The 115,783-nt window shown below is 42.1% G+C and overlaps 2 protein-coding genes across 11 annotated transcripts; both read left to right on the plus strand.

Annotated features, from left to right (window-relative positions):
- The first annotated feature begins 12,819 nt into the window (after positions 1-12,819).
- CPB2 (carboxypeptidase B2) lies at positions 12,820-31,075 on the plus strand. Its single transcript, XM_054186942.1, has 11 exons — positions 12,820-12,945; positions 16,936-17,011; positions 19,647-19,771; positions 19,866-19,974; positions 20,509-20,610; positions 21,186-21,290; positions 23,870-23,986; positions 24,977-25,067; positions 28,593-28,795; positions 30,590-30,674; positions 30,802-31,075. The coding sequence occupies exons 1-11, from the start codon at positions 12,875-12,877 to the stop codon at positions 30,984-30,986; spliced, it is 1,269 nt and encodes a 422-aa protein (XP_054042917.1). The 5' UTR covers positions 12,820-12,874; the 3' UTR covers positions 30,987-31,075.
- Positions 31,076-35,274: 4,199 nt separating this feature from the next.
- Positions 35,275-84,480, plus strand: ZC3H13 (zinc finger CCCH-type containing 13). 10 transcript variants are annotated; one of them, XM_054192313.1, is made up of 20 exons: positions 35,276-35,449; positions 39,428-39,517; positions 41,525-41,650; positions 47,438-47,549; positions 54,395-54,503; positions 56,961-57,100; positions 57,844-58,004; positions 59,334-59,531; positions 60,363-60,536; positions 64,190-64,500; positions 65,569-66,033; positions 67,003-67,185; positions 70,311-70,854; positions 71,930-72,033; positions 72,447-73,466; positions 74,557-75,066; positions 78,353-78,505; positions 79,397-79,597; positions 83,215-83,378; positions 84,011-84,480. In XM_054192313.1, exons 2-20 carry the CDS (start codon positions 39,498-39,500, stop codon positions 84,179-84,181), a joined length of 4,866 nt encoding a protein of 1,621 aa, XP_054048288.1. In that variant the 5' UTR covers positions 35,276-35,449; positions 39,428-39,497; the 3' UTR covers positions 84,182-84,480. The 10 variants fall into 10 exon arrangements, with proteins under 10 accessions (XP_054048314.1, XP_054048322.1, XP_054048288.1 ...); XM_054192321.1 differs by having other exon boundaries at positions 41,528-41,650; XM_054192272.1 differs by lacking the exon at positions 39,428-39,517 and adding an exon at positions 42,087-42,196.
- Positions 84,481-115,783: the final 31,303 nt, after the last annotated feature.

Here is a 115,783-nt window from a genome sequence, read left to right on the forward strand (position 1 = left end):
AAGATGGGACACTGTTCTGGCTGGACCCGCAGCCCGACTCCGGTACGATTTTCCCCATTCAACACAACACCCGTCATCCACTTCCTTTGCTCATATACTCATAAACTTTGGGGTTTTTTATGTGTTCAGCAATGCAAATGTGGCACTGGGTTTCTGTACTAAAGGTCAGATCCTGTTCCTGATTGGATCTGGCTTCCCTGTTCCTATCATTAACGTAGATATTTAATACAGGGTGGGAAAGGAACAGCATCCCGAGACCCCATCCCATCTGGTCACAATATTGCCCAGTGCTGGCAGAGAAGGAGAACATCTCGAGTGTTATATGAAGGAGATGTCACCTCAACTTATTGCCCATCGAGGAGGAGTTATCAGAGCACGGCCCCTGCGCTGCTCCTCCTTTTCCTAAGCATCGGACCCACTGTTGCCATACAAAAGGGATGGCACTGAAAAGGTGGCTGCTCTTCCCTTATGTTGTTTGACTTGGGAGTCCAGCAGAGGTAAACCAGAGGGAGGAAACTGTGACCACAGCATTTCCCTCGACTGGGACAACCATGCATTTTGTATGTGTTGCATGCATGCGTGTACTTTTGCAAACTACAAGGGCCATTTTCGGCTGGACAGACAGTGTAGATCTGAAAAGGTCAGGTAATCCTGCCTGAAGACAGCCCTGCTCCAGGTTTCCCATCTCAGGGAGATGCCCTTGCCCCGGACGCAGGGGCGGACGTGAGGGATGAAGCAGATGATGGATGGGACATGGCAGCAACACCAGAGTGCAAGGAGGTGCTTTTCCCTTGGTCCCAAATGAATGCTGGCACTTGCTATCCCCACAGAGAAGAAGGGATTTTCCGACAGAGCATTTCCCATTCGCCAGCCCTTAGCAACACATTTTTTTTGCACGAGGGTAGGATTTTTAGAGGAGCCTGCTGGCAGAGGCAGGGAGAGGAGTCTTTCACACATCATGCATTTCCCATAGGCAAGATGGAGGACTTCGGTGTCCCTGGAGATTGAAACCTGCCTCTAGCTCAGGCTCCGGAGAGGGGCCAGGTGATGAACGCTGTTATTTGAAGCGTGTTTTGTGAAGGGGGCTGCTTTTCCTCCTCCTCAGCATCCCAGCACCCGAGCCAGGCAGCCGGCCATACAGCCCTCCTTCCTAGTCCCCTGTCCCCAGGCTGCATTTTGGGGCACTACCTCTGAACCCCAACCTGCAGCTCTGCACCAGCGATGAGCCCTGGCACCAGCCCTGGCACCAGTGCAGCAGGGAGACAGAGCCACGAGATGGCAGTCACTCTATCTGGAGTTTGAGAGGCTGGCATGCATGAGCTCTGAAAAATGCTCTCCTCCGGGAAATGGAGAAAAAATGGGATATTTAACCCTAAGCAAAATGCTAGCACCTGTCAGTGTGCAAAAGGGAATAGGCAGGGACACTATAGTTAATGCCTTACCAGATCTTCATCCCTATCTCTATAATCTCTCATGAAAAATAAAGCTGTCATGGACCCGAAAGTGTACAAATAGCCACATTCTGGAACAGCTGTATAAACAGCTTTTTAAATCACTTTTCAATGCACCTCTGTTTAATTGAGTATTCCTGGTTTTTTGATGGACTTGAAGTTTTGCTTTCATAAACTGGAAATAGTAACCTGTAATAAAGCTCTCAGCAATTGCTGGAGGGGTTAAATCCAATCACAAGCATCACAAAAAAAAACAGGATCTGGAATTTTTTGCTGTTGCTTTTCTCCAACTTTTCCCATCACTCTTAGAGAAAGCAGCTGTCTTTGGGATTCACTCCCAAATCAAGCTGGCTTTGTAAGCACTTCCATTATTGATTTTCATTGCACAATTAATCATAATTTTCAAGGCTTCAAAAAGCCTTAGACATTCATATGAATAAAAATAAAGCATCAGCAGTTAGACTAACTAGGAGAAAAAACCACGAGGGCAATCAATCCACATGCTTCAGGATACAGCCTGATCACCAGATGGACTCAGAAGGAAATATTCCCCCATAGTGTAGTAGAGCTTAATTAGGTGCATGATGAGGATTTTACACCTTCTTGTAAATCATCTATCCTGGCTTTAGAAAGGGGATAGCAAGCAGTATGCCTGGCTGCTGTGCTCTTGTACAAGTAAAGTCATGTTTCTGCTTCCGCCAGAGATGGAATTGACCAAAAACCCAACCTGACATCACTCCTCCTTCCAAGTGCAGCTTAATTCTGCTGTGAGTCTGATCATAAACTTCAGGTCTTGGTGTCCATTGCTGCCTAACCATGCAGGAGCTTTGGTTTGGCTCCTGCTTGGAAAAGAGGACCCTGTTTCTGGGAGGTGGCTGCAAAAACCCCAGGAGCAGCACTGGTCCTACAGCAAGTACTCAGCTACGGCTGCTTTCAGCTGGATGGAGAACCAGACCCTGGTGCCTCCGATCTTGCAAACCCATGTGTTGAGTTGCTATTGAGACTCTCCAGCTCACCATCTTCTGCCGCTTCTGGCAGCCTCCTCCACCATTGGAAGAATGGACTTGTCAAGAATTTGGGAGTGTTTTCCACCAAGCTGCTCAGCCACTTTAAGTCCAGTACTTTTCAGGCAAGCGGAGGCAGTGAGCAGCAGAGAGTAGCGTCACTGAATGCCTGAGCCCCATTGCCTGTCGCATGGTGACCAACGCCAAAATTAAAATTTATACACAAACCTAAGAAGCTGCTCATTAAGCAAGCCAGTAGATAGGGGAGCTCTGTGTGCTGGTAAGGTGATAGACTTTATATAGCTTAGTGTGGGCAAACTCTGAATTAGGACCAAACTAAAAATAACTTAATGTTCTCATTTTTTTTTCTTATTTTTTTATGTATATCAATGCTCTGTGGCAGTTCTCTTCTGCCACCGGGAAAACGATGTTGTTTTCCTGATGGTTCCTTTGCTGCTCGGGAAGCAACACACAGCTCTGAAGCAAAATTACTAGTTTTAAAGTGTTGTTTTTCATCGCGCCTTTTTTACTTTTTGTGCCCTGATCACTTTTTAAAGGCAACGGTATCTTACAGAAGACTTAACTTGCTCCCAGGGTGCAAGCCACTGTTGCTATTACAGATCCACGATAAATTGTCCAAAGCCGAGAAGGGCCAGAATTCCCACAGGCCACTTGCTCCCAGGTAATGATATGTCTGAGGTTTGTGAAAAGGGCAGAAAGCTACATAACCAACCATGCATATAAGCACTGAACTCCCTCAGGGCAGGCACTTATTAGTGCACGTGTTAAGGATCTAAAGGAATACGGCAATGAATATCTGGGAAGACACAAAGCATGGAGAGAAACCCCACACACACACCCGGGACAACCTCCCAGCAGGTGACTAACATGCACGGTGCTGCTTTGATTACTGCAGGCCAGAAAAGCAATGTCCCATTGCCAGGCACCTCTGGAAGCCTATTAAATTGTCCTGGCTCTTCACTGCAGTTAAGCAAACCGGACACCTCAGAGCACGTGTTAGTTTGTCGCTGAGGTGGGGAGATGTCTTCTGACCAGCCCTTCAGTAAAGTGTCCCCCCCTTGATTTTGCAGCCCTGGAGGAGAACACCCTGCACATCTGAGAGGTGGTGGCTGAGCCTTAGGTGCATCAGTCTCTCTGTGCCTTCTCCTCAAGACCTGTGTCTGCTTGGGTGCTAGTGAAACAGTCCTGTGGTTAAGTAACACACCGGTAAAAAGGCCCCATCAGCCACATCAGTGAAAAGTAACAGAGATCTCTGAGGACAGATGCAGGTCTTCACCACCAGCCCTACCTCCATTGCTTGCTGCACTGTCAAATTACATTTTGCATTAGGGAAATGTGGCTGCAGCACCCCATAATGCTCCAGTCACAATGCTTCTCCGACCGACATGGAATGATGCTGCCCATGTGGTGTTCAGACCTTGAAGAACAGTCATATGCATCTAGAAACTTCCCAGATTTGCTGCTGGAGCCAAATTCTAGGAATATAGGTTCTGCTAATCATAAAGGTTGTGTACTATGCTAACGGGACCCATACTGTCAGTAACCTCCTTGGCTTGCCAAGCTTTACAACATGCAGGAATGACCTACTAACAGAGGTTCAGCCTCTGGTGACCTGGTGGCATCCATTTGGAAGCACCCAGAGGCTCTGAGTTTAGTAGAGGAACAAATTCTCATAAGGTCATTTCACTCCACACTTCTCACATGAGCTCTGGGCAGGGGGACACCCAGCACTGTGACAGAAATACCTCCCTCACCTACAGTGATCTCCTAAAGGTTAGGAAATGACACACTAAACAGGAATCACGGGGCTCTCAGAGCATGGTCCTTGGCTGCAGATGGCAGAAGGTTTCAGCACAGGTGCCCTCAGCTGCCGGAGCAGTCGCACCACACCGTGCTGGAGCCACACACCGGTGTCACTGCTTTGCTGGGGGTCTGCAACCGCAACACTGAGAGTGCACTGCAGGAAAGCTCACCCCTCCCCTTCCCCATCCCCGCATGGATAGAAGAAAAGTCAAGTGCCTATTTGGATGCATTTGTGTTATGGTTTGAGAAACCCACAAAAATTTATTGTCATTTAGACAATTATTCTATCACTCCATGACTCCTCCCCAACGAGGAAGGGGAAATGAGAAAAAACAAGGAAACCTGACAGTTGAAATTTAAACAGATTTAATAGGATGAGACTAGATAATTAACACTAATAACACCAAAGCACCAATATCGATCCCAATACCAATATAAAATACAGAAGGATGATACTCAGCCCATCCTATCAGCAGAAGCTGTGCACTCCCAGCAGGGGACAGCAAATGTGGGACACCGCGAGTGCTGCAGCTTCGGGAGGAAGGGAACGGCTCAGGGGTCTGGCACCGGGGCAAGACATTCTCTGGACCATCGCCATCAAAGGAGAGAGAGCACTATGCAGCAAACTTTCTAATTGATATGGAAGGTGACGTTCATGGTATGAAATAATCCTGTTGGCCAGCTTGGGTCAAGTGCCTGGGTCTCGCTCCTCCTCATCCCTGCACCTGGTGAACTCAAAAACACTGAGACCTTGAAACCCACATAGCCTAGCTGGCTATAAAGTAAATATTTTCACAAATTCAGACACTAGAGTCTTCTAAAAGTGCAGTTTTCCCAAGCATTAGAAAAGAAATTAGTCCTCTGTTGCTCAAACCAGGACAATTTGTCCAAGAGCGGTTCTGCTGGGACAGAGATGAGTCTCTCTGCAGTGTGGATCTACTTGTGGAGACTGGTGGTCAGCATGGGCTGGGAGTGAGACGTGCCTCTCCGAGGTGGGGACCACACCAGCCATGAGGGGTGAACGAAACGGGGCAGGAGCTTTGCTCCATGGAGCATCTCTTCACCAGCACCCTCAAACAGGTCCCAGAATCCTCCAAAAGCCCAAAGGAAGAGGCCACTTTTCTAACCTCTGCCTGATGCCATGCAAGCGATGTGAGCAAGTGCAAGCAGCGCAGAGAAGAGTGGCAAATGCTGTTGATGCACTCAGAGACAGGCAGAACGCATCACTACTCCAGGGCTAATTGCATTCCTGACATGTACAATCATACTTACATACGTAGAGAGGGGCACAGCTGTGCATCCATTCGCTTGCATCTTAGCCGAAGTGTGCTCTTTGTACGTCGTGCTTGGAGCACCTTTCTCAAGTGCTCCGTAGCTCTGCCTGGAGCGCTCCTGCGGCTCCCTTTGATATCCCTTGTTTAACAAAAGTTAAACTTGTTTTGCAAGTGCTCCTTGTTAAGATACTGGTAAATAAATCAGTATCTCCTGGCAATAAGAAAACATGAGTCACTTGGACAACGTGTTGTTTGGGTGGGAGCTGATAACAGACCTTCAGGAAACAGAGCTCATGAGGAAAGTGTTTAACCAGTGCGGATGCCTCCTCACCTCCCCAAAACAGCACATACGCTACAGCATCTTTCTCTCTGCTGACCCCGGAAAGCTAAACAGCAAGGAGAGTAGAATAAAGAAATGAATAAAGTGGGTTGGCATAACTGAGTACTCAAAACTGCAAAGTGAACAATGTATTTTCAGCCTCTGCTCATGCCTATCAGCCACGATTGAAACATACCACCTGAACAGCACTCACCCGGGGACGAGAGGTCTGTTTCTCCCAGCTTAACCCATCATTTTCTAGCACAGGTAACATCTGATTTCTGTATTTGGGAATGACACGAGGGAGAAATGCCAGAACCACAGAAATCTAGACATAGCCCAGATTTTCCCCTCCTGGTGGTTTCATGGGCTGCAAAATTGTTTCGAGAACGAAATGACAGAGGTCGGTGACATTGGCCATGTATGTAAATGATCACAGTGTCCTATGGAGATTAATTGGTTCATGAATAAAGATGAGGAGCTGAGGTGTGCAGGGAGAAATCACTTATCAATTATATGCCTTGGAAAACTGAAAGATGATGCGGCCTTAACGGCTGAATGGGTTTGCAAGGGAGACTTGTAAATTGAGTTCTAATTCTGTTCTGCCGCGTTCATAATAAAGAGCTGTTAAACTAATTGCATCCTTGTGTGGTTCATGAGCACCGGTACTCAGCTGCATCGCACAGCAAGCAACGGAGATCAGAGTTTAGTTAGATTTCAGTCGTCCTTTGCCTCACGTAGGAAGGAGGTTAACCAGTTACCTTTGGCCTCATCAGTAGCGATAACGCACCAGAAAAAAAAAGGGCAAGAGCCTGTAAATATGTTTCAGGAGATTAATTTTGCATTTGAGTCTGAACTTAAAGAACCAAGAAGGAGAGCACAGACTCACTTGGCTTTTGTGTTCTGCTTCAGTCACATGGATCCATCAGAGTGATTACCCATCCCTGGAGGGACTCATTTCTGATTAACTGGAAACAAGAGGATTCTGGAGGATCCAAACAATAACAGAATATGCTAATCCCAAACAGGGAAAAGGATCTGAGGGATGTGGCTGCTGATAACAGTGACCTCCCCTCCTCCTGCCCCTTCTGTGTGCTTGTTAACAGGTTTACTGTTACCGACAGACAGTACCAACCTAGCATGAGATCTGGCACATGCTGAAATACAGACTCAGATCTGAGAATCTCGATGCAGAATGAGGCTTGTTATTTAAAATCTTGCTGCTGGGTAGTCGGCAAGCCCCAGGATCAAAGAGGACAGCCACACTCAGGCCCTGGCTGAGCTTAGAGGAAATCTCATGAAACATGGTTGCTCTAAGTCAAGGGTGCCAGGGATGGGGGTCACTAGAGATTACCCAGCGGCACTGCTGCAACTGCTCGAGACCCTCTGGCTGCAACAGTTCAAGCAGTTCCTCCTTTGGCATGTTTTATCTGACCACTTTCTGGGGTCTAGCTCTCCTTCACCAGCAAGAGCAGCTGCAGGAGCCCAGCACGACGGCCAGGAACAGCCCAGCATCTCAGCCTATGCTGGTGCAGGGGGTGCTTGAGCAATGGGTATCATTGTTAGCTGTGACACAGGTGCCTGGCCTCTTCTGCTGCCACCTTTTTGGGCACTGACATCTTAAACCACCACGTAAAGATACGCCAGAGCCTGGTCTAGGTGAGGTACAACACCTATGCCACATTGAATCACAGAATGTGTTGGGTTGGAAGGGACCATTAAGGGTCATCTAGTCCAACCCCCCTGCAGTAAGCAGGGACATCTTCAACTAGATCAGGTTGCTCAGAGCCTCATCAAGCCTGGCCTTGAATGTCTCCAGGGATGGGGCCTCCACCACCTCTCTGGGCAACCTGTGCCAGAGGACATGGGCATTACTACATGTCAACGTGGAGAGGGAGGGGAGAGACAGCAGCTTCAGCCAAAAGACTGGAAATACCTCTTTAGAATTGCCTTTGAAGTGTGATTATACTTTAAAAAGCAATATAGTAATGGCACCAGGAGGCTTTATAAACTGCCAGCCCTAATTCCCACATGCGTAGTTTTCAACAAAGAAATAAGGAGACTACTTTGTTAATTATCTGCTCTAAAAACTAGGAGCTGATCATCCCTTTTTAAATAAAAGCCCATGCATGTCCCAGAGCTACTCTAAAAGTTAACAGAAACCAACACAGATCAAACTGTCCCCCATTCCTGCCAGGCTGCTGGTCACCTCTGCTATGGTAACACCTGCAGTTCAGCATAGCCCAGTCTACCCAGTGTAGAAGTAATAATTAATCCAGGTGCAGCAAAACCTTTGAACTCAGGCAGAATTTTCCACCAAGTAGCTCTTAATCAGGGAATGCTGAATCACCAGAAATAGAAAGGGTTGCTGAAAAGGCTTAGTTTTGAAGAATTTCCCAATTAGAGAAAAATATCTTTGTTCGACAAAGGAAGCTTTCAAAGGGCTGAAATCTCCCCTTGCAACAGACCCTAAATGCAATCGTATTTCCTCTAGGTCTTTGAAAAATTGCATAGAAATGGGAGTTAATTTTCAATAAAATTACGAAAAAGCATTTAAATTACGTAAAAATCAAACTACAGTTGAAATTATCAAAATGAAATGTTCTGATTAACCCAATTGTTTTTATAGTTACTCTTCCCCGTGTTTTTTAAGACTGCATTTTTCTTCCCAGCTTAGCTGGGAAATACTTCCCAGGTTCTCAGAAATTCTTGAAGGTTAAGAGACAATTTGCTGTTGTAGGTAGAGTAAGTGTATCTTAATTTATGACTTTCGTAGACCAGAACACAGCAAACTGCTACTGACCATAACAAGCACCTGAAGTGTCCAAGCCGAGGGAGGCAGGCAGAATCCATGGGATTCACTGGAACAAACACAGCCTCCTACCTCTGAGCGAGTCATCCAGCTCCAGTGGCCATGAATAGGACCAGGCATTTCATTATGACAGGAATAAGTGAATGATGACAGGACCAGAGGAAATGGTCTGAAGCTGCGGCAGGGGAGGTTTAGATTAGATTTTACGAAGAATTACTTTACTGAAAGAGTGGTCAGGCACTGGAACAGCTTGCCCAGGGAGGTGGTTGAGTCACCATCCCTGGAGGTATTTAAGAAACATCTAGATGTGGCACTTCAGGGCATGCTCTAGTGGCAGAGACTGTAGGGGTTTTTTTTGTGTGTGTATGGTTGGACTCAATGATCTCAAAGGTCCCTTCCAACCATGAAGATTCTATGATTCTATGATTACCCTCTGAGATGTCCACAGGAGGTCACAGATGAATTGCTCCCGACAAGTGCCCATTTCTTTGCAGTGCCTATGCAAGCGGCATGAGATGGTTCGCTCAGGTATCACGGTTGGCACTGGGAAGGGCTAATGTTAGAGGAGACCTAAGTGTATGAGACAAGCGGATAGGGGGAATGCCAACATAAGTCAAAAGACAAATGATAACCCCTAACAGCTCAGTGGAAGCAGGGAAGTTAATGCTTAAGTTTGGTGTCTAAATACATTCCCATTCCTGTCTATTATGTCAGTAGCTTTTTTTTACTGATGCTTTGCCTTGGCACAGCTAGAGTGCTCCTCAGCAGCTCCCAAGGCTTTGGGGTTAATCAATATATAGCTGGTTGCTCATTAGAGCAAACAGCAGCAACACAGTAGAAATAGATCTTATCAGGAAAGGAAATCTGACCTGCTCGGAGACTGAACTGTCATAGAAATTGTCTTTGCATGTGACATGCGTCACAGCACAAATATCTTTGCAATGGGAACCTCCATGCGTTCGAAAATCAGCCCGCTTTATGGAGGTGCTTACTGACCAGGAACCTCATCTTAGGCACCCAGATGCAAACAGCTTGGCTGCTGCTGGGGGGGTGGTGGTGCTGGGATGGAGCTAGGGGCTGTAGTGGGTGTGGAGCTGCCATTTAGTTACCCAAGGACAGTGACCAAAGATGGCGAGGAGGATGTTGCCTGCGTTGTTTAAATACCAATGGGAGGGGAAAAAAAGCAGAAAGACAATTGATCCAAATGAGCAATTGCATTGGGTTTGCATGGCAAGGTTTTGGTAGCACGGTAGCTACAGGGGTGGCTTCTGTGAGAAGCTGCTAGAAACTTCCCCCATGTCTGATAGAGTCAATGCCAGCTGGCTCCAAGATGGACCTGCCACTGGTGAAGGCTGAGCCTGTCAGCAATGGTGGTAGCGCCTCTGGGATAATATACTTAAGAAGTGGAAAAAAAAAACCCAACTGCATGGCAGCAGCCAGAAGAGAGGAGTGAGAACATGTGAGAGCACCAACTCTGCGGACACCAAGGTCAGTGAAGAAGGAGGGGGAGGAGGTGCTCCAGGCACCAGAGCAGAGATTCCCCTGCAGCCCATGGTGAAGAACATGGTGAGGCAGGCTGTCCCCCTGCAGCCCATGGAGGTTAACGCTGGAGCAGATATCCACCTGCAGTCTGGGGAGGACGCCACGTCAGAGCAGGTGGATGCCTGAAGGAGGCTGTGACCCCATGGGAAGACCACGCTGGGGCAGGCTCCTGGCAGGACCTGTGACCCGTGGAGAGAGGAGCCCACGCTGAAGCAGGTTTCTTGGCAGGACTTGTGACCCTGTGGGGGACCCACGCTGGAGCAGTCTGTTCCTGAAGGACTGCACCCCGTGGAAGGGACTCAACGCTGGAGCAGTTCATGAAGAATTGCAACCCATGGGAAGGACCCACGTTGGAGAAGGTTGTGGAGGACTGTTTCCTGTGGGAGGGACCCCAGGCTGGAGCAGAGGAAGAGCGTGAGGAGTCCTCCCCCTGAGGAGGAAGGAGCTGCAGAGACAACGTGTGATGAACTGACCACAACCCTCATTCCCCGTCCCCTTGCGTCGCTCACGGGGGGGGAGGCAGAGAAATTGGGAGTGAAGTTGAGCCCCAAAAGAAAGGAGAGGTGGGGGGAAGGTGTTTTAAGATTCGGTTTTATTTGTCGTTACTCTACTCTGGCTTCTAATTGGCCATAAATTAATCTAATTTCCCCAAGCTGAATCGAGTCTGTTTTGCCTGTGATGGCAATTGCTGAGTAATCTCTGCCCATCCTGATCTCAGCCTATGAGCCTTTCATTATATTTTCTGTCCAGCTGAGGAAGGGAGTGATAGAGCGGCTTTTGGTAGGCACCTGTTGTCCAGCCAGGGTCAACCCACCACAGCAATATCCAGCACATGCTTGAGAGGCGATGGGTTTGTGTCCTACCTTGAGTCACGAGACACGCAAGAGGCACGGGGATATACATTTTTGCCTCCCGGTCAGTCACACCTTCCATCTTTTTTTGTTGTTTATGTTTTCATCTTTCATCCTACATTTACTTTTTCATTTATTGTGTTTTAACCTGTGCAGTGCCTTAACCACCACAAGACTCTGGTTTGTACTGCTCTCAGAATTTCCTCCAGTGCCTTTAGTTTCCTCAAACACCCATTTTTTGCTTTTTTTAGTGTGAAATGTTTCCAGCGCATACCAGAAACCAAAAAGCAAGTAGGAAATCAGCCGCTTTCAAACACCGTGCGAACGATCTCTTTGCAGACAAGCCAGAGAACCCACAGGAAAAGCAACCACCATACACAAATGTCTGACACCTACCATGTGTCCAAAAATTTCTTCTCAGGTAGATAGCAGAAACTGTTCCCTTTTCCCACTTAATTAACACTTTAAGACATGGAGAAATATGATCCTTTTCTTTCCTTTGTTATCAGCAATCCCACTCCGTTGGCTTTTCAATCTCCTCTGTTACACCTACCTCAGCAGATCCAATTTTTCTTTAAATTCCATCTGTGCATAAGAGTTCCAGATGAAAGTGTGCCTGGATGACCCAGTTTCGTCTCCTGTATTTTATTGTCTGTTGGCAGCTTCCTTTGCCTACGTGAGGGAAGAGCATCTGAACTATCGGTTTAAAAATCAACCCCTGTGGCAGAGACCTCCCCACCACCCTTTCTGGGAACGGCCTGGTACCTTACCAGAACTTCCTATTTGTTTGAACGCCTAGAAAAGATAAAATAGGAACTACAAAATCTAGGGAAGATGTCAGTGATTTAGCTTCCTGTGAGACTCTTTTTTTTCTTTCCCTCTTGTGTACAGTTTGTGCTTAACTATAGTTTGGGGATTTTAAGTGTTTGTGTATTTCCACAGAGACATTAACAACAGGGTACTTGCTGGGGAGCGTGATTCACCTCTGCTGACTTCACCCATCTGAAACGTAGTTGTCTGGTTTCTTAGAGTAGGTCTGCCCTCCTAAATAAAAAAGAGTCAGGACTGAATTTGAGCTCTGAAGCCCTGATTGCCTGCCTAACTGGAGCAGTGGCTCTGATCCAGACCACTCCAGAGCTGTTGGTGGATGCAACTGAGTCCATGTTACCTAAGCTTAGCTCCAGGGCTTGATCCCAGGCATTCTTCACCCAGTTGTATAGCTATAGTCCTAAACTACACCTATAGCATCAAATAATTTAGTTCCCCCAAACAGTCCCAGGTCTTGGCTCCCTGGTGTCCCCATTGCACATATGTTGATTCCCTCCTCAGTCCTCTTCTGGAATGAATTCCCCCTGGAACAAAACCATATTGTGTTTTTGGGGACCACTCATCTGAAAAACCTTTTGTATCAGACTGCACAGACGAAACTGTCCCAGGTTTGACTCCCTCATTCTGCACCTATATGACATGCTCAGCCGAGGGCCAACATTAGGGTGGGTCTAATGCTGGAAATGTATCCATAATGAAATGACACGAAGGCTGAGATGACAAAGTGACTTGTCAATATGAAAATGTCCAAAATGTACCTTATCCTTTCATGGATGGGCGGCATCAATACGAGTAGGACCTCCCCAGGGAGTTCTGTCATATTGACTTAGCCACCAGGAGCTTGGGGTTGAGGTGAGAGACAGTATTAAATTTTAACCATTCTTTAAATAACATTTTTGAAATCAATAACGTGGGTCCTGAACCCTTGGCTTTCCAATTGCATTTGGGTTCATTGTGGATGCTGTGAAGATGAAGTTTTACCTGCTCTTTTTTACCCTATTTATGTGGATTCAAGAGAAGCATGTCTTCACTCTTCCAAGGTAAATATCTGATGGTGCTACCGGGCTTTTAGTGTGTGGTGAGTAGGACAAGGAAAGTACTGAAGTAAAATAACTCCAAGTTGCATAAGAAAACATTTGGCAAAGGTTGACATTTATTTATTGGTCCTGTAATTGGATATGTGGTTCAATTTAACATATAGATGGTGGAGGAAATGAAATTATTCTAAGTCTTCTTTGCATCCATAAATCCTATGTTTTTAATCATGTTAAAACTATTCTTTTCGGTCTAAGTGCAAATCAATTCTGTTCATTCAGTGCTTTTGAATGCCAATAAAGGGCATTCTGAAACTTAATGGGAAAAAATAATTTGCTTCATTTGCCTTAAAACAAGACCTTAAATGAATTACTTCTTGAGGTAGAGAGAGAAACCATTTCAGAAAGCGCTAACAATCTGTTTTCTTTCTAAAGCAGCTTTTATGATTGTTTTTCCAGTCATAAATCATTTTTGAATAACCATTTGGTATTTGTACAATGTTTCAGAAGCGGCTTTATTGTTACCTATCGATAAACTTCAGAAATGCCCTGAAACCAAATGCTTTGCTAAAACATAAGGACATATGTCAGAGATGAAGACAGCCAAAGTGCTTTCATTTCCTACATGTACAGACGATTTAAAAACCTGAAATGTTTTAATAGCTTTAATAGGAACTAAAAGGATAAGCCCCTCCTGGTGATATTAAGCAAGATGAACAACCTATAGGAATCACGATTAAACACAGCCTCTTCCCAGGACTGAAATACCTACACAAATAATAGTGAATTATGTCTTACAGCCCTTCTGCGACTCTGCACCACGAGCCAGTGGGCAGACCTGTGACAGGTGAATCCCTCTTCAGTTCATGCCTTAAAAAGAGGATCTTTCACCTCCGTTTGTCTTGCCATCATGTTTTGTTGTGGATTGCTACGGAGGTGTGAGGGTTACAGTAGGGGGACAGTTAAACATGTTTTTAGGTGAATTCAGTGGAACAATATTGCTCTATGCTACTTCAAGGTTCATTTATTTCATGTTTAAATAAAATACTGAAAATCTGACCCTTACAGCAGAATATGTTATTTCCCACTGGAAAGCATGAGTCTAACCCTCCCAATCCCGGTTATGAAAATGGCTAAAATAATGAGATTTTAAAGGTGATATATCTGACTTTTTACTTTTATTTGAGTGCTAGTGCTGGAGGATTTAATGGTCATGTATTAAAGCTTCCCTTTGCAAGGTTATAGTGTGATGACTGCACCTGGACTTCTAAGAAAAATACCAAACATTGTGAGGCTTGTGAAAGAGCTGATAACACTGGGGAGACACCTGGCTCCCTTGTAGGGAAAGGGTAAGGCTGGAGGCTGTTGGAGAGCCAGCAAGGTGGGAGAAAAGGGATCCCACAGGCAGACATCTGTGCTCCAGGCAGACGAACAGTGTACATGGTCCAGGAGAACAGGAAAAGATGCTGGCAGCACTCCTCTAGTGACGCTGCCTGCTAGAGCCAGGGTAAGACATTCAGCTGGAGGCAAGTAGGGAGGCCTCTCTTCTGGAGATCTTAGTCAGAAAGAACGTGCAAGGTTTAAATGAAGCCAGGCTATGAGGACAGAGAGACACATCCACGCTGATGCCTTGTTTTTGTGGACCTGTGTGATATGTGCTGCTGATGGCCTTCCTAGTAACCGAGAAATGAAATGGAGAGGAGGGATGAAGAGACTGAGATGCTTCAAGAGAACTGGCACTGCTTTACATCAATCTGTGAGATGGTAGGCCCTGGATGAGATTCACCTGACTATATGGGTTCTCTACACAGGTCTGCATGGGAGCAAGTCCCCGTCACCTTCCTGTACACCTCCTGTAGTGGAGGAAAATGTGTGCATTCAGGTTATAGTTCATTCCAATTTAGCACACACATCTGAATTAACTCAGGTAAACTGGACCCTGAAAGTGCCTGTTTCTTCATTAAGAGAGTGACTAGCTGAGAGGAAGACATCAAAACCATCTAAAATGAACTGCAATGCATTCCACTCACTCTGTCATACCTACAGGTACAGACCTGAGAATTGTAGGGTGGTGATGGCAGCTGAACTTCTATTTACCCAGATGTAAAACAGAGAAGAAGAAGAGATGGGGAACAGTGACAGAGTCCAGTGGGGCCTTGGCAGAAAGTTGGAGGAGGGGAATGAGAAGAATCCTCTTAAGGACAAACTCAAAGAGCAACCAGGGAAGCTGGGCATGAGGACAGAAAGTGAAAGAAAAGAGGTGTGCTCGATGAACATGTTCAACTGTACCAGGGCAGCAGGCAGGGCAAGGAAGCTGGGCGTGGAAGGTCGTTTCTGAGATCGGTATAAAGGCAATTTGTCTGGGTGTTTTCTAACAGGAGTGGGGCAGAAGACAGATGAAAGAGGGTATAATGCCAAATCAAAGCAGAGGAACTGAGAAGCCCAACAACTACAATTTTGGCTGTTAATACTCCCCATGTTAAACATGACTATGAGAGCAAGCGTAGAACTTGGATCAGCTTGTTCAGTGCATTCAGGTCCTACCAATGAGAGGAATCGCTCCTAGCTACCACCTGTCCAGGCCTTACCACACTCAGCTGAAATATTTGTGCAACAAATGGTGGGGTACAAGTAAATACCATGGTTCTCTCAGGCTGTGGGAATCATAGGACGAAACCAGATGCAGCAGCCCTTTTCTTGTCTCCCCTCTGATTCCCCACATATGCGACAACAAATTCATTTTTAAAGTAGCCCCAAACATATGCTTTGGAGAGCACTTGCCTAAAGAAATAGGTAAACTGACAACCCTGCCTATCCATGATTGCTTTTTGATGCTCTGTCAAATGATGGTGGGGGCAAAACCAGGGCTGGCATCTTATTGGTTCTTCATGAGAAACAACAGTGATTGCTTGGAGCCTGGCTAAAAGTAGAAAAGATGAATCACCTGGTTGCCAGGTGCTGTCAGGTCTCTGCTTGAAATCAGTCACAACGACGAGTTATGACAATCATGTTATGCAGCTTGAAAACACTACTTTTGAGAGCCCTGGCTGATTTCTTTGCAACGCTCTTTGCACACGGGGCTGGCTGGGACTTCCACAGTGCCTGGTTTATGCACCGCCACCAACTCCACATGATTAGAGGGTTGCAAGCCACCCTAGCCCACAAAATGGAAATAGGGATCCAACATTCCCCTGAGTCTCCTCCTTCTACACACACAAAATATTTTAATTATCTACCCAATGCAATTTTGAACTACATGGCTTGCAGGGCACTGAAGATCGGGCCTGGCTTTACAATGCAATGTGGTATTTTTTCTTCCCAGAAAGTGAATTTCACTCTGTTACTGATGGTTGGGTCAGGCATGGAGTAGCTAGGAAGGGCCATCTCATGTACAGCGTGTCTGGACCATGGCTTTCCATGTAGAAGGGGAATATAAATTACCAGGGAAAGACGGGGAGGACGGTGGTATAGACCAACTGAAACCATACCTGGGAGAGGTACAGAAATGATGAGATCAGAAAACTGGACTGGAGTAGGAATGATGACAGTAGTAGCCTCCACACATCTACAAAACATCATGCTTGGCTTTTGCAGGAGACTGGGAGGGCTCGTGCCTCTGCTGAACCGTGACTGAGACTGAGAAACTCATGGGAGAACAGGGGAGCTGTCTTCCATGACCAGGCTAGTTTTCCACTGGTGCTGCTGCACAATGGATTAGCTGGGGCTGGCAGCTCTTGTCCTGGTGCCAGCTCGCAGGAGCGATCTCGGAGTCCATCAGTAGATACTGGCTACGAAGGCCCTGCACCACCTCTTTCATGGATTTCACCGATTGGCAAAAGCAGAGGCTGGAACGGGGCTCAGCATCTTCACTACTGAATCTTCTTTGAGTTCTTGGGAGCCAAGCCAGGGAAGACGAGAAAGGCTAAGCCTGCTTCTCTACTTTTGCAGAGAGCAGTTACAAGTACTGTGCTTTACCTAAATACCCTTGTTTTTCAGGGACGAAGTTTTGTGGGCTCTCCCACAAACAGACAAACAGGTTGAAGCCCTTCAGGATTTACTGAACACAACCGAGGTAAACACATCCCTCTGTCTCTCTGGTCTCTATGCCAAATTCTTCCCCAAAGTGCACTAATACTGTTTCCCCCACCAGAGAAAGATTTAGCCCATTTTCATCCATTTGTTCTAATACAGCAACTCATCAAATACATGGTTTTCATTGCTCTACTAACTTCTAATTTACATGAGGAGACATCTGCTTCATAATGTTATAGTAGTGCATTGTATCGGAGCTCAGATTCCTGCAATTGATTTTGCGTACTAAGACACTGTAAAATTGGCAAAGCACCAACACACAGTAAGTAGAAACACTTTTGCTAGGGTACTTCAGCCCTTTAGACCAATGCAATCTTGACCTATATGACTTGCACAGCTTTGAAGATCAGGACTGGATTTTTATGGTATTTTTCATAGAATCATAGAATTGTTAGGGTTGGAAGCGACCTTAAAGATCATCCAGTTCCACCCCCCGCTGCCATGGGCAGGGACACCTCCCACTAGACCAGGTTGCTCAAAGCCCCATCCAGCCTGGCCTTGCACACTTCCAGAGATGGGGCATCCACTATTTCTCTGGGCAACCTGTTCCAGTGCCTCACCACTCTCATAGTGAAAAATTTCTTCCTAATATCTAATTGAAATCTACCCTCTTCCGGTTTGAAGCCATTACCCCTTGTCCTATCATTACATGCCCTTGTAAAAAGTCCCTCTCCAGCTTTCTTATAAGCCCCCTATAAGCACTGGAAAGCTGCTATGAAGTCTCCCTGGAGACTTTTCTTCTCCAGGCTGAACAACCCCAACTCTCTCAGCCTGTCTTCATAGCATAGGTGCTCTAACCCTTTGATCATCTTCGTGGCCCTCCTCTGGACTTGCTCCAACAGGTCCATGTCCTTCTTTTATTGGGGCTCCAGAGCGGGACACAGTACTGCATGTGTGGTCTCACAGGAGCAGAGTAGAAGGGGAGAATCACCTCCCTTGTCCTGCTGGCCACGCTTCTTTTAATGCAGTGCAGGATACAGTTGACTTTCTGGGCTGCAAGTGCACATTGCCAGCTCATGTTGAGCTTCGCATCCACCAACACCTGCAATCCCAACATCCATGTCGCCAACAAAGATGTTAAATAGTACCAGTCCTAGTGCCGACCCCTGATGAACACCACTCATCACTGCTTGCCACTGGGACATTGAGCCATTGACTGCAACTCTTTCAGTGCAAAAACCTGAAACAAAGGAAGTGAGTTGTTCTTACAGCACACGCATTGCATGTAGCATCCATCAGAAAGAACCCAGAGGCAGGAACACCTAAACAGAGTCTTTTGTAGCTGCCCCTAGGGCAGTATTGACCATTGCTGATGATGGGTAAAGAGACCAACAATCACATCTATTATCAAAGTTTCTCATGTACCCCCATTCATTGCTCCTCTGCCATCTCAGCTGTGTCAATCCAGAGTTCCTTAGTTTTCCTTGCTCTCAATTCAAAGAATGCCTACACCAAAGAGAATGTAAATTTGAACTGCTGCGTGTCAGTGCAGACAGCAGGCTAGCCAGGGCAACAGGGAAACCGGTGCTGGGGAGCGAGGCATCCAGCTTGTTTCTTGGATGGGTTTTCCAAACAATGCTGAGCCATGTGATGTTGTTGCTACCTTGCCAATAATGTCTGAGATGGTTACATTGAGACTAGCTCAGCCACTTGTACAGCACATTGCAGCAATATATACAGGGGCCAAATGTTTTACCGTTTATTGTTCCAAAGTCTTGATTAAAATCACAGTTGAGTTTTCTGTATGATTTTGCAGACACGTTCTCTCTGAGAAAAGAGTGAGGTAAACAGTTGACAGCTGATACATGCCTGGAAACATGGTGCCCTAAGTTGAATATAATATTCCTGGTGCAACTGCACCAGAAAGGAAAAAAATAAACCCTATTGTCTGTTGACTCCATGCTGTATGTCTTCCAAAATGCATCCCAGAATTATGTTGACCTTTTTCACATTGTAGATTCATGCCTAATTTTCTGCTTACTGTCCACCCCTAGATCTTTTGGTATTATTGTTTCTAAAGTTTCAGTCTTTTATTGAATATGTTGGCTTCTAATTTTATTATTGTAAAAGATTTAATTTTACCAAGAAGAATCTCATTTTCTTATTTCCCTCCCATTTCTAATCTCTTTATTGCTGCTTCAACTTGACTTATATTCAAACCCCTTCTGGCATTTATTTCCTCCCTGATCAAAGTCATCAGTGAATACAATAACTAAAAAGACTGGTCTGATCTTCATTAATTCTCCAAATACCCTCAGGGAAAATAACTCTCAGCAGACTTGAAAACATGTAACATAATAACCAGCTAAACATATCTATTATACTAGAAATACTATCTCAGAAAAGGTTATGGTCCTGTCTTTGTTCTTGATTTATGAATTTATGTGCAGAAGTCATTATAAACATTTCTTAAATACACACGTTTCATTTCCAGCAGTAGCAGAATGCTATAACACAACAACAAATAAAAAGGGAACATTAAACTGCTTATTACAAGTGGTGTCTCATATTGAAAACATATATTTGATTATTTTCAAAATACTTATCAAATTTTAGTAAGAATATTTTTTCTTTCCTCAGTAAAAAAAATAAGATGTTTTTTGGAAACTTTGCAGGTCATTCTCTGGCAACCCGTTGTGGTTGAAAACATCCAGAAGGGCAGAGAAGTCCATTTCTATGTCAGGGCATCCAGCGTCAATAGCATAAAAGCTCAGTTAAGGCAACTGACCATCCAACACAAGTACGTATTTTTATATTTGTTGTCACGAATGTTTCTGTGAAGTTGTTTGTCACTTATGTAACAAGAGCTTGTGTCCTCTCTCTTTGTTATTCAGAGTCTCACTGGAAGATGCTCAAGGACTTATTGAAAAACAGACTATAAATGACACAGTCAACCCACGCACATCATCATCATATTATGAAAACTACCACTCAATGAAAGAAGTAAGATATTTTTGCTGTAATCCGCTGTAGATTCAAGGGGTGAAGTGTGTCTCATGGTTGAGAATGGAGATAGAGAAAGAAATCATCAACAGGTAAATACCACCGTATTGCTCAACCATTGAGAGTTGTCATTACTGTAATGCCTTCATAGAGAAGGAATGAAGCACCAGACAAAATCTCTCATCCATGTCTTGCCTCAAACTGCCATTTAAATGCAGCCAATACAGAAGTGAAATGAAGTCGCAAAACACCACATAAATATTTAAACCATCAAATGGATAATAATTTAACCAAATAAAACTAAAGAGGAATTTCAGGGTTATACTTGGACTGTGTTGTGACTGTATCTTACTGGGTTTTTTTAAAAGAAATTAGAGTCAGGCAAGTGGTAAGTGTTCTGAATTGCTATTTTTTCTTTCCCATGAGCTAAAGAGGAAGTATTACGGGAGGAAGAATGAATTTAAGTCTAGACCTTTTTCGGGGATGAAGGAAAACAATAGGGAGAAGATATATTTACTAACCTCATCCTTGCAGATATATTATTGGATAGAAGAAGTGGTGAAAGTCCATTCTGACCTTCTCCAGAAAATATATATTGGGTCATCATATGAAAAACGACCACTTTATGTTCTGAAGGTATGACTGTGACCTACTACAAAATCTTTCCAAGTACTAATGTAAGCAAGTGATGGGGTTTGGTCAGAACACTTTCTTAAACCTATACTTATAGGCATATTTTAATAAAATGGAAATTTTTGTCTTTCTTAGAAGTTTCCTAAGTTCTTCTAATAGAGTGCATTACCTTTGACAAAGGCGTTTAACCATGTTAGGTTCCTTGCTGTGTCACAAAGAAGTTATCACATCTAGGCCTTCATCCAAAAGCATCAAACACTGGCATGGTAGATACCCTCCTCTGTTGACTGTGAAACCAATCTAGTTTGTTGCCCTGCACAGTTGGTGATCTCCTTTCTTGGCCTGAGGCCTTGCTGCGGTCTTGGTGCCTGCGTTAGGAGCTTGCTGCAAGCAGGCTGCATACGGCGCTCTGACTGTATGGGAACATCACTGGGAGCAGTATCCTGGCCCAGGATCAGTCTAAGCTCTCCCTACAAGACAGATGCGTCTGCTTCTGTCCTGGTTACCCTTTTCACCTTCCACTTTCACGTGGCACACTTTACAATGGCAACATTTTAATACAATTTCTCTTTTGTCAGCTTTCTAAAAGCCATGAAAGCTCCAAAAGTGCCATATGGATTGACTGCGGTATCCACGCTAGAGAATGGATTTCTCCCGCTTTTTGCCTGTGGTTCATAGGCCATGTGAGTAGATAATCACTTCTGATTACCATTTTCAAAGCAAAGCAGAAAGTCTTGATGCCATTTACCTTCTCTATCCAACTGTGCTCTAAGGTCCGTAAAGTTTTAATCTATTTACTTCCAGAAAACCAACACAGGGGATTTGTGTCTAAGATTTACATGTAGGAGTGAGTGTGTGTGTGTTCGTGTGTGTCAGTAGATGGAGGTACGTGTGTGTGAGAGAGAGAAAGTCATATGGATCAAATGCTCAGATGTATTCTCAAGTATGAAAGAAACTTTTCAAAGTATGTGTGCAGCAAATTCAACAGAGAAGTTTACAATTATGAATGGTCAGGGAGGGAGAGGGCAAGCCAGGAAAAGCAAGTATTTGGTGATCTACTAGGGTATGTCTATACTACCACATCGATCCAAGGAATGATCCTGGCTCTTGGTCACATAGCGCATGGTAATTCATGCCTATATTACTCCAGCTGGCACTGCCTGGAGTAGATCAGAGAGGATCCAGAGTGAGCTCAAGCTGTCCTACAACCCTTGGTTCTTCCCTACGGGCCTTCCTAGAGTGACAGGTACCCCACACTTGCCTGTGCCGGGCATGACATAGCTCCACACCAGCATGCACACCAGCAATCTCTACTTAGCATTTGCTGTAATGGGTCACCTGCTGCTGTGCCTGCTGCTACTGCTCCTCCACCTCCTGCCTCTGCATTTTCTACTTGTACTCATGCTTTTTTCTGGATCTGCCTCATCCAGAGAATGAGGCCACACCAGACACCTTCTTTTAAAGATACCATCCCTGCTAGAGACACCAGCATTTCAGACTCCAGAACATGACCAACAACTGCCAGCCACACTTGTAGTACCAGTTCATGGAAACTAGTAAATCACTGATGGGATGAGATGGTATGATGGGCTTAGCCTGACCAGCCTTGATGTGCAGCCACCGACTGATGGTCACATGTGATCTTTAATGTCTTTAATATCAGCACTGCTCAGGATAACGAATAAAGGTATGCCAAAAGATACCTCATCCGTGGTTTGCACCCATATATCGCCTTGGTCTTTTTAAATTTAAGGCATCTCTGCTCAACTCATCGTGCTGAGATGCTGTCCCAATTCTTAGTATGGATCAGGAAAAGGCTCCTAAGGCCCTTCTGGCCCAGACAAGGCTGCCCAGTTTGTTCAGTTAATGCCCTGAGATATTATTTATTGTTACTTTTTCACAAAAGCAAAGTTCATGGTAAAAATAAACTAAATGAGATAGAGACTTCACAATCACCAGTACTGTAGCCACAGCAACAACATGGACGAGTCCTTGAAACATGAATTACGGTTTGGTTGTGATGGACCTAAATAATGATGGTGGTGGTAATAATAATAATAATAATAATAATAATAATAATGATGTGTTTATTTCTGTCCTCAGTCACAACTATAAAACCTCAATGACTATAACATTTGAAAGGAGACTGCAGGAGTTAGGGACAGATACAGCTGAATGTACCTTGTGACCCACAGAAAATCCCAGCCTCCAAGGTTCCCGTGGAGAGAAATGCATTTGCCCTTTCATGCTGCTCCAGATAATTACCAGCTACGCTGTCACTTTGCCCATGACATATCCCTGCAGCATTTTTCAGAACTAACAAGCTGAACATTTAGATTCTCCATCCTCTTGATCTAATTTACGTGTTTTAAATTCAAATTTTATTTCTCTATCACTTCATGAAGTAGCATTTTAAAATTTGACATTAATACACATCTGCACACACACATCAAAATCAGTAGCTCTCGCTTGCAAATCCTAGGCATTCTTTATGTTTCCACTCTATCATTTAATTTTGTTGTTAGATTGTAATAAGATTGACATTTCTCATTTAAGTCAGAGAAAGTTCATTGCCTGAGGAAAACTAGTATGGATTTAAAACGAATGAAGGTGCTTTAAGTAAGGTATAATGAAAAAAAAAATGATATGATTAAGGACGTGTCTATTCTAATAGTAAAAAAAACATTTATCTAGGTTAAAATTTATCCCTGTGTGGTGGACCAACAACCAGGTTAGGTATCACTAAAGCCTTCAAAATAGGCTGCGAGGCACAATTAGCATGTAGCTCTTACTGTCTCTTTGCATACAAATGCACTGAACTCATAATGCAACCAGGAGGAATAATGTCATGTACAGCTACCATTTGAAACCTTTCTTGTTGTTTTGTGCTTACTTCATTTTACCACTACTTTTGTGGTATTTTGGGTGAGAGGGAGGGTCCCTATCATTTATACGAGCAGCAAAAGCCCAAACCTTTCTATAAATAGGCTTCAACTCTCTCTCATGACCACTCGTTAACATTAAAGGACTGCAGTATACCTGATTGACTGTATCAGTTCGATTCCTACCCTCTCCCTGGCACTTCTAACCAAAGAGCTACTTTCCTATTTAGCAGTTTCTGTGATGTGATGCACCTCTATCAGGAGGTACACTGGTCTGATAAGTGCACAATTATATTACATATGCCATCAGATGCCTTTTTAGGAAGGTAAAAAAACAACTACTACGAATGCTTTTAATAAGTTTCCCATGTGCTTTACAGGCAGTCTATGCGCGTGAGAGAGATCAGACCATGACAACGCTTCTGGAGCACTTTGATTTCTACGTCATGCCTGTGATTAATGTGGATGGCTATGAGTACACGTGGAGCCATCCCTCTGTACGTAGAGTTTTTTTGACAGACTGTGCACCGTACTGATGTGCTGTTAATGGGAACTATCAGTGTGCATGCTTAGGGTGTAATTTCCATCCTGGAACTGCACGCCCTAAACTCTTGATCTCTGCTTGGAATTTCTGTGTCTTTGCCCTATTTAAACCAGAGCAAATACTCCAAGTAACTGGCATTTGATCCACTGTACCTTTCTGTCTTCCAAGATGCTGGAAAATGCATTTGGAAATGACAGAATCTCATCCTGGGGTAGTAATACTTCCAGATGTCAGGGAATGCCTGTGTTTGCCTTCAGCAGGAAAGTTACAAACACTGGCACAACCCAGCACAAGCTGAATAGCGTGCTGCATCAGATAGAGCACAGCCAATAATTCACTTCTTCCTCCTGCAAGGTAGCCCCATTCTCTGCATACTTCTTGTTTCAGATAAATGAAGGTACAACAGTTATCTTTTGTCCAGGATTTTATTTACTGGTTGGAAATTCTGAGATGGTTCTTTGATTTTTAGATCCTTCATTCAAGTTAAAAAAAAATTAAATTCTCCACTCTTTTATTCATTTGATCTTCAATGCAGCTTGGCTCACATTGGGACTGTTACACATCCACATCTCAGCAAAGCTGCACACCAAATTTCCAACTTTCCACGTGCTGTCAGCAATGCCTACAGAAAGGTTGGACTTAAACTCCTAAATCTCACATACCTGGCCAAACAGTATGTCTGCTCCTCTCCTTCCACGGTCCAAATCCCTTGAAATTAAACCAGATGTGACCACCTCTTATCCTATACAACACTTCCTTCCGTCATCCATCCTTGCTGGCAATCAGATTGTGATTTTATAATCTTTCTTGATCTTTTCCCTCTTAGTTGGCACATGACCCGTAGAGGCAAAAGCTGGAAGTCACATTTAACTAACAAGTGAAATGGTGCCACTGTTTTTCTCAGCGTTTTCCCTGAATATGGCTTGTGTGTCTCTCTCCACAGAATCGTCTGTGGAGAAAGAGCCGCTCATCGCATGGTAACAGCAAGTGCGTTGGTACTGACATGAACAGGAATTTTGATGCACACTGGTGTGGTATGACATCCTTTCCTTCTCATTGTACTCCTGCATCAATTTTAGCCTTTAAAATTCTTAATTTTGAAAACATTTTCATTTACCATTTCATAAAGTTGATATAAAGACAAATGCAGCTGAATAACTTTTATGAATCAGTGAACAGTTCCCCAACTTGAGACACTTTTTGTTGGGACCTAGGATTTTTCTTCCCCAGATACCACGCCAGGGACTAACCTTTTCCCAGCATGATGACAAGAGACAGGGGGACCAGGACCCTGGATCCTCTCCCTTGCATCACACTGTAACACACTGGGTGCGGGCTGAGGGGGGAAGGAGGAAAGAGGGAAGAGGTGGCCCTTGCCATGCTGTACAACCCAATTGAGTACATGCTTCACTGTGTTGTATGAACTGATCACCTCAGTCATCCTTCAGTAATGCCTGGCTGACCAAGATTTCTTCGCCTTCAGTGTTTGTTGTCAAAGCTATACCACATTTACTTACCCACGGGCACTTTAGTACTTGACAGTTTTTTAATAGTCTGCAGAATAGCTGTCTTAAAATTTACCCTATAGATCAGACCTGGCTTCACTCAGTACTGACACTAATGTCCAGTATGACTTTTAGTCATTTTAGTCCATTGCTAAACTGGGAATAAAGATGTTTTTTTACCATCCATGGCGATTATGTGGAGAAAAACACATTTTTTCAGGTAAAAAAATCATGAAGATGGGGAACAAATACATCAATTTAAAAGTGATATTCAGTAAAAATATGTAATAAAAGCAGAACTTGGAGAAGCCTGAAGAAATAACAGCAAAAACCCTATATTATACAGATACCAGTTTCAGGGCAAGGTGTAAAGTACTGCATTTAACTTGTCAAGCACTTTTGGTGGTGAACAACTTCTGAAGTGGAGAAATGATTCATCTTTATAAAGAGCAAAAGAACACAGGGAGATTAGAAAGTGTTTCTTCTCTAAAGAATTCTTTGGACAAAATGTACACCTTTTTTACAGGGCAAAAGCAGAACATCTTACTTTATTAACTAGGGAAATATTCATGCTGTTTTCAGCCATGCTATGCTCCTCTCTTAGACATGTTTGAAAACATAGAAGAGAGAAGCCTCAGCACCCTGAGGTTCTCACCCAGAGAGAACCTTCACCTTGCAGGGTCATTGGAGAGAAAAAAACCTATTTGTACGGATAAATCTGCGCAATGAAGTCAGGTGCTTACAATAACTTAAGCAGATGTCTGTAAGGATCTCCCTAAGTTTCTACTCCTTTTAGTTATACAGTCAGTAAAATGCTGAAAAACAAAATTCTGGTTTTCTTAATTACCATAAAAATGTTGCTTCTACTGAATCAGATTAGCAACTGATAGCAATGGTTGAACATATTTGATCCAGAACATATCAACTGTAGAATCTCCATTAGCTGTGCAAAACACCAGGAGTTCAACAGGATGCTCAGAAGAACCAAGCTGGAGTTTTATCACCTTGTAATAATGTTGTAATATTATTAGCTGCGTCAGTTTAATACAATAACAGAATTGTGTTTATGGGAAATTACCACAAATTCATGGGAACCTACAATTTAAACTTTACTCACCTACTTTTAAACACAGAAGAGTTCTTGTCAGGGGTACCAAATGCTCAGACTTTCACTGGCTTCAGATTTGCTTGTGAATACATTTTGTGCCACCGCAAAACTCCGGGGTTTATATCTATGCATTTAATCAGAGCTGTCCTGCTGCATTTTCTGTTCTTCCTCTTCAGCTGCTCAGATAACAGAGGTACAAAGCCCTCATGGTTTTATGAAGAGCAAAACATACTAAATGCACTGATCCATTACACTTTCTTATACTAATAAAAAGCAAAATTACTCCACTAAAACCAATGCGCTCACTTTGTGGAACTAAATCTGACTGGAGCCCAGTTTTACCCATGCTTTTCATACCATTTCCTTAACTGGCTGTTCTCAGTATGACCAAGGATTTAGGAAAGCAGACAGAACATTAATCGAAGACTGCCAGCAAAGATTCTTCATTGCCTTGTTCCTTGGACAGTTACTCACTTCTGTGCAAAACAGAACGGTGCAAAACTTAACACCCTCATTTTGCCACTTTAGCATGATTTTGCATTGATGCCAGGAATTGTTTGTATTTTCACGTACATGAATTTTCATGGACTGTCTCCGAAATCTTTGAAACCCCCCCTTAATTCGGTAATATTAAGAATTATACATACATCACAGAATACAAAACTTATCACAGCCCTCTCTGCCCCGGTACCCTTGTTTCTGACCTCCCAGCCCTCATCTCCCAGGTTCAGTGTCGGCACTCCTCCCTCACAGCCTGCTCTCTTCACTATAATATTTCTGCTTCTTCTGCTGTGTTATACAAGGGTGTAGGTAACCTGAGGATTTCTTTTCAGCCATTGATATTATAAAGGGGCTTGCAGTATCTGTGGAACAGTTGCATTCATGAAAATACAGGTTTATTCTCAACATCGACAGCCAGGTTCCACCGTTATCACCTAGTCTTTCTGTTTATCACAACTAAATGGAGCCTTGCAAGTTTTAATTAACTAAACCATATATATGTATATTGTTGAGTGTTTTGGGGGTCCAGATAATGCTCCCCATTACTTTGTGGCATGCTATAGATCTTCCCTAGATACCACTGGCACCAGAAGATGTTTCCTTCTCTCCTGTATCACATGATAAGAGCTTGAGTTGTTTCATCAGGTCTGCTGTTCTGCAGATGCAATTGGCATTATTGATGTTTGGAAGAAGGACACCTTTTAAAGTGCCCCAGTGCCCAGGGAGGAAGAAAGTCTTCTGGGTTTTAAAGTACTCAGTGGTCTTTATTCCTGCATAAGATTTAAGGATAAAATGTCCATTTAAACTATCAATAGTAGCATAGAGGAAAATTTACAAAAATTATTACAACATAAAGAGCTGACATTTAACACTGAAGATATCCTGGCTGCTTCCAGAAAGTTATTTAGTCTTATTCTGACGATAGCAAAAATGCTGAATCCTGGTTGTCTTCTTGGTAACTTGTTCCAGTGCCTAGTTTTCCTCATTCTTAGAAACCTTCATTTTGGTTTGTGTTTCTTCAACTTCCTATTGGCAGTTTGCTATCCCCTGAAATTAATCACTTAGAACTGCCTTTTTCCTGTAGTACTTTCAGATTTTAAGAAGGGTTCTCACAGTCTTTTTCTTGATGAATTTAAATAGAGCATATTCATCCCCTCCTCTACGATTTTTTATTCGTTAATATTTTTTAATTTTTTTAGATATAAATTTAGATTTTTTTAATTCTTTTTATTGAATATTTTTTTTCTTCACATTCTCCAACTTTTTTCAGGAGTATAGTAGGTGAGAAATCCTAGAAGGCTCACACTGGTTTCTGCAAGCATGACAGTTCTTTCCATAGCATGGCTGAGTCCACGATTTCTTGTGTATTAGCATCACACGCCGCTCTTCCAGAAATGCAGAAGGGAAGAAGTTAAGGAGTAACACTGTGCGCTCTTTTGTTACAGAGGAAGGAGCATCTCCCTATGAATGTCAGGAGACATACTGTGGACCCTACCCAGAGTCTGAGCCTGAGGTGAAAGCAGTGGCTCGCTTTATCAGAGATCACAAAGACATCATTAAAGCCTACATAACCATGCACTCTTACTCCCAGATGGTATTGTTTCCATACTCTTACACTAGGGACAAAAGCAAAGACCATGATGAGCTGGTAAGTCTTCCCATCTCTTTAAGTTTCACATTTATTTTCAGAACTCTGCTTGGTTTGGCTTGCAATGATGGAGTCACGGTGCTCTGAAGATCAAGAATTAGGAAACAAGATTTCTCTTGATGTTCTTAAGGACTTAAAGAAGTCTAGGCTGTTCTAGGACAGCAAGTGTCCTCTGAAGACTATGGAAAAATGAAAATAGTTATTCTAGGACTGATAGCACATCATCAACCTCTTATACGTTGAAGCTGCTGCTAAAAGAGCAGTGTCTTGGTTTTTTGGACACCGTGAAAAGATATTTGTGCAAAATGATGATTATGTTGTATGGTTTACACAGACTCTGAAATTACTTGGGTGTGTAACTGAAAAATACCCTCCACATACCTAAGCAACGTGGTATTCTGGTGGACACTTGCTGTTTCTATTAAAGTGTTTTGCTAGGGATACTATTTAAAATGATCCTAATGGTAGGATGGAAAACATATCCTACTTATGTAGAATTTTACATTCTTGAGCCACCAAATCATACGGTAAAAACTCTCCTAGAAGACAGGCAGTGTTCAAAACAGAAAAACTAGCTGCTGCTTTTTCCCACTGACCAGAAAACTCTGGGTTTGTTTGGATAAGGAAAGGATATCCAGGCTAAAATGGAATTTGCTAACGCAGAGTAATTAAGCCATAAGAGTATGTGGACAGCTTAGCTTCTTACGTAAAGACATGAAGTCCCCTAGAGCAAGGAATTCCCTTCCCTGCACTTCCCAGCCCATTTTTGGCATTTCCTAAGCTCCAAGTGCTGAGGCAACGAATTATTTTATTTGCAGCAAGGGCTCCTGCGTAGCAGTAAGAAAGGAGCAGAAATGATGTGAAGGGGACCAGAGAGCGGGTTTGCAGGCTTTGGGATTTGCCATATGGGACCATGGCGCATGTCTTGAGGTGGACAAGTCATTTCATATGTTACATGACATAAAGCCAGGCAGTAAGAGAGTTTATAAAGATACAAGATTGACATTTGCACACACTGCTGTCATTTTTTCTGCTTTTCAACGTCACGCATCTCCCATGTCACTTAACATATTTCCTTCTTAAAAACCATATTTTAAAAAAGCATTTTATTTTAAAAAATAAATGCTGTCTAGATAAGAGGACTGCAAAAAGTACACTATTAATGCATTGGAAGCATTCTAATGCATAGCCAAAATCCCAGACAGTTCAATATATTTCCAATGGTAACTACTGCCAGTGGGTTCAGAAGAAATTAAAAAAATCCAGTAATGTTAATAAGGAACTAACTAAACCCAAACAATGTATATTCTTATTCTGTCTTAGTTGCTGTTTAATTTCATGAAACTGCATTAAAAACACTGCATTTGTGAGCGAACAGTAACAATGCATATGTGACCCCTTCCTTGTAAAGCAGAAAGACATGCGCTAATTCTGGGCATTTAAATCTTCTTCATGGCTTAAGAGTTGAATTTTCTCAATGAAAATGAATCAAGAGTGGCTTAAATATTGTGGCAAAAAAGGAAAAATGGGAACAAATGGTTTTGATGACAGTTCACTGCCTGAAGTGGGTGGTAAGGTCCTGTCTACATTTTTTACCTACCTACAACAGAAATGCAATCTGTAGCATGAGGATAAGCTGAAAATTTCAACCACATTCTGTGGGTTTTTTAGAGCCTTTTAGAACAGTATTTAACTAATGCGAGAACCAGAGCACAGTGTAAATAAATCGTAACTGCATAAATATTAACTATTATCATAAGGCTATAAAGATAATAATGTTTTATTTAATTTCAGGAAAGTCTGGCACAGAAAGCAGCTAGAGCTATAAAGAGGACAACAAAGAAGATCTATAGACCTGGTCCTGGTGCAAAAACAATTTGTAAGTATGAATTCTACTGTAACAGCCATGATAGCATAACTTTGCTAGCATCAGAAGACAGCTTTTGAATGGAAAACTGAAGCTCTGGTTTCAGGTAACTGTTATCTATTTTCCCTTCTTCACATAGATTTAGCTCCTGGAGGTTCAGACGACTGGGCTTACGATCTTGGCATTAAATATTCTTTTACCATTGAGCTTCGGGACACAGGAACTTATGGATTTTTGCTTCCTCCTCAAGAAATTGAACCAACTTGCTTAGAAGCATTTTCTGCTGTCAAAGAGATAGCTCAACACGTTCTTCAAAATTTGTGATATTGAATATAACTTATTCCAGCATGACTGTATTTACTTAGCTCAAATAATAATAAAGAAGCGTGCTGCTTTATTAAAATTATTTACATATAGGCAAAAAAAAAAGAATGAGTGCACCACCTTCACTTCATTTTAGAAGACACAGGGGTTTTTTCAACCATACTTATACACCCATACCTACAATGGTAGTTCAGTGCAGTACATATATATATATGTATATGTATATATAAAATGCACACTTTAAGGGGGAAAATAGCATAGATAATCTTATGTCCCTGTAGATGGTGGGAACTTCAGGTGATGTAGCATCAAACAGGCCTCTGATTGACATGCAGCAAGTTGGGTAGACCGGAAAGATCCCCTCATTTTTGTCATCTGAGCTACTAAAGGATTTTCTTACAGAAGAGCAACCTTATTGTTTCCACTATCAAACAGAAAGGATGTTCACATGAGAACTTCTTGCTGCACACTTAGATAAAGGAAAGGACAGAGAGGTGGCCAAATCACTGATACCAAGTGGGAGCTGCCCACAAGCTCTTTTGCTAGAATCATAGAATCATAGAATTGTTAGGGTTGGAAGGGACCTTAAAGATCATCTAGTTCCAACCCCCCTGCCATGGGCAGGGACACCTCCCACTAGACCAGGTTGCTCAGAGCCCCATCCAGCCTGGCCTCAAAAACTTCCAGGGACGGGGCTTCCACCACCTCTCCGGGCAACCTGTTCCAGTGTCTCACCACCCTCACGGTGAAGAACTTCTTCCTAATGTCCACTCTGAATCAACCCATCTCTAGTTTTAATCCATTCCCTCTAATCCTACCATTACCTGACATCCTAAAAAGTCCCTCAACAGCTTTCTTGTAGCCCCCCTTAAGATACTGGTAGGCCACTCTAAGGTCTCCTCGGAGCCTTCTTTTCTCCAGACTGAACAACCCCAACTCTCTCAGTCTGTCCTCATAGGAGAGGTGCTCCAGCCCTCTGATCATCCTCATGGCCCTTCTCTGGACACATTCCAGCACATCCATATCTTTTTTGTAGTAGGGGCTCCAGAATTGGATGCAGTACTCCAGGTGGGGTCTCATGAGAGTGGAGTAGAGGGGGAGAATCACCTCCCTCGACCTGCTGGCCACACTTCTCCTGATGCAGCCCAAGATACGATTGGCTTTCTGGGCTGCTAGTGCACACTGACGGCTCATGTTGAGCCTCTCGTCCACCAGCACCCCCAAGTCCTTTTCTTCAGGGCTGCTTTCAAGCCAGTCACTGCCCAGCCTATATCAGTGCTTGGTAATTAGCTGGCTAAGTTTATTCATCCTGTGGCCAAGGGTTTGTGCAGCACAACATAGGCCTGAAGGCCAGGCTGCCCTTGCAGAGTAGCGCAGGAACAGCCTGGATCTATTCAGGTTCACCTGTATCACCAGCTCCTCCATGTACAGTTGTCTCCTGTCCAGGACCAATACAACTCCAAAGAAAAGCTGTCAACATGCTGGTTAAATGCGAGAATGGCACTGAAGATGTGACCCAAAGACGGTTGCTAGAGGGACGGGATGCCATCCAGAGGGACCTGGACAGGCTTGAGGGGTGGGCCCTTATGAAACTAATGAAGTTCAAGAAGACCAAGTGCAAGGTCCTGCACCTGCGTCAGGGCAACCCTCGGTATTAATACAGGCTGGGGGATAAAGGGATTGAAAGCAGCCCTGCTGAGAAGGACCTGGGGGTACTGCTGGATGAAAAGCTGGACATGAGCCGTCAATGTGCACTCACAGCCCAGAAAGCCAATCATACCCTGGGCTACATCAAAAGAAGCATGGCCAGCAGGTCGAGGGAGGTGATTCTCCCCTTCTACTCCATTCTCATGAGACTCCACCTGGGGTACTGTGTCCAGCTTTGGAGTCCTCAGCACAGGAAAGACATGGACCTGTTGGAGCGGGTCCAGAGGAGGGCCACAAAAATGATCAGAAGGCTGGAGCACCTACGCTATGAGGACAAGCTGAGAGAGCTGGGGTTGTTCAGCCTGGAGAAGAGAAGGCTCTGGGGAGACCTTAATTGCAGCTTTTCAGTACGTAAGGGAGGCTTATAAGAAAGATAGAGAGAGATTTTATACCAAGGCCTGCAGTGACAGGACAAGGTGTAACGGTTTTAAACCAAAAGAGGGTAGATTTAGACTAGATATAAGGAAGACATTTTTTACAATGAAGGTGGTGAGACACTGGCAAATGTTGCCCAGAGAGGTGGTAGATGTGCCATCCCTGGAAGTGTTCAAGGTCAGGTCGGACAGGGTTCTGAGCAACTTGATCTAGTTGAAGATGTCCCTGCTCACTGCAGGGTAATTGGACTAGATGGCCTTTGAAGGCCTCTTCCAACCCAAACCGTTCTTGAAACATAGAATGGTTCTCCTACAGTTGTCGGTTCTTCAGTTTCACAGTCCCTGCCTTCTGCGACTTGGGTGGTGTGGTTAGAGTCCTTGACAGGGAAGACTGAGGCGAAAAAGTCACCCAGTACCTCAGCCTTCTCCATATCCTGGGTGACCAGGTCTCCTCTTTCCTTCCGGAGAGGGCCCACTTCTTCCCTTGTCTTCCCTTTATCACTGCCATAGAAGTTTTTCTTGTTGCCCTTGATGTCCCTGGCCAGATTTAATTCTATCTGGGCTTTACCTTGCCTAACCTGGTTCCTGGCTGCTCAGACAGTTTTTCTGTATTCCTTCCCGGCTACCTGTCCTTGTTTCCACCCTCTGTAGGCCTCCATTTTGCTTTTGAGCTTGTCCAAGAGCTCCTTGTTCATACATGGAAGCCTCCTGGCGTTTTTGCCTGACTCCTTCTCTGTTAGGATACACCGCTCCTGAGCTTAGAGGAGGCAATACTTGAATGCTAACCAGCTTCAGTGCTGTTCAACATCTTCATCCATGACATAGACAGTGGGATCAAGTGCACCCTCAGCAAGTTTGCCGACAACACTAAGCTGAGTGGTGCGGTCGACATGCCAGAGGGATGGGATGTCATCCAGAGGGACCTGGACAAGCTAGAGAGGTGGGCCCAAGCAAACCTTATGAAGTTCAACAAGGCCAAGTGCAAGGTCCTACACTTGGGTCAGGACAACCCTCGTTATCAATACAGGCTGGGGGATGATGTGATAGAGAGCAGCCCTGCGGAAAAGGGCTTGGGGGTACTCATGGATGAAAAGCTGGACATGAGACAACAATGCGTGCTTGCAGCCCAGAAGGCCAATCGCATCCTGGGCTGCATCAAAAGAACCGTGGCCAGCAGATCCAGAGAGGTGATTCTCCCCCTCTACTCTGCTCTCGTGAGACCCCACCTGGAGTACTGTGTCCAGCTCTGGAGCCCCCAGCACAAGAAGGACATGGACCTGTTGGAGCTGGTCCAGACGAGGGCCACAAAGATGATCAGAGGGCTGGAGCACCTCTCCTATGAGGACAGGCTGAGAGAGTTGGGGTTGTTCAGCCTGGAGAAGAGAAGGCTCCAGGGAGACCTTATACCGGCCTTCCAGTACCTGAAGGGTGCCTATAAGAAAGCTGGGGAGGGGCTGTTTGCAAGGGCATGTAGCGATAGGACGAGGGGCAATGGTTTTAAACTAGAGCAGGGTAGGTTTAGATTAGACATTAGGAAGAAGTTCCTTACAACGAGGGTGGTGAGACACTGGAACCGGTTGCCCAGAGAGGTGGTGGAGGCCCCATCCCTGGAGACATTCAAGGCCAGGTTGGACGGGGCTCTGAGCAACCTGATCTAGTTGAAGATGTCCCTGCTTACTGCAGGGGGGTTGGACTAGATGACCTTTAAAGGTCCCTCCCAACCCAACACATTCTATGATTCTATGACTCCTTGCACCCCTCTCCCCTCCAGTGCTTTATCCCATGGCACCCCTGCCAAGAAGATCCCCCACGAGGCCAAATGCCGTGATTCTTTTTTTGGACCACGCTGTTCATCATCCCCACAACCCCGATCAGCCCGGGCCGAGAAACCGTACCGAAACACCCACGGACTCCGGGGAAAAGCCCAAAGCTGCGGGGAGACGCCTCCTCCGCCAGGAGCCGCCCAGACCGAGGCCCCCTGCGGCGGCCCTGGGGAGGCGGAGGCAAGCCAACCTCCTTCCGCCCGCCGCGCAGGCCCTCCCCAACATGGCGGCGCTGCCGCTTCCGCTCGGCCCGCCCCCTACGTCATCACCGGCGCGGCGCGGCGCGGCGGGCGGCGCGAGGGGCCGCCGGGAAGGGGCGCGCGCGGCGGCGGCAGTGGCGGCCGTTACCCAGCGGCCCCGGCGCGCGGGGGCAGGGCGGGAGCGGCGGGCGGCGGCGGCGCCGGGCGGGGGGAGCGGTCGGCGCTCCTCGTCTTCCTCTCCGTGTCGCTCCGCGCTCAGGCCCGGGAGGACGGACTCCCCCCTCGCCCCCTCCCACCCTCTCCGCCCCGGGCGGCGGCGGAGGAGGCGGCGGGGAGCGGCGCGGCAGCGGAAGGAGCAGGTGAGTGCGGAGGAGCGGCCGGGGGTGCGGAGGGTGGGGGGAGGGTGTGAGGGGAGGAGGCGGGGAGGGCCCTCGGCCCCCTTCTTCCCCCTCCCCGCCTCACCCTGTCTCGGAGTACCGGGGGCGACGGAGCTCTGCGGCCTTCGGAGCTGCGCCGCGGGAAAGGGCCGCGATCGCGCCCGCGTGGGCGGCCCGGGCCGGTGCGAGGCCAGGGAGGCGCTCCCCGAGAGGGAGTTGAGGCCTGGGGGCGCGGGTTCGTGCCTGGCGGTGGCGGCCGTCGGCTGCTCGGTCGGGAAGCGGTTCCGTCAGTCAGGGAGCGTGCTGGAGCCCGCCTCCCCCCTGGCTGGATCTCCCCTGTTCGTGGGGCGTGTTGTTTCCTCTTCAATGGGGCTCTTTTCCCACTTTCTGGCAGTGAAACAGTTTCTGCTTTATGCGCTTGGAGGGACTACTAATTTCGCTCCTATAAATTCACTCATCACATTTCTTTAGATAGCGGCTACAGCTAACTCCCATCCCTTCCAGAACTCGTAGGCCAGGCCTGTTGAGTTAGCGTTATCAATGGTCTGCTTACGTCCTCACCTTTGACTCCTCTAATGGATTCTCCCTCCGCCATTGATTTCTTGTTGACCTTCTACAAGACTGTTTGACAGACAGGTTGTGACATAGTGGGTTAGCGACCAGCACCTTGTGGGGTCTTGATCTGGTGGTGAAACACTTGGGGTGCCTCTGTGCAGACAGGAGTGGACAGACTGAACCCATGAACTGAATGTACCTGAAAACTATAGAAATGTGGCTGTACGTGGCCGTGCTCAAGATAGTACACCCCACTTCTCAGCATGTTTGCCAGAGTGTGACAGCATGCTAATGTGATGATCCAATTTACAGATTGGAGATAGCAGGTATCCAACAAACTTGATATGAAAGCTGAGCGAGCTTGGATCTGTTTGCACCACTCTGCATAGACTGTCCCATAGTCTGGTAAAACATCTTCTTTGAGTATGAGGACTTTATTAGACAAGAAGTGGAATACTGTGTACTTTCTTCAGTGATACTAGGGCCTGATTTTTTAAATTTACTAATTTACATGTAGAAAACCAACCATGACTTTATACTTTTGAAAACGTAATTAGCAGTCGCTTATTACTACTAATGCGGAAATACTGTATGTTAAATTAGAGGGATAGGTTCAAGTTAACATGGTGATGGCTTAACAGCATGGAGTTGCTAAAGTAAGTTTGGAATAATTTTTAGTTTTCTGTCAAACAGGCTTCTTTGTGTGAGTTGAAGAGTGCTAGACTGACATCGCATAAATGTGCAACTAGTATTTGACTATTATTTTGAAAGTTGGTTAACAAGTTTTACTATTTTTAGCATTATATTTAGGTAGTAAACCTGCGGAACTCCTTCAGATATTGCTATTCTGTTAGTATTGTGACATGGAACCATTAACATTGTAATCAGAAACAAAACTGTTTCAGGTAAAAGCTTTTCATTTGTAAAAGTGAAGGGGAGCACTGATGTTTTCTTCTTTCTAAGCTGTTATTTAGCTGTCAACAGGTATTTAGTTTATCCTAGAGTGTTATAATCAGTTTGTATCTGAACTTCTGTAGGATTTTAAAATGAAAATTTTGTTCGTTATTTTAAATGGCATATCATTTATCACTTCACAGGTAGGATTTTCTTAAGTGATGTAATATTTAGCTTGTGCGTGGTGTGCACGTATGCATGCACAGACATATACATGCTTGTTAGTGATGGCTTGGATTTCTTAAAGAGATTTTATCGCCTTACAGTTTTTTTGTGAACTTTGCTTTTGTTCTGTTACATCTCAGTTTCTAGTTTTCCTGTAGAAGCAGGATTAATTTTTGCAGGGGACTGAATTAGACTTTTCTTACAGAAGAGCAGGTGTTTCAGATGTGTTTCTCTTGATCGTATTTTATGTAATATCATACTTCTATTGAAGAAAAATGTTAGCATGCCTGACATCAAAATGTAGGAGCACTGATGATAAAACTACAGAACTACTGAATATTGTGTCAATCATATCATGCTTCATTGATTTCAGTTCTTTGGTTAGTGCCCACTAGGTATACTTGTTTCTCTCAAGTCTGTCTATGTTTTAGATTTATTCATGAAGTAACACTCTGAGATATATTTTACTTCAAATGGTAGTATAATTAATGTCATTAACAGATTGTCTTTCGCCCTGGAAAAGTTACTTTATTTAAAGAAGAACATAGATGCATCTGTGAGTAAGTTATCATAGTGTTAAAATATTTCTAATTTATTATTAAAGATTCCTATGGATCTTAGTTATGTATGGGAAAATGGTACTTTATATGTAAAACCTTAGCTATAGAATTTACTTTAGGAGCATAAAGTTAATTTCACCTAGTTGTAGTAAGGTGTTTCAGAAGTTGCAGACACTTACAGTGCCTCTAAGTAGATTTAGCCATGCAATGTACTGTACCTCAAATAGAGAAGTACATAATTTTCTACTTAGAAACTTTTTTTTAAAAAAAAATAATCATTGTAATTATTTGAAATGTCAAAATGTGAATGCTTAAGGCTCAGTCCACACTGGTACTCAGCACTGTCTAATCCACGTGAGTGTTTGATAAGGAGAAGGTAATTCAGAGGCGCAGGAGTTTGATGGAAAGCACTGTGCATCATTTTGGGATTGATAGCAGGACTGTGATCATCAAGGGTAAAGCAATGTAAGATGAAGATGTGGGAGAGTTGAGCAAGTTATGGGAATTTTTATGGGATTTTCCTTTTAAATTGTTCTTGATTATCCATTAATGTGTAGTCTGAAAAATTTGGAAATGAAACATTTCACTTAGATATTTTATTTCTTTTCCCCTCACAGTACTTGTTTATAAGCAAGGAACCTTGTCATTAATATAAAACTGCCGTTATGCATCTGAGATTTCAACTACAATATTGTTTTAATAGTCTCTTCACTTTTCCAACTTGCTTGGTCTTTGAAGAATGAAAATGGGAGTGACTGCATTTTCAGATACAGTCTCTTAAACGTACTGTTTGACGTAGTGGAAATTCCTCAGTTTGCTTCTGGATAATGTGTCTGGACTGTAATCCTGCAGCCTGTATAATAGCTATATTCACTTAACAGTGAAATCTCATGCAATTCTGATTGCAGGAGTGAGACCCTCATGTGATAATACATGCATACAGAAAATAGTATGCTGTGCAGTCACAGCATGCTGGTTTTGTTTGCTTAGAATAATTTCTTATGAAATATCTCTTCTGTTAATAAGCTATCTGTTTTTGATTGCAATCCAGTGGGTACAGGCCAGAACGTAAAGATAGAATTGACAGAATACTACCTGAAATAATAATAAGGTTTTTCTTCTCACCTTACAAGTTTTTGTTTTATTTAAAAATAGGGGGTTTTACAAACTTAAGAAGATTCAGGGTTGGATGGTGTTCTTTTAATTTCCTTGTGGGAAATTATCAGCCAAAAATAGTGAAGTAGGTAGTTGGAATGAAATTCCAGTTCAGTTATGATGATGTTACCTCCTTCATCCTCTCCAAGTTTATAACTGTCCTTTTAAGCTTAGTCATCATCATAACTTCCTATAGAAGCTAATTCCAACAAGTTACTATTTGCTGGGTAAAAAGTAACGTTTAAAAAAAAAGATGTTTTGCCTCTGTTTCATTGAAAATAAAAGGACATTCAAATTGGGAGGCAAAATTAATGTAAATTTTTGGTATTTATATACTCCTATCATGTCAATATGTACTGTAGTTATGTATTAGATGCACTCATTTTATCTGTCCTTCATGTGTTGAACCCTCTCCCTACGCCATTGACAGTGCCGTTCTTCTAACCCTTTTAATTTCAGATATGACTCTTTTTACTGTAAATATTTAAACCAAATTCAGTATTTGGTATGTGATCATCTTATTAAAAATGCTTTTACATACGTCAGTTGATTTTTATATCCTCTATTAAAGGGTGTAGCTGCATGAAACCTTACAAATTCAGTGGGTTTTTTGCTGAAATACAGTGGGAAACAATCCTGAAATGGAAGGGTGCTCAGCTAGGTGAGATATGTGGTATTGTTTTGCTTTCTAACTTTAATGGTTTATCCTGTCAGACTTTATAACTACTGCTGCACATTGAGCTGTCCACAATGACTCCTAATTATTTTTCTCAGAAGACTGGACTAATTTGAACTCATCAAGTATTTAAATAAAACCATTTCTCCTTGTGTGCATTACATTATATTTATTTGCATTTCATCTGCTGTTGTATTACTCAATTTTCTAACTCAATTAGATCTTTCTGGAAATCTATGTTCTCCACAGTTTTTACTAACACAAATAATTTCCTACTACTGGCAAATTCTACTATCTCACTGTCTGCTTCCACTAATAGGTGTTAACCATTGTTTTTAATGTCTGGTATACACCACATGGTTAACTTCTACCCTCTCTGAGCATCTTGGCTAATGTCTCAGTTACCTGAACCTTACTTGTGAGATAAAATTCTTCAGATAATCAAAGGCTTGGAGAAGTAGCCACTAGAGCTGAGCTGAGAAATCTCTTGAGTACATAGCATAAGCTTGTTTATAAAGGAGCTAAAGTGCTTAGCAAGAACTTCTGCACAGTTTTGTTTGTAGAAAGTGCACAGGTGTCAGACTTCTAGGGACATCTTGTGTCATTGAAGTAACCATAGGATTCAGATAACGGAGCTTCACCAGGGTACAAGGGAAGAAACCCGAGTATTATCAGTGCCAAGTGAAAAATACAGGTTGCAGCAGTACTACGTTTTATGTACACTTGTCCACTTTTATACATTATAAATTTTTTTTGCTGTAGAGTGGAACCTTACAATCTGAATATTGCTGATCAGATCAGTGAAAATTTGTATTAATCCAATTTGGTGGGTGTTAGTTTTAATTTGTATTGTCCTGACTGTATGGATGAGCTTTTTGTCATTTCTAACTTGTTTGTGTTTGAGAAATTAGCCTAAGTATTTGTGTTGTAAAAGCAGTGACATGTGGATAGGAGCAGAAGGTTAGGAGATTAGTGTTCGACCAACCATTTTGTACTGGTTAACAAGCTCTAGAATGATGACACTTTGCAATACAACAAAGAGGTGGTTTTTTTGAGCTATATATAAATCGTCCAACAACTGGCAGATTTTCCCAAATTGATTTTATTTCTGTGTAGATCAAGTAGCACTTACAGAATGGACAATGGTTTTTGGAGCCTATTTTACCCTTTTTCTACAACCTGTCTCTAGTGCTCAATATTATCCTCCTTTTTTTTTTTAAAAAAAAAAAAAAAGGTTTTTCTTTCTGTATTTCATAACTCCTTCCTTTCTCAGGTAAGATAAATTATGACTTCTTATTTAGCAAATTTCTGCAGTATTTGCTTCAAAAATCTGTTTTTCCTAATGAAAGAAAGTTACTTGAGAAGCTTAAGAAGCGTATGACTGTTGGGGTGTGTGCTTTTTTTTCCCCTAATCTTAGGTGATTCCAAATAGTTGTAGAATACAAACTAGTAACAAACACAGACTGTGGATGATATCAAGGTGGTTTTCAGTAGGTTGTCACAACAAATGGGGGGGGAAAAATGGAGCGCCCATTTTTTGAGATTTGTTTCTGAAAATGGGAGCCGTTTTTAATGGTCAGAACCTGTTTCTGAGAGACTGGTGAAGTAACATTAAAAGTTCTTTTCACTTGAAGTCACTTGAGTTGATGAACAAAAAAATACATGACAAAGGAAAGCATCTGTTCTGTGTGGTGTTTGCTACCTAGATGAATAACATATCATATGATCTTTCCCAAAGGGAAGCTGAAGAATCCAAAGCAGGCCATAAAATAAAATGAACAATTATCATTACTGGTGTTCAGCTGACTAGTTCAAATCAGAGGCATTCCTCGTTATTAGATACATTTCACTCATTTATGACTTCTTTTTCTTTCTTCATCACCTCTGCAGCAACTCTTACAACGTGTATCATACTATTTTATTCATATGAGTTCAGTGTCAATAGCCCCAAACTGAAGGATTTTACAGTTTTGCTTTTTTTTTTGGTTGAAGTAGTACAAAATGTCAAAAATTAGAAGGAAGGTCACAGTGGAAAATACCAAGACCATATCCGATAGCACATCCCGAAGACCCAGTGTGTTTGAAAGGCTTGGACCCAGCACTGGAAGTACTGCAGAGGTGAGTTGTAAAAGTGTTCTTCTTTTCCTCCCCACCCCAGCATCTTCTTTTTCAGGATTTAGGTGGTGGGAAAGAGTAGCTCACAAGTACCAAATACTCATATGTCACTGATGTTAGTAAAGGTGAAAAGAACTCCTTAACGCTTGGATGTTGAACATACTATTACTAGAATTTTCAAATAACGTGTGTTGTCCCAGCTTCTGGAGAAGAGCAGTAGTTCTGTACATATTAATAGTATTTCCACCAACTTAAATTTTTCTCTGCCAGACCTGATGCTCATTGTTGATTATTTTTTTTAGTTACTTATATTACTGGTGGACAGAAATTACAGATAAATGGGAGTTAATGTGGAGTCATTTGTTTGTTCTGCCACACTCACACCAATGGTATTTCCAGAAATGAGTGTGAAATTCACCCAGTAATGTCTGTCTCTTAGACACAGTGCCGTAACTGGCTGAAGACTGGCAACTGCCTCTATGGGAACACATGTAGATTCGTACATGGCCCTTCACCACGAGGTAAAGGCTATAGCAGCAGTTATAGAAGGTAAATCAAGAACTCACTTTGAATTCTTCACATGCTGTAGGAAAATAGCTTTTGCAACTATGTCTTCTGTTTTTTGTTTTTTGTTTTTTTAAAAAAGTGAAATGCTGTGGTGTGCCTAATGGTATGTTTTATTGATAACCGATTGCATTGTAAAGCTGCTCAAAACAATTAATTTGGCAACTTACAGTGGGTTTTCCCTTTTTTTGTGTGTGTATGTGGCTTTAAAAAATGAATGGAGTCCACTGGATGCAGATTAACTTCTTTTATTACCTGAAATGGGAAGTTCAAGTACCTTAATACTTCTTTTTTTTTGGGCGTAGTGTCACTGCAGCTTCTCATATGCCTTTCTCTCCTTTACTAAAATGCCGTTTTGCAACTACTTATAGCAGTACTCACATATTTGCATCTCTCCTGCCTTCATTATGTTGTTTCATGAATAAAGTGTCTGTCCTTTCTCTCCTGTTGGGAGAAAACATTTCTCTTCAAAATGTAGTTTTGTGACTTTATTTGTCAGGTATAGAACAAATATCCTGTATCGTAGGAAGAGATCCAAAAAGTTACTTCAATTTTCAGAAGAGAATATTTTTTATTATCTGCCTCTTCATATGTTACTGTAATTTAAAATTTTTTTTCAACTGTCCTTTGTGTGGCATAACATCTTACTGAACTGAAAGTGAATGTGGCAGTAAGTTTTTTGCAAACAACCGTGCTTCATAGTGCTGCAGTAATGTCAATATTACCTCTAGATTACGGATGGGCACACTGAAGCATCAACATGTAAAACAACAACAGGAAGGTTGGCATGAGGTTAGGGTTCTGTTTTCCTGTTCCTGTGGCATACTCTCAGGATGATCTTGACTTTGCTTGTTTGATCTTCCATTGCTTCTAAGGTGGTAGCAGCTGGGATACAAATTATATCACTGAGTTTAATGTTTCTTTCAGTGTGTAAAAGACTTCACTCTGTTCTGTACTGAATGTTCCAAATGGGGAAAAAGGAGTGATTTACTGGTAGAAATTAAATTTAAAAACTGTTAGCATGTCATTTTCTCCTTGACTTCAGTGTTTGGAACACTCAGTATGTAGTTGCCTGGTGATTTGAAGAAAAGCCACATTTCTTTTAATGATTAAAACTTTGTTTCTGCTTCACTGTCACCCCTGACACTTAAGAATAATGTTGATTTACTTATTGCTAACTTTTTTCTTTTTACTAAGACTATATGAAAAAGTCAAAGGACAGATCTTACTGTTTATTTGTTTGATAAATTCAACATTTAATAAAGGTGTTCTTAAACATAAAATGGGGGTGGAAGCCCCTTCTTATCCACCCACACACATACATCAAAACAGACAAATGAAAAAAGCATTCCTGTTTTCAGAACTTTCTACTGATTGCTCTTGGCCAGGCACAGAAAAAACTGGTTTGTGTACATAGTAAAATGTTGGCATTTTCATGCCATATATCATTACAGACATTTTTACAAATGTTATCCAAGTGTTTCGGATGCAATTTTATTGGCTTCTTGCAAGTCAAGCTTATATTGCTTCCACATCAGTTCAGTTCAAGCAGTACTTTTGCTAAAGTGTCTAGGATAATGTAATGGCGGCATGTCTGCGTGTGTTGGGCCAGGCCTGCTGGAGAAGTCTTTTGTCTGCTTTGCAAGCAGTTTGGTAGGACAAAGCATGTCCTACTGCCTTTCTGTCTTGCCCTCCAATTTCATACCTGTCTTAAATAAATCTCATTGTTAATGGTTTTATCTGACCGTACTGCTTCCCATTGTTCAGCACATCACCAGACAGTAGGAAAATGTGACTGTAAGGTGTGGAAAAGACTCTAAAGTCTAGTTTTGTTAGAACTCCATCATTAATGTTGCCTCTCGCAGCACAAATTTTAATTTTGCTGTTATAAAAAGAAAACCTAGCATGTTTTTACATATAAAGCTTTCCTGATGAGGATATTAAGAATTCAGTTGTGGACCTGCCAGTCTTCCAGGCGTCTGAAGTAAGGAGAAGCCCACAAGGAAAGAACTGTGTGTAAACACGCTGTCCCACAAGGAATTTTGCTCTCCTGCTCCGCCTACAGATTGTTGATTAGTTGCCTGGCAGCTTCCTGCTGGTTCTCTTAAACTATTGTCAGGATCTGTGCCATTGTGGCGTCCTTCTAGCTTGTCTGATCCTCTTCATTCTGGGTATAAAAACCAAACCAAACCAGCAGTAATACTAGGTAAGAACGTACGGATTTTGCAGGGTTCAAATGTTGTTGTATGGGAAACTTCAATTATAATATGTACATTATACACTAATAGTTGTCATCTGCCTATACACATGCACACATACATAGACACACAGATATTCTCAGATGTGTTGTAATGTGTGCCTGTGGGAGGTGTTCCTGACACTGTAGGAGGTATGGAAGCAAATGGAGGCACTGTTATGAACATGGATTTCCTAACCAAGCCGCTGAATATGGAGAACTGAACTGTTGCAGGAAGTAATGCTGTTTAAAATCACTTAACTGCACTGCTTAAAATTTGAAATGATGAAATTCTGAATTTTAGGCCTTATTTAAAAGATGGGCCTAGCACAAAATATTAAGTCATTAAAGAGAAATTTTTCATTGGGTAGTTTTCTTCTTTCAGTGTACAGGGATAATGCTGTGGAGCCTTTTGGGTGAAAGTTGCAGTCTAGCCGCATCATCTTAAACTGTAGAGGTAAAATTATATCTGTTACAATTCAGCAGTGCGCATTACCTGGAATAACCAAAGGTCCCTTTTGGAGGAGGGGCAAGGGAAAAAAAAAAGTTAGGTAGAAAAGAAACCGTTGTATAAAAACGAAAATTGTGGTACACCTGCAAGATAAATCAGCTAGGATGCCAGCTTGTTTTTCTGTGCATTAAGCTAAAGTATCTGAAAACAGTCACAGCTTCCTGAGTTGTTATTTCTTAAAATTTGACAGATTTTTCAACCTGATTTTTATTAGATTTTTTGGATGGTTACGGTGTTTTTTGGGGAGGGGTTGGATGGTTACCATGACTTCGCTCCAGTGTTCTCCTAAAGCTGAAAAAAACAAACGCCAAACCAAACAAAAACCCACCAACAAGCCCCAACCCTGGAGCTATAGCTTTTTTCATTCCTGTGGTTTCTTGATAAATTTTGTAATCTTTTAAGTAGATTTGAATAATCTTTTAACAAAGTAAGTTTTTTCTTCCCTCCCATACTGAAAATGGCACCTGTTGAGGGTGAAATGGTTCGGATATTTTTTTTTTCACTCCAGCATATAACTTAAGAAAAAAAAAAAAAGTGTTAAAATATCAAGTGTGTCTCTAGAAAGTACATGAGCTGCATTCAGTGCAAGTTCTCTTGCTCTCTCCAACTACCAGGGTTTTTTTTAAATTACTTCTCTTGAGAAACAATGTTGCTAGTAAGTTATCTACAACCTTTTTGCCTTTTAAATTAATTTTCAGTTTCACAAATCCAAATCCTTTGTACCATGGCTGATGTATTAAAAATTAAGGCATTGAATTGCCCCTTTAATGTTGAAAGACAGTTTATTTGTTCAGGTAGATGATGGTTGGAATGCTTCAGAGTGTTTTGGTAATGCAAAGGAATTATCTTTCTAAGATGAGGGGAGGGAAAAGAAAAAGATACCTTGAATCATAAACTTTGCTAAAGCCAGACACTTTAAAGATGGTATAATAATGCATGTAGAAGAGATAATTTGTTTATGTTTGTATGCTGGGTATTATTTGATCCTTCTTAGTGCTAAAAGAAGCAGCATGCTACTGTTTTGTACCTTTCCTCTGATCTAGTGTGACCTGTATTTACAACTTCATGAATAATTAAATGCATTTAAAAATGAGAGCAGTCATTGGTCTTTTTATTCTTAGATCGTAAGACACTTAACCTTATGACGCAGTTTAAAGAATTAAACATATATAACATTGCAAAAGAGGAAGTGGAAACCAATTACTGTTTTTCAAGTATGCACAGGTTGAAAATGAAATCATATCAATTTAGATTTTTATATGCATAATTTGTTTAGCCTTTGTGTATTACGTGACAGAGGAAGGATGGGAGAAACAGTACTTTCTAAATGGAAACCCTAATTCAGACTGAAAAACAAAGCAAATGCAAATTTCATTATTCAAATATTATATAAAACTCATCTAATCAGCTAAGGCAGCATCAGTATCTCCTTATGATTTTTTAGTGTAAACAGATAGGTACAGATCCAGTACTTTCATACAACTATTTTACAGAAGAATCTGTAATTACAGCTAACAGCCATCACAAAATGACCATCTCAGTATCAGGCCAGATTTATATGAAGAGAAAATTTGTTTTCTTGAGCTGAAAGATCATTTGAAGCAGCTCCTACATCCCCTTTGCTTAAGAACTTCTTTAAATGCAAGGGTTGTTCTCTTTTAACCCGTAAGGGATAAATGAACTTTTGAATCCATACTAAGAGGTGAGAAAATTATATAGATGTCTCGTAGTTGTGTAGGATGTTCCCCCTCCCTTTTCACATCACAGTAATACCTTTTACAGAAAATATACCTTACGTTTGCATGACTAGTGGAGTTCATACAATATTTTGTAATTAAATAATTATGTTACTGCAAAATCGAAAATGGAGGAGGCCTCCAAGAGCGAATTTCTGGTGCATGGTCTTGTAACAACGGTTTTTTTGTGTGGCAGTCTCACCAAGGTCATGGAGGACAGCACCTAGGTCAGGCCGTCTCCACTTGCAGACTTCATCCATATCCAGATCTCCTTCAATGTGACTGTCATTGCCAGTTGACAGTAGTTTGACTCTCCATTAATTTTTTTAAAAGTATATATACAATTATATGTATAATATATTAAAATCAGTACAGCTTAGAATATGGAGAAAGCTAAAGATATCTTGAATGACTTGGTAGGAGTGATTGTGAAACAGATGTGCATCATGGTCCGAAAAAGATCTGGATAGTATCACCTAAAGCTAATCTAGAGCAGTAACGAAGTCATGCCATATATACATACAAGTAATTTTTCTTCGTAGAGTCACGTCTTCCTTGATGTTCTGTTTTTGTTTAGAATGCGTAACCTTATTAGAACTGAATATTTTTTTATTCATCCACTTTGCTTCTGGGTGGGAGGTTTAGATTTTTCTGTATATACTAATAAAAATAGTTAAAAGACAGTTTGTATTCCTTTAAATAATGCCATAGAACTGGTTATATTATGTTTCTGTATTATACAGGTCACCAGAAAGACCCACTGGAGATCTTCGGGAAAGAATGAAGAACAAACGTCAAGACGTTGAGGCAGAGCCACAGAAACGAAGTACAGAGGAATCATCCTCTCCTGTTAGGGTAAGAATGGAGTTTGTAGAACTCCAGAATCCCTCAGTAGCAATTGGGCCGTGTGTCCTAGAAACCTGATCATGTTGACTTGTAATATTTAAAATGTTTTAATGGACTGATCATTTTGTACATAGCATGTGGCATATTTTATTATGAAGTGTCTTAAAAGTTGTATTATTTTGCAATTTTATAGTATTTTCTGGTCTTTTGGTTCCCAAAGATTTTATAAATCCCACAAACTAAAATATGTTATAAATACTGATAAACAGGTATTTAATAACAGTGCAGATTCTTTGATTATTACCAAGAAAGTGTATTAACTGTTGTTCCAATCATCCACTATTTTTCCCCCAACACTTACTCATATCCATTGTTTACATGCATCCTGACTCCAGTTGCTCATCCCGAATTTGCTTTTGATGAGGCCATGCAGTTACTGCTGTGCTGGTTGATTTTGCTTTCCTCCTTACATACTCATCAGCCATCCCAACTGCTCACATTTGGGTTTTGCAAAAAATTCATTCATTATTGTTCTCATTTTCTAATCATCTTTCTGCAACCCTATACCCCTCAAATATCAGAATTTACTTAATTTTAATTTGTTATCTGTTCCTGCACTGTTGTGAAAAACAAATAGGGGCAAAGTTGGTAGTGTGACCCCGCAACTATGTAACAATAACACCAGTGTATTCCTTCGTCATGTTTTTTAAGACCATCTTCATGTGAATAATGAGAAAAAACTTTTATTTGTAAAAAAAAAAAAAAAAAAATCAGTTTTGCTTCTGCAGGTATTAACAGCATTCTTTTTTTTTTTTTTTTTTCCTCTCGGTCTGTTCCTGCTTGCTGTGTAAAATGAATTTTTATGTCAGGTGTAAAGAAATCAACAGCAGCTGCTATCATTAAATTAACCTTGGCTTACCTTCCAATCATGTTTTCAGTTGCTGTTAAATTTGCATAAACTTTCAATCTTTTACTTGAATGTGTTACTTTTATTTTCTAATAGTTTGAATAAACTGTTCAGTTATTGAGTACATGGTTGGTGAGAAAAGTTTTTTTCCAACCGCTATCAAAAATTTTACTGTAACTTCTCTCCTGGTACAACTCTAATTTTGATGTAATTCTTTCGGTTAGTTAACATTATTTTTTATAGTGTTCTATTAATGTAATAATAAGATACTCTTAAACAACTAAACCCCAAGTAAAGGTGAACTGGAAGAAGGTATCGGAGAATTAGTGGATCTGTTAAAGTACCAAAGAAGTATTTACAGGATAAGCATGCTGCAGAGAAAAAAATATTCTGCTTCAGTCTCATAAAACAGAAGGCTGAGGAAACCACTGAGCTTTTATGTTAGTTGCTTGGAGGCAACTCTCAAAATATGGGCTATCCAAAGAAAATATTCTGGAACAGACAGTCATCAAGAGTTGCGTTGCAAAGAACCGGGATATCTAAAAGAACAGAAGACTGAAGTGACTGAACTGCTAACAAAAATCTTGCTCCACCATTAGAGCTACTGTTATGGTGGAGCTCTAATATCTGATGTTTCCATCTCTTATTAAAGCTTTTGGAATAACAGAAGAGCTGGATAAGAAATCTTAACTTTGTTTTGAAATAACAAGAAGTAGCTTGTTCCATTAAAAGTTTCTAAGTGTGTTTTTTGGTTTTTTTGGTTGTTTTTTTTTTTTTTTTTTTTTTAAAAAAAAAAAAAAGAGCAGCACTGTTCTTACAGACAAAATTTGGGCTTCACCAGTCTACTAGCCTGAAACTTTAACAGAGAGTAGTGACTGAGAGATAATTGTCTGATACAGGTTAACCCTTAAATAGCTCCTTTTGAAACAAGGCTTTTGAGGCGTAGAGATAGTCAAAGAATAGCAGGTATAATATTATCAGGTTTGGAAGCCAGCTAAGGGCAGAATTTTAGATTAATTTCAAATGATGAAGTTACAGAGAATGCTGCGGTTCTTCATACAAAGAACTATAACTTTTTAAGGAAGTGGAAAAAATGTTGGACATTCCAAATGTCAAACTTTGCAGAAGATATGAAAACAGTAGTTGAGATGACTAAAGTCTGAGGAATGCTACGGGGATTGGGGAAGATAGTTTTTGGCAGTACAATGGCAGATGAAACTTGGTGTTGGCAAGTGCAAGGTAATGCACAATGAAGAACTATTTAAAACAAAAAATCATGAATGAATATTTTAAAAGTAACTGAAACCATCCCATAGAAAAAGAAGTTATTGTGGACAGCTCAATGAAATCATCCGATCAAAGTGCAGTCACAGTTGCAGAAGCAAACACTCAGGTATATAAAAATGGAATAGAAAATGATCAATATTATGCTGTAGAAATTCATGGTCCAGTTGTATTTGAAATGCTGTTTGGTTGTCATCACCTGTATGCAAGAAAATAGTCAAAGGTCTTTTTGAAGTGGGCAAGGGGGGGAGAAAGACTGGAGGGAAGAAAGGACACGTGGTGAATGCATATGATGTATGTTGAGAGAATGTAAATTAGATGCGTCATACTTATGCTTTATCCCAGTAGAAAGAGTGGCGAATTCAAAAATGACAAGGGGAAATGCTGTTTACATTACATGTGACAATTCTACCTGATTGCCAGAAGATACAGTCAAAAACCTGAATAGGTTCCACAAAAAATTGAGGCAGTATAGAATTTTTTTAGAAGAGATTTCGTGTTCTTTGGAGACATAAGATAACTAGTACAATCTGTATGTATTTAGGAAGAAAATTCCTATATGGATAACTTATAGAATATATCCCTTATTATTTCTTCATATCGTGTGCTATTATTTTCAGAGAAAATATGCTGCGTTACGTGGACAACTACATTGAACTCAGTTGTTTCTGTGTTTCTCAGATTTGTGTTCGGAATTATTCCAGCACTGTATGTTAGTGTATCAATTATTATACAAATAATTAGATAAGATTTCTGCTGTTACTGTATTTAGTTGGAAATTTTTATGTTGAATTTTTCTCCATACTATAAGGCAGTTACATTGCAGTATGTGAAGTATTACCTAAAATATTACGTGGGAGGTGTGTGATCTGGGAGAAATAGTGGGAAGAACTGAATGTACATTTAGGAAAGGTTTTTGTACAGAATGTGTATCTCTTGTTTCATATCTGTGCTTTTTGTTGCTGTGGCTTTTGAATATCTCCACTGGAAATGGAAGACAGCATTGTCTTCCATCTCTGAAATGGAAACAATACCTGTTCATTTCAGGGAAACTTCAGATTCATTTTCTTGTATGTTGGTGTAGTGTGGTAGTAGTTTACACTATAAAGGTATTAGACATAGAGAAAATAGTACTGTGCTTGTCCAAAAGATTCTAGCTGTAATACATGATAGCTTATTTTAGATTTAAAGGTGTCTGTGCTTTTGAATTAGTTTATATTGTTGCTGGATGTACGTGTGCTCATGAGGCTGAAACTGAAGCTTCAGCCTGTAAGAATTGTAGGTTGTAAGAGTTTATAAGTATTCTCTTCATTGGTGTTGGCAAAATAACAACAGTTCTTGGCTAGAAGCATATTTTGCAAACTGGATGAGTCCTTTTGTGTTTGGCCAAACCTTGGGGCTGTAGTGGGAAATTCATTCAAGTAGACATCAAGTCTTATGCTGTAGAGTGTTGATCGTATCTTATGGGGTGTGGCACTTCAACTTAAGTAGACATTAAATTAAATAAGATCTCATAGAATTCAACCGTAATGTTGTATTTGTTTTTCCTTTCTTAAGTAGCATTTCTCCTGAACATCAACATTAAACTATAATCATCTACCCAACACATGTAAATAGTTTTAACTGTGAGCACATACCTGGGAACAGCATAAACAAAGTCTACTAAGTTGTTGTTTACTCGTAGGACATTCTACAGTATTTTTTTAGTAAAGAGTTATGTTATTATGAAAGTTGATTGTTTCTCATCTAGTAAATGGCATTTTTTCAGAGTCTGCAGAGAAATAGTTTACAAGCGTGGCTGAAGTGGATACGGCATCTTCAAGTACAAGTAAAAGACATGCTATTGGCCTTTAGGAGATTGACTTATTTTATTCTTGACTTATTAAGATGAAAAAAAATCTGTGTGAAGTACAAGAAGGTCTATAAAGATATGAAGGAAATATTTATTCCCCGTAGTATGAGAGAATTAAATATATTGTAAGTGAAACAAGTACAATAAAAGGAATTTATTGAAGACTTTTCCATGAGAAAATTCAAGTATGTGTTCTACACGATCATAACTTAAATTCTTGATTTGTGTGCCCCAGGAAAATATACTCAATTTCTTAATTGAGATTTGTTTTTTTTTAAGATGCAATGTTACCAGAACCTTTTTGCCTGACAACTAAGCTGAAGTCACTTAGTGTATGAACGGAGTCGGATCAACTTGTTCTGACCTGTACAATAGCATGCTTGCATAAAAGTTGTCTGTTCCCTTCCCCTATATTCAGTAATTCAATAAAATTCCTTTCATAGAAGTTCTTGTTCTCAGTTCTTCTGTAGAAGTGTGATTGTGCTGCTACTGAATCTCCCCACTGCAAGGAGAAAATACAGGCTGTTTCAAGATGCTCGTGTTTGGTTGCAAGTTTGGAGATGTAGGCGAGATACATACAAGTTGTGTAGTATTTTTAACATGGGATATTAAGTTGGCCTTGAAGCATTCTGAGTTACCTGCACATTGTCTGCTGACAAATTATTTGTGGAATTTGCTTTGAGAAGTTTTTTGAAATCAGTATTTAGAGGATGTCCTAACATGCGTATTTCAGTTTGCTAGTAACAAATAGTGTTGAATTAATAGAAGCTAGTATTTGTATGTAAGAAATTTTTTCTTGTTTGTTTGTATTGTAGAAATTAGTTGGAGTATGTAGCAGAAGTACACAACTTAGTCACTATATAGAGGATATCCTAATATGCGTATTTCAGCTTGCTAGTAACAAATACTGTTGAATTAATAGAAACTAGTATTTGTATTTAAGAAATTTTGTTTCTTGTTTGTTTTTGTTGTAGGGATTAGTTGGCGAATATAGCAGAAGTACACAGTTTAATAGAACAGGTGCAGCCTTCAAGGAGGGCAGTCTAGAAAAATTAAGATACTCTTAAGAAAGAAAAGAATGTTTGCAGGAGAGGCTTGTTGATAAAGTTACAGATTTGCGGATCTCATCAGTGTAATTTTCTTTTAAAGTAACTTGCTTTGCAGCGTAGTACAGTTCTTGCTCTTAGATTGAAATGCCTTTAGTGCATGTTGTGATGGTGATTTAGTTGATGTTGATTTGTCTGCAGTTGATGCAGGTAAAAACACGACTTGATAGGTGAGGATCTTGTGCATCATTTTAGAGATCTTGTCATGAAATGGAGAAAAAAATAGTTGTTTTCCTTATTCTACAAGCTGCTTTAAGTTAAACATGATACAAATTAGTTCTTTAATGTGAAGTTCCTTTGTGTTACGTAGCAACCGGTCAGTTTTTTCCAAACCTTCTAAGGCTTTGAATATGATATGCTGAATGCGTCGAGGTGAGAGGCTTGAAGATAACTGTGCATTGAAGCATCTGTTTTAGTTCACTAGGTAAAATAAATGCAGTACTTGTTCTGTCATGGTTTACGTCATTAAACTAGAGAAAAGTTTTTAACATTGTTAGTGAATAAAAAGGAATAGTTGAATTTTACTCACTTGGGAGTGACTACCCACAATGTTATGTTATTTCCGTACTGTGTTTCTAAAGTGATGTTAAGGATTTAAATTAAGTCAAGGTCTAAGTCCCAATAAGCAATAGCTAGTGAAATTCTCAGGCATATCCTTTTCTTGCCATATGAACAAAGGTTCCTACATACCAACACTGAAGAATCCCCAAAAGACAAAAGAAGGCATTATGGGAGGTGAGAACAAAAGGGATATGGGACAGACTTTCATTATTTGCTCTTTCTGGTTTCCTACTAAATAGATTAACCTGAGATACTTCTAAGCTTGAATGTTCTTTTTTGGCAAATAGTGAAAAAATGTTGTCCTGTACTCCACTCGAGCCCAGGTAGATTATTTAGAGAATGTCAATCAGCAGAGGCAATGATGCAACTATGCAGCTTCACTACTGGATCTTAGCAGGGCAAGAAGAGCGGCACAGGTTCGGTGGCCTTTTGAAATTATCTTCTTTCCTGAAGAACAGTCTTTGGCTTCCTTAGGTATCCACAGGACCATCTGCCACATTCAAAATGGGTGCTACTGCAATAGTTAGACTTGTCTAATAACTTGGGGCCAGGGAAAGTTCAAATATAAAGCTATCAACAAAACTTGACTCCACTGTGCTTTAGACTTTTTTTCCTTCCTTCTGCCAGCCAAGGGTCTCTTCTTTTTTATTTTATTATCCCCCTCCGTTCTTTATCCTCTGGACAGTTAAATGGCTCAGCTACTGAGGCTCATCTGCCTTGCATATAAATATTCTTATTTACAGCTGAGAACTCTTACTCAAGCTGTTAAAATTATACTCTTTTAAATGTTCATTAAACTTCTGGCCTTAAGAACCTGATCTGTTCTTTTGGTTCCTGTTTTAAATTTTATTCTCTGATATGTGCTCGATTCTTGCCTTGCCGTTAAACCTTCTTATTTTATGAATTCTTTCTTCTCTTTTTCCCCATCTGCTATTTGCATACTGATTATATGAAATTGCATTAGAACATGTTGCCTGGGGAGTCTGCTTATTTAAGAAGGTATTTGTTCAACAGGCTAAAGGGGGAAATGCTTTTTGTACTATAAAAAAGAAACAACCAAAGTACCGTGTAAAATATACCTGCTTCTTCAGGCTTCTTTTAAAATAAAGTTGTTTACTCTAATGCAGCATTTTTCACTTTATAGAAAGAGTCTTCACGAGGAAGACATAGAGAAAAGGAGGATATCAAAATTACAAAGGAGAGAACACCGGAAAGTGAAGAGGAAAATGGGGATTGGGAAACAAATAGAGAAGGTAAGTATAATTAAACTAACGGTCCCCCTACAGCTCAAAGAATTGCGAGATTACTGGGCTGTATGTAAAGCAGAATGGTTAAAGATTTGGTCTCTAAGGAGTATGCAGTAGCCATTAATGTTTATTTTTGGAGGAGAGCAAAGAAGGAACGTACAATGGTAAAACCACCTTAAAAACACATGCGTGTTTTTTTTGTTTGGTTTTTTTTTTTTTTGACTCCTCAGACAACAAGGAACTTGCCATAGGCTACTCCATGGCTGAACTTTTCATATTTAGGTCACTAGTTGAATCCAAGTTACATCGAAAGCAATTTTGAAACTGGTTGGTTTGAGGAGAGACCATAACTCCTTTGAATTCAAAAGTCAGCAGGTTTTTGTTGCATAATTTGTACTGGTGTGAACTGTCTCATTAACAAGGGCTCCATTAAAATGAGTATAAAAATAGCTGAAGGTAGCAGTTGGTGAACTAGTTACATTCTGAAAACACTCAAAGAGTGGTAAGAGTCTGTAGTTGTTTTTAATTGTTTGTTTAATGGTTAAAAGGTGATTTCACTGTCCTTGCAGATAATACTTGTCCACTAGTAAGGTACTGGAACAAGTTGCCCAGAGAAGCTGTGGATGCCCCATCCCTGGAAGTGTTCAAGGCCAGGCTGGATGGGGCTTTGAGCAGCCTGGTCTAGTGGGAGGTGTCCCTGCCCATGGCAGGGGGGTTGGAACTAGGTGATCTTTAAGGTCCCTTCCAACCCAAACCATTCTGTGATTCTATGATTTAGTACGCAGACAGTTGAGGAGAAGACTGTCTGCGTTCTTTCCTCTTTCTCCCGAGTTTCACTTTTGTTAGAGACCAAGTTCACCTGACAGTGAAATGATGGCAGCTCCTAATGAACTGTTTATGTAGTTTTGTGTCAGTGTTTCAGAAGTAGTTACAGTATTGCAAGAGAGTCTGGGAATCGTGATCCATTCTGAGCGAATTCAGATATAATGAATGTATTTTCAATAAAGTATACTACAAGTTGTTTGTGGGATGGAGCTCCTCTGTAAATTTCATTCAGTAGGTAGCTTTTCTATAATATGTGGTATAAGTGTTGCAAATATTGTTTTGCTGTGTCTTAAGCACAATATACAAATAGCAAAGTAGCCATAATGTATTTTCACTCCTTCCTAAATTTTGGTTTTGGTGTGATTTAAGAAACATTGACCTATGACATGTATGCATGGAAATAGAATCTAAGTCAAAAAACTTTGGAACATAAAAACCTCAAGTTCTATATAAATACAGTCCTTCTCATTGCAGGAGGTGTTGGACTAGATGACCTTTAAAGGTCCTTTCCAACCCAAACTATTCTGTGATTCTATATAAATATATAGCGTGAATGTCTGAAGTCTTGGACACTGAGGCTTTCAGCTTGAGAATTATGATTTTTTCAAAATAGCGTTGATCATAGTTAACATGGATGAAGTAGAATTATTGTCTGTTAGGTTCTAGTGAGTGCTGTATAAGCAGGCAGACTGGGAAAGAACCTGTGCTGTTAGGAGCTGCACCTCTTTATAAACTATTCCCATGCATTCATGACACATGAAGGGAATTTGTAGGCTGAGTTTAGTTATTGCAAAACCTTTTATATAGTTCCTGTGTGTAGGAGGGGGAGTGAAAGCTAACGACTTTTTAATGAAGTCATCTTTTCTCTGACAGTTATTTTGCCAAAGTGCTTTTTGAGCATTAGTCTTAAATAGCCATAAACAAAATAAATGTAAACAGAGTGAGTAAAACTGCTTTAATTTTCAGTAAGATTTCAGTTGCAAGACTTGAAGCATATAATATTAAGTAACCATGACTTAATGAAAAAGTGACACAAATAGCACCTTTTCTGATGTGAAAACCAAACAGTAATAGTGTTTTTAAAACAGAAGTAAACTCTTGAAGTGTGCATTTATCCAGTGAAAGAGGTCATACAGGCCTCTTTTAATATCAATTTGTAGATGTAATAAGTGTATCAATTGATTTGTGGGATACTCTGTTAAAAATCCTCTAGTATCATGCATCACTATTTAAATCCATTTCTTGTGAGACTTCCCAATTTAGTAGTACTCTACGTATTTTTGGTTTTTGTGAAGACACGCTCTTATTTTTTTGTTGTTATTTAACCATAAATAAGTGATTTACTGGGTTTCCCTTGCTACCTCAGCTTAATAATTGATGTAAGTCTCTGAAAGAAGTTAAGGTGTTGGGTTTTTTTAATGAAGTTTAAGAATTAAACTGCAGATTTTATAGAACTAACTGGAGTTATTTCAGGTTCACATGCATAATTGGAGAAGAGATTTGGCTTAGTTTTGTTGATCCATTCATGAGTGCTTAAAAGTCAGGGAAATATTTATGCTTGGCATCCAGTATGCTAAATATTATTACTTATTTCATATGTAATTGTTTACTAATCTATTTACTTTTTTTAAAACAAAGACTCTGATAATGGAGATGTTAATTATGATTACGATCATGAGCTGTCTTTGGAAATGAAGCGCCAAAAGATTCAGAGAGAACTCATGAAGTTGGAACAGGAAAACATGGAGAAACGAGAGGAAATAGTCATTAAAAAAGAGGTTTGTATTACATAAATGTGAAATTAAAAAAATAAGTTATTGGCCACTTCATAGTCTCCTAATTGTGTCCTGGAAGACTTGAGCTTCCTGGGCTGCAACTGCACTGTCTTGTTACATAGCAGTAAATAACTGGTATGTGTATAACTTTGTGTGTGACTTGGATATTCGTTGTGAGTATCGGGTCAATCATCCAGCACTCTAACCTCAAGTTTTCCGCTTTGTGAAGTCAGCTGTTAAATGAGTAGGATTTAGTGCATTTTAATGATATAAAACTAATGAGATCTTTAACAGAGAAGACATGTAGAAGAAAACACAAGTCGTTTGCCAAGCTCCTTTCCAACATGTCTTGTAGTAACAGAGTAAAGAAGAGTGACAGAGGCAAAGCTGTAAGTGTTAGAAAACCTAAAATTTTGGGGGAGATTTAAAAACAAACAAACAAAAAAAGCCTGAAAGGACGTTGGTCTATTTCAGACAAACAAGTGCTAACTGGGAATGTACTGATTTTAAACTTTAAGTTTCAGTTTTTGTAATGTGTTACAGAGTGCATCATCTTCTCTTCCCCCACCCTTTCCCTGTCTTCTTCCTATTTAATGATATGGTTAGTTTATTTGAGGTAGCTGTGTACATGGCTAAGATCTCAGATGTATACTGTTACTGAATTTACGTATTTGGTACATATATCAGCATACAGGTAAGCTTTTGAGCATCAATATCTTATTGGTTAATATATTCTTTTCCTCAAGATCTCTCCAGAGGTGGTTAGGTCTAAATTATCACCATCGCCATCACCAAGGAAGTCTAGCAAATCTCCCAAACGAAGATCCAGTCCCAAATCATCTTCTTCGGCTAGTAAGAAAGAGAAGAAAGCATCTACTGTATCTTCCCCACTTTTGGATCAGCAGAGGTCAGTATGTAGATGCGTGTTGTGAGAAAGTGAGAACAGAGAACCATGCTGATTTTTATTACTGGCGTTTTCATAATTAATAATGGGTTTTCATTTTCCTTATTTTCATTGCTTTCAGGACTTTTGATGATATAACTTTAGGGGAAGGTCTCTAAATTGTGTATTGTGAATCATCTTCTGCAGAAAATTGTTCTATGCATGTAGTTGTCAGTTGATTAATTTCATGGTATACAAGCAGGTCTTTTCTCTTTGAATGTCCAGGGTCTCTGGGAGGTGATGAGGAAATACAAACCATTAAAAAGTGAGAAGCAGTTTTATTTGGGGTACTGTGGTCTGTGAAGTAGCTCCTCTAGACTGAAGTGAAATGTTTAAAAATTTGACCAGCTGCACGTTCTGTTGGTATTGCATATTGCTGTTCAGGGAATAATGACTTTCAAGGCAGGGAGTTTCTCAGAATTCATGAGGGGAAAAGAAGTGGGGGGTGGGGAGTAGGGAAAAAAGTAAGGACAAGGTATGTGAAAATCACAGGAGTTCAAACTAGATACCTTGCCACAAAAAGTCAATGTTCAAAACCTGTTTCTAAGGTCTTACTGGCTGATTCGTTTTGAATCACTGTTTGCAACTTTTAGATAGGAAAGAAATTGCTGCAGCCGTGTAAATAGATACATCTGTGTTTGCTAAGCAAAAATCCCTTTTAAAATAGGGACGAAACAATGTTGTTTCTGCTATGAGAATGTACAGCATGGGCTAGTATGCTGCTGACATTCAGTATGCAGGTGTATTTAGTTTATAGTGTTTATGTTAGTAGTAGTTTATATGGAAAAACATATACTGTTTCATATTGTGAGATGCGTATTCAGAAATATTTGGGTGCTTTGTCCTGTGTCAGGTAGTTAACGTTAAATCAAAGACATGAGTTGCTCAAGTAATTTTATGTATGTGATTGGGGTATTGCATTGCAGAAATGGGAATCTAAACAGACAAGATACTCTATAGAGTTCTGGTCCTCTGATGTGTGCAGTTCATGCAAGGGCATTTTAACTTTGAAAACTGGTTCTGTTTGAACGGGAACAATTCCTATTTTTGTTCGCTTGCTTCAGAAATAAAGTTTATAAATGGAAGAGCTCAATGTGAGTTTTTACCATCTGCATTCGCCCTTCAGTCAAGTACAGCTGTTGAACACTGCTTGCTAATGGAGTGGTGAATCCTATCCTAAAAGCTTCAAGGCCCTTTACATTATAACTTTCTTGCCAACATCTGAGAAATCATTGTTTGAAATAGTTGGTAGTTCTTCATTTTCCTCCCTCCCTCCTATTAATTTATCTCTAGGAGTTCTAAAAGTAACCAGAGTAAAAAGAAAGGCCCTCGTACCCCTAGTCCTCCTCCTCCAGTACAAGAGGAAACTCCCCTGGGGAAAAAACACAAAGAAAAACATAAAGCAAAAGAACGTTCAGAAGAAAAGACACGGGAGGTGAAAGAGAGAGGGCGTGATTTTGAAAGGCACAAGGAGAAAAAAGAGAAGCAGAGGTAAGTTACATTGCATTATTAGCTCTTAACATTAATGTAACCTTGCTTTTAAAGTTATATTTTATAGAACACTGAATAATAAAGGATTTATACCTCCTTTGCCAGCAACCTTTTCAGTGATCATGAAATACTTTAAGTGCGTTATATAGATGGATTGATAGACTATAACTAGCAGATTGGTAGGTTTTAATTACATAACTTAGTAAGTTTGTAAGATGCCCTTTTGAAAGATTCATTACTTTTCAGGAAGTTGGACCTTCACCAGTGGAGCAATTAATTTGCCAAAATCTTTATCAAAGCCATTCACTTGTCCACTTGCCTACTCTCCTGAAATCTTAGAGGACTAATATCTTTCTAAATTGGCAGTGGCACATTTAAACTCTCCGTAATTTTCAGTAGGTTAAAGTATTTCTGAAGTAGATAAAGCCCACTGCAATTTTAGAATTTCTTCACTTTTGCTTATATAGCTCTCTCAAACAGTGGACTAATACGACTAGTCCCATTATTTTCTGAAGCATAGGTGTCCATTTAAGTTGAAAAATACATCATCTGCATTTTTTAAGTCCTGTATTCCCTTGATGAAAATTCCCTTCTTAGTTTTGAATTTTACAGTCCAGTGATTAGCAAGAAATTTAGTGCATATATTGCATTCTTGAGTTTTGCTAGCTTAAGGTAATTTCATATATGAAATTATAGATGGAACAGATGATTCTATAAGATATTTCTTGATCTTGTAAGCACAAGTTCTGTCTTGGAGTTGTTTGTAATTTTTTAGAAATGTACTAATGCCATATTACACCTGTTAAATAAGCTGCTGTTTGTGTTTCCCAGGGATACTTCTGAAAGCTCCCATAGACAGAAGCGTTCTCCTAGTCCTGCAGATCATTCTGGCAGTAATTCTTCCCCTTCCAGGGAGTATTCACCACCTGCTGCAAGGCGAAGACAAACCTCCCGAGTTCCAGCCAAGTCAACCAGTCACAAACATAACTTCTCACCGTCTCGCAGGTGGGACGTCAACTGCATGGATTTTATTTCCATGAATAGTTCCAGTTTATCAACTTCCTCTGTTGGTTTGACTACTTGTGGGTATGTGTGTGCCCCAAACAGTTGAGCTCTGAGACTTTTGGGTTTTCTGCCAGGTTACTACATTAAGAGTACCTGTCATGCCAGGAACACAAGTTATGATGCAGGCTTACATTTATCAGTTCCTCTCAAATGTTCTGGCTTCAGGTGAAACTTCAGAACTCTGTTATGAGACATAGTCTGTGATTCTTTGGGAACTTTTGTTTTTCCTCACCTTCCCCTTCTTAAAAAGTAAAAAAAGTGAGAAGTCTTCTATCTCGGGAGATGGGGAAGGAGCTGAGTTTTTTGTTCTAAAATAGGTAAGGTGATACACAGGTCCTGTATCTTTCCTGAAAAGCAAGCACAACTGGCTAAATAGTACGGTACAAGGACAATTTCAGAGACCCTTCTTGCAGTAAGTTTCAGGGAAGATATCATCCTGCTAGTTCTAGAGGCCTTAGGAAAAAAATCTGTTACTACCCATTAAAAAGAAAGGAGGAGGCTTCTTGCTTTGGTCTGAAGGAGTCTGTAAGCTTAGGTTTAGAATGGCAGTGCTAAATACTACCGCAGTCCTATGTTTGTATGATGGAGAGGGAGGCACACTTATTTTCTGTACCTCTGTTGAAGGGTGGGGAGAAGACAGCAGGTGTCACATATGTCTGCATGATGATAAAACAAGAAAAGCCCATCCATTCAGCAATCCTGTCATAAACAGGTTCTTTTGCTACTGTGGTCACTCAGTTCAGCTGGAACAACATTAAGCTAGATGTCAGTGATGGATATTTGCTCTAGATCAGATTTTTTTTTTTTATACAGAAGGGAGTAGAGCAGCCCGTTCCCCCTGCAGCTGGCACAAATAAGGAGACTGAAAAATACCTTTGCAGTACTGTTTTCCCCATTATTTTTTTTTTCTAACCTACTCCAGTATTTTGCTTGTCACTACCTGCCTGGGGGTTCTATGCAGACGTATCAAGTGTTGTGCAAGGGAATGTTAAGCAGGGAAGATAAATGGGCCTTCTGCTAGAAGCAGGGAAGCATATTTGAAATGTTTTGTTTGTCTCCAGACCATTGATAGCCTTCCATGTGAGCCAGTTTTGGTAACTCTGTGTTTCCTAATAAGGGTTTAAAGGTGAAAAGTAAATGTAGTCTTAGCCATGACAGTAAGTCATGAAATTATATTAGATTATCAGTTATTTCTGATTCTGACAGATTTTTGAGTGGTTTGGAAATTTTACTACTAATTCGAGGCTATCTGTTTCATTAGTATTTGACAATGTGTACAAATTGTCATTTTAGAGGCATGCAGGCTACTTGTTTCCTCAGGAATAGTCATTGGTCAGACCTTCCCTCTTGTGATGGAGAGCTGCAGCCAACACGAGTATATATCCATGGAGAAACTGAGTTTCCTCTTTCCTGCCATTCCTGAAGATTGTTTACTGGGAGCATGCACAAGAGCACCTTGAGGCTTTTTAATTTTCCAGACAAAAGAAGCTATGCATAAGCATCCTGGAGGTCAGACTGTGTGTAAAAGTTCCAGGCATCCCTAAGGCACATCAGGAGTGCATCAGCTGGATCCCACGCAGTTTTAGGTCTTCAGACAAGGAGATGCAGAATATTAGCCTGTTGTTGAGGTGTCCAAATATTCTCTGGCCCTGACCGTCATAAACACATCTCAGTGATACAGTCTCCAGGCCTGGCAATATCTGAGCTTACAAGCTTACAGACACAGTATGAATTAGATCAAAAAACCAGATGCAGCCTGTTCTTCAGAGCGTCCCACTTAAGCATGTTCCAAAGGCTCGTTTTGTTTATTTTTCTCTCACCCCTTTCTTTCTGCTATTTTTCGTGGTATATTTTCTAGGAGAGATTAAATGATTCCGTTCAAGTATTGTTTCAGCCTGTCCTGCAAAAATTTTATTTGACTCCTCTCAATTCACAATTCTGAAGTGCCTCAACAACCAAGTCCAGATCCTTTCTTTAGTGAATATTTCTGGTTCTGTAACGGAATCTGGCTGTAAAACCACAGTCTTTGTGAGATTGGGCCTCTGTTAATCAGCACGCTACTTCATGGGGCTCTGAAGGCAGTTATCTTGAGTCACTGACATTGGCTGGAAGAAAGGATGAAATGTTGATATTAATAGATTTCCACCATGTTGTCTTTTACCCAAAAAGGACTTCCTTAACAGACTTGAGTTCCTACCTCAGGTTGCCAGAGATTTCACTTAGCATTCCATTCACAAAGCTTTGCTCCCTGAAAGATGAATCATTGCTTTAATTTCTTGACATAAGGAGAATATTTTTATCTGTAGAGTCTGGGACTTTAAGAAGCCTTAGCCAGGAGGTCTACTGCTGAGTAGCATTGGCTGGGCAACATTTGCCTCTTAGATGTAGTAATGACATGCTGTAAGCCTGCTAACCGGAATTAGTCCAGAGCTCATTCTCTTCAGAGCCCAACTAACATCAACCGTGTCACTGAGAAGAATTTCTTGTGATGTTTGCAAAATACTCAGCAAAAGCTGTGTTACAGATTCATCTGTATGATCTTGAAATCGGGGTTTTTTTAAGTCACCAACGATGTATATGAAGATTCAAAAGCATGAACTAAATTACTTAAAACCAAGTGGGATTTTTTTCTTTTTAAAATTTATTGTCCACGTGTGGTTTTCCTGACTCCTGCTCTTTTCTTTGGAGTCTCTGGAGTTTTGTGAAGTGGAAAGGAGTTGGGAGTTAAGGGCAATGCATGTTTCCTCCAAGCACGTTTCCTGTAAAAAGATACTTCCAAGTTGCTTTGATGCTGATAAAGGGAAAAAAAAACCACTACGAAACTTAAAGATTTTAAGTGTTAGATTGTACATGAGATAACTTCATGAGGAAATTTGTTTACTGTTGTATAAATGATCTTTGGTTAAGTGATGGGACTTCCAAGATGAGAGACACTTTCTATACTTTTTTCTTATTCTATTAGATATGAGTTTTCCCTCCTTATGTAAACGTTCATGTTTGCTAAACTTTTAAGTAGATAGCCATATGGGTTTTGGGCATCCAGGCCTAAACTGTTTACAGATCAATGCTTAATGCTTATAATAAAAGAAAGAAGTTAAAAATGTAAAAGAAGGAGACACTGTTATTTTCTAAAAAAATGAATGCTGTTGGAAACAAAAGAAAATAAAAATTCCCTTGAGTTACACTGTGTAAAAGTTATCTGCCTGATTTTACCATGAACTCCAAAAAACATCTTAATTGAAGAAAACAATTGTTCTTGGTGTGGAGGTGGGGAAGATGGTCATGGGTTTTTTTTCTGCTCCTCCCTCCCTTCATCCAGGAAAGCATTTGGTTAGCTGTATAATATAGTTTTGATTGGACAACTTGTTGGATACTAAATAAACTGTAACAGTTTAAAGATAAGTGTGCTTTGAAAGGATATCCTTGGTACCCTTGAGTGAAGATTAGTTTGATGTTTCATAGAAACAACACTTATTTTTGGCAGACAGAGGGTAGAGAATGCACAAATTATTTTAATTGGGTTTTTTTGGATATGGTAACAACCTTTCAAATAAAGTTATTACATGTGTGCCTATTCTGACTCTTCCTCGCAGGTCTACTTCCCCATCAGGTCAGCATCATTCTCCCATATCCTCCAGACATCACTCCTCTTCATCACAGTCGGGCTCCTCTGTTCAAAGACATTCTCCTTCCCCACACCGGAAAAGAACTCCTTCTCCATCCTATCAAAGGACAGCTTCCCCACCTGCAAGGCGATCGTCTTCTCCCTATCCCCCACACTCTTCCTCCTCTCCTCAGAGGAAGCGAAGCCCTTCGAGACACCGATCTCCGGGAAGAGAAAAGGGAAGACATGATCGTGATCGGACTTCACAGTCTCATGATAGACGCCATGAGAGGCGGGATGGTATGAATAAAAATAGCACTTAAGATTAATTTTTATTTGTTGGCAAATTGCATTTTGAAACTTGATTTTCAAATTGTGGCATTGTCTGCACCTATCCCAATGGCTATGGGGTGAAGAAAATATTGACAGACATCTGTATTATCGTTCCTGTGTTGGTGGAGCTGTTTTCAGGGACTATGCAATGGTGTATTCCTGATCTGACTGCTTATGTAGGCTCAGCTGACTGTAGAGATCCTGTAGGCATCTGTCAGGTGTTTCTTGTGTAATGCCGTGGTGGCATCAGTAGGTAAGTGATCTTCTCTTGGTATCAGGCATATACGAGTGGAACAGCTGAGTAACAGGAGGATACCTGTAGACTTATTACTCTTTTCTGCAAGGTGCCCAAATGCTAATCCAGTCCTCACTGATTGCTCTGTCCATTGTCTTTTTAATTGACATTAAGTAGGTATGTGGAAAGAAACAGTCATTCCCTCTGGAAATCTGTAAAGCTGGCTGAGCAGCTTGTGATGGGCAAACATGTCATTTCTCTTGAGAGAGATTACAAAGATTTCATATGTCAGCTTTTTTTTTAGACTGGCTGTAAATGTAACCTTTTTAAAAAAAAAAAAAAAGGTAAAAAAAACCCTCAAACCAAAATGAAAATTATTTTAGCAGGGCATTGAGGTCTTAAAAGCAAGTGGTCTAAATATAGCACAAATTTCCTGAAAATATATGTGTGGAGAGAAAAAAAAAAAAAAAGAATCTGATTGGAGGACAAATGATCCTACCTTAAAATTATTGCAGTGTACTTGCTTTCTAATAGATTTGAAATTTATTTTTATTATACTTATTCTCTTTTGAACAGGTAAATATTTGCAAAGTACAGATTCAAATTCGCAAAAATATCTTTAAAGCTTACTAAAGCTTACTGGCAGATACCCAACACAATCTTCTACCTACATATTAATTTTGATTTTCTGTGTCAATGTCAATAATATTTTAACTGTGTTATTTTAATGTTATTTGTCTTCTAAATTTTTGCTTGCTCTGATAAGCTACGTATATAACATTCTTCTAAACATTTTACAGAAACTAGAGGGAAAAGAGAAAAAGAAAGAGAAACGAGAGATGATCGTGATTATGACCAGGAGCAGAGTACTTCCAGGGATCATAGAGATGACAGAGAATCTCGTGATGGACGAGATCGGAGGGATGCAAGAGACAACAGAGATCGGAGGGAGCCAAGGGAATCCAGAGACGCTCGAGACTCCAGAGATACGAGGGATTATAGCCGAGATACCAAAGATAGTCGTGATCAGAGAGACTCGCGTTCCACACGGGATTCCCATGACTACAGAGACAGAGACAGTCGTGATGCCCATAAAAAGGATGACCAGTACCAGGATGACTCGCGCAGCTATGGAAGATCCCATGGCAGAGAGGAGAGTTCTCGTGCTGAAACAAGGAATGACTCCAGAAGTGACTCCAGAAATGAGAGCAGAAGTGATAGAACTGGCAGAAGTCGAGGCAGAGGTCCAGAATTGTCTGACAAGGGTATTGCATGATTTAAAAAAATAATGTGTCCCTATCGTTGGAGATTGAATATTGATGTTCATATTATCATGATATTTGATATGGAAGTGCTGCCAAATAGTTCATGCTTTTAAAGCTATTTTCAATTCTATTGTCATTAAATTAGAACAGTCGCTTAAATTTATGGCACTTCCGTGTTCCCCATTCGTTAAAGTGGCAGAACATTGGTATTCTGCCATACCATTTTAAAACAAACCCTAACCCTTGCACCACTCTAATGTTTCTGCAGCCCTAGGTTCTCCCATGGGCTACAAACACAAGTAAGAGGCTGACGCATAATGGAAGATTCGTATGGGGCAGTGTGTCTTAAAGTACTGGGCACCAGGTTTTTTTGTTTTCTCTCAAAAGCAACTGCATGTCTTACTGCCTGAAAACTGCCTTTCACCTCCCCACCCCACTCTTCTTGATTGACCAAGAAAAATGAGATTTTTAACCTTTGGCAGTATTTTTGAAAGTCTGATGCACTTTGTAGAACAGCTTCACTTACCACCTTTAAATCACTTACAGTAAATATATTTTAGCTTTCTCAGGCTTATTGTGATGTTTTCATTAGGAAAATGACATACAGTTTTTACAGGAAAAATTACCTCTGCTTTCTCTGCTTATTCCTGCTGCACAGTGTGTAGGTTTACATCCTCCTCAGAATAGATGGGAACTGACTTTTGGACTGTTATATTATAGTCAAGAGACCTCATGCTCTGACCGGGGGATGGTGATCTAGAAAGTCTTGAGTTTGCAGTTTGAAAATAATAACTTTACAATTAAAAGGTGAAGTTTGAGAGTTGGTGGTTAAGTAGAGCTTGATGCTACAATTTCTATTCCCGTGAACAGTTAATTCAAGTTTACTAAAAATTATTACTTTGGTATAAAATATCATTGGATTTCCTTACGTGTGGAAACTCATCTTTTATATTGGTACATCTCTATCAGGAAGTCGGGGGACTAGAGGATCCCAGGTTGATGGTCACAGCAGTAGTGGAAACTACCATGACAGCTGGGAATCAAGGAGTAGCTACCCTGATCGGGATCGCTATGACAGTCGAGAACAAGCAAGGGATTCCTCCTTTGAAAGAAGACATGGTGAACGGGACAGGCGTGATAACAGAGAAAGAGGTATTTTAATGTATATTTTCACTATATACGTATGTGTTAAATGTGTGTGTGTATGTGTGTGTGGATGTTTCTCCCTTCTATTTTTTAACTTGTTCTGCCCTCATAACGCTAATTGATAAGCAACTCATTTGATGTTGCACACTGACACTAGTCCTATCCTTGATGTAAGTTGACTTCTGTAGTAAGATCTCTCATTGGCAGTGTATGCATGAATGCTATGCCCTTTCTCCTTTCCTGTGGCTAGATTTTTGCACCCTCTGGTTTTATTCATCTAAGAAGTCTCTAAACAAACTAAACTTCTTCAAGAGATTTCATTGTACAGCTTCAATGTAAAATGTTTTTTCCTTCTCTTCGCCTTCTCCTCCACTTCATGTAAGCTCACAGTTACGGCTCCGTTTCATTACTGTTTCTGTTTGTCTGTATAGAAACAGTACTTTTGCACTGTGAATTATTTGTGTGTGTTTTGGGGACAGCCTGACTACTAGACTGGCTGACTGACTTACTACTAAAATAAGTGACAGTTTAAATTTATGATTAATTCAATTGACTGGGGAATTTTCAGTATTGATGAATGCTTTGTTGTGGTCAATAATAATGGGCTAGTAAGTGTTAGTACAGATACCAGTGATTATAGAAAGAGTGTGCAAGACTGTTCTTTTAGACACAGTATGCAAGATGTCACGCTTCTGCACCTGAAAGAGTACTGTGTTGTCTCTAAGCAACTTAGTACCAACCTTAACTTTGGAAAATATTTGTATTGCTCACCAATTAAGAGATCAGGAGGAGTCAGGCAAAGGAAAATAGCATGGAAATGAAATGAAGAGCTGTGAAGAATAAATATAAAATTACGGTGTTTTTTTTTCTCTATCTTGAGTTTGTATTTGGAAGCGACGTATGTGTTCTAAGTGTTGTTTAACTTCAGTTTTTCAAAGAGATGGTTTGTATGTTACTTTGCGAAGGGGATTTTTCGTCCACTGAAATGTATCTATTATTGCTTGTTCTTGTGATGGGTTCTGCTTTAGATTCTGTCTCATCTTCAAGGCAGGATTTCAACAAGCCTAATCTCCAGGCTTCCTTTTTCTTGTCAGCTGAAAAATCCTTCAGTATGAATGTGTCCTAGGGGTTGGCTTTCATCTCTTCCACCTCCCCACTCCCAATAAGTCCTAGATACATTATAACGTAATTAGTGCTTTTCATATCATACGGAGTTCTTAATTTAATATGAAAAACATTTGAAAAAAAACAGGGGGAAAAAGCCCTTAGAAGTAAAAATGTGTCATCATAACAAAATAGGTTTCTAGAAGGGAAGTCGCTTTGAATGGGTTATGTTTTGCTTTGGTGGGGAAAAATTTTAAGAGCTTGAATGGAAATAAGATTTGTTGTATTCTTCCTTAAAAATTTAGATCGCTTTTTGTAATAGTAAATCCTCCTCAGAGTTACAATTTAAGACGTAGCTTCCATAATTAGACCACAGTTTTAAAATTTGTTGTTCAGAGAAAATGGAGATAAATTTTGGTTGGTACTTAGTTCTATGGTACGTAAGGAATCTTTTTAGTATGATTTTAAGATGTAAGCTTCCAAATTTGGTCTGTCTTTGTTCAGATGAGGCAAATATGTAGGTTTTCCAAACAGCCACTGGAACAGCGCTTCAAGTAATGAAATCGCGTAAGAAGGGCTGACTCTCCAGGTTTAATTGTCTAATACACTTCCAGTATCTTGATTTATGTAGGAGTTTCATGTAGAAGTTTTATCACCAACACTGACGTAACAAGCAGGAGTTACAGAACTTGTGTATAAAATCTAATATTTAGTATACACAGTAAATCATATTGTAATGTTATAGGCACCATTAAAAGAACGTGAAACCTTTTCATGGAACCAATTGCATGGACTGATGATTTGCTTCTTTAGAGAAAGAAGTGTTACATCCATGGCAGAAATGTCACTCAAGTTTGCTTTTAATTTTACCTGGTAACAGGGGAGCATTAAGTCATTGTTAATTCACTCGGAGATGAAAATTGATTAAACTGATGGAAATGCATGTTTTATTGATTTAGTCCTGTTCAAACCCTACCTGCTTGCCCCTGGTGGACATTGTCTCAATTTACAGTGAAATGCACTCTCAGCCTCAGAGTAATGGACTGAAAAATACCAACCTCCGCTCATGCCAGTTTTTGCTCTTTTGCATAGTGCTTTTAATATATGTTGTGGAAAAATAGTTTTATTGGGCTTTTTTATGATTCAAACACTGCTAACATCAGCATAGCAGTTGTTATGAAGTGGTCAAAATTTATAGAAATATTTTTTAAAATATTAAAAATTTAACTAATGCAATGCAGCTAAGTCTGTGGAGAGTACATACCATTAGATAAATCCGGTTTCACTGCCCTTCTGAATCAGTCATTTTCTACGTAAATTTAGTTTGCTCTATGACTCTAATCCACTGTCCAAACACTGAAAAACTCAGCTTCTAAAACTGTAAGGCTCTGCAGTGAATACATATGGAAACTGCCAGCAGTTCTGCTTCCTGTATTGCATCCTTCCCTCTCCCTTTCTCATGGATTTGGTTGTGTATTTCTGTGCAGGGATCTCTTCTTCTGTGACAAAACAGGCTAGTATTTCTTATTTTGCAGTAACTATTAGTATGTTTATCTAAATAGCGTGAGTGCTTGTAAAGCCTGTGACTCTTAATGGTTTTTGGAAGTAAAATTTTCATACAGAACTCTTAACACTTCATGTGTATGTCATTCAGACCTTTTCAAAATTTTACACCACATTTTGGATCACTGAGTAATGCAATAATAATAGCTGGGCTGTGAGGTGTATAATTCCCTTTTGAAGCCATTCAGAAAAATCTGGTAGAAAATAATTTTTTTCTAATAGCTTTTGGCTAAAATAAGGAACGCTCAATCCCTGAATATTGAAAAAGTCTGTCAAAAATAGTACTGTCTTTTGTCTTTTTTCATCCCCAGAAGGAATCCCCAGATTCCTGTGGGGAGTCACTTTTCATTTAATGCAAACCAATATCTAGATTGTCAAAACAAGAGCTCTTGGGTTTTATCAGTGTAGTGGAAGCGATGTGTGTCCCTTCAGCGCTTGGTAATCAAACCTGCCTCTCTTCACAGATCAGAGAGCAAGCTCACCGGTACGGCACCAAGGACGAAGTGATGACCTCGAGCGGGATGAAAGAAGAGAAGACCGAAGGGTAGATCGGTCTGATGACAGGAGAGATGAAAGGGCCCGGGAGAGAGAGCGCGAAAGGGAGAGAGACCGAGAGAGGGAAAGAGAAAGAGACCGGGAAAGAGAAAGGGAGAAGGAAAGAGAGTTGGAACGAGATCGTGCTCGGGAACGGGAGAGGGAGAGAGAGCGGGACAAAGACAGGGACCGCGAGCGTGACCGAGACAGGGACCATGACAGGGAAAGGGAACGAGAAAGGGAGAGGGAGAAGGAACGAGAGCGAGAGCGGGAGGAACGAGAAAGGGAGCGAGAGCGCGAAAGAGATCGAGAGCGGGAACGAGAAAGGGAGAGAGGTCGGGACAGGGATAAAGAAAGAGATCGTCAGAGAGACTGGGATGACAAAGAAAAAGGAAGGGAAGACCGCAGGGATAAGAGAGAAGATATCCGAGAAGAAAGAAGTTCAAGAGATGTCCATGAGGAAAGAAAATCCAAGTGAGTGGATCTGAATGTTACTTCAGTCAAAAAAACAAACAATGAACAAAAAAACCCAAAAGCATTCTTTTACTGTTGATTTCAGTAAGTTAGTAAGCCGGGGAGTATCATAAGGAAGAAGATATCCCGTTTATGCAGAGGCCGCCTGGTCTTGAGCCATATCTCCCCTGCATCTGGGTGGCACGTATGGGTGGCCCCAAAATCAGCACTATGGTAGTAAAGTTAATCTGATGCTTTGTTAGTGCAGAATCGTGGAACTACTCAGGAACTAACAATTGAGTCGGACCATGTAATTTTCCCTTTTAAGTATCCTTGCGTGGCCTTGTCTTTAATAACGCAGGTGTTCTTGGAAGCATGATAGCAGACTGTGGTAACTTTTGAAGCCTGGCAGGTCAGATAGCAGCTAACTAGGTCAGGGTTCATGGCTTTGTTTGTTAAACTTCTGCGGTACGTAAATTACCCTTTGCACTACTAAATTTTCAATAGTGGAAGACTACCAGTGAAGATGTGAACAGTATCCCGAATAAGTGTGTGGTGCTTCCTTTAAGTATGTAGCACTGATTGTCTTTTTTTTCATTTAGTATGAAAAAATTCTCATTATTCCATCAATAATAAGCAAACCAGTGTTGCCCTGAATGGCTGCTTTGCTTGGAAGTAATTAGTATCTTGTGTATGAGAGTATTGCGGATTCCTGTAAATCATCTAGTACGGGCTCTACCCATTCCACTGGAGGAGAAGTGAGCAAGCGTCTAGGTGGGGGCTTAGCTGCCAGCTGGGGTCAGCCCACTGCAAGGATCATTGCCACAGGAAAAAAATTATCTTAATAGTCTTTCATATCTTCTTGCTAAAAAGATAGTTGTCTTGAGTGTTAGAGTTTTAGTTTATGGTATTTTACAGTATGATCAGTTTTGGAATAACAACTTAGAAAACTACAGAATTTCCTGGTATCCTTAGATGTGTTGTCTTCTCTATGAAGTGCTCAGACTTCAGGGATTGTGTTGGTCATAAACTCAATTATTGAATGTGTTCTTTAAAGACTCTTGAAGAAATTTGACTGTACATGTTTGTTCCGCAGGAAGCGTCACAGAAATGAAAGCAGTCCAAGTCCTCGTCAGTCACCCAAACGTCGCCGTGAGCACTCTCCTGATAGTGATGCTTACAACAGTGGAGATGATAAAAGTGAGTAAGAGTTGGCTCTCTCTGTAGCAGGATCCAGCTTACCATGTGCCTGTGGAAAATAACTTGCAATCTTAAATAGAAAAAACATGCGGCAACCTTTTATAAGTGTCCTCCCCTTATTTTTATGAGCAACACCATTTTTCTTAATCTATGTTTGTCTTTTTGTCTTCATTTTGTCACTATACGTTACATCTGCCAAGTGACAGTGCCTTCCACATCTGTTGTTTAAGATGCGTGTTTACAAAAATGAAAATAGCCTGTTGCTGCTGCAGCAGTAGGAAAACTTAAGAAATGTAACGGAAATAATGGATTATTTGTTTTGATTGACACTTTTTTGGCATGCACAAGATACCAAATGTTCACCTGTTCTCCTTCCTAAACAATAGAAGTACATCCTTTTTCCCATTTTGTAGATGAAAAGCACAGACTTCTGAGCCAGGTTGTGCGGCCACAGGAATCCCGGTCACTGAGCCCCTCTCATGTTGCAGAAGAGCGGCAGAGTCGCTGGAAAGAAGAAGAGCGAAAATCGGACAGAAAGGAAAGTTCCCGGCGTTACGAAGAACCAGAGTTTAAAGAGAGAGTTTCTTCAGCAGATAAGCAGAGAGAGCAACCAGATGCTTCAGAAGGCTCCCGGTCCAGGGTTCAGGAAAATCTTGGACACCGTCCCTCTGAAGAAAGAGATGCTTCTGATAGAATGCATGATGACAGCAAGAGGAAGTCTAAGATACAGAAAAAGGCCACAAAGAAGAAGAAAGATGATGACAGTGGGGTGGAAAGGTACGCTAATGAATCAACGACTGAGGAAAGCCAGGTCTTTTCACCCAAGAAAGGTCAAAAAAAGAAAAATGTAGAGAAAAAGAGGAAGAGATCCAAGGGTGATTCTGAAGTTTCTGATGAAGAAATTGTTCCGCATCATAAAAAGAAGAAGGGACCAAGAACTCCCCCTGTAACAAAAGAAGAATTGGTTGAAGCACCACCTGAGAAAGCTGTAGCAGAAGTTACCCAAAAAAGAGAAGATACAACATTTAGTGACTGGTCAGATGAAGATGTTCCTGAACGTGGCGACATTGTTGTTCCAGAAAGAAGCACTGAGGACTCCCATAGAAAAAGTCACAGGACGAGGGGTGAAAAGGTGGAAGCCCCTCATGTGACTATAGACGATGGACCACACCGTAAACCTGTGGATCAGAAACGCAGCAGCAGCCTTGGTAGCAATCGGAGCCATGCCTCCAGCAGGCTTAGATCCCCTTCCAATGAGTCAGCTCATCGCAGTGGAGATGACCAGACTGCACGGAAGAGGATCCTGCATAGTAGCTCTAGAGACAGGGATAGGGACAGGGACAGAGAGAAGAAAAGCCTAGAAATCACTGGGGAACGGAAGTCCAGAATTGATCAGTTGAAACGAGGCGAACCCAGTCGCAGCACATCTTCAGGTAATAAGACACGTTTTAGTGAGACTGGCCTATCGTTCTATATAAAAGTGTGAAGGTATGAATCCTAAATCATTCTTGTGTGGCTCTATACTCTTTTCGTTTGTAATTAATGTGAAGGGAGAGGGAGGTACTCTCTAATATTCATAAAACTAGAGTGAGTTAAGATTCCTGCAGCTATTACTGTATTTGAAAAGCTGATCCTCAGCGGGCAGGATTACCATTTTGTTTACTCCAAAACATTCAGTCAGATTCCGTTCATGCTGTCTGGGGAATACAGTAATTTGTAGGACAAAAAAAAAAATTGTAGAAAGAGAAAATGTTTGTGCTAACAGAACACTGAGGTAGTTTTATCACCAAATATTGTTCTTAAATTCATTATTAACGTTTGTTGATATTTTCCGTATTTTGATATGGAAATTCTGAAATCTGTGCAAAATGAAAATGTCTTTTTGCTCTCAGAGAGAGATCCATTGTCATCTCAGGGGCTGTTTTCACTGAGGTAAATCTGTCGTGGTTCCTGTTAGGCATACTTTTAACGCATATGGAGATCATCTTTGTTGCAAATCAAAATAATCATAGTTTACTTGTTTGTGTAGTTCCTGTAAAAAAAAAAAAAAAAAAAAAAAAAAAAAAAAAAATTAAAATGTTTTAAAATTTAAACAGCATCAATAGGAAAATATCTTCCTCCTAAAGCACTTTGTCTCTGTTCTCCTTGCGGTTACATACCTGAAATTGGTTTTTCCTGAATTTATCATTTGCTAGCCAAGGCATTCCTAGATTTTAGAAGACATAGTTTGAAAATTTTGAACTTCTAAATGATTCCCTAAATTTCTGAGTTAAAATGATGGACCTTCAGTTTAGCTTCTGTCATTGTAGGAAGTAGCCACTAAAAATCATTTTTGGGAGTGGGAGACATGCCTTATGTTCTTGAGTACGGTTAAATCAGTAGGCAATCTGAAGGCATTAATTTGAAGGTGATGCTTTTGAGAAGTACATTTTCATACTTGAATCTTTAAACTACTTTGGTCTAGTAAAATGGTATTACATTTAAGTGCTGCAGTCACGTTTATATTTAAAATATTTTATTCAGATCGTCAAGATTCAAGAAGCCACAGTTCAAGAAGAAGTTCTCCTGAATCAGATCGTCAGGTCCATTCCAGATCTGGGTCCTTTGATAGCAGGGAAAGGCTTCAGGAGCGAGATCGACACGAACATGATCGAGAACGAGAGAGAGAGAGGAGAGAGGGAAGACAGAGAGACTGGGACCGAGATGTTGACAAAGACTGGCCGAGGAGCAGGGAACGGGAGAGACTCAGAGAACGAGAGAGGGAGAGGGAAAAAAGACGGGAGCTGGACAGAGAGAGAGACAGACAACTACCTGATACTGCTGAAAGAGAGAGAGACAGAACTCTTGACATCTCCTCTCAAAAAGAATCAACGAAACACAGTGAAACGAAACTGGACAGAGATCACGAAAAGGAATTTGATGGTGTTTGTCGGGATTCAGCGGCTTCAGAGAAGGAAAGAACAGACAAAGATTTAGGACCTTCACAAGGTTTTGAAGATGGAAATGAGGCCGAAAAGGTAGAGAGTTTAGAAGGTGAGATATTCTGTGAAAGAACCTGGTCTGACAGATGTTTTATTCTTTCCCTTTTAGCATAGTCCTAAACTGAGCTGTATTCGAATAATTTTCTACTGAAAAGCTTATTTGCTCCAGCTTCTCTACTGCGGAAGCAGACACAGTAAAAGAGAAATGTGCTGAGCATCTTCTTTAGTGTTAATTGTGTTAGTGTTATTTGTTAATTTCTAAAGAACTCTTGAGGCAAAGAAACGTAAATGATTTAAGGTACAGTTTCACCAAGGTGTAACATTTCTGAATAGGCAGATTGCTAAGGAATAGCACCAACATTTGATTGCTTTGTTGTAAGTTCTATTTCTTAGTTTGGAAGTGACAGGTAATGAGTGGGAGGGGCGGGGGGGAAGACTGTTGATTTGGAACTGTTCTTTGGGGTTTTTCCTGCAGAACCCAATTACCATAGAAATGATTGTCTGATTAGTAGGTGAAACATACGTATGGCTTGGCACAACAGTCCAAAAATGGCTTTTCTGAAGTAATCTTATTAAATGTGGCTTTAATTTGCTGGCCTTTATGGTACCTGGGAAAATGTACTTAGGATTAATAAATAAAGTAAGGAAGGGGCAAACACTGACAAACTCTTAAGAATTTGTCACGTGGATTAGATAGCTTGAGCTTTGCATGGATAGGGAGTTTGCAAAGTATTTTTTAACCTATATCAACAAGGTACAAGAAGCAAGAGTAAATTCAGAGTAATTGGTGTACGTTACGGTTATGCTCAGTAAGTTGGCTTTTTTTGGTGATTGCAGGAGTTGTCGTCTCTAAAATCTGTTGAGAGGGAAAAAAAGGCATTGTAAGATTTGGAATTTTTGTATGTTTGGGACGGTAAGGCCTGAATTCCGTAGTCTTCAGAAAGAGAAACAAATTAATTAAGGTCTTGTAGTTTTACACAAGATAACAGGGCATTGTCTTATCGTATTTGTATGCTTAATAAGAACATCAGTAGATGTTACATTGTTAATTTGAGCAGTTAAATCGAATGTTGTCTGGAGAGGACGATGAGGAATATTTATTACTTAATATATCTCCTACCTCATTCCTTACAAAGTGGTCATTAAGGTTGACTGGTACGAACGAGAAAATTCCGTTTACGGAGGTTATCTGGAGTGGAAGCCCTTGTCAAAGATAGTGTTTGGAGTGAACATGGGGAAGTCTGTCTTGCCTGCAATGGACAGAATTCAGTCATTTTTAAGCTAGAGGAGGGAATGGTGGAATAAAACTGACAGTACAGTGTGGTGACTTCAGGAAAGAGTGGTGAAAGCCTCTTCCTAGGTACGTTATCTGTTTCCAAGAGGGCACCTATAACTAAACAGACTGTAGATGTTAAATGTGTTCTTAGGTCTAGCCTTTCAGCAGACTTCTTGTAAGTGTTTTAATGTGTATTCTTTTGTGCATTTTTCAAAGGTTGTGTTCTAAATTCTCTGAAAATTATCGTCTGTAGGAAGGTTACTGTATATTTAGGATTGTTTTTTTACAAAAAGAAATGTCTTTTGTAAAATGCATTCCATTTGATTAAAGCATACTATATACGGCATGTTTATGATTTTCTGAGGTTTAGTGTACTTTATTGTCTTTCATTATTTTATTAGTCCTGTTTACATTGCCTCTTTTTAGCTGCTTAGTGTGTTGTGTTTTTAATTCAGAATTAATATAAAAGTGTATTTCTTCAGAAAAGCAGTAAAGGTAGTGATAGGATTATAATCTAGAAATTATCAAACTTTGATTTGAAATTCAACATTAAGTAATCTTTTTTTAATCATGTATTCAGAACTATGGACTGTTATTTTTAATTGCTTCATACCGTAATTTTTTTAATGGTTCATTTGTGCTGTCCAAGCACGTAGTTATGGTGAGCTAGTGTATCTGGTAGATGAGTGTGGAGGCAGAAGATGGATCATACAGGCAGTGAATAGTTAAAATCATAAGACAAAAGGAAATCTAGTACAGATTGCCTTATTTTCCTTTTAAAAAGGAAAAACTTTTTTGAAAACTAAATACAGTTTCCGAATCTGATGATGTTAAGGAGGTATCTGCTATTTAGTCAGACAAATTACTGTAGTATATTGTCTAATAAAATGTGTAAGGATATAATTACTAAATTATTATGATGTCTTGAACCCTAATGTGTTTGCTCTAGGAGCAGGCTCAAATAATGCCAAAGTTGCTATATGCTTCCTCCAAAGCACGGCCAGGTGGTCCGTGTAGTAGTTAATTTAGTTGATTTAGTTGAGTAGTTAATTTATGCTCTGCTGGCATATCTCTTACTTGCTTTTTCCGTGCTGATTTTTAGGTTAGTTGAGGTGATTTACTTTTTTTTTTTCTTCCCTGTCTGTAGCTTTTACAAAGGCAAGCAAAAAAAAAAATAAAAATTGGGGACACCTTAAAAGGGAGGCAATTTCCCGTCTGGATAAGGGAGATGGAAGATATTAGAATAGTCAGCCACAGGGGAGGACCCCTGTAAATTCTGTCTAGTTTGCCTGGCATAAGTCATTGCAAGTACTGTGTCAGACAACCCTAAGAAAGCCTGAGTTTTGAGCAGTGGGTTTTCTGAATGCTTGAATCAGATCTTTCAGTCTTGGAGGGGTGAGAATACCTTCAGATGTTGCTTTCATGAACTGTAAAATGCAACTTTTGAGTGTCTTTGTTTACAGATTTTAAGGAACACGTTTCCACATAGAGCATAGGTATTCGTATATGCATATGGTAGGTGGATGGATAGGAGTCTTAACAACAACTAAAGAAGTTTGGCATGGCTTTCTAAAAGCTCTTCTTGTGACTTCCACAGGGAGTCTAAAACTCTGCAAGTAATTGCCTCATTCAGAATATCTTGCATCTTGGTTTTTTGAGTTTTGTTACTTCTTTCTCTTTTAAAGCTTTTGGACTGAATCCTGAGTTTGGATTCATGTGCAAAAGCATCTGAAAGACTTTGTGGTGCCAACTTAGATGTGTAATATTAACTATGTACCAGATAATCGGCATATGTTTCTTCTGAATATGGCCTTCTATGTGCAGTCTGACTAATACTGCACCAAAAAAAATGACCGATATATGTAAGATTCAAACTGCTGCATTGTGTATGGGAGAAAAAACATCTCTGTTTCTGAGTTAATACCTGTTTTCATGTTGAATATACTTGTCCCCAAAAACTAACAGTTTAGTTTCTGAACCTTCCTGTTTTCAGGCTGCTTAAAGCATGTTTAGAAAACAAGAATGGTTGTTTTAAAGCTACAGTATGTATCTGTCTCTGTAGGAGAAGATGAAGCAAAGATTGACGATGTACAGTCACTGGGGTCTGGTGCTGGAGAATACGAGCCAATCAGTGATGATGAACTGGATGAAATTCTGGCAGGTGATGCTGAAAAGCGGGAGGATCAACAGGAGGATGAGAAGATGCCTGGTAAAAGTATAGCAAAACCCCTTTATAATTATTTAACTATAAAGGCTGGATCATTTTGCATATAATGCTGTTGTGATGTTGACAGTATTTCTGAATTAGGAATGCAGTTTGTATGCTCTTAAGTATTTCTCGTTTGTTCTGTAATAGGTAAGCCTGAGAAATATAGAGGTAAGTAGAGAGCTGTGAGCTGTATCTTGAAGTAATATTTACCTTGTTTTATATGGCTAGAGGGGTAAGCTTTTTGGTTTTAGAAACGTATTTTCATTTATCCCATTTGGTTTTGGTCATTATTTGGAACTGATATTTTTATGAACAGATTTGATCCGTGCTTGAACGCTTCCCAAATGCACTGGGAAGCATGGAACCTTCTACTTGTCATAAGTTCTGTTGGGTCATTAGGGCTATATGATCAGTGTTTGTATTTTCTGTGCTAAACATACTAGACAAACACAGTTGTATGGTTATTCAATAAATAGCATATCTGTCCTTTGGGGGAAAAAAAACTCAAATAAATCAGTATCCAGAGCTGAAATACTAGCATTTTAAGCATTTCATTTGGATCTGTCATAACACGTTTAGTTGTACTGTGACTTTTGTGAATGCAGCCTTTCACAAAGGGGTTGCAATAAAAATGAAGAGGAATACTGTTTTGTTTTGTTTTGTTTTTTTTTAATGCAAGAAGCTCTATGTTTGTATGCTCCTTTTTTCCACCAATCTAAGTGAGTTTTGATGTTCTTACCTGAAGCGTCCAAGGATCTGGCTTTGAGAACTGCAGAACACTATTCATCTAATAGATATTGCTTTTAGGAGACAGGGATGTACACAGCATGTGAAATTAATCAACTGTGGTAAGGGATGATGATGTGATAACTCATTCTCTGTCAATGTTTTTTGCAGATCCTGTGGATGTTATAGATGTGGATTGGTCCAGTCTTATGCCAAAGCAGCCAAAAGAACCACGGGAGCCTGGGGCTGCGCTCTTAAAATTCACGCCAGGTGCCGTTATGTTGAGAGTTGGCATTTCCAAGCGATTGGCAGGACCGGAACTCTTCACCAAAATTAAAGAGACTTGCCAGAGAGTGTTAGAAAAACCAAAAGGTAATTGTTTCTGCAGGCATTAAACTGTCTTCTGTACTTTATGAAAATCCTTATGAAATGCGCATTAGTTCATTATTTTAGATTTCAAGGCCATAGAAAGTATACAGTGAGTATTGTGGGAAAATTTCAGGAATGTAATACAGTTGCATGTTAGTCAAATTAGTGTTTTAATTCTGACAGTGGTGAGGAGGTCTTGAATAATAGCCTAAACAAAATTTTTCATCCTAGTGGAGTATTTTGTTTGTGAGACCATTCATACTTTCCTGACCTAAAGTGCGTCAGCAGTTTTTTGGAGAGCTATATATCTTCTGCAATGAATTACTAGTAATATTGCAAGAAAGAAATAAGTTTTCTTATTTTCTTTGAAGGTCCTCTTACTTTTCTTCTGAGGATCATCTTAAGAATGTATAGATCACAGAATGGTTCGGGTGGAAGGGACCTTAAAGATCATGTAGTTCCAACCGCCCTGCCATGGGCAGGGACACCTCCCACTAGACCAGGCTGCTCAAAGCCCCATCCAGCCTGGCCTTGAACACTTCCAGGGATGGGGCATCCACAGCTTCTCTGGGCAGCCTGTTCCAGTGCCTCACCACCCTCACAGTAAAGCATTTCTTCCTGATATCCAGTCTGAATCTCCCCTCTTTCAGTTCAAAACTGTTACCCCACATCCTATCATTACACTCCCTGATCAAGAGTCCCTCCCCATCTTTCCTGTAGGCCCCTTTTAGGTACTGGAAGGCCACTATAAGGTCTCCCTGGAGAGTAGTTTTACCCCTGAGTGTAAATAGGAGTTTTTCGGTCAAGTGAAGGAGCTAAGTGAAATTTGTATATTATGTCTCTGCTAGAAGTGGGAAATTAAATAATACACAGGTCTAGGATTTGGATGAAGTATGTGGCATAAGAGATGCATAATAGATGGGATGGGCATGAACTTATACCAGCGCTGTTTACTAGAATTCTGTAGTGTAAGCAGGGCTTTTTGCATGAGAGAGAATACTGATTTTTCTCTTTGGCATCCCAGGAACCAGTTGTGCTGCTTGTAACAACTTACATAGTAGAATTGGTGTTTTAGGACTATGAAACATTTGCTTTCTGTAAAATCTGTATGGAAATTATTCCAGGATCTAAATCTGAGAAGATTATGGTTTATAAATAACAGTATCTGTGGAGCCTCTGTTTTTAGGGAATAGCAGATTTTTCTGATTTTTTTTTTTTTTTACTCTGTAAATTATAGTTCTTAATTTTAAACAATACTTCTTAATTCTTTGCAATGTTATTCTATACGCAGTTGCCTTGTTAATCTCTATGAATGTCACTGCTTGCTTGAGCCATTTAAATTGTGTAACTGTTAATCATGGGCTGTTGCTACTGCTTCTACTTATTTTTTTAAAGTTAAATTAAATGCTAACATTTTTGATGCATCATAGATAGTATAATTTGAGATGTGTACTTGGTAGTAATAAGTACTGTAAATGTTCCACTGCAATATTTGCAGCTTTCTATGCAGTATTAGCTTTCTTCTAGTTTAAAAAAAAAACCGAATCTTAGCTCTTATGCTTAAGAATGCATATAACTGACTTAATTGATATAATATCGAGTCTTCCTGAGTTTGCAAACTGTCTGATACAGTAAAGATATGAACTGTGTCTCTCTCCCTGTAAGCTTTAATTTTGCTGTATACTTCAACGCCTCTTACCAGGGATTCCTTGCAACAGGAACTGCCGTGCAGAATCGCTCCAACTGGCTATTTAAAACGATACCCGAGATAACCTCAGCAGCCCTTGTGTGCTTCTCTAGAAATAAGCAGAAAGTCCATAGTGATAATAGGAGGCTCTCCAGCACTGCCTCTGGACTGTCTTAAGTGTACTCGGATTCAGCAGAACTTTGCTCTGGAGAGGTTGCGGGATCAAAGATCCTCCACTGATTTCCCTTTGGTGTGTGCAGTCTCTCACACTTCAAAGGTGCTACGTGTGGAACTGACAGTAGGCTTTCGAGTGTATGCGTTTCCTCTGTAATCCGCCAGGTGAAGGTTCCTCGTATTGCGATTCCACAGCCACAGCACGTGTATCCTAAACTAAGGCAGGGATGTCGTGCCCTGAAAAGTGAATGAATTTGAGCTAGGTATTCAATGTGTGTTACAGTGAAAACTTAGTGTTTTCGCTTTCGAGTTCTTAATGGTGGTATAATTTGTTTCCCTGCTTTATTCCTGAGTTCGGTGTTCCCTTTGTTCTCATTGTGGATGAAAAGTTCCTGCTAATACACTGAAATGCAGGAAAAAAAGGAAATGATATCTTGTTTCAGGGATTTTTTTAAAAAAACCTCATTTTCTTTGGAAACAAAAATCTGTAGCATGTGATGTAAATGAGATTTGTGGATGACTTACTCTCTATCTATTATATGCAATTGTTTGCTCTAAGGATATGGACATCACCAGATGTGCACGGCATCTGGCACAAGCTACCAGTGTTGCCTTTGATGTGCGCTTTTTGTGTCTTGTCGCTTATTTGTGGTGTTGATTGTTCATTGAGATTGTTTTGACTTCAATGCAGTTATATTTAACGTGCTCTTGATTTAATGTAATTTTTTTTGTTTCTTTTCACCTTGTTTAAAAACTAGTCTTACTCGTCTTCATCCAAGTTTTCCGAGTGGTTTAAAAATGCATCTTTGCTCTCTTCTGTGAGAGAACTGCTGTGGCAGTCTTTGCTTTTAGCTGCTAAATTTTCTCCAGGTTTCCTGGTGTCTCTAGTAGAGTCTCTGCTAAACACCAAATGATTTTCTATAAAGAGGTGGTTGGATTGGACCTTACCTCCCCCCCCCCAGTTATATCATAATCTTCCTATTTATTGTAAAAGGGTTATAAATCATTGAGCTGTGGTCCAAACCTGTGCACTCTTTTTGTCTTTGTCTGCATTTCATAGGAACAGACTTTTTGCAGAACAAGACTCACATCAGGACCCGTCTTTTGTTAAAGTGGTTAGACTGTGCTAGCTGCACACTCTTTCTTCCGATAAATCTATTAAAGGACTAGTCCTACCGCTTTAAGTACTATTATCAAATGCTTTAGATGAGCTGGTAGGAGGGGAGTAGTTCATTGCCATCTGTTGACTTGTTCTCCAGTTTCATCCACTTTGGATAAAAGAATGAGTCCGCATAGTCGTATCTCACTTCCGCATAAACCAGATAAACCCAGTGTTGACAACGCAACAGTTATGTGATGTCTTGCAGAGAAGTGAAACTTAGACCGCTTTCTAATTAACGCTAGTAGTGAACACCTTTCATCACCCATGTCTGACCATCAATGATATCCCCTCTGTCCCAGAGCTGTCACTTGATTTTTAGGCCTCTCAGTGATTGCTGTCTCAATATTGCTTTCCGGTGCTGAAGCTACGTACGAGGATATGTGTCCTTCTCTTTAAATGGTGAAGGATTTGTTTGTGGGGGGTGGTTTGTTTTTTTGGTTTTTTTATAAACTGCAATATCCTTTTTTTCCAAACCTTGATATTGTTTAGAAGGCAGAAATACAAATAGTAAAACCTTAAGGAATTTCATATTGCTCTACATCGCGGTTCAAAAATACCATGTATATGTTGATCTCTGCAAACTCCAATTCGTTCTAGATGCAGAAAACCTTTTTGAACATGAACTGGGGGCCTTGAACATGGCTGCACTTCTACGAAAAGAAGAAAGAGCAGGTCTTCTCAGCGATCTGGGTCCTTGCTGTAAAGCGCTGTGCTTTCGAAGGGATTCTGCAATTCGTAAGCAGCTAATGAAGAATGAAAAGGCAAGTGGTTCATTTACAGTGCTTGGTCAAAATGTGGAAGCGCAGATTCCACTATGCAAAGCATTTCTCTAGGGAGATAATTTTTGTGTTTGTTGGTCTGGAGTACACCTAGTCCTTTAAATAATGGAGAACAGACTTTAAATTAAAGAGGTTGTGGGTTGTTTATTTTTTTACTTAAGATGAGCGATTAATTAAAGATTGATACTGGACGTAGGTGTTGTTTCTCTTTTGGGGGTTTAAATTCTGGAGGTACACTCTACATTTAGAGAATACATGATAAAAAGAATTGATTAAAGTACAATTTCAAAGACAATTGTTGAATAATTCTCTTGCTTGAGATTTCGTGTACTTTTATAAGAATTATAAAATTCTGTTCTTCCAAGTTAAAAGTATTTAGATAATTTTCTTTTCAAAATTAAAAGGAAAAATACTTTTGCCATTTCTTGCACTACAGTAGGTTTTATGATTTATGATCTTGCATGCTAATAGAAAAATCATTAATTCTCAGAGTCTTTTCCAGTGAGAGCACATGACTAAACCTCTAATTATTGATAGTGCTTGAGGTTAATTTCTTAGCTTGCATGTTAAAAGCCACTGTGTTAACTTTTTTTTTTAATTTTTAATTTCAACAGGGTGCAACAAAACAAACTTACACAAATTCTGCAGCAATGGACAGTGACTTGTTACGGTTGAGTCTACGGTTATTCAAACGAAAGACTCTGTGCCAAGTTCCTGGGCAGGAAAAGACAGAGGATAATAAAATTCCACAACCAGCTCTCCAGCAAGAAGTGTGTGTGTCTTGAGCGAATGACGGCGACGGCACTTTCTAGTTGATTTCCCACTACCAACGTTGGTATTGATGTTTAGAACTGGTTGGTTCTGTGGAAGATGGAAGAAAATACTCCATTTGTACACAGATAAGAATTATTGGGTTTGGATGTGAATAAAAGGGGTAAAAAATAAAGTCTTTTGTGTGAAGTTCTCTGCAAGTTTTATAATATTGAATCTTACACTGTAACATAAACCTGTTTTATGGTGCATCGAGTGTAATAATGTGAAGATGTCTGGTTTTAGCAGTTTATAATATAATCTGATATTAAACTTTAGAAAAAAGTCTGTGTATCTTTTTCCTCATTATGAATGGGTTTTTTCCCCACCACCACCCTCATCCCTCAATACGTGTCTGGAAATTCTTAAATAGTTTGTTTCCTGGGAGTCTGTCTACCTCACTTTCCAAATCCCTTTCTTATCACAGCAGCCTCTGGTGTGGATCTGGATCTGAACAAAACTGTAGCTCTTTTCCATCTTTAGCGTAGGTTTTAGCTGGTAATTTCTGGACACAAAAATCTAGTCTAGTCACTTAAGGCTCCCCTTCTTGTTGATGGAAAACCAGGAGGTGATTTATGACCAATTTTAGATGCCTATATTTATGAGACAAACAGCATTTTGGAAATGCCTGCTGCTTACAAGTGAGGACTAGTGCATATACTTTTACATTCTGTTAACTATCAGGGCAGATCAATCCCACGCAGCAACCTGAGGGTATTTCACACATGATGAGTTTTGGGAGTTTTCGGATGTTAGCAGTAAAGGCAGTGAGCAATGATGTTTTGCTGGGTGTTAGGGATTTCAGGGGCTGGAGTAGAAACTTGTCAAGCCTGGGCTCAATTCTGTAAGAATTGTTTTCAGTTTGAGAAGTCAATAGCTTGTGGTTTTGGATTATACCAGTCAGGTGTGTTTAGGTTGTCTGTAGAGGGCTTCCATGTGAAACAGACTTCCAAAACTCCAGACTAAGTCTCTGCGTACACCTCTCTTCTTCCCCTGGGTTTAAACCTGAACTGTTCCTTTGAATTCTTCTCATAGAGAGTGGGAAAGAAATCCATAGTTTAACCTCGACACTGGGTTGCTGCAAAGCAGCTTGTTTTCACTGGTCTCATTCAGCTCGAAAACGAGTTATGAACCTCTGAATCTTTTAACAGTTGGTTTGTATTAGTTTTTTACCTGTTTTTTCTGCTTGGAACTGGCACGCGGGAGGTGGGATGTTGGCTGTGCACTTTGACAACAAGCCTGTCTCACACCTCTTGTGGTTACTGACAGTTGTATTGGCTTCAAGCAAAGGCCTAAACATGAATAGCAATTCAATTAAAATACAAAGCTTTCCTTACTGTAATGCTTTCCTGTAATGCCTAGGACCTAAGCATTCAGTAAGATGTTCTTATACTACGTTTAAAGACAACGTGAGGAAATTTTATTTATATTTTTGTAAGTGCCCACCCGCTAGTATATATGTACTTGTATCAAGTATAAATACATGAGAAATTTCTACCATTTGTTGGATTCTTATTAAACTCGCCCAACATAGGTAAAACTTTATCTTGCTAAGTTTTTCACTGTTGAACATTTTTAAGGCAATTGGTGACTATTATTTTTAACGTCATTGGTGATTTTATATGGACTTATAAAAACAAAAAAAGTGTTTTAAACACACTAGTACTTTAACCTGAGCATGAGTTAACAAACCTGTTTTATTCAGCATTTAAATGCGTTCTCACCTATTTTATAGCTCCAATAATGCTGCCTTTAAGCTGAAAGTATTAGATCATTGCTTCCAATTATGTTAAAACCTATTTTAATGTCCGTCTCTAAAAGACATAAAAATGTTTGATAGCTGGGAACAGCCTTGTCTAAGACGGCAGTACACAAAATAGATTCACTGTGTGGCGTTTAATTACACTGTGCTTACTTTAAACATTCTTCCTGTAAAACAGTCAAGGTGTATATATGCACTTAGTTTGCAGAAGAATATTTCATGTTACCCTAGAAAATGCCAAATAAAATAGGCTTGATGGGCTACTGTGAGTACCTTGTTGAAGTGCTAGTGTCCCATTGAAGGTCAAAGCCAGTGTTGACCTGCACCATCATTTGGTTTGATTTGATTTGCAGCGCTTAGGAGCGCAGAAGTACTTTGTGGTACTGGCAGAAAACATGTCTCTTTCTGAGGGAAGCACTGAGATTTTTTCGAGCAATTCTTCTCTTGCCTGGCAGGAGTTACTGCGCAGGTAGAGCCCAGCAAGCGTGAAGTTGGTGCATATGAATATTTTTGGTCTCCATCACTTCAACATCAAATAGCGTTTAGTTCGCAGGTGTTCTCTCTGACAGGTAATTTTACAATAACTTCAGGAAAAGGAGATCTGCCTACATACTGATTTCAAAAAAAGACATGAAACTTCTCTGAATCGGAGAGCTTGCTTTAGGACCTTCCACCCCCTTCCCTGTGTTGGTCATCACTTTTTCTGATGTAGTCTGCCAGCTCCTTTAACCTATCTCTTCCTTACGCAGAATCATAGAATGTTTTGGGTTGGAAGGGACCTTAAAGATCACCTAGTTCCAAACCCCCTGCCATGGGCAGGGACACCTCCCACTAGACCAGGCTGCTCAAGGCCCCATCCAGCCTGGCCTTGAACACTTCCAGGGATGGGGCAGCCACAGCTTCTCTGGGCAACCTGTTCCAGTGTCTCACCACCCTCATGGTGAAGAATTTTTTCCTAGTACCTAATCTAAATCTACCCTCTTTCAGTTTGAAGCCATTACCCCTCGTCCTATCACTACACTCCCTGATAAAGAGTCCCTCCCCATCCTTCCTGCAGGCCCCCTTTAGGTACTGGAAGGCCACTATAAGGTCTCCCTGGAGCCTTCTCCTTTCCAGGCTGACCAACCCCAACTCTCTCAGCCTGTCCTTATAGCAGAGGTGCTCCAGCCCTCTGATCATCTTCGTGGTCCTCTGCTGGACCCGTTCCTCTCCGTTTCTCTCCTTAGCTTGTTTTTGTGTGGAAAAAAAGAGTAGATGGAAGAATTTTGGTCCAGTTCTTGTCTTGCAAGTCTCCAGCAATGGTATGTGGGAGCCTGTAATCTTTCAGAGCTGAATGTGTGCCTCAGATGCCCTTGTGCGCTCCAGCTCCAAGTTTGAAAATGTGGGGAAGCCTCTCTCGCTGCTCAGTTTCTCCTTTAAAGCAGTCCCTGCACCAAAGCAGAGATGTCAGCCCCTTCTGCTGCTGTCCCACGCTGTGCCTACTTGGATGATAAATTAGTTTTAAGCATCCCCGGGGTGCAGTATGGAACGTGGAGCTGCAGGAGAACAAGCTGCCGCCTGTGCTGGTGGGATGAGGCAGGCTTTCACCCAGGTAAAACACTGTGCCCAGCTCTTGCAGCCGTAACGGATTCACGGGCAGAGCAGATTTTTAGAGCCTCGAGACACAAATGGGGTTACGACCTGTATCTTGGGATATTGTCGCGTTCATTATCTCAAACAGTACTTTCAGGCTATTACCGCTTCAGCTAGCGGAGAGAGATACAGATTTTGACGGTGGGCCATCTGCACTCTGTACTCAAAAGACAGAGTTTAGACAATTTTACTAAATTAAGGCTTTTGTTTGGATTGTCTTGAGGCAGTTGTGTTCTCCCTTTTCCGTTGTAGGGATGCTCTTCAGCAGAGAGCAGGCTGCATGGAGCTGCTCTGCCTGTATGAGGCAGGGCAGGGGTCGTGTGTTCAATTTGGATGGTTGCTACCAGCTTAAGGAGTTCAGGAACCTCCTTTGTTTTGCAGTAATGGCCAAAGGCAATGAAGCTGGTGCTGGAGCACAAGTCTTAAGAGGAGCAGCTGAGGGAACTGGGGTTGTTCAGCCTGGAGAAAAGGAGGCTGAGGGGAGACCTTATCGCTCTCTGCAACTACCTGAAAGGAGGGTGTAGAGAGGTGGGGGTCGGTCTCTCCTCCCAAGTAACAAGCAATAGGACAACAGGAAATGGCCTCAAGTTGCACCAGGTGAGGTTTAGATTGCATATTAGGAAACATTTTTACACTGAAAGGGTTATCAAGCATTGGCACAGGCTGCCCAGGGGAATGGTTGAGTCACCATCCCTGGAGGTATTTCAAAGACGGGTAGACATAGTGCTTAGAGATATGGTTTAGTGATGGGTTTTGTCAGCGTTAGGTTGATAGTTGGAGACTAGACAATCTGAAAGGTCCCTTCCAACCTAGGCAATTCTATGAAAGTCTGCTTTTCAAAGGGTCTTTGTACAAAACAGCTGTTTCTACTGTACAGGTCTGCACCTTAATGCTAAGGGAAAGCCCAAGGAGATGGTAGCAAATGCTTGGTCTTGGTACCAACATTGTATAGTAGGTAAGGTTTTGTGGGCATCCAATGTTTTTTGGATGCAATCTCAGGAGGCAGATTGAGAATGGTAAATGTGCTGTTAAAATAATAATAAAAAAGCTCTAAACAAAGCCCTGAACCCAGAAGTAAAACAATGTGACCAAGCGTCAAGATGTGAGGGGTTTCTTAAACCAAGCTGATCTTCTGAGGATTTGGAATTTTGTCCCATCATAATCAATAAAGGAGTCCAAATGTGCAGGGAAAGAAATGCTAAAATAGCTTTAAAAAACCAAATAGTTTTAAGTTTTTTTGGAAGAAGACAGTCATTCTATAGCGAACAGCCAGTTTCATCGCCTCTGGCCCATCCATAGGGATCAATAGGTGAAAGAGGGAAGATTTGTGCGTTCTGGGGAAGTTTAATTTCTTGATATCAGCTTTCACTGTCAGCGATGCACCTACCACCGGCTTGCTTTTTCCTTAGTAATGAAGTCGAGGTATTATCTTTAAAGACTGAAGTGTCAGAAGATGAGCTAGAACAAACTGCTGAGTTACAAAGCAATGGGCTGCCAGACTCAAAGTGCGTGTTCACGTTTGAAAGGGTTGGTGTTGGTTGCAAACGCGCGGTTCCTAAACAAGAGGGATGATTCCAGTAACAGGTAGTGGATGGGGATTTGAAGAAAGCTTGCAGCTTTCGGGTGCAACAGAAAATGTTCTTTTCCATCCACTTCATGATTAAATTTTCTGTTTGAATATATTATGCGTGTGAGGGGTGCTTGGGGCACTGTGTGGAAAGTTCTTGGGGAAGCGAGTAGTAGAAATGGGACAGAATGGAGTAGTTTAAGTTGTAGTTGTCAGCCTGGGAGTGAGACTTCAGACGTCTATGAGCCAGGAGCTCGCTCATCAGAATGATGGAGACAGAAAGGTCTTAGGTGTGCTAAGTGAGCACATGATGCACTGGAAGAGGGGAAGAGCTCTGGAAACAGGGAGTGAAGCCCTAATGTGGCTCCAGGCGGGTGTTTCCAGCAGGGAGAGGGTTTACTACTCTTTCTAGTACCTGTGAATTCTCACCTGGTCTGTCCCAGGCTGCTTCCCTACGCCTGTGGAAGTTGGATTCAACCTACAGGCACGGGGAGCCCTGAAAGTGAAGAGAAGCATGGAGTACGAGTGCTGTCTCCTGAAAAAAACTGGGAAAATGAGAAAAGTGTCAAAAAAACCTGAAGGTCAGCAAAAGAACAGGTGAGCCCAAGCTTCATCTTACCTTTAAGATGGATACTGAAACACCCTAGGGACCTGAATAGGTGCACACGAGATTTACCTTCTCTCCGAGTTGCCAAGGTGCTTTGTGTCAGCATGAAACCTGCGGTTGCCTCTGTCTCAAACATCATTCCTGTGTCTGTCTCTTGCATGCTCCCAGAAAACGTGTTAGCAAGAGCTTTCACAGGACTTCTGAAATGTCTCGCACAAGGTTACTCGAAAAAATTAAGCTGTAGCAAGTGAAGGATGAAGAAGTGGCGTGAATTAAAAATTAGCTGGGAAACAGAAGGCGAAACAGAGGATTGAATGATCACGTCTCATCACAAGCAGCTCACAGTGGGTGACCTCCCTCTACGTTTGTGATTTGGAAAGGAGCTGACTGAGAAGGAGGATGGGAAAATTTGCAAATCACAGTTAAAACTGAAAAAAAGCCCACAGAGATGTGTTTGCTGCCCTGTGGCCCATTCATTTAGCTCATTTCAAGTCCTCCTGTGAGTTAGCATCAAGATGTGCAAATTGACACATCACTGAAGGGGGAAATTTAATCAACTTCTACACCTTATAGGTTAGCAATATCAGTGCCAGAAGTTCACGGAAAACTTTACATCTGATGTAAAGAGATGTGCATAAAGCCAAAAATAGAAGAATATATATAGAAAAGATGATGTATGCAAAGGTAGATACTGCGCTATGAGTAGGCTCCTAATGCAAGAAAGCTTATTCCCAAGCAAGTGAGAACTTGGGTTTCCCTCCTGGGAGACCTTATAGGAGCCTTCCAGTATCTAAGGGACATCTACGGGAGAGATGGGGAGGGAACCTTTATCAGGGAGTGGAGCGATAGGATGAGGGGTAACAGTTTTAGACTGAAAGAGGGGAGATTTAGGCTAGATATTAGGAAGAAATTTTTCACTATGAGGGTGGTGAGGCACTGGAACAGGTTGCCCAGAGAAGCTGTGGCTGCCCCATCCCTGGAAGTGTTCAAGGCCAGGCTGGATGGGGCTTTGAGCAGCCTGGTCTAGTGGCAGGTGTCCCTGCCCATGGCAGGGGGGTTGGAACTGGATGATCTTTAAGGTCCCTTCCAACCCAAACCATTCTATGATTCTGTGATAAGGCACGTAAGATCTCATATCAAAGTCATTAATATTTTTGGGACTGTGTCCTTAGAAAGGAAAGGAGTAATAGTAGTTATGATTAAAATATATGAAACAGTGGTCCAGAGAAAGGAGGACTGAAGACACTTTTTTCCTGCTCCTTATGACAGAGCTCAGTCGTAATTCAGTAAAATTAAAGAGTGGCAAAATTGAATAATAAAAGTGAAATTCTCGTTTTACTCGCAGTGCCTAATTAGGCTTAGACTTCAAGCCGTAGGACATTGCAGAAGTTGAAACTTAGCAAGATTTCCGAAAGGATTGAGCATGCTATGAGCATATACAGTTGTTCCTGGGAGGTAAACCAAGACTGCATCTATAACAGCTTATATTATATAAATTTATAGACAATGGGGAAAGCTCTCAGGCATCGTGAGCGCGTGGTACCCAGCAGCTTGTTTCTGTGTGAGCAAGCTGTCCTGGCTGCTGAAATGGGATGGCTGCCAGGTGGGAAAAGCCCCTGACCCAGCTGCCAAATCATGTGGGGGATTTGTGTGGAGAGAATTCGGGTTGGGACGGGCCAGGATCAGTCACCCAATTGTTCAGACTCAGATAATCACGTCCCTGTGCTCAGGAATCATCCTGGGCATGTTTGAATCTTGCAGGGTGTTGTATGTGCGGGCTTAAACTGCTCACCTCTTGGGGACAGTAAGACTGGCTGAGAAGGCTACATCAGCCTGCGTCTAACTCTGGTAGAAATTAGGAGACCCTATTTGATGGCTCTTGATTTATCCTTTGAGGATTCTGGTTAGGACCACTGTAAGAGAGAGATAAATTGACAGATAACGCGCCTGACTGCGGCATTTTTCCTGCAGGATCTGAATTTTTAAAATATTTTTTCTTCATGCAAAAGACTTTCTTGCCAGCGTATCCAACAGCAAGTTGCCCAAATAATAAATGCGCTGTAAAATTCACACTTAGCAGCAACTATTCTGCTCTCCACTTTCCGTAAGCCGTGGTACCCCTCTTTGCAAATCTCATCTGATGCATGAACTGTCAAAACACAAATGGGCAACTGTGACTTCTCCGCTGTCTGCTCTGGAATGATAGCATAATCTATTTGCTGTATTCATCCCTTTAATTTCCATTTTTATTGCTATAATCTAAACCACTTTTTTTTTTTTTTTTTTTTTGCCTTTCTTGGTGCACAAATTATAAAGATGGCCTCGCCTATTCATCAGGAGACTCTAAAGCGCGTGCGGTGTGTGATGCACGATTCTATCTTGTTGTTTGATCTAGTTAACGCCGCATTCATAACGATACATAAAAAATGGGGAGTGCTGTCTGATGACAGCGTAGCGTAAATCACGACATCCTCTGACCCAGGTGGAAGCAAGGAATCTTAGCAGATCTGAAGCTTAAAAAAAAAAAAAAAAAAAAGACTGATAAACACTGCTTTTAGAGCGTTTCTAAACCTGTGAAAAACAGAACCGTTGCGTTCGTTGTAGGTGTTTGAATGGGCACATGAGCCGTTTCCTGGAACGCAGGACCGATGGCATCGCCATCGATGCGGAAATGTCATCAGAGGAGTGCTGCATAACCACAAGGTTCGTTCATAGCGAAATGCTCAATTTAGGGTCCCACTTCACCACTGTTTTAGGAAAAGCAATTTAATACTGCTCAAATGCCATAGGAGCATAAAATGGCCTGATTTTGCATTAAATTGCTGGAGCCTGTAATAAAATGTACTGGGTAGTTAATAAATAAGGCAAGCGGGTAGAGAATTTTAGAGGCAGACTTTTTTTTTTTTCCTGGCAACAGGCATCTATCAGTTCCAGCCTCAGCTCAGCCGAGCACATCTGGGTAGAAAGGAAAGATTGCGTTTATGTACGGGAGATTCAACTCTAATTTTCACCTGTATAAACCAATGTGAACTGTGAAGAGAATGACATGATTAAATTGATACACTACCAGAGTGATAAATCCAATATCTGGAAAGATGTTTTCCTTCCCTCCTTGCTTCTGAACCGTAGAAATTGGTTTTCAGCTCTTCACACGAGAACAGCAGAGGAGGATTTATCAGGTGGTTGTTTGTTTTTTTTTTTCTTTAGAAATATTTTATGTTGCTCTAAAAGTACCTAATCACTGTTGTATTGATCTGTGTAACAACAGAAAGGAATATTAGGTAAAGAGCAGGAGTTTCCCTGGCTTTTGGCCCTGATTGTTACTGAAATACATATATATGTTTTCGCTACAGTTTCCAGGGGGTGATTTGTCTGGTCTGGCCACAGGACAGAGCAGAATGTGGGCAACCACCTGCCTTAGGCTTGCATTAACGTCATGCAGAAGTGTGTCGGGTGCCTCTTTGGTGGCCTCCGTGCCACGGAGGGGCCCGTGGGCTCGGCGAGCTGTTCCCAGCCCATGGGCAGGCGTGTTCTAGATGTTTGCAGTCTGCGTCTTTAGGAGGATTTACATGATGTCACTGTTTTTAAGCAGGGCGTAAAAGCACAAGGTCCACAGCTCCAAAAGAAATATTTTATCTGCAGACATTGTAGCCTGCTTTAATCTGATAAATGCTGACACTGTCCCATAAAGGGATGGAGGAGAAATCAATGTAACCCTAAATTAAATTGAATTGTTGGGTTTTTTTCCTCTGCCTTCTGCAAGACTTCGGTAACTTTGCAATTCATCACACGCTACTGATCAAGAGCTGGGAAAGTTTCTTTCCGGCCTTACAAAAATTAAATTTTACGCAGCTTTTGGCCTGGATTATTGGTGGGCAGGGCAATACGTAGCCAGATGCCAATTATTTCTTCGCTGTGGCCCACAGCCCGCTCCGTCCCTCCACTGCTGGCGTGTGTTGCTGCTTGTGAGCTGGCAGATCCATGTGGGCTTGCTGGAAGAGGAATCGTGGGAGGGTTATTACATGGCAATAGAAAAATGTTGTAAATAAAAACATCCAAAAAGCCAACAGGAGTCTGAGGTTTATTTAAAAATACATTGTAAAGAATATTGTAAAGACCACTGTAGAGATACAGTTATCTTCAGCATGGCCTTCTCTCTAATTGAGTCTTAGACCCCCACTGGTTAAGTGACTGGATTCCTATCTACATGGTTAAATCTGCTTTTCTGCAGATAACTCTGTATGAACGCTACCCCTGTTACAAATCATGAAGTACAATTTATACCGGTGATAAAACCTTTAACAATTGCTAAAACAGTTAACCAGCTCACTAGAACATTCCCCATCGCAGATCTAGCCTTAGGAAGTTAACTAACAAACATGTTATTAACCACTGATGAGGAGCTGTTTGGAAGAGGTTATTGCTTAATTAATCTTTGTACTGAGCTAATAAGAGTGTTAAATGGGCCTCTCTGTTGAATTGGGTTGTTAATACGGATTGCAAGTTCCCTCAGGGAGAAATCTGAGACCAATATGACATTAAAGTTAGCCATCCAACAAAGAAGATATTTTAGGCATTAAAAATAACAAAGCCAAACCTCTTCATTAATAATGTCATAAGATTCAGTGGCTGTGTGTGTATGAGTGAGTGTATGTGCGTGTATGAATTACTGTGCTCTTTCCTCTTCTGGTAAGAAAGCTATATCAAAAATCTTATTTAGATTCAGCGGTTTTCATCACTGTTCTGTTGCGGCATAAATTAAACTTGTCACACTTATCTGTAGTAAGCAGGTTACGCTGATTGGGAAGGCAGAATCTGAAGCAAACTCTAATGTCATCTGCTTACCCTAAAAAGACAAACAAGATCAAAAGTCTCTTCATATTAATGAGTTGAATAAACCTTCTGCTTGATACAATTTGATGCCATCAGTAAAAGGCAGTGACCAGATTGCCCTTGTGCTTCACGGCATTTTTAGTAGTGAGCGCTCAGGTCTTAGCCATGAAGCAAGGTGCCTATACTTAACATAAATCTTCATTTTGAAAGGCATTATAATTCCCTGCACGAGAAGTTGCCTACTGTCTTCAACTCCCTTTTAACATACATGTTACATCTTTTGGGAGAAGAGAAAGATTCCATAGATAGAAAGGCTGGAAAGGAATAATTTGCCCTTGAATGTCTCGTGTTAGTAATTCAGAAGGGATATTAGTCTGTCACTACAGTCACTTCCACGCCAGCCCTTGTCCCTCATGAGACCAAATTCCATCCTTACACCCAGCTCGGAGGTGTTGACTCGATGTATGCCCGCATCCCATGATCCGAATATTATACGCAATGCAGATTACATTTATTTTGTACGGAACGATCTCAAAAAAGACTAAGCAAAGTATTTATGACATGAAAGTAGCAATATGACAAAAATGCATTCATGCATACCCATATTTTTGATGTCAGGATTTTATCTTGTCTGAATTCTTGCTGGCTTCAGGCTTAGTATACTGCACACCCCCATCCCCTGTCTCACCAAAAGCTTGGGCATGCCTAGGCGAGGTGAAGTCCTTGTTTGCCTGACTGCTCTGTGACCAGCCTTTGACATCTTACAGGTTTATTTTATGGTCTTTTGCTACACACACTTGAATATTGATAAGAGTCTTGCACTTAGGGGATGTGGTCATACTCCACATCGTCGCTGAGTGGTCTGTTGACCGGTTTCTCTATGTTGTCCGCGTTGTCTCTAATGCATCACATTGAAGCCCCAAGGCAAAACCTTCTTGCTTAGCATACCCTCGGAGACCTCTAAATATTGCCTCACTTCATTGCTACTGCAAAATGATCAATATGCCTCACCAAAATTAACTGTACTTTGGACATCTCCCTTGCCTGATTACTGTGCATTTTTTATTCCTCAAGGATAATGGAGGTTTGTTCCCAGCCAAGATGTTATGGTGGTTGTAGGCACAGCTGCGGAGTCCCTCTGCGCCTGTGGGCTTTTCAGGAACGGGTCTTAGCTGCTAATCAAAAATAATCTTTGTACGCGTGCATGCGATTTGTGTTTGGCAAGTATGAGCTGGAATTCATAAATGGGAAGTGATTGATTAGGACAACATACCCCTGTGCTTTTATAAACACCAGGATGAGGGCTGGAATACCTCACTCCTGACTGTCTACAGCGTATGTCCACAAATCAGAGGTGCTGTTTTCCCACCCCTCGTTTCATGCTGACCTTTTAATGTACTAGCCAAAGCTAATCTTATGTGTACAACAGCATATTGGCTCGATGTATTTGTTACGGATAATTAATACTGCTCTAGTCAACCATCTCCTCAATTATTATTTCCAGTTGCTTCATAGTTATTAACTGTCACATTTCAAGTGCGGACAAGTGTCCATGATGATATACAGAGGCCTGTTAAGTGGAAAACTTCTAGGTGCCTTTTTATTACTCAGATCCCCAAGGAATACCGCTGTGGTCATGCTGTCATCAAATATATGTTTGGCCTATACTTCATACGTGCAGTTAAGGGTTAGGATAAATATGCATGTTTTCTCTGCTTATTAAGCGAAACTCTAGACATCAAGAGAACATAGAATCATAGAGTCATAGAATTGTTAGGGTTGGAAGGGACCTTAAAGATCATCTAGTTCCAAGCCCCCTGCCGTGGGCAGGGACACCTCCCACTAGATCAGATTGCTCAGAGCCCCATCCAGCCTGGCCTTGAACACTTCCAGGGATGGGGCTTCCACCACCTCTCCAGGCAACCTGTTCCAGTGTCTCACCACCCTCACGGTGAAGATCTTCCTAACGTCCAATCTAAATCAACCCATCTCTAGTTTTAATCCATTCCCTCTAGTCCTACCATTACCTGACATCCTAAAAAGTCCCTCACCAGCTTTCTCGTAGGCCCCCTTAAGATACCGGTAGGCCACTCTAAGGTCTCCTCGGAGCCTTCTTTTCTCCAGACTGAACAACCCCAACTCTCTCAGTCTGTCCTCATAAGAGAGTTTCCACTGATCTCACAACACAGTAAATTGCTCACGCTGGATGCACCTGCCCGCCTCAGCTCTGCTCCACTCATCCATGCTGCTGTTTTTCCATACATGCATTCACAGAAATCCATTTGCATGGAAATACAGCTCACTAGTTAAGCCTTTGCATTGTAAATCTGGCTTTAATATTATCAGCAGTGCTCCCTGCTGTACATCCAGGTCCAGTAAACCACTCCTCCATGCTGGGGGTTAGGGGACCCATTACACGTCCTGTGTCTTTTAGGCTCTTGCTTTCCATTACACCTTCTTCCATGAGCAACGCCAGGTCCCTCTTGCCACAGCGGGGGCCAGCTGAGCTGCTGCAGTAAGTGCAGGGACCTCCTAGGTGCAACACCACTAACTTGTTCATGTGTTGTCCTGAGTAAAATCACAGAATCATAGAATGGTTTGGGTTGGAAGGGACCTTAAAGATCATCTAGTTCCAACCCCCCTGCCATGGGCAGGGACACCTCCCACTAGACCAGGCTGCTCAAAGCCCCATCCAGCCTGGCCTTGAACACTTCCAGGGATGGGGCATCCACAGCTTCCCTGGGCAACCTGTTCCAGTGTCTCACCACCTTCACAGTAAAGAATTTCTTCCTAATATCCAGTCTAAATCTCCCCTTTTTCAGTTTGAAGCAGTTACCCCTTGTCCTATCATTACACTCCCTGATAAAGAGTCCCTCCCCATCCTTCCTGTAGGCCCCCTTTAGGTACTGGAAGGCTGCTATAAGGTCTCCCCAGAGCCTTCTCTTCTCCAGGCTGAACAACCCCAACTCTCTCAGCCTGTCCTCATAGCATAGGTGCTCCAGCCCTCTGGTCATCTCATTCACTCATAAGAAAATCTCCTTATGAGTGCTCTTCTTGTAGGATCCTTTCTGTGCAGAAGGAGTTGGATCCCGAGGGAGCGTGAGCTTCAGTACGGAGGTCCAAGTGACAACTCCATCCCCACCCTGCTCACCACCACGTCTGTGGTCCTGAGCACTGTCAGCTGGCACTGAACAGTGACCGTGCTTGGGAAGAGAGGGAAGGAAAGCTGAAATGGAAAAGCAGGGGGAAAGAGTTGGAATAGAAGTCTGAAAAAAGAAGCAAGAGAGTGAGAAAATGACAGAACAGATACTGTTAAATCTCTGTTCATCAGGTAGTAAAACTCCACTCTACACAGAGAAAAATCCTTTGCTCTCCAGGACACACCCAGCTCCCAACAAAGTCATGCTGGATTCAGGGAGCTGTCTTTTACAAGTTCATCCCAAGCAAAAAATTATCCTGGCTTTATTCCGAGAAAAATCTGGATGCCAAAAGCAGTCAGGAATACAGCTAATGATAACCTTCAACTCCAGTAATTCTGTTCGTCCAGGTCAGGGCTCCCCATTCCCCTCTCTGCTGTCGGACCCTAATCCTTCATTTTGTCTCAAAATTCCTCTGGAGACCCGTTTGTTTCCAACCACAGGCCACTGGCTGCAACAGCTGCCCCCCCCCGCCTTTTCCCCTCTCTTCTTTAGGTACGTTTCCACCACTGCTGTGACCTTCAGAGCTGATGTATGGAGCATCCCTGCAGGATTGTTCTCTCTGACATTGAGCGTAAGGCTGGGCAATAAAACGAGGAATTAACAGGCATTTACATTCTGAAGTTAACGATGAGGAGTGTGAGCCTTCCGAACATCTGTTTCCCCTGTTTTCAAGGGGGCCTTCAATTTACTCCTGGTTCTCATCCACGCGGCTATTACCATTAACCATCAGCCAGCAGTGCCCTGGGTCTGGGGAACAGAGGCTGTGTTGTGGAATAAAAACCCTACAAATCATGGTACATCTCAGTTTTGGGGTGACAATTGTAACAGCCATGGGGTTAGGAAACAGTTGGAGACTTTCTTTGCGGGTGATGAGAGAAACACAAGGAAAGCTGTGCTGTCCTCAGGCCTGGAGCTGGACTCAGGGCTATATAAACGAGGAAATTAGAATCATAGAATCATAGAATGTGTTGGGTTGGAAGGGACCTTTAAAGGTCATCTAGGCCAACCCCCCTGCAGTAAGCAGGGACATCTTCAACTAGATCAGGTTGCTCAGAGCCTCATCAAGCCTGGCCTTGAATGTCTCCAGGGATGGGGCCTCCACCATCTCTCTGGGCAACCTGTGCCAGTGTCTCACCACCCTCATTGTAAAGAACTTCTAATGTCTAACCTAAACCTACCCTGCTCTAGTTTAAAACCATTGCCCCTCGTCCTATCATTACATGCCCTTGCAAACAGCCCCTCCCCAGCTTTCCTGTAGGCCCCCTTCAGGTACTGGAAGGCTGCTATAAGGTCTCCCTGGAGCCTTCTCTTCTCCAGGCTGAACAACCCCAACTCTCTCAGCCTGTCCTCATAAGAGAGGTGCTCCAGCCCTCATGTCATCTTCGTGGCCCTCGTCTGGACCAGCTCCAACAGGTCCATGTCCTTCTTGTGCTGAGGGCTCCAGAGCTGGGCACAGTACTCCAGCGCCAGTAATCCATTGTTCTGCAAAGCGGCTGTGGTCTCTCCCCCAGGACACTGCTGCTCTGTCTCTTCTGCCAGCCTGCTAAGTCCTAGGCTGGTGACTGTCACCCAAGGAAAGAACAAAGCCCTGACTCTAAAGTGAGAGAAGGGCCAGAAATGCCAGCCTTTGGCAACTTGCAGGGGAAAAAGAATGAGAAGGGAAAAAAAATAGTAACAAAAAAGAGCCCTAGGATTGAGTGTGTAAGGAAAAAGAAGTCAGGAGGGATGGATGAAGGGAAACTCTGGGTAATGACCACTGTTTTGAGATAGTCTCGGTGGCCACAGGGGCAGAACGCTGTTCCCCAGTAAAACACAGGCGAGGGTGAAGCTACCAAAGATCAGTCATCTCCTCATCCAGGGAATGAAGGGAGCAAACTGGGCACCCTGGCAGCTAGTCAGGGCGTCAGAGCAAAACGTAGAAGGGACTCCTTATGAAAGAAAATGCCTAAGTGGATTATAAAGGTCAGTACAACAAGAAATCTTCCCGGCGCCTCTGCCTTTGACTTTCAAGGCCTTGTAAGGAGGCATGTTTAAGGAGGCATGTTGTTGAGATGTTACACCACTCCCTGATTTAGTGACACTGGACGTAGCCTTCATGCCCCCAGAGTCCCCCACTTCATTGCCTTTAATAAACTCTTGAAGGGTAACGAAGCATTTTAGGTTTTGTGTCAAGCTGGCTGGTGTGGTGGGGGTGGGACATGAGGGCTTTGGGACGTCTGGCCAAGGTTTCAAGATGCTTTTGAGAAGGGGCCTGGGGTGGGGATAAGGCATCCCAAGGCTCAGCCCTTGGGGAGGGGGTCCCGCTGCTGGAGCAGTTTCACCTGAGAGCCTGGGGAGCTGCCACCACCTTCGGTGCCAGCTCTGTGTCCTTTCCCAAATTCTTCCCTGTCCCTCTGTGGCTTTTGCGTGGAAATTTGGGGCTGAGGCAGTACAAGGATGCAGGATGGAGAGGGGTTGTCTGAGCCTCGTGTCTGCTGCCCACCCACAGGCAGAGCTGGAGGTGGGTTTTATCCTTCCCTCTTGTCAAAAATCTAAGCACAATAATAGCTGGGGGTGGCGGGGGGGGGGGCTTCAAAAGCCTGATGCCAAAAGTGACTTTCATTATGCACCATTCGCAGTCATCCAAATGCTGTGATGCCAGCGCACACCTTAAATTATGGATCTGTGACAGCTGGAGGTGTGGGATGCCTCTGGTTTACCAAATAACAGGGAGAGACAGGAAAATCAACATGTCACCCCAGCGTCTGCTGGCACTCCCACTGATTTAACTGACTCCACGCTTTTTAGCATTTGTGGTGGATTTTCTTGGCTTTTAAAAACAGACAGGCTCTCAGGCTTGCAGCCATTTTCAGATCAAACACTCCACACCACTCCTGTCCCCATCATCTTTCGAGACGCTTTTTGGCTGGCACAGGTTTTCTGATGAGGATTTGGTTCCAAAATGGTGCATCCGAGGTTGTAATATAGCCTTTTCTTTTTGCCTGTTTTCCCTTTTAGGCAATGTAACCAAGAAACCCCAATTTGCACATGGGAACGCTGATTGCACTAAGCGGTTAAGTCCGTCAAGTTCCCAGTGACACTTTCTGTCTGTGAGTTTCAGATAAAGGCGGGGAGCTAAAGTAGCTTAATGGATTAAAGCAATTGCCTTCCCCACCTAGACACCTCGGCTGGAATCTGATTTCAGTGCTCAAGTGAAATTGTTCATTTGCTTTGGGGGAGGGAAATGGAGACAGATCACCCGAGTTACCCTCGTGGCCAACAGCCCCCATCTGGTAGCCAAGGGGTGGCCGTCACCAGGACTGGGGCCATTGGTGCTGGTAGATAAGTTGGCGGGCCAACACATGTGTCCCTGCAAGTCATTCCCCTGCCAGGTGCTCTCTCCATACGGGATTTCCCCACTGCTAAAAATTTAGCTCCCTTTGGCCTGGAGTAACCATCCCTCACAGCAGACGTGGAGAAGCTTGTCCCACTTTTGAATCTACGGTGACAAATTTTGACAAATCCTCATTGACTTGGAAAACGGTGTTCAGGCTGGGGAGGTGCTAAATGGTTAACCTTTCCATCCGACCAGGGAGAGGCTCTGGCTGTGAAAGCACCAGTAATTTACCTTCCATTAAGACGCTGCAGCTTCTCCTCTATTTGAAGGCTGATAGAAATTGTTTTCTAAATAATAAGGCTTTCCCTGTAAAAAATACCATAGGTAATGGAAAGATTAAAACAGAAGCTGAGACATCACCAATCTATATATTCAATCGATGCCAAATGCTGAATGCAGGCATTCTGCTTCTGTTACTAGGACCATGCCAGGAAGCTCAGGAGAATTTCCAGGAATTGCTGCTATTTTAACGTCCTTCTTTTTTTTTTTTAGTTCATCTTTGAGGTCCAGAAGAGAATAACTGAAAGTTGTCCAAATGACCTGAGAGATCGGTGGAAAATGACTTTTCATTTACAGTTTTAGAGCGACTTCCACAAAAGCAATACAGGTCTCTGGGCTGTTCCTTTCATTCTTCAGGGTGGCCATAATAAAAGTAGACTTTCTTAAAGTCACCTCTTCGTTACTGTCTTCTCCAAGGTCGACCAACACAATTTTGCCTGGTGATGGTACGCTGCAATTTTCACCAGGAGAACATTTCTCCAAGATAGTCAGATTTTGATTAGGAGGAACAGAATCAGCCAAGCTGAATCTGAACAGTCAATGCCCCAGTTTCGCAAATGTCTTTTTCCCATGTAATATCTAGAAACACAATCTGTGAGAGCAGTAGGGTAGAGAAACCTCTGCAAACAGGGGCTGATCCCACGCTGCTGGTTGAAGCTCACGTGAAAGGTATCACAGCCAGCTCTTCACAGGAATGATGCATCTGTGTGACAGAGGAGAGAGACAGAAATACCACTTAAAGCCAGATTAATCCAACACGATTTAATAATAAGGAGCAAAGGAACATAGTTGTCATTTACCATTGGCTTTAAAATGCTTTGTGTTAACCACGTTTACTTCTCCATCCGATGTAAGCTGTTCATTTAAACCCTCTTGACACACTCTCTGTTATCATTTCCTACAGATCCCTGTTTTTACTGCCCCTCTCTTCTGCCCCAACTTTCATCGAAGTCTGACTGGAGCAGAAAAATGGCCCAAAAGCTGGTACAGCAGGGGTCCATTTCTCTCCTCTCACATTATTTTCTGTTAAGAGTCTAGAAGAAGGCTGTTCTTGACGTAGGACACAGAGTGACCACCTCTGCCTTGGCTATGAGGTGTAACCATTACTGCCTCTCATGAGGCTGTCGGAGGAAGCCTGCTCTGCAGACCTAAAAAAAGGGAAAGTTTTCCTTGCCCATGAAGTGAGCAAATAGGATGGAAATTGTTCCTGGGTCCTATCTGCAAGGTTGTTTCTATACTGCAGCCAGAGCTGATAGGGATTTTTTTTTTTTTTGCCCCCACGGATTTAGGGACTTTTTTTGTCCCTGCTGGTGTTTTTTCAACTTTCTCCATCAGAAACCCAGAGCTTGAGAAATGGAAATATTTGTGAGTTTCTCGGCAATGAGAACTTTTCAGATCATGAAAAATCATTGAAAGTATCTTGTTCTTGAAAATGTTTATTGAGTGAAAAAGCTGTTTTTCACTGGAAAACATCAGGGACAATTTTCTCCACTCTAGCAGATCGAGTCACACCTGAGCCTGAGCTCCTTTTTTACACTGTTTCATTTCTATTTACTTTGCCTTCTTCCCCCCAAACGCCCCTCTCCCTCTCTGCTACCAGTGGGGATGGTGCCATGGTGGAAGGGTTAGCTCTCCCCAGCTCAGCCCCCGCGGAGGGCTCACAGCATCCTTTAAATGTCCAGGAGACCAGTGAGATTTCATGGTGGTTTTGGGTTGGAGTGAAACCACTCGGATGATTCCCCATTGACTTCTGACTTCAGGAAGCAGGAGGAGGCCAGAGCTGGAGAGGGGAGCAGAGCTCTGAAATTTGGGACGTGTGGGCTTTCTTCCAGGTGCTCTTCCAGCCACTGCCCAGACCTTTTGTGCAGGCAGTGATGGGTCACTCAACCCCCATGTCCATCTGCAGAGGGAGGCTCAGGTACTTACTATTGACCCACCCCCATGCCCTTTCTGTCCCTTGCACTGTGACATAAAGATCCCAGGGATCCCCAGCTGAAATATCATGTTGCAACGACAGTATTAGTGGGATATGGATGGATGCCTTGCTCCTTTCTAGTCAGGAACCACTAGCTAAAGAAATTGCCATTTACCCCAGTCAGCCAGGGACTACTGTTTATTTAACTTACCAAATGCAAATATGCTGGCAGTCAGAGGGTTAAGAGAAAGCAGCGACTAAGTACTTGTAAATTGATGTAGTGCCCTGAGGGTACCTCTGCTGGTAATAAAGTGCATCTCATAAACAGATCTGACTCCATGCTAGGGTCCAGCAAAGCAAAGTGGAGTGGTTCCATCCCAAATTAACCGTAAATGAGACTGACACTCTAACACAAATCGAACACCCCTCAGGGCTCCACTTACATTATTTACAAAGCCTTGGAAAATGATCTAGAAGGGCTTTCTCTTTTCCAGGAGAAGTCAATTGAAGGGATCTGCAAATGGTGGAAAAGGCAGATGTACAAGAAGCAAAAGCTATTTAAGTCCTCTCCTTTGCTCAGGCTTTCTCATGATGAAAACCAGTGATATTAGCAATAACTGCTAAGTGTGAATTCATCTGGGTGCTGTTTTCCTCTTCCACCACTCTCCTTCCCCTGACCTTCAAGGTGGAGAAGTCCATCTCATCTATTGGTGTGGCCATTTCCAGACACACCACAGAGGGCAAGAGATCACCGCTCCAGGACTGTCGGTGGAAGGTGAGTGGGGTTGCAAGAGTGAAAACCAAGTCAGGAAAATTCATGGACTAGGAAAGGCTGGACTTCCCAAGGAGTTTGAGGACACCCATGGGGGCTGTGCGTGCCCCTACAGCTGAGCTTCGGGTGTCATGGGTGCCCTGCACCCTGGAATGCCCAGACCTTCTCTGTGCCTGATCCCTTTATGTCCTGGTTGCTGCTGTCCCCAGGTCCACACCTTTGTCCTCCTACTGAGGGGCTCCAGGTCAGCCAGGGAGCAAAGGGCCAAGAGACACAGGGTGCCCAAGCCTCCTCCAGCAGTGTTTCAGAGGAACAAAAATATGCTTTTCTTTTTTTTCTTATTAGAGGGAAATTAGTTTGTCACCCAAGATCACCAGAGGGGACAGGTCCTCCATCATGACTATATCCCAGTTGTTCTTGTGCTTTGGAGCATCTCACCCTCAGCAGGCACGGCAGAAACGCAGGCGAGGTGTCAATGCCTGGGCTGCACACCAGACCACGGTCCGATCAGGGGCAGGCACGTTGCATCCAGAAAAATGCAAGAAAACTCCAAGTCTGGACTTTGGGACTGCCGTTTGTCACAGCTCCTCCTTTCTTGTGCCAGGCTGTGGGGCCAGGGCGGGCGGTAGGTGCTCTCTGGGGCAGGACGGCTCCTCTGATTCACTCTGCTGGCAGGCAGAGGGGCGAAGATGCTGCTTCATGCCTTAAGCTCCGTCTCTGCTGCTTTGCATTTCAGATGCAGGGACATGGTTTATAATCTAATTCCAAAACAAAGGCTGGCATCTATTCTTTATGCTTTGTTAAGTAACCTGTTTGGATTTTTACGATTCAACTAGTATTTGTGGGTTTTTCATTGTGAGCAGCCATCCAATAGCAACATTAAATAAAAAGTGGAGTCTCTTTATTGATTCGCTTTTAGTTAAAAACAAACATGTCATATATAACCGAGATGTACACTGCTTGTAGATAGCAGAGAGCACATTTATAAAACCATCGAAAGAAATAATTAAATGGAATATATCACAGCCACCTTTCCAAATCATTCGAACAGGCATGTTACACACATAAAATGCTGATAGTCCTTCTGGCAAACTTTTAATACAATCATTTGGTTTGCACTTTAAATGCCTGGCATAGTTTAATCCTGGAGATAAATGAATCTCGGTGGGATTGCTGAGTAATTAGGAAAAGTGCCTCTGATAGTCTTGCTTCATACAGAGAGGTGAAATAACACCGGGATAGTCAGCTGATCATCTGATATCTTTACATTAAAAAAAAGAAAAGGCAAACCCTGAGGCATGCCATTGTCACGCTGCGTGACAGGGATTGCTTTCAAACAAGTTGGATTTTCAGTGTTAGTTGTATCACGGTTTTATAAATTGCCATTTAAAATGTAAACCAGCACGTGTTCTGGAAGGAAGCCTCTCGAGACCTCCCCAAGCCGGAGCACGATGGCCTCAGGACCATGGGTCAGGACTCATCTGCTCTGTGGGGCTTTCCTTGATTGAGGGCAGTAGCTCGGTGGGTCAGTGGCAGTGGTGGAAGGGCTTGGGGAGGAGCCATGTGCTGCCCGCTAGCTAATTGCCGGCAAAAGATCCTCAGGAGTTGTTTATTTTCTAATAATGAGTCAAGATATAGTCAGGATGGTCTTACTGACCTGCTTTTAGGTTTTGCTGAAGGCTCAGATTTTTTTTCGTAAGAAATGCCAAATAGAAATTGAAACGCTGAGCCGCGCCACCCCCCGCCTCCCTCCCCCCCCCAAAAAAAAAAAGAAATCAAGCCTTAAATTACTGCCAGACTCTTTGATGTGCCGTGATTAGCAACGCGTGCAGTTTTAGTCCCGGCGCTATTACACACAAATCACACTGGGAACTCTCCCTCTGCTGTTACTGCCAGCAGAGGGACGTATTCACACGGAGAGGTTTAACTCAAAATAGTCACTTTTTGCTGGAAAAATCTTCTTGGCGAGCAGGCTCCGGGAGTTTTCCCTTCAGCATAAAGTAGCAGAGATAAATCCCAGGCTGGGACCTCGCAGCCTCGATCCCCGCTGGCTGCGCGGAGGTCAGGCTCTGCTCCCCTCTCGGGACTCGGCTCTATCACAGCCAGAGACACGTAGCGTCAGCTGGGATTTTCCCCGACAATATTGCTCTCGGTTTCCATGCGCGTTCCTCCGGCATGAAAAGCATTCCAGGAAGAAGGCGGTTGTATCCCCAGAGGTGACAACTGATCTCGTTATGAAAAGCATTAGTTATTCGCTGGAAAACAGACACGAAATTAAGACGTTAGGCAATTAGGACAGGTGCCCCTTTAAATGATTATTTTTGACTGAAAGATGTTGTTCTTGTTGGGGGAGACGTGGCTGCAGGAACAGTGCATTTGACAGTTGAGTCTGAGAGCAGGGGACAGAAGCGCCTGTTTATTGGCTATATAAATCAAATTAATTTAGTTAAATTTACAAAGGCAGGAAGAAAAGCAATAAGGTCTGTCCTGTGGCTGTGCCCCAAAACAGAGGCAACACTGCCAGTATTAAAACTGCGTTCCCCAGGGAAACCAAGAGTGCTATGTCCCTGCAAGTATTTATTTGGTTGTTGTCATTTCCAATGCTACATATCTTAAATTTATTTCAAGCACTGTTGAAAACCAATACTGGTGAGAAACCACCTGCCCGGAGGGACCCGGTGGGGAGATATGCCCACCAGCATGAAGGGGAGTTGTGCCGTCTTGCTCCAAGGAAATAGTGAGTTAAGCTTTTATAACCAGGGTTAATAACTCCAGCTGTATCTCCTTCTATCATTATTTATAGATTTATGGATTATTTATAGGCACATGTTCTGGCCCCCTAACTCTCACCTCCTGCCCCTCTCCACTGCTCTACCAACATCCTCTGCCCCATCCCTGACTCCGGCCACATCTGAAGCAGGGCACAGCATCACTTTTCCACCTGCCATGCAAGAAGGGGGTAAAAAAATGTCATACTTTGACAACCTTCCCCAGTGTTTCTTAACTTGTTATTTGCCATGTCAGTCAGGGCAAGACAGATGTGATGTGGGTCCTGGACACCACAGCCTGTCTCCAGCTCATGAGATGCTAGTCCAGATGCAGAGAAAGAAACGGTCACTACACAATGTAGCCCGGAGGGAGCTGGGTGGCTTTCACCGCTATGACCAGCTAGTGATGGCAGGCATCGGTCTGCTTCATCTCTGCTGACACCAGCATAATTGCAAGGGTATATTAAGCTGAAGGACAGTTTAATTCAATTCAGGGAGGACTAGCCACCTCTGTTTTTTCCTCCTGAGAAGATCCTGAAGGTGAAATAAATGGTCTAAGAGTGAAATTCTGCCATCAGATACCTGTCTACAAGTGCCATCGGTGTCATGGGAGCACCACATGTGAACATGGGAAGAGGACTTAGTGCTCCAGGTGAGGCCCTTCTTGTTCAGCATCCTTTCTGGGCAGATGAGTTCCTGCACCGTCTTTGACTTAGGTGGGCTCAACCTTAGCTATTTTTGGTCTCACAAAATGCCACCGGCTGCCAGGATGCCTTTGGTGCATGTACAGATGTGAAAGGACAAGGTCCAGGCAAGCTGTTACAGGGTGCAGGTCATGAGGGATGCATGCCTCTGGTGGTACTCTGGGACATGGTAATCGTCTTAATAGCACTTGGCACTGAGTACTGCCTCCCATCCACGTCGCTTTCTGAATCTCTGTGCCATTAGCTAATTGAGCTTTGCAGCAATACCTCAGCAACACTAGCGTTGGCAGGCACGTTTTTCAAATGAGCAAATACAGATTTAGAAAGGCTACATGTCCACCTGGCTGGTGGTCATCAGTGGGATCTGCGAGCCTTTAGATGGCAGGAGCTGGTGAGAACTTCAGATAGTGGTGGTGGCCCCTGAGCTCACCAGGACCACATGGGATGCCACTGCTGGGCCCTCTCCCAGAGGTTCTCCCAGAGGCTCTCACTAAAAGGGTTTAGAAATTTAGACCTTGGTTGGTGCTTGTCCAGTCATCCCCAGCCCAGATCCGTGTTGGCAAGGGGTATGGCTGGCAATGGGGAGCTCCATTACCCAAAGCAGGATGAGGAGCAGAGGGGACACAGATGCTTTTGTGCTGTGTTGTACCCAGACTAATTTGGGGTCACCTGAGCTCTGGGACCTTCACTAGGGCCAGGCCAGGGGGATGCCGTGGCCAGGGAGAGCAGCGTGGGCTGTGCACGTACCCCTGCAGCAGGCAGGACCCCTTGCAGAGACTACTTGCCTGGTCATGCCCAGGGCTGGCCTTCCTGCAGTGCTGGCCAAGCAGTGTTGGTGACAAGCAGGTCCTCACTGAAGCAGCCCTTGCCGTGACACCCACTGTCCAGGTGTCCTGTGGGGCTGCAGGATGACACGTGCTGGAGCTGCTGCTTATGCAGCAATGCCCAGCTTGCTGGGCTTGGGATTCATCTCACCTGGTTACGGAGGAGCATGGTGCTACATCTGTGAGAGATGTAGGTGTACAATCAGTGGAGGCAATTTGGTATTTTCAGGTGGTGAGTCATCTAACCCATTTTAGGTACCTCTTTTAACCTAAGATGCCCCAGACCTGATTCTTCCCAATGTCTCAGGAGGCACGGCTGGCTAACTCAGGCATAGGCATCCACTAGAGGAAGAGGTGTGCCACCTCCAAAAGCTGTAATATCCTTGATGAATGTCTTCTAAATCTTCCTCCACCAGATATTGAAGACAGAAAAGTTCAAGACCAGGAAAACGTGGATGTAGGATGCAAAGCTCTGAATCAAGACTGAATTATTTATCATTCTCGTGACCCAGAAGAGCAGGGACTTCAGTCTGTCTTGCTGGGTCGTTTGGATACAGTCCTCCGCCTCTTCATTGCCCAGATCCTCCTCCTCTGCGGGGGACACAGGAGCAGCATGACCTGGTTCCACAGGGCTCGTCTGCAGGCCCGGATGCTGCTCACACTTTGATGTGAGCGCAGCAAGTCTGTCTCATTCCTGTTACCCGTCTCTCCTTCGCACGCCTCGGTGCATGCATCTCTCTGTCTGTTTTAAAGCAGCCGGACTAAAATAAAGCCTGTTGTGACTCTGGCATGGTCCTTGGGAGGCCCCCAGCATCCTGATTGCGATCCAGTGCTAGAGCTGAGAGCACACTAAGGAGATTAGAGGGTGACACCGGCACTGCCGCCGGTCTGCGTTGCTGACTGACACTTCCCCCAGCGGGGAGCAGCTCCGGGAGTGAAAGGCCAGCCTGCAGAGCGTGACCAGAGACAGCCTCTCCGATGGGCTCCCCGGCAAACGAGAAACCCTCCAGCCCTTAAAACCTGCTTATACTTAGAGACCTCCTTTGAATAAGCCACTTCCAGGCTGTCAGCAGGAAAAGGAGCTTCCACCATCGATCACTACTGGCTCCTGGTGCTTTTTCTCTCCGACACAAGGCAACCAAGGTAGCTACGGTCCATCCACCCCCAGCCTCATGCCGATATGGCCCGGGGCAGCAGAACTCTCTCCTGGGCATTGCGTGAGGCTCGCAACAGAAAGCAGTATGTCCTTATGGTAATGTGGGCACCAGGCAGCCACTATGAATAGGAAATGATGGCAGTTACTTTATCTAATAACAGCATGAAAATGTAAAGTGTCTTTATTGAGCTGCTGGCTTGCTGGTGAGAGTTAAAGGAGATGCTCTCTCGGGTATAACATTTGCAGAGAGAAGTGGCATGAGATATTGCCATAAACTCTCCCATTAATAAGCGAGCGGAGGAAGGGAGAGCATACCAAACGCAGCCGTGTGAAGGGACAAAATTAAGAAGGTGGAGACAGCAACCTTTTTCCCTAGGCAGCAAATGTCCCCCAGGGAGAAATGAAGAGTTCCCCTCTTGACCCAGCGACTAGAAAACTCATGTACTGCTAATAATAATGTAGGAAGTATGGCTTTGAAAGGAATAAAAGAAAAACACCTCTTGCCACACTAGTGTCCTTCAATACCAGAGGGAAATGTAAGTTTCTGCCGAAGGGAGATTAGCAGGAAAAGCCGAGCTCAGCAGCTGTGCATTGACGATGCTCTGCAGGCGGCCATGGGGTGCAGAAATGGCTTTTGACCTGTGACAGATGGTGTAGACGTGGCCCAAGCGTGCAAACGATGGCCACATGCATCCCCGGTTATTCCGGCGGTGGTGTTGGATGTGCAGCATTGCAAAGGAGCTCTGAGGGCGATGAGCATGAGTGCGAGCCAGCCCCAGGGAGGAGGAAGGCAGGACTGAGGAAATGTCGGGAAGAACCTCAGAACTGTGAATTGGTTCCAGTTCAGCAAATTCCATTTTCTTCATAGTTTTGCAAGATTATCTTGTGGCATTTATCACCGATATCTTAATTGGCATGTTATTTAACTGCTTTAAAGACTGCTTTTGATAGTTTTTGCCCGATAAAAGCTGTCCTTTTGAGAAAATGAAAACTGTTGAGACATTTAAGATTAGATTCTGCTTACAGCATGCATACAATTATAGTGCAGCTGCTGCTTATATCTTTGCGTGGAGTCAAAATGGATTTTTGAAAATGTATTTGTCAAAATAATCCACCACTAATAAAATACTTTGGTAAAGCCAAGAACTTTTAACTTGGCTTTTGAAAGAACAGATCATTTTTTTAAAAGAGGGGGAAAGATTTGCTGATGCTCTCGCCTCTCATCACTGTAGACACCAGAGAAGACGCGAGGAGGGAGTACCTCCAAGCATTTTCCAGGGAGGTTTGCAGTTCTCCCCCCTGCCTGAGGGCAGGTCTGGCTCCCACGGGGCTGTGCTGAAGCAGTGTGAAATCTGCCCTGCAAGCCAAGAGGAGGTGTGGGAATGGGGAGCCCAAGGAGTGGAGGTGTCGTGCTTGTAAGCAATGCACCATGAAGCTGTGAGCCAAATGGGTCCTTCTGCTTCTGTACTCATCAGCGGTGAGGACCAGGTCAGGCTCAAGAAGAGATGATGAGGAGGTAAAGAAAATGCATAGAGAAGCTGCAAGAGTGACCTGATCTTGGGGAAGAAAGGTGCTTTGCAAGGGAAACATTGTCTGTCTCTTAAGTTCGCTGAAGGAGATTTTAGGCAAAAACCATGTCTTCAAGTGGAGAAGGTCTGTGATGGCAGAGGCTTCCCCAGCAAGGGAAAGCACAATGACTTTCTGCAGACAGAAGATTCTGCAGGAAAACAATTCAGAGTGGAGGTAAAATAAAAAATGCTAGCAGTGAAGATAAATAACCTTTCGAAGAACTTACCAGGCGGTCCCGTTGGTGTCCTTCATGGGAAAGCTCAAACCCAGGCTTTTTGGAAAGGATGGGCTCCAACCAAAGCACAAAGCAGTCGGTATGAAGTGATACATGCTTTACAGGGGGCAGGTTGGAGGGCAGTTTTAAAAATTGCTGGCTCTGCTTCCCTAGGGATGTGCCCTCCAGTGCCCCAATATGACAGCTCTAGGTGCTGAGGGAATACCAGGAGAAGGGACAGCAGGTGGTAGCCCCTGCCTATGAGCCAATTTGAAATACCATCTCCTGTAGTCACTGTGGGGTTGGAGGGACAAGTGCCCTGATCTAGTGGGCCATTTCTCAGGTCTGGTGGACAACAAAGGAAAATGCAAACTTACAGTGCAAACACCTCTCTCCAGAGGCCAGAACCTGCCGCAAGACCCAGGAGAGCAGATGAAGCTTCATACATTAAGCTTGCATCTAAAGGATGCAGAAAGCTGCCTGACGTCCTAGCCAGGTCAGGGGAAACACATCCTTAGCACACCCCATTCCCCCCGCAACTACAAAGGAAGCTGGGCTGATGCACTCAGAGGTAGACACTCACAGGAGAGGTGCCTAGTTGGCATGGATCCTGCTCCTCCAGCCCCTGGCCGGGTAGAAAATGGACTTGAACCTTAGCTAGACAGGGGCAGTGACCTGCTTAAATAGCCAGCTACCACCCCTAAAAGGCAGGGCTGAGAGTGTAAAACGGGTCCTTCCCTGCCTCAAGGCGCCCATGTGGGCTGTCCCTGCTGGAGGGCAGCTGCAGGTTAGCTTGGCCTGGCTCCTTCCCCAAGGAAATATAAACAGTAGAACCGGAGTACGTCCCATGCCAGCCAGCCCTGCCAGAAATCCTACCAGCAGTCAGAAACATGTCTGAGCAGGCAGGCTGGTAAGCTGCCTGCATGGATACTCATGATGCCCTGAACAGCATCTGCCTTTCCTGTCCTTGGGATAGACTACTGCTGGTGTTGTCCAAGGCAGGTTAGGTTTCCCCTATGGCTGTCGGTAATGGAGGGCAGGCTGATGCCATCTGCATGGGAATCATCTTGTGGATGTCATCAAGATGTACAGGTGGGAGTGAGAAGGAACCTGCAGTGTCTGACAGGGGAGGAAGGGAGAGAGAGCAGCATGTAGGAAGGTCACCCCCCAAATGTGCCTGGTCAGAAAGATAAAGAAATCCAACTGAAACCCAAGCCCTGCAATTTAATGTCGGGTTCGGACTGAGCAATGCATCTCACAAGCTTTTGTCCTGCCCAGTTGCACAGTGCCTGGACACCCACAGTTTCCCATGAGTGTTTCACTCTCACCTTGGCAGCTCCGACCACAAGCAAAGTGGTCAAACCAGAAAGGTAGCACTGCTGTGGCCAGTTTTTTTGTCTAGCTGATCCTATTATTGTGCTAACCTGATGCAGCCGCACCAGCGGCTGAGCTGCGAGAGCATCGTAACCCCATGGGAACTACAGTGATGCCACTCGAGCTGCTAATTTGGCAAAATCCAGGTCCTCATGATGATTTAGCCTACGGCCTTTTGCCACATTCTACTTGCATGTTACAGAATTAACTATCTTGGAAATAATGGCTACAGTTATCAGAAATTTGCAACCAGCAGTTAAATGGGATGCATCCAGCGCCCCTTGCACGTGGGCTTGTTCCTCCTTTCTCTGCATCGGTACAGCTAAGTAAAGCTGTTGAGGACCTCGCCCATGGTTTGAGGCTGGGCAGGGCAGCAGATCTTGCATTCCCAAGCTTTGATAAGACCACCACGAACTCAAATTAATGCAGGTCAAGAACCCCCATGTGCAATAGCAGAAGAAAGAACTGAATTCTCACCCACACACCAGACCAGGCTGCTGAGTTTTTGCTTGCAAGCAAAGCTGCGCACAAGGCCGGCTGCCGCAGCTCAGAGGATGTAGGGTCCCATGGCGAGCCAGGGCTAAGTCCTGTGTTGAAGTGTAGTAAGCAGGTGCTGCGTGTGGGTCTCAAGACACAAAGAATACGGGCAATTAAAAGTTTTGCCAAAGCATTGCCATGAATGTGAACTCATGGTCTGGGCAGGAGTTACCTTCGGATGCATTGAGCACTGATTTTTGTTCTTTTCCACAAATATTGCTGGTGGGAAGCTGCTCCTCAGAAGGTCACTTGTAAAAAGCAAGACGGGCACAGATGCATACGGGGATTTGAGCACTAGAAATGTCCCTCGCCCATCCTTGAATGTGATCTTTTCTTTGTAAGAGCAACAACTCTTTTTGTATACCGTCCCAGCGTCCAGGATGTATATTTAGGTTGAAGACATCCCCTTGCAGCTGTGGGATCAAGGACAGCTCTCCTGTCCCCCTGGGAAGGCAGTGGGGTCTCAGGGGGGCTGGACCATGGCACTGCCAGAGCCCCGAGGCTGGTTGGATGGCAGGGATGAGGGGTGACACTTGTACTGCCCACAGAGGATGTCCTGCCCCCTAAGCTACACGTTCAGTTGAGTCAATCAGTCAAAGAGAGAAAACACCAGGGGATTTGGGTGGTGATACCCGACACAAATAACGAGCACCTTTTGCTCATTTGAGGCCTTGATGGCAGAATACTTGCACTGACAACTCGCAGACTGAAATTTGCTGGTACAAAGTGTTTGTGCAGCTACCAACTACAAATCAGGAAGAAATAAATAATAAATAGCTGGATGCTCACAGTTACTTTGGGAACGGAGAAAAGGATACGTTTAAGCAAATCAATTCCCTCACTTGTCCTCAAGTCTGTCTGAAAATATTCTCCAAGTGTCTCTCAGCGCTGCAAAAATTATCTCCTGTTCTCATTTACAAGCAAACATTAAGGACTGAGAGATACATATTCCTCCCATCTTTAATGTTTTTGGGGGGCGATTGTGTCGTCAGCTGTTTCAGCATTCAAAATATCCCACTTATTTATCTACTTAGGACTCCTTTTTTACTCCTTTTTTTTTTTTTTTTTTTTTTTACACACAGGCTCTCTGCAGTTGTGGCAGAGCCAGTATTGCAGTATTGATTTAGGAAGAGGCAAGTTGTCACCATCCAGTTCCTGGCTGAAGCCCGCGCTCCACAGGGGCTGCTCCATCTGGAGCAGCTGCCTCACCCCCAGCGCTGGGCTCACATTTAAAAAAAAGGCAAAAAAATATAAAAAAAAATGAAAGAAAAGCTACTTGTATCTGTTCTGCTTTGAAGGGGAAAAAGGATTACCGAAGCTAAATAAGCCATCTGAGTACTTAGCTAGCAAGTCTAAATAGCACCCTGATAGGAAGTTCTGGCAGAGAGCTAATTAAATTAACCCTCTTTGATTTATTAACAAGCAAAGCAACATATCACACAGGCTTGTCCCACGAAATGAATGTGCTTTCTGATTCCCTCGGCTGCTTCGTCACAGTCACCTCCCAGAAAACCCGGTTACGGGGACTCGAGTTTAATGAGACTCAATGGCTCGAGAAGGATCCCTGCCCACCAACAGAGATACGCGCTGGCAACAATACGCAAAGGCATGTTATTTTCCTTGCGCTTCCCTAATTCCTTTTTAATGCCTAGGACGATCTAATGGCTAATTAGTAATTTCCTGCCCACCGATATGCAGATGAATGACAAGCAAAAGCCTTCTGCATGTTTAATTATTCTGTTGATTTAGAAGCCACTTTTCCCTCAGTGCAAGTTTCTCTCTGTGTGTGCTCTCATGCATCATGGATTTCATTATTTTTAGAAGCATGCTCTGTGCCTTTTTGTGCTCTCCTAGTTCCAGCATCCAGTAATTACCGTGTTTTGTGTCCAGTGGACCTGATCCACTGGCGAGAGTAAATCAGGAAAACATCGCTGACTTTAAATGGAGTTATTCCAAGTTACACCAGAGACCCGGCCTCTCCTATTTTTAGGCGGGGGGAGGGGGGAAATGTTGTTTGTGTGCTGAGACCCTTCTGAAGTAGCAGAATAAATATCAAATTTAGAAAACTTCAGAGCGGTGAAAATCCGAATCAAAGCCCGCAAATGCACAGACGTGAATCTATTTATATAGCGAGCTTTACTTCTGCCTAACCCCTGCGAGGAACTGTAACTCTCTTTGCATATTTGATTTTTCTCCCTCAGTAAAACATACTCTACTTAATCTATTTTTGCTACTTTCTAACAGTTTCACTGGTGGGCTTCTTCCCTACGCCTTACATTTCGCTTTGGTATCCGAGCGCTCTTTTGTTAAATTAAGGCAATTAATAAATGGAGACGTTAAGCAATCAATTTTGCCTGCATATCTCCACAGCCTTACGTATGACTGGCTGTAATCACAAGATAAATGCAATGTGCTGATGTATGGTAATGTTCAATAATACATTCTCCGCCAGGCTCAATTCATCAGGGAGTTTCTGGAGGGGAGGCAT

The sequence above is a fragment of the Rissa tridactyla genome, chromosome 1 (genome assembly GCF_028500815.1).
Source record: "Rissa tridactyla isolate bRisTri1 chromosome 1, bRisTri1.patW.cur.20221130, whole genome shotgun sequence".
Classification (NCBI taxonomy): Eukaryota; Metazoa; Chordata; class Aves; order Charadriiformes; family Laridae; genus Rissa; species Rissa tridactyla.

What these genes read in the sequence shown, in the direction of transcription:
- CPB2 (XM_054186942.1), top strand. Translation starts at nt 12,875, where the DNA reads ATGAAGTTTTACCTGCTCTTTTTTACCCTATTTATGTGGATTCAAGAG. An exon ending in ATTTACTGAACACAACCGAG is followed by an intron (nt 17,012 to 19,646) that starts GTAAACACATCC and finishes GAAACTTTGCAG; the next exon opens with GTCATTCTCTGGCAACCCGT. An exon ending in TTTTGATGCACACTGGTGTG is followed by an intron (nt 25,068 to 28,592) that starts GTATGACATCCT and finishes CTTTTGTTACAG; the next exon opens with AGGAAGGAGCATCTCCCTAT.
- ZC3H13 (XM_054192272.1), top strand. Translation starts at nt 41,534, where the DNA reads ATGTCAAAAATTAGAAGGAAGGTCACAGTGGAAAATACCAAGACCATA. An exon ending in TATAGCAGCAGTTATAGAAG is followed by an intron (nt 42,197 to 47,437) that starts GTAAATCAAGAA and finishes TGTATTATACAG; the next exon opens with GTCACCAGAAAGACCCACTG. An exon ending in TTGGGAAACAAATAGAGAAG is followed by an intron (nt 54,504 to 56,960) that starts GTAAGTATAATT and finishes TTTAAAACAAAG; the next exon opens with ACTCTGATAATGGAGATGTT.